Source organism: Hyperoodon ampullatus, assembly GCF_949752795.1.
Source record: "Hyperoodon ampullatus genome assembly, chromosome: 2".
Taxonomy (NCBI): domain Eukaryota; kingdom Metazoa; phylum Chordata; class Mammalia; order Artiodactyla; family Ziphiidae; genus Hyperoodon; species Hyperoodon ampullatus.
The window spans coordinates 161,665,195-161,775,264 of record NC_136915.1 but is presented as its reverse complement, the minus strand read 5'-3'; the positions used below and the strand labels follow the sequence as shown (position 1 = coordinate 161,775,264).

Below are 110,070 nucleotides of genomic sequence, written 5' to 3'. Positions count from 1 at the left end.
GTGGTAAGAGGCGGGCTCTCAGCTCCTCCGTTCTAATGTGTTTATCCCATTACTTCCTGAGAACAGGTTTTTAAGCAGTAAGACCCAACGATTTGACTTGGGTTGGCTCTGATTGAAGTGCAGTTTCCTTACCTGCCTCCAGCCAAAAAAAGTCTGGACCTAGGAATGCCTTCCCCCTGCACGGAAAGGGAAGAGTAGGATAGGGAGGGGGCGCGGGCGGTGCTTAATGATCCAAGGAAGACTCGATGGAAATGCCAAGGACAGGAGCAGCTTCTGCAATAATGCCTCAACTGATGGGAACACAGAGTTTTTGTTTACCCAATTTCCCCCCGAATGTGGCTTTTAGAAAAACAGAGGAAACAACAAAAAAGCGGGATAGAGTGATGCGAGAAACTTGCTCAAATCCTACCCCGCCTTTGGTCACAAGCTTAAGAAGTCTTCCCGGGGCAGGGGGAGAGCGACCGCCTGCCGCTGAAGCGCCTGGTTCCAGACAATTTCTGATTCCGTGAGAACGGCCTGATTAAACATTTTTATTCTTCATTGCTGTTGAATCTATGTTGAGATTTAAAACACATCGGTTCCCCGAGAGACTGTTTCTTAGCTGTCTCAGTCCTCCGCCGGCACCGCCGAGGGCAGCCGCCATTGAGGGTTGCTAAGGCCCGGGGTCCTGGGTTTCTATGACGACACGTAGGCGTTTGGGAAAAGGTGCGGCTACAAGACGTCTGGCGGGAAGCACAGTTTACCGGTACGGGCTGCAAGTGTCGGTTTCCCCTCACTTCTGTTGCAGAAACGGTAAGAACTCTGCCCGACCGCGAGTCGGTGGGGCTGTGTGCGCCAGGCGCTGCCTGTGGGGAGGCCGGGACCTCGAGCGAGGGGCGCCTTCAGGTGGTGCCGGTGGTCGGAGGGGTGGGCCGAGCGTGTACTTCTCGACCTGGGCCCAGACTCTGATCCACCCACAGGCTTCTTAGTCGCTTCAGAGGACTTCAGAGCCCGGAAGTCTCCGCAAAGAAAACCCATGCTAGATAAATTGTAAACTCCACAAGTTAACGGGTCTCTCTCTCTTTCTCTCTCTCTCTTTCCTGCAGGTCAATGTGGCAGCCCTGCCAAATCCCAGTAATGCCGCTGATTTGTTTCTAGGTTAGCTTTCTGGAGGGGTATTTCAAATTACCAGAGAGTGATAGGAGGCATTGCTTACTATGTCGCTCCCGAAAACGCCCTCAACGTCAACACCTGAGGGCAAAAATTTGAAAATCTCTGCATCCAAGGAAGAGACAGGTAAAGTTCTTCAAGGCATAAATAATCATGGCCATAGTCAGAAATCACAATACGTTCACTATTTTCCTTAATCTGAGATTTCAGGATACTTTAATTAGTTTCGTTTTTCCATTACACTTGTTTCAATAAAATCAAAAGCCATTCCTTTTATAGTATTTTTCACTACTCTGCGTAAGGACTGTGTTTGTAATTTTTCAAATGCTAATGAGTTTTATATTGTTCTAAATTCAACCTATTTTAAATACCAATGGTTGTATGAAACAGTACTTTTTTGGGGTATTTGTTAAGGAACCAGTTTGTATCAGGTTTTAGTAATTATTCTGAATGAAAGTAATTATTTGTATAAGATTTTCATTCATATATAGCTAAATGCAGATCTGTACTAGAATAAGAATCTGCTAGTGACTTCCCTGGAGGTCCAGTGGTTAAGACTCCGCGCTTCCATTTCAGGAGGCCCGGGTTCGATCCCTGGTCTGGGAACTAAGATTCTGCATGCCAAAAAAAAAAAAGAATCTGCTAGACTCATTCCTACCCCTCATTATGCTAAAGCTTCCTCCAACTCACCTACATCTTGTTTTTAGGGGAGATTCTGCTAAAATCCCACCTAACTTTTTTTTTCTTCCTTATTTCCTCTGATATTCTGACTCCATCCCAAACTTTCAAGAGATAGACTTTTGGTAATGTGAACTTCAGAGGTTTTGATGGTGATCAAAGCATGATACATCCTTACAGAAATTAACATAAACCATTCTATGTGAGGGGCATAGATCAGGTGAGAGTTCTTTAAGAAGACTGACAACCTAACCCTCCTTGCTGACTGCATAGGAGACCTTTTCCTATATTAGGCCTACTCCCCGACCTTTATAACTCCTCTGCCCTAGTCAAGCTGAGTAGAACACTCTTTATACTGAGTCTTACTCCACTAATTTGCTCAGATATTCCACTCTCTTCATTTCTAAGGATCCCAATTCTACATTTAAATCCAACTCAGATACCTTTCACTCTATAAATATTCCAATTTAATTTTCACCTTTGAACTTATATAGAAAAAATTACTAAATAATTTGACAGTTTTGAAGAGAGGAGATTTCTTTTGTCATTTTCACATCAAAGGGAAAACAGACATTCCCATCATCTTCATGCTGTCTCGGTTAGTTGATCAAGTGAAGTGAGTTTAATTTTCAACTTTGAATTTGGAATAATGGAGGTTCATCTTTGTACCTGAGTTTTTGAACTCATGTCTGATGTAAGTGTGAGTAGGGCAGACAATATGAGTTTCTTTTTCTTGACTAGTTGATTTTCAGTGTTTTAAATATTGCTGCTATTCTTGGCAACCGGAAGCAATGTTTCTCTCTGTTAGCAACATATATATATGGGATTGATGAGGTAGCCTGGGAATCTCTAATTAACTCTCAAAAAAACTACAGTAAGCTTTTCTTTCCCATTATTTTCTTAGGACTTCCTAAACTAAGGGAGAAAAAAAGTCTGGTGGATTCGTCAAAACCCCTTCCTACTTCCCTTCAGAATGAGTTCATCCCTCAGGAAGTTCTACTTTCTCTGACCTATACAGCCAATGCTGGTCCTTGTCCTGAAAACTTACTGCCTCCTAAGAAAATTAAAACCCCAAAGGTGTGTATATACATATATAAAGTACTTGGGAACATTTATCTTTTGGTATCCAGTTCACTAAGTATTTATTTAACATATGTTATATATTCCAGATTGTTTTAAGAATATTTTAAAATTAATTCCTAGATTGAAAACTAAACTCTTTTGCATATTTTCAAAGAAATACTTGAGTATTTCCATTACCTGTTTTTATGTGATTTACCTAAATGATCATTATACTCTTAGTCTTGATATTTTTCTTTCACTATTGAATTGTCCTGGTTTCCGTCTTTCTCCTTGGTATTAAATAAGAATTCTGCTCTCTCTTTTTCCATAGAATATTCAAATGCCTTTAATGTAAATACTCAAAAATGATTAACAATAGATTTCACTTGACTAGAGCACCCTCTGCTGTGTATTCATGTTTTTCTTTTTCCCAGGGTACTCTTCCACGCCCTGTTGACCACGTCTGGCATAACCCTATTCGAAGAAATAAGTTCAAATATCTGATTGACCATCCCGTTTCCCTAACGGGAGCTGGAAGGTAAAGAAGGAAGATAGTTTGGTAGATGCAGATGAATAGAATCATTATCTCATTTTGTATGATTTCCGTGGGAGGAGCAGAATTGGAAAAATTGTAAAATCATAGAATCATCGATTTTAAATCAGAGAATAAAATCTTAGAATCAAGATTTCAAAGCTTGAAGTATCTTTTTAAAAAAAATACATTTATTTATTTATTTTTGGCTGCACTGGGTCTCCGTTGCTGTGCGCGGGCTTTCTCTAGCTGTGGCGAGCGGGGGCTACTCTTCGTTGCGGTGCGCGGGCTTCACATTGCGGTGGCTTCTCTTGTTGTGGAGCACGGGCTCTAGGCGTGTGGACTTCAGTAGTCATAGCACGTGGTCTTCAGTAGTTGTGGCTCGCAGGCTCTAGAGTGCAGGCTCAGTAGTTGTGGCACACAGGCTTAGTTGCTCCGCGGCATGTGGGATCTTCCCAGACCAGGGCTTGAACTGGTGTCTTCTGCTTTGGCAAGCAGATTCTTAACCACTGTGCCACCAGGGAAACCCGCTTGAAGTATCTTTAATGAACCAGAATACAATCTGAAGAGGACATGGGTCTACCTTTTTGTGTATGATTATTATCAAGAGGATGGCAATAGGTGCTGGCTCTGTTGACTTTTCACTTGTTTTAAATTTGCTTTTGCATGCCTTCATGTACTTGACCCCTTACTCTCCTATTCTTTGTTGTACCCTAGTAGAAGGGAAAATATCAGGCAGAATGCCTTTAGGGCCTCTTTTATTTGCACATCTGAGAAGAGCTAGGTAACATAGCTTCATGACCTGCAAAACCTTAAAAAACAAGTGCTTAATCCCTGCTTTTCCTCAAAGCGAACCCTTAACCTTTACACTGTTTTAGATCAAATCAGCAAATTATATTTGTTGTTTTTATATCATTCCTAAAAATATCCAAAATGTCAGCATTTTCCCTGTGAAGATTGTAATCTGCTAATTTTCTGTGTATGGTTAATTTATCAATTTACTCCCTCCATGCCCCTTACTGAAATATCACTTAATAGTAAGTTTACAATTACTAATACTTGGATAGGTTATTTAGTCTTTCTGAGTTCCACTGTCTCACTTGTAAAAAGGGAATATAGACTTGCTCCATTTTGTGTACCTTCCAGGGATATAGAAAGCACAAATGAGATAATGAGTGCAAGAGCACTTGTAAAACTATACACTGCTATGTAAATATAATGTGTTATTACTCAGCTATGTCTCAGTGCTAGAAAAAGTGGCAGAAGTTTAGGCTATTCACTTCTGTGTCCTGGGGCTTTGGTGTCATAAGTATTGGTACTTTATTTTATGCCATCAGACCATGGCTATAATTATTACTATATAATCATTACTAGTTATGAGATGTTTGAAGTACTTTGAAAAAATGATTAGCTATATCTGAATGCAGCAATAAACTGACATTAAAGTTTTAATGTCAAATGACATCTGAGTTGGAATTTTTTAAAATGTGAAGATCTGTAGTGTGATAGACAGGATAATGACCTCCCTGAAATGTCCTCACTGCAGTCCTTGGAACCTGTGGATACATACCTTACATGGCAAAAGTTACCTTGATTTGGCATTGGCAAGAGACAAGAGAGGAGGGTGACTGTAAAATTAATACATGTTAGTGATAGATATTGAGGACAAAGGATGGGACGGGATCAATTATGGATGCTGAGATTTTTGATGAGTAGAGTGGTGGTGCTAACTGACAGAATTAGTGAATATAGAAGGGTGAAAAGTGAGAATGAAGGAGAATTATTCAGTCATATCTAGAGGTAACAAATATGATAAGGTGAGATTTGATAGCATTGCCAAGGGAGAAAGTATAGGGAGAGCACAGAGGGATGAGGACAGGACGTTGTGGAGCATTTCCATTTGGTAGGCAGGAGGTCACGGAGATGTTCAAGAAGGGGTAGGTAGGATGAAAGAAACAGGAGAGTCCAGTCATACAGAGGATAGAGGAGAGGAGAGTGTTTTTAAGAAGAGAGGTGATCAACCCTGGAAAATATTCCAGGAAAATAGTGGAAGATGAGAACTGATGACTTAGCTGTAGAAAGTCATCCTCAGCTTTCTGGAGAATGATTTCCTTACTGCAGGGAGATTTTAAGAAGTCTGATGTTTAGCAGAAAGTGAGAGATAGATAGATCAAGGTAACTTGACAACAACGTATGGTCAAGGGAAGATTTTTAGAAGGGGAGAAGACTTGAGTTATAGACCAGGGGGAATGTTCCAAGAGAGAAGGAAATACACAGAAATTAGGATTGATGGAATGAGGTCTCCAAGGATGTGGGCAAAGATGAAATGAAGGACTTAAGTGGAGGAAATAATCCTGGGGAAGAGAATACATGTTAACATGAGGCTGAAGGAAAGACGAATGAGAAATTTGAGATGGAGAAGAGGAAGAGTGCGGGGGAAAACCCTAATGCCTCAGCCTTCTTAGTAAAGTATGAGGTAAGGAGACCAGTTTTGTGTCCCTTTGTATCCACTAGAAGGATGTGTGTGGACTTTACCCACTCTTATCCAGTAGCCAGACAAAATTTATTTTGTAAATATATTTTTCTTATCTTTTAGGGATATTTCTTTTCTGTACGATGTTAAATATGTTAAAGGAGAGACTAGGGAGAGCTCAGTTTGTCCCCCACAAATGGACCGTTCATTACAGTCACGTGATGGTGTCCTTGTGCCTCCTAAGGTAAATAAAGTATTTGACAAATAATTTCCTTTCCCTCTCTCTACTTAAAAAAAAAATTTCCCCCAAATATAAAGCCATGTCATACTATAACAACCTGCATTGTTTATGTTTTCATAGCACTTTCTAATTATTTTTAGAAAAGGGCATTTAGTGGGAGATGATCAAACATATCTTATTTTAAGCCATTTTCCAAACTACAGTTATTTACTTTAATCTATATAATACAGTATAGGAGACTAGATTTTTTTAAAAAAGAAACCAACAGTTTAAAGTTGTAGAATTGAAAGTAACACAACATTGTAAATCAAATGTACTTCAATTTTAAAAAAGGCAGAAAAAAAAATTGCAGAATTCTTATTTTTGGCTTGTTGCTAAGGTAAATTTTACATTCCTATTGAATTTTAAAGTCGATAGATTTTTGTGTAATTAATACTAAAACCAAGATTGTTCTTTAATTCATGGCTAATTTTATTTATTTATTTATTTATTTCTAACATTTATTTATTTATTTTTGGCTGCATTGGGTCTTCGCTGCTGTGCGTGGGCTTTCTCTAGTTGCGGCGAGCGGGAGCCACTCTTTGTTGCCATGCATGGGCTTCTTATTGCGGTAGCTTCTCTTGTTGCAGAGCACGGACTCTAGGTGCGCGGGCTTCAGTAGTCATGGCACATGGGCTCAGTATTTGTGGCTTGTGGGCTCTAGAGCTCAGGCTCAGTAGTTGTGGCACACGGGCTTAGTTGCTTGGTGCCATGTGGGATCTTCCTGGACCAGGGGTCGAACCCATGTCCCCTGCATTGGCAGGCGGATTCTTAACCACTGAGCCACACGGGAAACCCCTTGGCTAATTTTTTAATTTGTGCTCTGCTAAAAGTTTATTACTCCTTGCCATGACCCATATTACTAATATTGTTATTTCTCTGATCAAAATCTCTTAATAAATAGTATCCCTTTGGTATAGGAATTAGGATTTGTGAAACTCAATTTTTTTCATCTGCTTGTTTTTATTCTTGTTGTTCTTTCTTTCTTTTTAAGCCAAAGAAACTAACAGATACTTTGATTCCTGAAGAATTTCATATTGTGTCAAATACAGGAGTTTCAGGCTTGGAGTGTTATGATGAGTGAGTACTGTGGTATATACTGAATATCTGACAAGTTGAACTGTTTCCTACTTCCCAGACATAGAGGAACCTGAGTAGTTCACTCATGTTCCCAAGCAGTATCTACACTGAAGTGAGTAAATATCTGGCTTACCATCCTAATACAATTTAAGAAAGGTATCAAAAACTAATGAAAAAAGTCTTACTTAAAAGAGTTTGAAGCAACAAGAATTTACTGTATAGCACAGGGAACTGTGCTATTACAAGATACTGAATATCTTGTAATAACCTATAATGGAAAAAAATCTGAAAAAAATATATAACTGAGTCATTTTGCTGTATACCTAAAACTAACATAATATTGTAGATCAATTATATTTCAATTTAAAAAAAAGTTTGAGATCTTAGTTTAGATTAAATCGTTCTCTGTCTTTTCCTACTGTTTAATTTTGAATTAAAAAAAAATAGATCTTTGTTCTGAATGCTTGCTATGCCTCTTCGGGAATGGTTTTGAGCAATGACAAAGGAAAGTAGCCCTCTAAGTTGGAATCTCATAATGCACATTCTAGGGCTTAGCTCCAGACTTCAGACTAGTCATTTCAAGTTTTCTTTGATTTCTGCTAATGGGATTGAAAATGGGATCTTGCTTTTATTTTCTGAAACAACACTTGAATGTTTCATAGTTTAAAAAACTAGAACTTTGGATTAGGGTTTATAGTAAAATATCCAGAAGCTGTCACTCTTTTTACCTTATCCAATACATATGTTAAATGGCATTTCCTTATGATGGTGGGTTTCAGAACAATATTTTGCCAAAGGGAGCTAAATGGAACTCATTTTTTGGGTAACTTTTAATTCTTATATAATTTCAAAATTTTTAAAAAGTTACAAAAATGGGACAGGGAACTCCTGTATACCCTCTATCCTGACTCACTGAGTGTTAACATTTTGCCTCATTTGCTTTAATACACACACACACACTTAAACTGTTCAAGAGTAAGTTGGAGGCCCTCATGACCCTTTGCCACCAAATACTTTAGTGTGTATTTCCTTGTAACCCACTACGTATAGATCTTTTTGATGACTTTTTTAGCTCCATCATTCTTGTATAAGTTGCCATTTTACAATATAGACTCATAGATTTCTGTTTTTTTCAGTGAGTTATAATTCTTTGCTATCGTTGATGTTCAAATTTTTCCTGATTTTGCTAATGCCAGATCCTTTGAGCTGGCTCTTGTGTTCTTTAGGCATGTCCCCATCATTCTCTGAATGTTCTCTTATTTTCTGGCTCAATAAGATTTTCAGGTTCATCTTGTATTTCCCAACTCCAGCTTTGGAGTGAGCTATGAGTCACTTCTCCACGGAGTACTGTTTTCCTTTTAGTGGAGAAGGGTTCTTAGAAACCAAGATCTGGGTGCTAGGTGTACTCATTGCTCCTGGGGTATCATTGCTTCTAGTCCCTCTCACACACTCATTTTTGAAACTTTTGAGTCTTTATATTCCCTGGATATTTTTCATTAATCTAAATTCTGAACGTGGACCTTATTAACCAACTGTGTTCCAGTAGGGGGCAGAACCAAAGGAAGTGTTTTTTAACTAGGGGAAGAAAAAAGATATATAAATAATAATGAATTTGAAGAATTACCATGAGATTCTCATTGTGATACCCATTTAGGTATAAGCAAGTACTTCCAGAGGACAGAAATATATGCTGGGCATCAGGAAGATTGGCTTCTAGTTTCAGCTCTGCTTATTAATTTTATAACCTGTTTAGTCACTTAACTTTGTTGACTTCAGTGTTCTTAAAACATTCTTCCACCTTTGAAATGTCATTTTTCTTAATGAATCAAAGAAATTTTTGTATTGTGATACATTGAGGAATATGATTAAAGCTCTTTTACTTAAAAATTTTTAAAATATTATAAGTATCATTATATCTGTGTCTGTAGATGTCTAAGGTTATTTAAGTATCCTCTTGTGTGTAAAACGATGGACCTTTCTGATTGTCTCCAAGCTTCTCAATTCTGTGAGGTCTTAAGTTTTTCATGTCTTGTTATGTGATAAATAGGCCAGACAGTTTTCTTACAATAATATTTACCTGTCTTATTTATTGCAGCAAATATACTACTCTCCTCACAGATAGTGAAAATAGACTATTGCTCTTCCCATCCATGTAAGTACAGTTTATTTTTGAGAGTGTTTCTAAGAAGGAATGACTATATACACATATTTTCCTTTTTATTGGTACTTTATTACACAAAAATATTAAAATTACTGCAGAAAGCCAAGACAATAATTGCCTACAATTCTATCATTTAATCAGTGTTTTCATTTGTCCAACTGCATATTGATTTTTTTTTTTTTTTTTGCGGTACACGGGCCTCTCACTGTTGTGGCCTCTCCCGTGGCGGAGCACAGTCTCTGGACGCGCAGGCCCAGCGGCCATGGCTCACGGGCCCAGATGCTCCACGGCATGTGGGATCCTCCTGGGCACAAACCTGCGTCCCCTGCATCGGCAGGCGGACTCTCAACCACTGCGCCACCAGGGAAGCCCTGCATATTGATTTTTTACATATTTATAATAATATCAAAGTGCTAAAAACACTTTTTTTTTTTACCATTTTAAATGGGTTTTTTTGGTTTGTTTTTAAATTTTATTTTATTATGGTAAGAATACTTAACATGAGATCTACCCTCTTAATAAAATTTTAAGTGTGCAATACAATATTGTAATTATAGGCACAGTGTTGTACAGCAGAACTGTAGAACCTTGCATAACTGAAATATTATGCTCATTGATGAGCAACTTTCCATTTCCTTCTCCCCTCAGCCCCTGCAAACCACCATTCCACTTTCTGATTCTATGAGTTTGACTATTTTACATACCCCATGAAGGTGGAATCACACAGTATTTGTTTTTCTGTGACTGGCTTATTTCACTTAACATAATGTTCTCTAGGGACATTCATGTTGTTGCATATTGCAGAATTTCCTTCTTTTTTTAAGGCTGAACAATATTCCAGTATGTGTGTATGTATGTATGTGTGTGTGTATACATGTATATATATGTATACACACACACACCACATTTTCTTTATCCATTCATCGATGGACATTTAGGTGGTTTCCACATCTTGGCTATTGTGAATAGTGCTTCAATGAACATGGGAGTGTTAATGTCTCTTTAAGATCCTTTTTTTTTTCTTTTTTCTTTTGGCCACACCATGCGGCATGCAGTATCATAGTCCCCTGCAGGGATCAAATCCGTGCCCTCTGCAGTGGAAGCATGGATTCTTAACCCCTGGACTGCCGGGGAAGTCCCTTTCTTCAAGATCCTGATTTCAAGTGGGATTGCTGGATCATATATAAGATACTTTTATATTCTAAATTTAACCATTAGGGTTTCTCCATTTTGCTATAGGCTTTTTTTCTTATCTATCCCTTGTCCCTTTTCTTTTATATTGTGAAGTAGCGGATCTTAGCAGCTTGGTGTTTATTACTCCACATTTTTCTGTGTTCTTACAATCTTACACAATAGGGGTATAGAGTTTTTTGGGGAGGTGAAACATTATTTTCTTTTATGAAAAAGAGGAGCATACTATTTGCATTTTTGTTGGTTTTTGTTTTGTTTTTGTATTTTGTTTTACTGTATTATTGATATCCCACTAGATTAGTATTGTACATATAGGTATAATGCTTTAAAATACCATTAATATTCCATAGTATGTACATTTTCTTTATACATATTATGTTCCTTTTGCCATCTGAGCATGACCTATTGTAACACTAATTATATATGTCTGCCATCTTAATCTTTTAGGAAACCTAATAAAAGAGTAGAAGTGGTCCAGCTGAATGATGTGATGGATACTATGCTAGAGAGGGCTGGTGTGGAAAATCAGGCATATACAGGGCCAACCAAGGTAATTACAAAGATCAATGTAAACCAGTGGTTAAGAGCATGCACTCTGGAGGTAGAATGCTTGCATTGGACTCCCGACCCTGCCGTTTATTAGCTGATGACCTTGGGCAGGTCATTTAATGTATTTGTGCCTTGATTTCCTCATCTGTAAATTACAGATAATAATATTATTTACCTATAGGGTTGTTGTAGAGATTAAATGACATAATGAATGTAGATTGCTTAGGACAGTGCTTGGCATGTGGTAAACATTGTATAACTAATTTTTAGTCATTATTATTGTATTTAATTGAATATAAGGCACCACTGATTATAAGACCCTTATTATTTTATGTACCACTAAAAACACTGCCAATTAAACCATGCTTTCTTATCACTTATAATTTTTATTTTGCACCTAATGAAAGAGCTCTTTCAGTCTTACATAGATACAGATGTTTTTCTTTATGGGGCTATTTCTCTTTTGTTTTGTAAATTTTTATTTTTATAGAATTTGAAACTTATAGACAAGTTCAATATAAGGCACTCCTATGTAACCTTTACCCAGGTTTGGTAATTGTTTACACTGTGCCCTATTGGCTTTGTCATTCTCTTTCCCTCTCTATGTATCTCTATGTGTATGGTTTTTTTCTGAACCATTTTAGAGTAAGCTGGCAACCTCATGCCTCTTTATCACCAAACATTTTAGGGTATATTTCCTATAAATAAGGACAATCTCTTATATATCCATAATATAGTTATCAAAATCAGGAAATTTAACATTGATATGATAGTATTATCTAATATAGTTCATATTCAAGTTTCAAATTTTATTAATTGTCCCTGTAATGGCTTTTATAGCTATTTTCCCCTCCATTTAGGGATCCTAGGATCACACAGTGCTTTTAGTTGTCATGTTCCTTTAGACAGCTATAACCTGAAACTGTTCTTTGTTTTTCTTGACCTCAATATCTATAGAATGTTCCTTAATTTTGGTTTGTCTGATGTGTACTTATTCAGTTCAGCTTTTGTATTTTTGGCAGGTATAACATAGTGGTGATATTGTGACTTTCTCAGTGCATCATATAAAGAGGTGCATGATTAGACATAGATTTTTAAAAAATATATCATTTTTTTATATATGTTTATAAAGGAAAATGTAAGTGAACAAATTAATCAAGGTGTTTCTAAAACTTATTCACATTGAGTGCTTACCTCCTAAGATGTTTTTTACTGGCAAGACTGTAATAAATACTGATTATCTTACTTATCTTTTGCCAGATGCACAAACTACTTCATATATTGAAGAAGGAACAGACCATTTATAATACAGTATTTCATGAACTTATTCGACAAGTCAGTGTGGACTGTGCAGATAGAGGAGAGCTACTATCCAAAATCAGGTTAGAGCTGTTATTGGAGTACCCCAGTTTCCTCCTGAATTTTATATTAGAATTATATTTATATCTGCTTTTAAGAAAATCACAAAAGTAACTTCTCTACTCTATTGATAATAAGGGACCTAAGTGCATTTCTATTATATTTTCTATAGTAAAAATATATTAGTTGAGAACTTCCTTAAGGTGATTTCTGTTGGGATGTTTGACACCATATTCTTTTATGATTGGGAGTGAAGTCCTACATGAAAAAGTAGAGAAAGTATAGATTCTGGAGACAGACCAGTCTGATTTTAAATCATCATCTAGGTGTGTGACCTTGGTAAAAGTCTACCCCTTAGTTTGCTTATTTGTAAATGAAGACAATAACTATGTGAAAATTTTTCTTTTTAAAAATTAATTAATTAATTAATTAATTAATTAATTTTTGGCTGCATTGGGTCTTCATTGCCACGTGCAGGCTTTTTCTCTAGTTGTGGTGAGTGGGGCCTACTCTTCATTGTGGTGCATGGGCTTCTCACTGCGGTGGCTTCTCTTGTTGTGGAGCATGGGCTCTAGGCACGTGGGCTTCAGTAGTTGTGGCACGTGGGCTCAGTAGTTGTGGCTCGTGGGCTCTAGAGCACAGGCTCAGTAGTTGTGGCGCACAGGCTTAGCTGCTTGGTGGCATGTGGGATCTTCCCGGACCAGGGGTCGAACCCACGTCCCCTGCATTAACAGGAAGATTCTTAACCACTGCACCACCAGGGAAGTCCCACTATGTGAAAATTTTTCATTCATAAATGACATTTACTGAGCTTCTACTCTGTGTCAGGCATTAAGATGCTTCATAGAATAATGCAAGCACAGAAGTAGGTGCTCAATACAATGATTACTGTAGATGATGATGATAACTATTATTATTATAATTCTTCCCCTTATGACTGTGGCACTTTCCAAAAGCAGAAAGGAATAGTAGAATTAGAATACTGGGTTCAAATTACACATCTGCAGCTTCCTTGCCATGAAACCATAGGCAAATTATTAGATTTCTCTGAATATCTGTTTCTCCTGAATGGGAATTAATAATATAAACTTGCCCTATTTGCCACTATCTGATTTGTGGAAACAGAGTCTGCCTATCTGACGGTGCTGAGAAACTAGGAGCAAAGCCATTAATAGGAGACTGGTCAAGAATAGATACTAAGGAGTAAGTTGTTGGAACACCATCAAGAGCTGCAGAATGCCCAATTAGAATGAGGATAGGGACAACTAAATGCTCAGTTGTCACACTAAGAACAAAGCCAGGAGAGATAGATGAGGAATCATTGCAGAGGAAGTAGATAACTAACTGTGTATCCAAACCTTCCTTTAATTAGGAATTGGTGTGAGTGGGACTCTTCCAGCTGATTTCAGGAGTTAGCTTCTAGGGGCCAAAATAGGGTGGGGCCCTATTCCAGGAAGTCTAGACAGAAAGAGATAGGCAGGCAAGTCAAAGCCAAATTTCTTTAAGAAAAATTGAGCCAGACACTAGGGAGACAAAAATACTAACTCCAAAGTGCCAGAGTTAGGATCAGAATAGGGTTTCAAAGCAAAGGTTTTAGAATGGGGTAGAGTTGGAGTTTAAGAATAGAGAGTACATGGGGAGAAGCAATGAGGTTTCAGGGTGGTTGCTGCAAACATTCATGATGTGTTTGTGAAATGGTGAAACATTCAGTAGGTCCAGAATGATCTAGTGTCCGGCATTTTATTGTGTTAGGAGCTCTTTGAATGTCTAGGGCCTACCTTCAATGAGGAAGACTTCTGTTGTCCTGAGCCTGGTATCTTATAAAGTCCTCCCTGTTTCACAGGATTGTTGTGAGGATCCAGTAGATGTCCCCAGTAAATGGTAACACCACGCATGCCCTGGAAATACTCTATATCAGCCCCATTTGCTTGTCACTATAGTTTTCTGCTCTGTCTTTTTTTTTCTTTTTTTTCTGGTTGCGTTGGGCCTTTGTTGCTGTGCCCGGGCTTTCTCTAGTTGCGGAGAGCAGGGGCTACTCTTGGTTGTGGTGCACAGGCTTCTCATTGCGGTGGCTTCTCTTGTTGCAGAGCACGGGCTCTAGGCACACAGGCTTTAGTAGTTGTGACTCTCACGCTCTAGAGCGCAGGCTCAGTAGTTGTGGCATATGGGCTTAGTTGCTCCATGGCATGTGGGACCTTCCTGGACCAGGGATTGAACACATGTCCCCTGCATTGGCAGGCAAATTCTTATCCACTGCACCACTGCTTTGTGTCTTTCTGAGCAGCTTGTGTGTGTCTCTGCTTTTCATGCAAATGTCTCTTAGGCCTGTTACTGTAGAAGGAGGGTTTCATATGAAATAGAGGTTCATAATAACCATTCTTTATAGAGGGAAGAATGACAGATTGGTTATAAGCTGAATAAGACTCAGATTACACAGAAATAGGGCTACTGCAGTAATTATTTTTGGTTGACACTATAAATGTCTTTGGATGTAGGCATCTGACATTTTTCAGTTATTGTTATTTTTATTTTTTCCAATATTTTATTAAGGGAATTTCCAAATACCCACATAAAAATTGAAAGAATTTTACTGTAAGCACACATATATCTAGATTCTGCCATTAACATTATACTGTTCTCGCTTTATTGCTTGTCTATCCATCTAGCCATGCTTCTATTTATCCACCAACTTCGTGTACTTCAAAGTAAAATGCAGACATCAGTGTATTTCCCTCAAATACTTCCAGTGTGTCTGTCATTAATCAGAGTTCATTATTTATTTGCCTTTTTTTCCTTTTAAGTAAAATTTACATATAATAAAATGAACAAATCTTGTCTGCATTTGTTGACTTTTGACAGATACATACACTTAAATAACCCAAACCCTTATCAAGATATAGGGTATTATGGTCACCTCACAAAGTTCCTTAATGCTCTTTCCCTGGAAATGCCCACCCCTCCTTCTCCAGAAGTTCTGACTTCTTTGAATCTTAGATTAGTTTTGCCTATTTAGGAGCTTCATACAAATGGGATCATACAGTATATACTCTTTTATGTAAGGCTTCTTTCACATAGCATGTTTTTGAAATTCATCCACATTGTGCATATATGGGTAGTTTGTTCTTTTTTATTGCTGAGTGGTATTCCATTGTATGAATGGAACAAAAAGCAGTTTATCTGTTTTCCTATTGATGGGCACTGTTTCCAGTTTCGGGCTATTATGAATAAAGCTACTGTGAACATTCTTGTAAGAATCTTTCTGTGAACATGTGCTTTCATTTTTTGGGTAAATATGTAGGAATGGGATTGCTAGTTCATAAGTTTGGTTTTTTAAATTATTTTCAAAAATTGTTTATTTTTACACAAAATTTAAAGATTACTTTCCATTTATACTTATTAAAAATATTGGCTATATTCCCCATGTTGTACAAAACATCATAAGGTAAGTTTAAGTTTATCTATTTATTTATTTATTGGCCATGCCTCACGGCATGCAGTATCTTAATTCCCCATCCAGGGATCGGACCTATGCCCCCTGCAGTGGAAGCACAGAGTCTTTACCACTGTACCGCCAGGGAAGTCCCGGTTTAAGTTTATTCTTATAAGAAATTATCAAGGGATGAAGTCAGGATGGTGGTGTGGGAAGATGTGGAGTTAGCATCTCCCCACAACTAGGGTGCCAGCTGGTGGGGGGACTCTGATGCCTAAGGAGATGGAAGAACCCCAAAGTGAACTGGTAGGACATAGGGGGACTGAGGGGGGAGGAGAAGTGGAGGCCAGACAGGATCGGTGACGCTGAGGCAGGGGAGATCAGGAGAGGCAGGCGGGAGGGGCCCTCCAGGAGGAGCGAGAGAGGAGTGGAGGGCATTTGCCCTGCCCACTCAGGCCTGGGGAACCTGCTGAGCTCCCAGGCGGGTCCCCTGCCCTCCAAGGTTCCCCCCTCCACCCCCACCAGCTGCATTGGTCCTGGAGGTGTAGGAAGGAGGCAGAGGAGATCAGGAGAGGCAGGCAGGAGGGGCCCTCCCAGGCTGGAGGAGCAAGAGAGGAGAGGAGGGCGTTTGCCCCATCCACTCAAGCCCAGGAAGCCTGCTGGGCTCCCAGGTGAGGTCCCCTGCCCTCTGAGACCAGGGGTGGGGGGCATGCCTGGGCCCCTTCTGTTCCTTGAGCCTAAGCCCCACCCCCCACACCCCCAGGGCCTTTTACAGCCCTGTGGGTCTGGAGCATTGGCCCCACCCACCACCCAAACCTCACCCTTGCTTAGGCCCCACCCTCCACAGCCAAGGCCTTCCCCACCCTTTTTTTTCCTTTTCCCTTCTCCCCTTTTTTCCTATTGTGGTACTGATGTACCTTCTGGTTGTTGATTCACCTATATTTTAATTGTTATATTCTTTCTAGCATATCTGTTAGTTTCCTAGTCCAATTTTATTTTTTACTTTGTTATTGGTTTTTTTTGCTGCCCCATGCGGCTTGTGGGATCTTGGTTCATGAGCCAGAAGTTGGGCTGAAGCTCCTGCGGTGGGAGCTCCAAGTCCAAACCACTGGACTAACAGAGAAACTTAGACCCCAGGGAATATTCATCAGAGTGAGGTCTCATGGAGTTCCTCATCTCAGCACCAAGACACAGCTCTACCCAATAGCCTACAAACTCCAGTGTTGGAAGCCTTGGGCCAAACAACCAGTAAGACAAGAACACAATCCCCCCCCCACACACACACACAAAATGAGATGGCAAAAAAATATGTCACAGATGAAGGAGCAAGGTAAAAACCTAGAAGACCAAATAAATGAAGAGGAAATAGGCAATCTACCTGAAAAAGAATTCAGAGTAATGATAGTAAGGATGATCCAGAATCTCGGAAATAGAATGGAGGCATGGATTGAGAAAATACAAGAGATGTTTAACAAAGAACTAGAAGAACTAAAGAACAAACAAAGAAAGATGAACAACACAATAACTGAAATGAAAAATACACTAGAAGGAATCAATAGCAGAATATCTGAGGCAGAAGAACGAGTAAGTGAGCTGGAAGACAAAATGGTGGAAATAACTACCGAGGAGCAGAATAAAGAAAAAAGAATGAAAAGAATTGAAGACAATCTGAGAGAACTCTTGGACAACACTAAACGCACCAACATTCAAATTATAGGGGTCCCAGAAGAAGAGAAAAAGAAAGTATCTGAGAAAATATTTGAAGAGATTATAGTCGAAAACTTCCATAACATGGGAGAGGAAATAGTCACCCAGGTCCAGGAAGCACAGAGAGTCCCATACAGGATAAACCCTAGGAAAAACACACCAAGACACATATTAATCAAACTAACAAAAATTAAATTCAAAGAAAAAATATTAAAAGCAGCAAGGGAAAAACAAAAAATAACATACAAAGGAATCCCCACAAGGTTATCAGCTGATTTTTCAGTGGAAACTCTGCAGGCCAGAAGGGAGTGGCAGGATATACTTAAAGTGATGAAAGAAAAACCTACAACCAAGATTACTGTAGGGCCTCCCTGGTGGCGCAGTGGTTGGGAGTCCGCCTGCCGATGCAGGGGACACGGGTTCGTGCCCCGGTCCGGGAAGATCCCACATGCCGCAGAGTGGCTGGGCCCGTGAGCCATGGCCGCTGAGCCTGCGCGTCCGGAGGCTGTGCTCCGCAACGGGAGAGGCCACAGCAGTGAGAGGCCCACGTACTGCAAAAAAAAAAAAAAAAAAAAAAGATTACTGTACCCAGCAAGGATCTCTCAGATTTGATGGAGAAGTCAAAAGCTTTTCAGACAAGCAAAAGCTAAGAGAATTCAGTACCACCAAACCAGCTTTAAAACAAATGCTAAAGAAACTTCTCTAGGCAGGAAACACAAGAGAAGAAAAAGACACACACAAAAAAAACCCCAAACAATTAAGAAAATGGTAATGGGAACATACATATCAATAATAACCTTGAATGTAAATGGATTAAATGCCCCAACCAAAAGACACAGACTGGCTGAATAGATACAAAAACAAGAGCCATATATATGCTGTCTACAAGAGACCCACTTCAGACCTAGGGACACATACAGACTGAAAGTGAAGAGATGGAAAAAGATATTGCATGCAAATGGAAATCAAAAGAAAGCAATACTCATATCAGGTAAAATAGACTTTAAAATAAAGACTGTTACAAGAGACAAGGAGGGACACTACATAATGATCAAAGGATAAATCCAAGAAGAAGATATAACAATTATCAATGTTTATGCACCCAACATAGGAGCACCTCAATACATAAGGCAAATGCTAACAACCATGAAAGGAGAAATCGACAGTAACACAATAATAGTAGGGGACTTTAACACCCGACTTACACCAATGGACAGATCATCCAAGCAGAAAGTAAATAAGGAAACACAAGCTTTAAATGACACAATAGACCAGATAGATTTAATTGATATTTATAGAACATTCCACCCAAAAGTGGCAGAGTACACTTTCTTCTCAAGTGCACATGGAACATTCTCCAGGATAGATCACATCTTGGGACACAAATCACACCTTAGAAAATTTAAGAAAATTGATGTTGTATCAAGCATCTTTTCTGACCACAACACTATGAGATTGGAAATCAGTTACAGGAAAGAAACTGTAAAAAACACAAATACATGGAGGCTAAACAGTGTGCTACTAAATAACCAAGAGATCACTGAAGAAATCAAAGAAGAAATTAAAAAATACATAGAAAAAAATGACAATGAAAACACAACAACCGAAAACCTATGGGATGCAGCGGAAGCAGTTCTAAGAGGGAAGAATCAATCTCACCTCAAGAAACAAGAAAAATCTGAAGTAAACAATCTAACCCTACCCTTAAAACAACTAGAGAAAGAAGAACAAAGAAAACCCAAAGTCAGTAGAAGGAAAGGAATCATAAAGATCAGAGCAGAAATAAATGAAATAGAAATGAAGAAAACAATAACAAAGAGCAATAAAACTAAAAGCTGGTTCTTTGAGAATATAAACCAAATTGATAATCCCTTAGCCAGACTCATCAAGAAAAAAGGGGGAGGATGCAAATCAATAATATTTGAAATGAAAAAGGAGAAATCACAACTGACACTGCAGAAATAAAGGATTATAAGAGACTACTCCAAACAACTGTGTGCCAATAAAATGGACAGCCATGAAGAAATGGACAAAGTCTTGGAAAGGTACAATTTTCCAAGACTGAACCAGGAAGAATTAGAAAATAAAAACAGACCTATCACAAGTAATGAAATTGAAACCATAATTTAAAATCTTCCAACAAACAGAAGCGCAGGACCAGTTGGCTTCACAGGTGAATTCTATCAAACATTTAGAGAAAAGCTAACACTGATCCTTCTCAAACTGTTCCAAAAAAATTGCAGAAGGAGAAACACTCCCAAATTCATTCTACGAAGCCACCATCACCCTGATACCAAAACCAGAGAAAGATACCACAAAAAAAGAAAATTATAGACCAATACCACTGATGAACATAGATGCAAAAATCCTGAACAAAATACTAGCAAACGGAATCCAACAGCACATTAAAAGGATCATACACCATGATCAAGTAGGATTTACCCCAGGGATGCAAGGATTCTTCAATATACGCAAATCAATCAATGTGATACACCACATTAGCAAATTAAGGAATAAAAAAACCATATGAGGGGCTTCCCTGGTGGCACAGTGGTTGAGAGTCCGCCTGCCAATGCAGGGGACACGGGTTCGTTCGTTCCCCGGTCTGGGAAGATCCCACATGCCGCGGAGCGACTGGGCCCGTGAGCCATGGCCGCTGACCCTGCGCGTCCGGAGCCTGTGCTCCGCGACGGAAGAGGCCACAACAGTGAGAGGCCCGCATACCGCAAAAAAAAACCCCAAAAACCATATGATCCTCTCACTAGATGCAGAAAATGCTTCTGACAAAATTCAACACCCATTTATCATAAAAATTCACCAGAAAATGGGCAGAGAGGGAACCTACCTCAACATAATAAAGGCCATATATGAGAAACCCACAGCAAGCATCATACGCAATGGTGAAAAACTGAAAGCATCTCCACTAAGATCAGGAACAAGACAAGGGTGACCACTCTCGCCACTCTTATTCAACATAGTTTTGGAAGTCCTAGCCACAGCAATCAGAGCGGAAAAAGAAGTAAAAGGAATACTAATGGGAAAAGAAGAAGTAAAACTCACTCTTTGCCGATGCCGTGATACTATACATAGACAATCCTAAAGATGCCACCAGAAAACGACTAGAACTTATCAATGAATTTGGTAAAGTTGCAGGATACAAAATTAATGCACGGAAATCTCTGGCTTTCCTCTACACCAACAACAAAAAATAAAGAGAAATTAAGGAAACACTCCCATTTACCACTGCAATGAAAAGAATAAAGTACCTAGGAATAAACCTGCCTAAGGTGGAGAAACACTTGTACTCAGAAAACTATAAAACTCCAATGAAAACAATCAAAGATGACATAAACGGATGGAGAAATATACCATGTTCTTGGATTGGAAGAATCAATATTGTGAAAATGACTGTAATACCCAAAGCAATCTACAGATTTAGTGCAGTCCCTATCAAACTACCAATGACATTCTTCACAGAATTAGAACAAAAATATCTTACAATTTGTATAGAAACACAAAAGACCCTGAATAGCCAAGGCAATCTTGGGAAAGAAAAACGGAGTTGGAGGAATCAAGCTCCCCTATTTCAAACTATACCACAAAGCTACAGTAATTAAGACAGTGTGGTACTGGCACAAAAACAGAAATATAGATCAATGGTACAGGATAGAGTGCCCAGAGATAAACCCACACATATGGGCACCTAGTTTATGACAAAGGAGGCAAGAACTTACAATGGAGAAAAGACAGCTCTTCAATAAGTGGTGCTGGGGAAACTGGACAGCTACATGTAAAATAATGAAATTAGAACACCACCTAATAGCATACACAAAAATAAAATCCAAATGGATTAAAGACTTAAATGTAAGACCAGACAGTGTAAAACTCTTAGAGGAAAACATAGGAAAAACACTCTTTGACATAAACCACAGCAAGATCTTTTTTGACCCACCTCCTACAGTAATGGAAATAAAAATAAATAAATGGCACTTAATTAAACTTAAAAGCTTTTGCACAGCAAAGGAAACCATAAACAAGACAAAAAGACGACCCTCAGAATGGGAGAAAATATTTGCAAATGAAACAACAGACAAAGGATTAATCTCCAAAATATACAAACAGCTCATGGAGCTCAATATCAAAAAAACAGACAATTCAGTTAAAAAATGGACAGAAGTTCTAAATGGAAATTTCACCAAGGAAGACATACAGATGGCCAAGAGGCACATGAAAAGATGCTCAGCATCACTAATTATTAGGAAATGCAAATCAAAACTACAATGAGGTATCACCTTGCGCTGGTCAGAATGACCATTATCAAAAAATCTAGAAACAGTAAATGCCGGAAAGGGTGTGGTGAAAAGGGAACCCTCCTGCACTGTTGGTGGGAATGTGATCCACTATGGAAAACAGTATGGAAGTTCCTTAAAAAACTAAAAATAGAACTACCATATGACCCAGCAATCCCACTAGTGGGCATATACCCTGAGAAAACCATAATTCAAAAAGAATGTACCACAATGTTCATTGCATCACTATTTACAATAGCCAGGACATGGAACCAACTGAAATGTCTATCGACAGATGAATGGATAAAGATGTGGCACATATATGCAATGCATATTACTCAGCCATAAAAAGAAATGAAATTGAATTATTTGTATTCAGGTGGATGGACCTAGAGTCTCTTGCACAGAGTGAAGTAAGTCAGAAAGTGAAAAACAAATACCGTACACTAACGCATATATATGGAATCTAAAAAAAAAAAAAAAGTACTGATGAACTTAGTTGCAGGGCAGGAATAAAGAGGTAGACATAGAGAATGGACTTGAGGACATGGGGTGGGAGGGTGAAGCTCAGACGAAGTGAGGGTAGCATTGATATATATACACTACCAAATGTAAAATAGTTGACTGGTGGGAAGCAGCAGCACAGCACAGGGAGATCAGCTCGGTGCTTCATGATGACCTAGAGGGGTGGGATAGGGAGGATGGGAGGGAGGCTCAAGAGGGAGGGGATATGGGGACATGTGTATGCATATGGCTGATTCACTTTGTTGTGCAACAGAAACTAACACAGTATTGTGAAGCAATTATACTCCTAATAAAGATCTATTAGAAATATATATATATATATGAAAAAAAGGGGGGATAATCATACTTTTCCCTAAAGTGTTTGTACCATTATATACTCTTGCTAACAGTGTGTGAGAGTTCTGGTTGCTCCATATTTTTGCCAACATTTAGTTATGTAGTTCTTTTTAACTTTGGACATTATGGTGGATGTATAATAGTATGTTATTATGCTTTTAACCTACATTTCCCTGCCAACTCCTTTTTTTTTCTTTTAAGATTTATTTATTTTTGTCTGTGTCAGGTCTTAGTTGCAGCACGTGGGATCTTTTCGTTGAGGCATGTGGATCTTTTGTTGCAGCACGTGGGCTCTTTGTTGTGATGCGCAGGCTTCTCTCTAGTTGTGACATACGGGTTTTTTTTTTTCTCTTCTTGTGGTGTGCAGGCTCCAGGGCGGGTGGGCTCTGTAGTTGTGGCACGGGTTCCAGAACGCATGGGCTCTGTAATTTGTGGCATGCCGGCTCTCTAGTTGAGGCACGCAAGCTCAATAGTTGTGGCACACAGGCTTAGTTGCCCCGTGGTATATGGCATCTTAGTTCCCTGACCAGGGATCGAACCCACGTCCCCTGCATTGCAAGGCAGATTCTTTACCACTGGACCATCAGGGAAGTCCCTCCCTGCCAGCTCTTGATGTTGAACACTTTTTCTTGAGCTTCTTGACCATATATTCTTTTTTTTTAATTAATTAATTTATTTATTTTTTATTAGTTTCTGCTTTATAACAAAGTGAATCAGTCATACATACACATCTGTTCCCACATCCCTTCCCTATTTCGTCTCCCTCCCTCCCACCCTCCCTATCCCACCCCTCCAGGCGGTCACAAAGCACCGAGCTGATCTCCCTGTGCTCTGCGGCTGCTTCCCACTATCTATCTACCTTACGTTTGGTAGTGTCCATGCCTCTCTTTCGCTTTGTCACAGCTTACCCTTCACCCTCCCCATATCCTCAAGTCCGTTCTCAAGTAGGTCTGTGTCTTTATTCCCGTTTTACCCCTAGGTTCTTCATGACATTTTTTTTTTTAAATTCCATATATATGTGTTAGCATACGGTATTTGTCTTTCTCTTTCTGACTTACTTCACTCTGTATGACAGACTCTAGGTCTATCCACCTCATTACAAATAGCTCAGTTTCGTTCCTTTTTATGGCTGAGTAATATTCCATTGTATATATGTGCCACATCTTCTTTATCCATTCATCCGATGATGGACACTTAGGTTGTTTCCAGCTCCGGGCTATTGTGAATAGAGCTGCAATGAACATTTTGGTACATGTCTCTTTTTGAATTATAGTTTTCTCAGGGTATATGCCTAGTAGTGGGATTGCTGGGTCATATGGTAGTTCTATTTTTAGTTTTTTAAGGAACCTCCATACTGTTCTCCATAGTGGCTGTACTAATTCACATTCCCACCAGCAGTGCAAGAGTGTTCCCTTTTCTCCACACCCTCTCCAGCATTTATTGTTTCTAGATTTCTTGATGATGGCCATTCTGACTGGTGTGAGATGATATCTCATTGTAGTTTTGATTTGCATTTCTCTAATGATTAATGATGTTGAGCATTCTTTCATGTGTTTGTTGGCAGTCTGTATATCTTCTTTGGAGAAATGCCTATTTAAGTCTTCTGCCCATTTTTGGATTGGGTTGTTTGTTTTTTTGCTATTGAGCTGCATGAGCTGTTTATAAATTTTGGAGATTAATCCTTTGTCAGTTGCTTCATTTGCAAATATTTTCTCCCATTCTGAGGGTTGTCTTTTGGTCTTGTTTATGGTTTCCTTTGCTGTGCAAAAGCTTTGAAGTTTCATTAGGTCCCATTTGTTTATCTTTGTTTTTAGTTCCATTTCTCTAGGAGGTGGGTCCAAAAGGATCTTGCTGTGATTTATGTCATAGAGTGTTCTACCTATGTTTTCCTCTAAGAGTTTGATAGTTTCTGGCCTTATATTTAGGTCTTTAATCCATTTTGAGCTTATTTTTGTGTATGGTGTTAGGGAATGATCTAATCTCATACTTTTACATGTCCCTGTCCACTTTTCCCAGCACCACTTATTGAAGAGGCTGTCCTTTCTCCACTGTACATTCCTGCCTCCTTTATCAAAGATAAGTTGGCCATATGTGCATGGGTTTATCTCTGGGCTTTCTATCCTGATCCACTGATCTATCTTTCTGTTTTTATGCCAGTACCACACTGTCTTAATTACTGTAGCTTTGTAGTATAGTCTGAAGTCAGGGAGCCTGATTCCTCCAGCTCCATTTTTCGTTTTTAAGATTGCTTTGGCTATTCGGGGTCTTTTGTTTTTCCAAACAAATTTTGAAATTTTTTGTTCTAGTTCTGTGAAAAATGCCAGTGGTAGTTTGATAGGGATTGCATTGAATCTGTAGATTGCTTTGGGTAGTAGAGTCATTTTCACAATATTGATTCTTCCAATCCAGGAGCATGGTATATCTCTCCATCTATTTGTATCCTCTTTAATTTCTTTCATCAGTGTCTTATAATTTTCTGCATACAGGTCTTTTGTCTCCTTAGGTAGGTTTATTCCTAGATATTTTATTCTTTTTGTTGCAATGGTAAATGGGAGTGTTTTCTTGATTTCATTTTCAGATTTTTCATCATTAGTGTACAGGAATGCCAGAGATTTCTGTGCATTAATTTTGTATCCTGCTACTTTACCAAATTCATTGATTAGCTCTAGTAGTTTTTCGGTAGCATCTTTAGGATTCTCTATGTATAGTATCATGTCATCTGCAAACAGTGACAGCTTTACTTCTTCTTTTCCAATTTGGATTCCTTTTATTTCCTTTTCTTCTCTGATTGCTGTGGCTAAAACTTCCAAAACTAGGTTGAATAAGAGTGGTGAGAGTGGGCAGCCTTGTCTTGTTCCTGATCTTAGTGGAAATGGTTTCAGTTTTTCACCATTGAGGACAATGTTGTCTGTGGGTTTGTCATATATGGCCTTTATTATGTTGAGGAAAGTTCCCTCTATGCCTGCTTTCTGCAGGGTTTTTATCATAAATGGGTGTTGAATTTTGTCAAAAGCTTTCTCTGCATCTATTGAGATGATCATATGGTTTTTCTCCTTCAACTTGTTAATATGGTGTATCACATTGATTGATTTGCGTATATTGAAGAATCCTTGCATTCCTGGAATAAACCCCACTTGATCATGGTGTATGATCCTTTTAATGTGCTGTTGGATTCTGTTTGCTAGTATTTTGTTGAGGATTTATGCATCTATGTTCATCAGTGATATTGGCCTGTAGTTTTCTTTCTTTGTGACATCCTTGCCTGGTTTTGGTATCAAGGTGATGGTGGCCTCGTAGAATGAGTTTGGGAGTGTTCCTTCCTCTGATATTGTTTGGAAGAGTTTGAGAAGGATGGGTGTTAGCTCTTCTCTAAATGTTTGATAGAATTCGCCTGTGAAGCCATCTGGTCCTGGGCTTTTGTTTGATGGAAGATTTTTAATCACAGTTTCAATTTCAGTGCTTGTGATTGGTCTATTCATATTTTCTATTTCTTCCTGAGTCAGTCTTGGTAGGTTGTGCATTTCTAAGAAGTTGTCCATGTCTTCCAGGTTGTCCATTTTATTGGCATAGAGTTGCTTGTAGTAATCTCTCATGATCTTTTGTATTTCTGCAGTGTCAGTTGTTACTTCTCCTTTTTCATTTCTAATTCTATTGATTTGAGTCTTCTCCCTTCTTTTCTTGATGAGTCTGGCTAATGGTTTGTCAATTTTGTTTATCTTCTCAAAGAACCAGCTTTTAGTTTGGTTGATCTTTGCTATTGTTTCCTTCATTTCTTTTTCATTTATTTCTGATCTGATCTTTATGATTTCTTTCCTTCTGCTAACTTTGGGGGTTTTTTGTTCTTCTTTCTCTAATTGCTTTAGGTGCAGGGTCAGGTTGTTTACTCGAAATGTTTCCTGTTTCTTAAGGTGGGATTGTATTGCTATAAACTTCCCCCTTAGAACTGCTTTTGCTGCATCCCATAGGTTTTGGGTCGTCGTGTCTCTATTGTCATTTGTTTCTAGGTATTTTTTAATTTCCTCTTTGATTTCTTCAGTGATCACTTCATTATTGAGTAGTGTATTGTTTAGCCTCCATGTGTTTGTATTTTTTACAGATCTTTTCCTGTAATTGATGTCTAGTCTCATAGCATTGTGGTCGGAAAAGATACTTGATACAATTTCAATTTTCTTAAATTTACCAAGGCTTGATTTGTGACCCAAGATATGATCTATCCTGGAGAATGTTCCATGAGCACTTGAGAAAAATGTGTATTCTGTTGTTTTTGGATGGAATGTCCTATAAATATCAACTAAGTCCATCTTGTTTAATGTATCATTTAAAGCTTGTGTTTCCTTATTTATTTTCATTTTGGATGATCTGTCCATTGGTGAAAGTGGGGTGTTAAAGTCCCCTACTATGATTGTGTTACTGCCGATTTCCCCTTTTATGGCTGTTAGTATTTGCCTTATGTATTGAGGTGCTCCTATGTTGGGTGCATAAATATTTACAATTGTTATATCTTCTTCTTGGATCGATCCCTTTATCGTTATGTAGTGTCCTTCTTTGTCTCTTCTAATAGTCTTTATTTTAAAGTCTATTTTGTCTGATATAAGAATTGCTACTCCAGCTTTCTTTTGATTTCCATTTGCATGGAATATCTTTTTCCATCCCCTTACTTTCAATCTGTATGTGTCTCTAGGTCTGAAGTGGGTCTCTTGTAGACAGCATATATATGGGTCTTGTTTTTGTATCCATTCAGCCACTCTGTGTCTTTTGGTGGGAGCATTTAGTCCATTTACATTTAAGGTAATTATTGATATGTATGTTTCTATTCCCATTTCCTTAATTGCTTTGGGTTCGTTATTGTAGGTATATTCCTTCTGTTGTGTTTCTTGCCTAGAGAAGTTCCTTTAGCATTTGTTGTAAAGCTGGTTTGGTGGTGCTGAACTCTCTCAGCTTTTGCTTGTCTGTAAACATTTTAATTTCTCCATCAAATCTGAATGAGATCCTTGCTGGGTAGAGTAATCTTGGTTGCAGGTTTCTCTCCTTCATCACTTTAATTATGTCCTGCCACTCCCTTCTGGCTTGTAGAGTTTCTGCTGAGAGATCAGCTGTTAACCTGATGGGGATTCCCTTGTGTGTTATTTGTTGTTTTTCCCTTGCTGCTTTTAATATGATTTCTTTGTGTTTAATTTTTGACAGTTTGATTAATATGTGTCTTGGCGTATTTCTCCTTGGATTTATTCTGTATGGGACTCTCTGTGCCTCCTGGACTTGATTAACTATTTCCTTTCCCATATTAGGGAAGTTTTCAACTATAATCTCTTCGAATATTTTCTCAGTCCCTTTCTTTTTCTTTTCTTCTTCTGGAACCCCTATAATTCGAATGTTGGTGCATTTAATCTTGTCCCAGAAGTCTCTGAGACTGTCCTCGGTTCTTTTCATTCTTTTTTCTTTTTTCTGTTCTCAGTAGTTATTTCCACTATTTTATCTTTCACGTCATTTATCCGTTGTTCTGCCTCAGTTATTCTGCTATTGATCCCATCTAGAGTATTTTTCATTTCATTTATTGTGTTTTTAATCGATGCTTGATTCATCTTTAGTTCTTCTAGGTCCTTGTTAACTGTTTCTTGCATTTTGTCTATCCTATTTCCAAGATTTTGGATCATCTTTACTATCATTATTCTGAATTCTTTTTCAGGTAGACTGCCTATTACCTCTTCATTTGTTAGGTCTGGTAGGTTTTTATCTTGCTCCTTCACCTGCTGTGTGTTTTTCTGCTTTCTCATTTTGCTTATGTTACTGTGTTTGGGGTCTCCTTTTTGCAGGCTGCAGATTCGTAGTTCCCGTTGTTTTTGGTATGTGTCCCCCGTGGCTAAGGTTGTTTCAGTAGGTTGTGTAGGCTTCCTGGTGGGGGGGACTAATGCCTGTGTTCTGGTGGTTGAGGCTCGATCTTGTCTTTCTGGTGGACAGGTCCACGTCTGGTGGTGTGTTTTGGGGTGCCTGTGGCCTTATTATGTTTTTAGGTAGCCTCTCTGCTAATGGGTGGGGTTGTGTTCCTGCCTTGCTAGTTGCTTGGCATAGGGTGACCAGCACTGTAGCTTGCTGGTCGTTGACTGAAGCTGGGTGCTGGTGTTGAGATGGAGATCCCTGGGAGATTTTCGCTGCTTGATATTATGTGGAGCTGGGAGGTCTCTTGTGGACCCGTGTCCTGAGGTTGGCTCTCCCACTTCAGAGGCACAGCACTGACTCCTGGCTGCAGCACCAAGAGCCTTTCATCCACCCGGCCAGGTATGTGGGGAGTTTCTTGCCTTTTGGGGGGTCTGAGGTCTTCTGTCAGCGTTCAGTAGGTGTTCTGTTGGAGTTGTTCCACGTGTAGATGAATTTCTGATGTATCTGTGGGGAGGAAGGTGATCTCCGCGTCTTACTCTTCCGCCATCTTCCTCCGGCTCCCCCTAATCTAAGACTTGTTGTCCAAGCCACTAGAGTAGAAATGAGGTGGTAAGTAAAAAAGAGAAAAGGCTTCCGCTAGCCCCACGGAGACTGCGACTGCTGTAGCGGGGCTCTGCCGCCACAGCTCTCAGTCCGCGGAGCAGTTGGAGTCGCGAAGGCTTCCTTTGAGGCTATTTGGGCCGCCCAGGTTGCCTGGGCTGCCTGTGTGGCCGCTGCCAGTGCCACTCTGCACACTCTGTTCAACTGCCTTTTTGCTTTGCCGCGCGGGCCACTGCGTGCAGTTCGAGCTCACGGCTCCTCCCGCCCTGACAGTTCGCCGACTGCCCATATATTCTTTTAGTGAAATGTCTGTTCAAATCTTTTGCCTAGTTTTAAATCAGGTTGTTTGTCTTTTTATTATTGAGCTTTAGGGGTTCTTTATACATCTCAGAAACTAGTCTTTTGTTATATATATAATTTTATTTTATATTTACATATATTTTAATGTATTTTAAAACATACATACGGTTGACCCTTGAACAACGTGAGTTTAAACTGCATGGGCCTACTTAAGCATGGATTTTTTTTTTCTAATAAATACAGTACTACATGATCCATGGTTGGTTAAATCTGTGGACTTGGAACCTTAGATACAGAGGGCTGACTATGGGACTTGAGCATCGTTGGATTTTGGTGTCAACAGTGGGTCCTGGCACCAGTTCCCCACAGATACCAAGGGATGACTGTCCACAGATTTTCAACTGCAGTGGAGTGGGCGCCCCAACCCCTGCAGTGTTCAAGGATTGACTATACTTAATATTTTCTCCCAGCTTGTTACTTACCTATTCATTTTTTTAAAAATGTGCTCACCTTACTTTCTTTTAAAAAATAAAAAGTTTTAAAAAAAAGTTTTAGGACTTCCCTGGTGGTGCAGTGGTTAAGAATCCGCCTGCCAATGCAGGGGACACGGGATTGAGCCCTGGTCCGGGAAGATCCCACATGCCATGGAGCAACTAAGCCCATGGGCCACAACTACTGAAGCCTGTGCACCTAGAGCCTGTGCTCCTCAACAAGAGACGCCAACATGATGAGGAGCCCACGCACCACAACCAAGAGTAGCCCCCGCTCGCCGCAACTAGAGAAAGCCTGCGTGCGGCAGCGAAGACCCAACACAGCCAAAAATAAATAAATAAAATAAATAAATTTATAAAAAACGTAGTTTTAGATCTACAGAAGAATTGAACAGATAATACAGAGGGTGTCCATATACCCCTCCATCCTCTGTATACAGTTTCTCTCATTATTAACGTCTTGTGTTAATGTAGTATATTCGTTATAATTAATGAACCAATATTATTGACTAAAGTTGATAGTTTACATTAAGGTTTATTCTTTTGTTATACAGTTCTATGGGTTTTGACAAATGCATATTTTTCAACCATAGAAAGGAGTGAAGTACTGATACATGATTTACCATGGATGAACCTTGAAAACATTATGCTAAGTGAAAGAAGCTAGTTGCAAAAGATCACATATTGTATGATTCTATGTATATGAAATGTCCAGAAGAGGCAAATCTAGACAGAAAGTAGATTAGTAGTTGCCAGGAAATGAGAGAAAGAAGAATGGAGAGTGACTGCTAACGGGTACCGTTAAGAGGTGTTTGAGGATGATGAAAATACTCCAGAATTCGATAGGTTGAGGGTTTCACAACTTTGTGAATATACTAAACACGTTATCATACACTTTTAAAGGGTGAATTTTATGGCATGTAAATTATATCTCAATAAAAATTACGAAGTGTTCCTCAGTAGTCATCTCATCATTGTGATTCCTCATTTATATTGCCCATATTACTTTGTGTATCAAATTTCACATAAGGGGCTTCCCTGGTGGCGCAGTGGTTGAGAGTCCGCCTGCCGATGCAGGGGACACGGGTTCGTGCCCCGGTCCGGGAAGATCCCACATGCCGCGGAGCAGCTGGGCCCGTGAGCCATGGCCGCTGAGCCTGTGCGTCCGGAACCTGTGGTCCGCAATGGGAGAGGCCACAACAGTGAGAGGCCCGCGTACCGCAAAAAAAAAAAAAAAAAAATTTCACATAAGAAAAAATTTAAACACCTCCTTTATATAAGTGTAATCTACCTTCCTATAACTTCTACCTGCTAATCCTAATTTTGTACTCTGAAAATCCTCAAAAGAAGTCCATTCTTTCTTTCATCTTCTAGCTCTTTAAATATTTGAAAACAGTCATTTTGTCTTTCCTCTTATGTATTCTGTTACTTAGGCTAAACATCCCCAGTTCTTTCAAGTTTTCTTAGTGAAATATACTATACATGGAAAGCACACTAATTTGTCCATGTTGATTTCAAAATATGGTATCAGTCGGTATCACATCACAGTATCATACAGAATAGTTTCATGGTCCTAAAAACCCTTGTGCATCACCTATTTATCCCTCCTCCCTTCCCATCCCCCCTCACCCTGAACCCTCAGTAACCACTGATCTTTTTACTGTCTGTATCCTTTTTCTCTTTTCTAGAACATCATACAGTTGAGGTAGTATGTTCTGTGGTCTTTCCAGACTGGTTTCTTTACTCTCACTTGAATTTTAATCTGATGAAAAATTTCCTGACCATTATTTTGTGGAATTCATTAAATTCTGGGCACCATATCATTGCTTTGGAACAATTAGACTATGATGTGTTTTGGTGTAGTTTTCTTCATGTTTCTTATGCTTGGTATTCATGGAGCTTTTTGGATCTGTGAATTTATATTTTTCATCAAATATGGAAATTTTTTGGCTCATGTTTCTTCAAGTATTTTTTTCTGCCCTCCCTCTCTTCAGGGGAGTCTATCTACACATATATTAGACCACTAATAATGAAATTATCCCCCAGGTCACTGATGTTTTGAAATCTTTAAATTAGTTTTTTCTCTTTTACTGTTCATTTTGGATAGCTTCTATTGCTATATCTTCAAATTCACTAATGTTTTCTTCTGCAGTATCTAATCTGCTTTTAATCCCACCCAGTGATATTTTCATCTGAGACACTGTAGTTTTCATTTCTAGAAGCTCAATTAGGGTCTTTTAAAAAATACTATCCATGTCTCCTTAACTTTTTGAACATATGGAATATAGTTATGATAACTTTTAATGTCCTTATCTGTTAATTCTAACACTTATGCCATTTCTGGGTCAGTTTTGATTGATTGATTTTTCACCTCATGGTTGTGTTTTCCTGCTTCTTTGCATGCTTGGTAATTTTGATTGAATGGCAGATGTGAATTTTACCTATTGGATGCTATGCATTTTTGTACTCTTAAAAATATTCTTGAGCTTTATTCTGGGACACAACTGTTACTTGAAAACAGTTTGACCTTTTGGGACCTTTAGGCAGGACCAGAACCATGCTCAATTTAGGGCTAATTATTCCTGAATAGTGAGACTAGACTTTTCTTTGTATTCTATCCACTGCCCCATGAATCATGAATTTTTCCAGTTTGGCTAGGTGGAACAGGCATGATTTTGAGCCATGTATTAGTGCCAGGCACTCTTACCTTTGATCCTTTCAGATGGTTCTTTCCCTGGTCTCAGATAGTTTCTTCACATTTATGCCCTGATCATTACTTAGCTGAATACTTGAGGGGGACCCTCTGTAGACCTCCAGGGGTCTCTCTGTGCAGCTCTTTTCTCCCTGGTAGCTTGTCCTCTGAACTCTAGCCACTTTCATCTCTCTAGACTCTTAGCTCTGTCTCCTTAAATTAGGGAGTCCAGTGGGGTCCTCATGGGTTCCATCTCCTTATTGGATGGCCTGAAAACTCTCTCAGGCCAGCAAGTTGGAGCAATCATAGTGCTTACCTTATTTATTTCTGGTGTCTCAGGAATCACTTTCTTTCATTGCTTGATACCCAGTGTCTCAAAAATTGTTTCACATACTGTGTCTTTTGTTGTTGTTGTCATTGTTATTTTAGGAAGGAGAGTGTATTTGGTTCCTCTGAATTTCTTTTTTTATTTCTTGCACCTATATCTGTACCACAATCCTATGTATAAATTAATGTCCTTCATAAGTTTTGGAGAAGTATCAGTGATGATCTCTTTGATGAATGTCTGTTCTCTATTCTTTCTGTTTTCTCTTTCTGGAACTCTGATTAGACTTATATTAGATCTTCTCATTCTGTGCTCTTTGTCTCTTTATCTCTATTTCATAATTTCCACCTCCTTGTCTCTGTGCTGCATTCTGGGTATTTTTTCCAGGACATTAATACCCTCTTTAGCTACATCTATTCTGCTGTAACTCATCTATTGAGTTTTACAGTTTGATAATTACATTTTTCCCCTGAGAGTTCTGTTGGTTTGTGTCCATATCTGTCTCATCATATTTGATAAGTTTTTCGTTGCTTATTCATGTTTAAATTCCATCTTTTATTTCTCAGACATTTCATGCATAGTTTTGTATTCTAAATCTGATAATTCTAATATATGAAGACCATTGGTATCTAAATCTACTGTGTGTTGTTTCTTCTGCGTCTCATTCATGATGGTTTATTTACATGAGTATTTTCCAGTCTTTGCTTGTGTGACTAATATTTGGCTAATCTTAATCATGAAATCCTCAGGGTATAAATCATGGTTGCTTCCTAAAGAGATGACTTGTATTTTTTCTTTTCTGGAATCCTGGCTTCATCCAGTAGTCCTACTCCCAGGTTGCTCGCTTTGAAGAAAGCCCAAGACTTGGTCTCTGGGACCCAATGTTGGTATTTTTACTGGGCCACCTCTGACCTTGGGTTTTCCTAGTGAATACTGGTTACCACCTCCCACTCCATTGTTAGCTTACCGTATTTAGTTTGTTGTTGTTTTTTCATCCCTAGAGACTTCTATTTCTTTCTGTGAGCCCAGTAATGCTTCAAGAAGTATGCTTTATCATGGATATAGTTGTGTTGTAATGGGAAGGCCCTTCAGAATATTTTGTCCCTATATTGCCATGAGGGAGAGTCCTAAAGAAGGTGTTTTAAAAATTGATACGTCCCAGTGTATGAGCTGCACATTGAGCTGATAAACTCCCTGTCACTAAGTGTTTAAGCAAGGGCTGGATAATTCTTTTTGTCAGTGGGTGAGAGATCAAGCTAAATGATTATTTCAACTCAAAGATATTAAAATTCTAGGGTCTCAGGCTTAGAATACAATACGTAGATCACTTTTAAAATAAATGAAGACTGCTCAGTTATGGTGTTTATAATTTATCATCTGTGATCATTTCCAAATATTTTGTTTGGTTTTATTCAGAAGCAAGAGAAATTACTTCTTAGTACTTAAAGACTTCTTTGTCTTTGTTTATTTTTAAACAGTTGGTGTCTTTTTACATTTTGGTCAGTTTGAGAAAGTGGTTTTATTCATGAATTCAACTATTTACAAAAAAAACTATTTAGAAAAATTCCACTATATTCAAGGCACTCTGTTAGATGTTGTAAATGTGTAAATATATAAGACATAGTTTTTATCCTGATAGAGTTTATAATTTAGAAGAAATAAAAAAGTCCTTATTTTGTTTTACATCTCAGACATTATATTCCAAATAATTATGGCTCTGATTAAAATTCTCCACAGTTCATTCACTTGGAATGCGCATTCATTCATGAGCATGGCAGGAATTCACAGCCTAGATCCTTTTCTTTTTCTGTCTTTTTCTCCCCACATATCTTTTGTGAGTATCTGTTCACTATTTTTTTCCGTAACATTACTTTCTCTCTCACATATTTTCTGGCTCGTTTTTCCTTTTCTTCTGCATGATGTCTTGTTTTCCTTCTTTCTCATACAGAGAGCGGTATGTACAAATGCTTGACCAAATTGCCTGGCATATGACTGACTTCTACAAAGACATGGTAACTCAGCGAGTGATGGACCAGCGCATTTTAGAAGAACTGTACAATTTTAAGAATGTTATTGAGGAACTGACCAGGTAAAAACTGTGCTTATCAAAGCCCTATCTCTGAAGAGAGTAAAAAATACTCAGGGAAAGTAGAATGATTAAAGGTGAGGACTCTCTGATTCTCTTTTTGTGTTTTGCAAGAGAACGGAAAGACCTGGATATAACTGTAGAGACATGGGTTACACAGGTTAACACAAAACTAAGGGTCTGTTGTATGTTTGATAGGGAAAAGACTCTTGTTCTTCCTTCCAAAATAGAGATGCTTATCTTAGTTTGGTTTACAGAGCAGCGCCGTGATTATGGATGTTAAGGTTCAAATCCCAAAGAGAATAAGCATTATATATAATAGCAATCACATTTAGTGATCAACCAACCTTGTGGCAAGATGATTAGTGGCGGGGGCTTCCCTGGTGGCGCAGTGGTTGAAAATCTGCCTGTCAATGCAGGGGACATGAGTTCGAGCCCTGGTCTGGGAAGATCCCACATGCCGCGGAGCAACTAGCCCCGTGAGCCACAATTATTGAGCCTGCGCGTCTGGAGCCTGTGCTCCGCAACAAGAGAGGCCGCGATAGTGAGGCCCGTGCACTGCGATGAGGAGTGGCCCCCACTTGCCGCAACTAGAGAAAGCCCTCGCACAGAAACGAAGAGCCAACACAGCCATAAATAAATAAAACAAAACAAAACAAAAAAAACTTAAAAATCGTATAAAGTTGACATGTTTTAAAAAAAAAAAGATCAGTGGCAAGAATGAAGAGGATAGGATAGGCATGTCAGAGGGTAGGATAGAGCAGCCTTAAGGCCTTGCCTGCCAGCATCTGCCTTCACTCCATTCTAGAGAATCCTCCCCATCTTCTTTCTGCCTTTTCTAGCCAGTCTGATTCCATTGCCAAACCTGGTAAGAGTCCACCTGAATGAACACTAGATTTCTTGATTTGGTTTATAAGGTAGAAAAACGAGGAAGAGATGTACACATGATAACTGAGAAGATTCCTGAGTATAAATCTGATTTCCTAGGTAGAAACGTTTTTAAAATCTTCAACTATGAATACAAAATTTGCTTGCTTTATTTCAGGGAGCTGTGTTTGGTTCAGGCACATGATATGAAATTAACAAAGGAAGCAGAGAAGGCCCACAGAGCTTTGGCACAAGCTCTTTTAGACGCTGAAAAGAATGCCAGGTGAGTTACCGAATGTTAGCCTTTATGTCATACTTGCTTCACACCTTATTTCAAGGAATAAAATTTTTTAGAAGCATTTGAAGCTTTTTGAATTACAACAGTGCTTGAAGGAGTTAATATATGTTAAAGTTAATTGTATATATTAACTCTTCCACACACTGTTGTAATACACATCTTGTGTCTCCTTGTGTGAGAATTTTCCAGGGGGATAAACCTAGAAGTGGAATTACTGGGTCATAGGATATGCATAGCCTTGTCTTGCTGCATGTTACCAGATACTCCACAAAGTGGTTGTACCAGTATATCCTCTAATCAGTGTATGAGATTTCCCTTTTGCTCATATCTTTGATAGGTATGAAATGTATCTGGTTTTTGTTTGCATTTTCTTAGTTAGTAGTGTGAGTCTAGTTCTTTTTTGGATTTTAGTGACTCTACTGTGGTCCTAATGTTTTTATTCTATTTCAGGGGTTAGCAGACTTTTTCTGTAAAGGGCCAGATGGTGAGATATGGTTTCTGATGCAACTACTCAATCAACTCTTCCTTTGTAATGTGTGCCACTGTAGTGCAAAAGCAGCCAAGGACAATACCAGAACATGATTTTGTTCCAATAAAACTTTATTTATTGTCACTGAAATCTGAATTTATAATATTTCCATGTGTTACAGAATATTATTCTCCTATTGTTTTTTAACCATTAAAAAATATAAAAAGTAAATCAAATATATAAAAAATAAAAAAAGTAAAATTCTTAGCTCATGTGCTATATAAAAACAAGTGGTGGGCCAGGTTTGACCGACAAGCTGTAGTTTGCTAACCTCTATTCTATTTCATTTTCATATTCTATTTCATTTTCTGTTAGAGTTCTGATTACTAGGAAGCTCTTGGTTATGTATCAAAAGATATATTTGATTGCATTTTAATTTTTTATTTAGTTGATTTAAAATATTATTATATTATCATAGAAGCAGTACATGTGCCTTATAAGAAAATTAGAAAACACAGACAAGCAAAAATAAGTTTTAAAAAATCACAATTTCGGGACTTCCCTGGTGGTCCAGTGGTTAAGACTCCGCTCTCCCAATGCCGGGGACCTGAGTTCAATCCCTGGTGAGAGAACTAGATCCTGCATGCCGCAACTAAAGATCCCGCATGCCTCAATGAAGCTCCCACACGTGACACCCGTGTGCCACAACTGAGACCCGATGCAGCCAAAAATAAAATAAAATAAAAAAATAAAAAATAAATAAATTTAAAAAATAAATAAATTAGAATTTATTTTGTGCTAATGTCGATTATCAGAACAAAACATCTTCTAAAATCAAAGAGATGGGGAAGAAGAGAGAAAAAAATCTCATTTTCTTTAAACATTGATGATTCTGAAGTAGGGTGGTTCATTTTTTTGTGTGTGATTAGATATTGTAGGTAATATTTTTTTCTTATAGTGACTAATTATTTTGTTGAAAATTTGGAAAATACAGAAACACAAATAAGAAAATTAAAAACATTCACAGTTCTCTTACAGTTAACTACTATTAATATTTCAATATATTTTTCTTTTTTCTATATATTTTTTATAAAAATGATATAAACTAAATATGTACTATTATCATTTGGGTTTTCTTGTTTTATGTTGTACACAAAAATTTTTCCTATGTACCAGAGTATTAAGAACATGACCTTTATTGTTTTTAAAAATTAATTAATTAATTAATTGATTAATTTTGGCTGCGTTGGGTCTTCATTGCTGCACACGGGCTTTCTCTAGTTGCGGTGAGCCGGGGCTACTCTTCGTTGAGATGCGCAGGCTTCTCACTGCGGTGGCTTTTCTTGTTGCGGAGCATGGGCTCTAGGAGTGCGGGCTTCAGTAGCTGTGGCATGTGGGCTCTAGAGCGTAGGCTCAGTAGTTGTGGCTCATGGGCTTAGTTGCTCTGCGGCATGTGGGATCTTCCCGGACCAGGGCTCGAACCCATGTCCCCTGCACTGGCAGGCAGATTCTTAACCACTGCGCCACCAGGGAAGTTCTAAGAACATGATCTTTAATTAGCTACAGAGTATTTTCATCATAGAGCTGCATTATATATTTTATTTGGCCAGTCCCTTGTTGTTGGACATTAAAGTTGTTTCTGAATTTTTTCTTTGGCTGTTATAAATAAGAGTCATTCACATATACACTACCAAATGTAAAATGGGTGGCTAGTGGGAAGCTGCTGCATAGCACAGGGAGATCAGCTTGACGCTTTGTGACAACCTAGAGGGGTGGGATAGGGAGGGTGGGAGGGAGGCTCAAGAGGGAGGGGATATGAGGATATATGTATACATATAGCTGATTTACTCTGTTGTACAGCAGAAACTAACACAACATTGTAAAGCAATTATACTCCAATAAAGATATTTAAAAAAATTAGAGTCATTAATTCCCTTTTTAAAATTGAGGTCTTTTAGATAGTAAAGTGCATAACTCTTAAGGTTATTGCTTGTTGAATTTTTATATGTATATTCATCTGTGTGCCACCTACAGTGATTAATTTTTTCTCAGTTTGAACAAATGGACGCCTCCAAATAGAAGGAGGCTTTAGGAACTGATGTTGGTGGTTAATGGCTTTCAACAAAATTAGAAGAACTTTGTGTCACTGACCTTTTATTCTTACAGAAAAGTTAATATTCCTTAGGAGGAAGTGTTTTAAAAGGTTTGTGAAAGGCTACCAATCACTTTACAACTTCTGTGTTTGTATTTAACCTCAGGGGGATTTTAATTCTAAAAGAAGCTTCAGTGTAAGTTAGAAGGAAAAGGTATGTTCTGGTAAACAAGAAGAAAAAAGATTTAAGAAAAATTTACTTAATTATACTTAAGCTTTTGGTTGATTGGTAGAGAATTTCTTTAAATCTTATACTAATTATATATAATTTTAAAATGTAGCTCACAATTATTGGGCTTTGTGCCTTTGTATCTTCTTAATAAAGAATCCTAAATTCTGTGAGAAAAAAAATGAAAAACAGCTATATTACTACTACTTGTATTCAGAATTTTTCATTAGATATAGTGTTGTTATACCACTGGAGTACCATCGTGTGAAAATTCTAGTGAATAAAGAAGAATATGATGAAAAGTGTTTAGAGCAGGGAACAATATATTGAACGTTTTACTTTAAGACCTTTGTAAGATTTATTCATGAAATGTGAGTATTTTTTCTTCTATTTCACCGTATATTAGTGTTACTAGTATATCCAGAAGTTATACCATAATTACCTTGTGATGCGTTTTAAAGGAACAAATTGCCTACTTTAGAACAAAGTTATTTTTTTAAATATGTATTTATATAGCTGTTTTTAAATTTTTCTTTTAGAATTGTAGAAGAATATCATGACTTATATACGTTACAAAGAGGAAGGATGGAGCGTGATATTAAACAGTTAATGGCAGAAAGAGATATCTGGAGCTCAGCCACATATGAATTGTCCATAAAGGTTGGTTCATCTGAAATCGTAACTTATTTTTTGGATGAATAAAGTTTCATTTTACAGTTTTCAATAATCTAGACAAAATTTTTATTTATTTATTTTTATTTTAATTTTAAAATTTTTTTTAACTTTGTTTTTTTGGCTGCATTGGGTCTTCGTTGCTGCATGTGGGCTTTCTCTAGTTGCGGTGAGCGGGGGCTGCTCTTTGTTGCAGTGTGCGGGCTTCTCATTGTGGTGGCTTCTCTTGTTGCAGATCATGGGCTCTAGGTGTGCGGGCTTCAGTAGTGGCAGCAAGTGGGCTCAGTAGTTGGGGCATGCGGGCCCTAGAGTGCATGGGCTTCAGTAGTTGCAGTGCATGGGCTCTAGGGTGCACAGGCTTCAGTAGTTGTGGCCTGCGGGCTTTAGAGCGTAGGCTCAGTAGTTGTGGTGCATGGGCTTAATTGCTTCACGGTATGTGGCATCTTCCTGGACCAGGGCTTGAACCCATGTCTCCTCCATTGGCAGGCGGATTCTTGACCACTGCGCCACCAGGGAAGTCCCCAAAATTTTATTTTATTTTTAAATTTTTATTGAAGTACAGTTGATTTACAATGTTGTGTTTAATTTCTGCTGTACAGCAAAGTGACTCAGTTATACATTTATATACATTGTTTTTCATATTTTCCATTGTGGTTTATTAGAGGATATTGAATATAGTTCCCTGTGCTATACAGTAGGACCTTGTTGTTTATTTGTCCTATATATAATAGCTTGCATCTGCTAATCCCAAACTCCCAATCATTCCCTCCCCAACGCCCCTTACCCTTTGGCAACCACGAGTCTGTTCTCTATATCTGTGAGTCTGTTTTTGTTTTGTAGATATGTTCATTTGTGTCATATTTTAGATTCCACATGTAAGTGATATCATGTGGTATTTGTCTTTGTTTCTGACTTACTTCACTTACTATGATAATCTCTAGGTCCATCCATGTTGCTGCAAATGGCATTATTTCATTCTTTTTAATGGCTGAGTAATATTTCATTGTGTGTGTATATATATATATCTAAAAATTTTTTTAATTTTTAATTTTTTAAATTAATTTTTTATTGGCGTATAGTTGATTTACAATGTTGTATCAGTTTCTGCTGTACAGCAAGGTGAATCAGTTATACATATATATATATCCACTCTTTTTTAGATTCTGTTCCCATATAGGTCATTACAGAGTACTGAGTAGAGTTCCCTGTGCTATACAGTAGCTTCTTATTCATTATCTGTTTTATATATAGTAGTGTGTATATGTCAATCCCAATCCCCCAATGTATCCTTCCCACCCCTTCTTTCCCCCTTGGTAACCATGTTTGTTTTCTACATCTTTGACTCTATTTCTGTTTTGTAAATAGGTTCATTTGTACTTTTTTTTTAGATTCCACTTGTAAGTGATGTCATATGATATTTGTCATTCTCTGTCTGACTTACTTCACATGGTCTCTAGGTCCATCAATGTTGCTGCAAATGACATTATTTTGTTCTTTTTAATGGCTGAGTAATATTCCATTGTGTGTGTGTGTGTGTGTGTGTGTGTGTGTGTGTGTGTGTGTGTACGTACACTACATCTTCTTTATCCATTCATCTGCTGATGGACATTTAGGTTGTTTCCATGTAGACAAAATTTTTAAAAATGAAGATTTTTTTTTTTGTGTGGTACACGGGCCTCTCACTGTTGTGGCCTCTCCCATTGTGGAGCACAGGCTCTGGACGTGCAGGCTCAGCGGCCATGGCTCATGGGCCCAGCCGCTCCGTGGCATGTGGGATCTTCCCAGACCAGGGCATGAACCCGTGTCCCCTGCATCGGCAGGCGGACTCTCAACCACTGCGCCACCAGGGAAGCCCGAAGATGTATATTTAATTGATGAATAATGCAGCTATTCTATTATGGGCCTTGAAAAGGAAAAGTTACATTGTTTTCTTTTGTTTATTCTCTATTGGATAGCTGGCTATTGTCCAATTAAGCGCTCTTTTTTCCACCAGAACCTATGAGTATGAGCCAGAATTCTATTTCTGTTGTTTATGAACATGTTAAAACTTTCAACTTTAATTATACACTAATAAACTAGGGAAAGTGGTTCTTATTTTTTTTACGTAATGTAACTATTACGATCACTTGATAACTCGCTTTGGTTCTATTACCTTGGTACCCAAGATGACAACTGACTTGAAATATGGCAGCCTGTGGACAATTATAGTGATGCTTTAGGAAAGTAGTTATGTCCCACAATACAGTGTTCTATTTTTCTAAAATGTTTGCTGTTTGGTTGCCTAATTTCACATCTGGAAATTATAATATTAACAATAAATTATGACCCTCAACAGATTCAAATTTTTATACCATTTTCCTCTTTAATAGTCAGACCTCATCTACGACATGGGTGTTCCATTCTGATGCAGAACTTTAAAAGGGACATTGACATGTCCAGAGAAAACAATTGTGAAAGTAAATATATAACATAAGAAACAAACCTATAAAAGAAACAGACTCACAGATACAGAAAACAAACTAGTAGTTACCAGTGGGGAGAGGGAAAGGGGGAGGGGCAAGATAGGGTAGAGGACTGAGGTATGAACTACTATGTATAAAATAAATAAGCTACAAGGATACATTGTACAGCACAGAGAATATAGCCAATATTTTATAATAACTATAAATGGAATATAACCTTTAAAAATTGTCTGTCACTGGGGCTTCCCTGGTGGCACAGTGGTTGAGAGTCCGCCTGTCGATGCAGGGGACATGGGTTCGTGCCCCGGTCCGGGAAGATCCCACATGCCGTGGAGCGGCTGGGCCCGTGAGCCATGGCCGCTAAGCCTGCGCGTCCGGAGCCTGTGCTCCACAACGGGAGAGGCCACAACAGTGAGAGGCCCGCGTACTGCAGGAAAAAAAAAAAAAAAAATTGTCTGTCACTATGTTGTACACCTGAAACTTATATAATATTGTACATCAACTATACCTCAGTTTAAAAGAAAAAAGAAACAAATCTGGGAGCTAGCATGTTCAGTAGGAGAAAAAAAGATGACAAGTGAGTTCCCTCACTCTAGAAGTATTCAAACAGTAGAGAACTAACTGACCAGTGGTAAGAGATTTCTGTAGAAGAATACCTTGAATTAATGGGGCTTTGTGTTGGATCATCACTAATAGGAAATAACAGCTATAATGTCAACTCCCTGAAAACAAGGACTTTGTTCACCGAGATATGCACAATGTCTTGAACAGTCAGTCATTCACTGAATGATTATATAATTGATTCAGTATATCAGTGGTTCTCAAAGTATGGTCCATGGACCCCCTTGAAGGTCCATAAAACCCTTCATGAGGTGAAAACTAGTGTCATTGTAACACTGAGTTATCATCTGCCTTTTTCATTCTCGTTCTGATATGATTTTTCTTGAAGCTACATGGTATGGGATATTACAACAGATTGAATTCAAAAGCAAATGAAAATCCAGCTCTATTCTATTAAAGCAAACATTAAAGGGATTTGTAAAAATGTGAAACTGCGTTTTCTTCTCACTAAATTTTTTTTTTTTAGAAAATGTAGTTATTTTTCAGAAAAACTATGTTAAGTATATAATGAGCTTATTAATGTTTAAGTGAATTAACAAATACATATTTTAAATAATTTCAGTTTTCCAGTGCAATAAATAACAATAGATATAATCCATATAAACAAAAGCTCTTCGGAGTTCTCAATTTTTAAGAGTATAAAGGGGTTTTGAGATAAAATTGAGAACCTCTGCTATATACTATGTTCAATTTGGTTCTGGTTCAGTAGTTTTAGAAAACATGAATTTATGATTCAAGTTAGTTCATGATTTAAATAAGAAACTGATTGAATTAATGATTCAGTGAAAAATTGGTGTGTGAAATTGGTTTGGGTTTAATAAATTACAATGGTTTGTTAATGTTTTAGGTTCCTAATTTTAGTGCTTTCTAAAAATAGGTAATTGAAAGAAATAAAGTCATGTTGGCTAAAAGACTTTACCTCAATGAAAAAGGCTGGAATAAGTATACTAAACATTTCATCATACTACTGTCAACTAAGGTAAAGCTCAATTCACTTAAATCATGGGAAAAGAGACTCCAACTGTTGAGGGTTGAAGCTACAAGAAGCCTTTGTTAATTTATAGATTTTTTTTAAATTTAATCAATTATTTATTTATTTTTGGCTGCGTTGGGTCTTCATTGCTGTGCACAGGCTTTCTCTAGCTGCGGCCAGCAGGGGCTACTCTTCTTTGCCGTGCGTGGGCTTCTCACTGCAGTGGCTTCTCTTGTTGTGGACCATGGGCTCTGGAGCACAGGCTCAGTAGTTGTGGTGCACGGACTTAGTTGCCCTGCGGCATGTGGGATCTTCCCCCCCGAACCCATGTCCCCTGCATTGACAGGTGGATTCTTAACCACTGCGCCACCAGGAAGTCCCTAATTTATAGATTAAATTTTAAATATAGTTTTATATTTGTGCTTTATTGGAGGCAAAATGAAAAATCTAAGGAAAAGTGAATAAAGGCCCTTCTTTACATTTGTCTTCTATAATAATTAGAGAAATTTAAGCAATTTGTCTAAGTTAATAACATGCAGATGTTACTTATAGAGTTATAGTGCTTAAACAAAAATGTAACTGTGTTCATTGAAATAATTGCATTATTGATGCATTCTGTGCAATATTATGGGACAATTCAGTGAGCACACTAGGTTGAAAAGGAAGGAAGTGGCATTTAGTATGTTTCTAGAGCCAAACCATTTACACTAATTTCATTTAATTCTTATAACAGTCCTGTGAGATATATATTAGGGTCTTTATTTTATAGATAAGAAAAATTAATCTCAAGTTAAGAGCCAAGATTATACAGCCAGTCAATGGCTAGGATTTATATTTTGTTCTGTCTGGCTTTGAAATTCCTGTTCTTTCCAATGTACTGCACTGCCTGCCAAATCCTATGAGGAAACTGGGCTCATGTTGCAAAGGAAAAAATCTTGTTCCTAATGCTTTTTTTATTGTGGAAAAATTCTCCACCAAAGGGACTGTGTAATAGTGTCACTGATATTTTGAAAGAGGAATATCTTTTCAACTTTTGGATCCATTTTCTACCTATGACTCTAGTATTGCAATATTAATAATGGCCTGGTGTATGCTAATAAGTATTTGTTACATGAATAAATGAATAAGTGGTTTAAGTCCATGCATTTTATCTAGGACACTGCAGACCTTGCACTGTTGCAGAAGTTGACGGAGAAATGGAGAAACTTAGTGAATAAATTTAGACAGGAAGTGGAACAAAATGAAGAGTCTACAAGAGAAAAATTGCAAAGTGTTAAGGATGGCCTTGTCAAATGGCAGCAGTTCTTCAGAAATAATACGTGGGTCTCCAAGAATCTTGTTTTTCTGATTATTTGATGTCATGTTTGATAACTCAGTCCAATTCTTCCTCTCTTTTTATCTTGTTTCTCTTTTACCTTGTAATTACTCTAACATTGATTTTGGTAAGTTCCTGCTAGGAACTTGAATGGTCTTGCAGTTTCTAGTGCTAATCATCTCTGATCATCTTGGTCCCTGTACCCAACTGCTGCTGCTTCCACTTAAGTCCAACTCTTTTTCTTTTCTTCTCTTTACTCTCTTTTTAAAATCAAGTCAACTTATGTCATTACTCTTGGCAAACTTGAATATCTGGATCCATCTGCAAATTCTGTAGCATAGTGCATGTGCCGAGAAGTGGAATCAATGACTGGCAGTTATGAGGAGGTTGATTCTGATTGGATATCATATCTTGTAACAATTAGAGAAATTTGATAATGGAAGAAGCTGCCTTCCTTTGTTAATTAACAAAGTAGTTAATTGGAGGCTGGATGACTACATCACAGCCAAGGTTAGTGCGAATCCATACTTTGAATGCAGGCTGAACTCAGTGATTTCTAAAGTTTTTTTTTTTTTTTTAAACTTTAAGATGCTTCGTCTGTTGAGGAAACATATGTAGGTACCATTTCCATTTCAAATTGAGAAGAGCGGTTTCAGTTTTTCACATCCTCTAAGACAGCTGTCCGCAACCTTTTTGGCACCAGGAACCGGTTTCATGGAAGACAGTTTTTCCACGGACTGGTAGGGAGGGATGATTTCAGGATGATTCAAGAGCATTACATTTATTGTGCACTTTGTTTCTATTATCATTACATCCGCTCCAGCTAAGATCATCAGGCATTAGATCCTGGAGGCTGGGATCTAAACCTAACCTGCCTGGATCTAAACCTGCTCTAAGAGGTTCCCCAGTGAGTAGATTTGGAAGTTGTGGAAGCTGAAGCTGGTACATATCCAAGCTGGTTGCTGCTGCCATTGCCCGCTTCTACTGTGTATTGACACTTAGCTGGGAGAGGAGCACAGGTGGCAGTGGTTCCCTTCTCCCTTTCTCCTCAGGAGCTTCTTTATCAAGAGCTTTCTCCTTGTGAGGCTTCAAAAGATATTAAAGGAAACTTAACAGAAGTTGGGGCTCCTGACCTAAATGTTGAGTTTTAATTGTTCTTTAAGCTTCCTTTCTATTTATATATTGTTTTGGTTGCTGTGTTCAGCAGGAATCATTCTTATGATGGCCTAATTTTGGGTGCTGAGGACCCAGAGACCACTCTTTTAATACTGTCATGGCCTCTGACCCTGTAACTTGCTTACTCAGGTCTGATTAGGGTCTGAATTTATATTTATATTTGTAAATTTAAAAATAAATGCCTATGAGGGAGAGGCTGAACCTGAAAGGCATTAGGGAAAATCATCAGAGAGAAAGATATTATTAATTGTTATAAATGTGTGGATTCATGATTTTCTTTGTTTATATCTTGTTATGAGACCATGCTCTTGTTCCTTTTCCTTCTTTCAGTGGAAAAGACATTTCATCCCCTAGTAAAGAAAATAGATTTGAATCTGTTGTTCCAGACTTCAAGCAGTGGCAAAAGGTAAGACTTTCTAGTAAACAGCTTGGTAATCAAAATGCTGTTTGTAAACTTGTCACTCTTCACCTACAACTAAGTCACAACTCATCCTTTAAAAATGCCATACTAGGTTTTATGAAAGATAAGGAAAGCATCAAGGCTACAGGGGCTTTTAAAAATACTCTTAAAGATTCTATTTTCAGTTCTATTTTAGATTTTCGAGTCAAAGTTAGGCTGCCAGAAATAAATTGGGAAACGATACTTGGGTGGCAGTTAGGGTAGTTCTGATTCTCTCATCTAATTGTCGGACATAAGTAACATCTGTGCCTCTCATGTACCTGGCTTTTTTCTTTCTTTTATTAAAATAAATTTATTTATTTATTTAATTTTTGGCTGCTTTGGGTCTTCGTTGCTGCATTCAGGCTTTCTCTAGTTGTGGCGAGCAAGGGTTACTCTTCGTTGCCATGCATGGGCTTCTCATTGCGGTGGCTTCTCTTGTTGTGAAGCACAGGCTCTAGGCACAAGGGCTTCAGTGGTTGTGGCTCACGGGCTCTAGAGCACAGGCTCAGGAGTTGTGGCACATAGGCTTAGTTACTCCGTGGCATGTGGGATCTTCCCGGACCAGGGATCGAACCTGTGACCCATGCATTGGCAGGCAGATTCCCTGCCACCAGGGAAGTCCCTACCTGGCTTTTTTCTTAAGGACAAATTGGACTTTTAAAATTAATAACATCTTTTTTAAAAACTGTGGTAAAGGGGCTTCCCTGGTGGCGCAGTGGTTGGGAGTCCGCCTGCCGATGCAGGGGATGCGGGTTCGTGCCCCGGTCTGGGAGGATCCCACATGCCGCGGAGCGGCTGGGCCCGTGAGCCATGGCCGCTGAGCCTGCGCGTCCGGAGCCTGTGCTCTGCAATGGGAGAGGCCACAACAGTGAGAGGCCCGCATACCGCAAAAATAAATAAATAAATAAATAAATAAAATAAAAAAAATAAAAACTGTGGTAAAATATACATAACATAAAATTTATCATTGTAATCATTTTTAAGAGTACAGTTCAGTGGCATTAAGTATATTCACATTGTTGTGCAACCATCACCACCATTCATGTCCAGAACTTTTTTATCTTCCTGAACTGAAACTCTACCCATTAAACAAACAATAACTCCCCATTTCCTCCTCCTCCCAGCCCCTGGCAACCACGATTCTACTTTCCGTCTTTATTTTTCCTTTTTTTTTTTTTTTTTTGCGGTACGCGGGCCTCTCACTGTCGTGGCCTCTCCCGTTGCGGAGCACAGGCTCCGGACGTGCAGGCTCAGCGGCCATGGCTCAGGGGCCCAGCCGCTCCGCGGCATGTGGGATCTTCCCGGACCAGGGCACAAACCCATATCCCCTGCATCGGCAGGCGGACTCTCAACCACTGCGCCACCAGGGAAGCCCTACTTTCTGTCTTTATAAATTTGACTACTCTAGGCACCTCATATGGATGAAATCATATAGAATTAGTCCTTTTGCGACTGACTTATTCCCTTCAGCATAATATCCATAAGATTCATCCATGTTGCAGCATATATCGGAATTTCCTTCCTCCTTAAGGTCGAATCATATTCCATTGTATGTATATATCACACTTTGTTTATTAATAACATCTTTTTAAAAGGGTTCAAACTTTGAAAATAGGTTTCATTAATCAAATTACTCTCATGTTATAGTAGTCTGACAAGGGGAAATATATGATATTGAAATCCTCCAATGTGAACATCACACTCATGACCTAATGAAATCTCATCCAGATCCCAGGGAACCATTTGCTTTTCTTTTGGAATGATTTGAGCTGAATATTCTAAGAATTGAAGATGTTTGTTGTCATATATACAACATAGCTAGTTTAGTGACTTTTTTTTTTTTTTACTGTTTATCTGTTTGACATTGCATAGATAAAATTGAAAAAATCATGCTTCTTTTTTTAGTAGGAATAATAATAATTCTCATTCATTAACTTGTCAGGATGAAGGTGCTTTCCACATGTTGCTTTACTTATTCTTCATAGCATCCACATGATTCAGGTTTTATAATCCCCATCTCACAGATGTGGAAATTGAAGGTTAGAAATGTTAACTTGCCTTAGTTATCTGTAAATGGTAAATGGCTGAGTCAGAATTTGAGTCCATGTCTCTCCAATTCCAAAATTCTTACCCTTAATTGCTCTGCTACAGTGCTTCCCTATACTGATTACTGATAAGTGTGGGTGATTTGTTTCCATTATCTGAGTCACAAATAATGGCAAGCTTTATATATAGGTTGCACTTTATTTTTTCCACAAATATTTATTGATATGTCAGATATAGCACTTGGACTTGGGATTAAACAGATAAATGAAAACCTATACATTCTACAAACTTTCCCAGTTTAGTGGGGACCATGTAAACAGAAATATTACATCCTTACCAAAGCAAATAGTAATTACAAATGCTCAGCTAGGTGGGAATGTGAATTGGTACAGCCACTATGGAGAACAGTATGGAGGTTCCTTAAAAAACTACAAATAGAACTACCATATGACCCAGCAATCCCACTACTGGGCATATACCCTGAGAAAACCATAATTCAAAAAGAGTCATGTACCAAAGTGTTCATTGCAGCTCTATTTACAGTAGCCCAGAGATGGAAACAACCTAAGTGTCCATCATCCGATGAATGGATAAAGAAGATGTGGCACATATATACAATGGAATATTACTCAGCCATAAAATGAAAGGAAATTGAGCTATTTGTAATGAGGTGGATGGACCTCGAGTCTGTCATACAGGGTGAAGTAAGTCAGAAAGAGAAAGACAAATACCGTATGCTAACACATATATATGGAATTTAAGAAAAAAAATGTCATGAAGAACCTAGGGGTAAGACAGGAATAAAGACACAGACCTACTTGAGAATGGACTTGAGGATATGGGGAGGGGGAAGGGTAAGCTGTGACAAAGCGAGAGAGAGGCATGGACATATATACACTACCAAACATAAGGTAGATAGCTAGTGGGAAGCAGCCACATAGCACAGGGAGATCAGCTCGGTGCTTTGTGACTGCCTAGAGGGGTGGGATAGGGAGGGTGGGAGGGAGGGAGACGCAATAGGGAAGAGATGTGGGAACATATGTATATGTATAACTGATTCACTTTGTTATAAAGCAGAAACTAACACACCATTGTAAAGCAATTATACTCCAATAAAGATGTAAAAAAAAAATGCTCAGCTCTGTGAGACTTAATTGCCTATCACTAATTTTTTTACCTATATAGGATTTCATATAATTATTTTCATCCCTGGTAAACTATGGGTTATCTTACAGAGTATCAAAATTGATTAAAATTCACTTTAACTTTGAAATTAAAATATATGTCATATGAAGAAATGGTACGACAAATAATAATAAGATATGTAATTCCAAAATATTTAGGAGTCACCTGAGTAGACTTTGATGAAATCAGTGAATAATGTGCTAATTTCCTCATCCTCCTTTCACTCTCTAGATGTTGACTGAAGACAAAGACAAATTTTCTGGGGATCTTCTAGTGTCAAAATATGATTCTCTCAAGATTATTAAACATTTACAGGAAAGCTGGGCAGATATTGGGCTTGGGATATTTAATCGCCATAAAAGTATGGAGGGAAAGATACCACCAGAGCAGAAGCACATGGAGGAAATTGTGAAAAGTACAGGAAGACTCTACAAAGAATTTGAAATAAGAATAAATGGGGATAATGGTAAGGAAAAAAAAAACAATGATAATGATAATTGGATTGCTTGACAATAGAAAGCATTTTAATAGTAATTATTATTTTCAATACAATTAATATTTTAAAACAATACATATAGTTTTAAAAATCAAGGAAAATAAAGCATGGAGCATCACTTTATTGAGATATAAGTCATATACAGTACAATTCATCTATTTAAAGTATACAGTTTGATGGTTTTTAGTATATTCACAGACATATGCAACCAGGTGGTAAATGATTTTAAATAAAAGAGGAAGTCAAAATGATGAATGAGAGTGAAATTAACAAATCATTTTGAATCCTACTAAAAGACTGAAGTTTACTGATGAAGGCAGTGAGAATATTTTCATCAATGACAAGAAAAAGTTTGTTTTTAAATTATTTCTCTTTATATATCTCTGAGATGGGAGCATTTTCATTTCTTATTTTGCAAATGAGTTTAGACAAAAGTATAGAGAGGGTATTTTGCCATGATCTCACAGTGAATCAGTCAAAAATTAGAATCCAAAGTTGATACTTATTCAGACCAAAACTATAAACTTCATGTAAACCTGAACAATGACCTAAAAAATGACTCAAGAACTATATCTCTTCTAGTTTCTGTTAACTATCTTATAATCATGAAGAAGCTGTTTTTCATCATTGTCTTCTTAACAGGATAACTCAGTGAATTAATACCTTTAACAGAAACTGCAGTTCATGGTTTCTGGATTTAATGCATTTCATTCTCAGCTGAGAAGAGAAGACAGAGTAAAAACTGTTATCAACGAAATAGTCCATCAGTCAGAAAAGCGCTGTTTACATAGTTTTTATTCACTAAATATTTATTTAGGAACTACTCTTCGCAAGATTCTCTGCTAGGCAAGCTGTAGGATAATAAGAAAATGGAAAAAGATATGCCCCTGCCCATTAGTATTTCATAATTTATTATTGATAGTAAACTTACACATACTTCTAAAAGTTAATGCTTTTCTCACTTTTCCAGGTATCTCTAAAATTCTTCCAAGTTTGGTTAGTTCTCTTGAATTCTGTTCTTTCAAATTGGAAAGCCTGCTGGAGTTTCCTGAACTGCTTCTTGAAGAATGGGAGGGACTTAATGAAAAAATTAATGAAATGAAATCTCACTTGGATGCATCGTTAAACATTATTGGTACTGTTCCGCAGTACACAGATGTGGATTCTGTCTCGTAAGTTCCCATAGCTCTCTGCTGGGTAGAAGGGAATCCCCACTTCTCAACTGCATTTTCTCAGTACTTCGCGTCAGCAATGGGTATTTGGGGTCAGATACAAAACCTTGACATTCTCTTCCTCCAAGTAAGAAAACCATCTGACTGGGAGCTGGAGGGTGAGGGAGTCCTGGGTTCTTAACCACAGCAGTCTAGGGTGGAGTTTCTGCCTCACTGAGCTGAGAAGGGGAAGAGCGGGAGTAGTTTCGGTTCAAATACCATAGACTCTTGCCTTTCCTACTGAATCTTCATAAATTGTCTTGAATATAAGTTTCTTCAGTTGCTGTTTGTCCTTAGAACCATTTCCAGAAGCTTTCAATGGTTTTTGTTTTGTTTTAGTAATTTTCACTAATTTCACTGGAGAGTGGGTCACCTTTTCTCCTCCCTCTGTCATGTTGGAAGTTGATCTCTTGAGAGGATTTTAAAACTCATTCTTCTCATTTTGTGGCCTCAGTGGTCTAGAAGTAAATGTAAAGAGAGTGAGTGTAAGTCTTTACAGTAGAGGTCTAACACTGAAAGTAAGGTCTACATTGTCCAGAGTGCATTACACCTAACCTCCGTGAGGTTAGGAAGGCTGTCAGTGAGTAGCCATTCTACCAGATAATTCAAGGATTTGATTCACCTTTCTCTGAGCTCTCAAACAATTGTACACACTGAAGTTTACTAGGCCCAGCCAAATAAAACCCTTTCTTTTATCCGATAGTTACTTTCATACTCTTAAGTAAGTCACTTATCTTTATTTTGCTTGCTTTTTCCTTCAGGGTACTCCAAGCACATATATTTAACATGATTCAACAATGGCTTTTGAAGATAGGCAATGAGGTTAACAATGGTAACATGGAACTTCAGCGCCAAGTATGTACTTGTAGGAATTTCTTAGATTATTTTTTGCCTTGGCTGGGAGTTTTCTTCAAGGAAAAATCAAGTCATGCCTATCCAATTGAAGCAGGAGGTTGGGAGGGCAAAATGAGAACTTACATAATATAATTACTGAAATGATTTTCAGTGGATTTTTAAATGCGATACGTTCCTGCCTTTGGAATGAAGTTTCACAGATGATCAAAAGTTTTTGAGATCTAATTATTATCTTTACTCTTTACTCAGTATACCAAAAAAATTTTCCCTCAATAGCATTAATCATTTTAAGAATTTATGTTGGTGCCCTTGACTGGCTGAAGGGATGACGGAAACATGTTTCTAAGAAGAAAGACAAGATGCTACAATACTATTCGTCTACAGTTATTTGAACAAATAGGGAATTGTCCTGCAGTTCTGAAGAACTAAACCTGTGGAATTCTTTTTTTTTTAAATTAATTAATTTATTCATTTTGGCTACGTTGGGTCTTCGTTGCTGCGTGGGCTTTCTGTAGTTGCGGCAAGCGGGGGCTACTCTTTGTTGCGGTGCGTGGGCTTCTCATTGCGGTGGCTTCTCTTGTTGCAGAGCATGGGCTCTAGGCTCATGGGCTCTAGAGTGCAGGCTCAGTAGTTGTGGTGCATTGGCTTAGTTGCTCCATGGCATGTGGGATCTTCCCGGACCAGGGCTCGAACCCATGTCCCCTGCATTGGCAGGCGGATTCTTAACCAGTGCACCACCAGGGAAGTTCCCTGTGGAATTCTTAACTAGCACAACATGAAATAATAATTTCCAAAGGATGTCTTAGTTTTTTACGTTTACTCCCACTTCCTAGTCTTAATTATAATCTAGATTTATACAGGAATCTCTTATTATAAGTAAACTTAATATGCAAATATTTGACCTTACAAAATTGATAAAATGAATTTAATTTTAATAGTGCTTATATTGGGAATTTGAAAGGCAGAGATCAGTATGTTGTATGGGAATACTACTTATGAAGCATTATGTCACAGTCTATGAGCACATTGTGAACATAGAGACATCAAGAGTTGAGGAGCAAATATGTTAAGACTGGAAGTATGGATCCAGGGGATCCCCAGGCTTGGGAGAAATTTCTATGACTTAGAACACAACCAAAATTAAGAAGAGAAAGGGTAGGAGAGTGCCTGTCACATAGTGGAACTCAATAAATATTTCTCGAATGAAGTAACAACATTCCAGCATTGTTGATGTTTTATGGTGTTGCTACATTAACCCCTTCTTTGGTAAGTTTACCACTGGATACTCAGTTTACCATTGGGGATTATCTCCGGGGAATCATATTCTCAATTTTTAATATTGTGGGATTCAATTTTTATAATATAGGATTATTTAGAAAGTACCTTTATATAATTCTCATTTTTATATTTTATATACTTCTCTATTTTAACACTACAGCACTATAATATAGTTAAGCTGCCTAGAAAACTTGCAAGATTATACATTCCTCGAGGAACTGTGTGTATCCATATTAACTGGTATAAGTATTTAAAAATGGAAAAGTTTATCTTTTTTTAACCCACCATTCATTTTCCTTTCTGATCCATTTTCTTCCAGATTTTTTGGTTTTGTTTTGTTTTTTTCTTTATACTTTTACTCCATCTAATCTGTGCTGCTTGGCAGTCTAAAACAGTGATCTTCAAATATTTTTTTATCATTTATCTCTATCAGCAAAAAATCTTTGAACAAGTTATTTCTAACTTACTATTTCTAACTTACTTATGAGAATTTCTCTGTTAACCTTTTAGGTACATTATAAAATATAAACAAATAATCAAAAGAGATGAAGTGAATAATATTTAAAAATAATTTTTAGTAATGGTTTTAAAAAAACTGTTGTGATTGAACAGGCTTCATAATTTTTTTAGAATCACAGGTTAATACTTAGTGATAAAGCCATTTGAAGGTCTGCTCCTAAGTTCAGTTTACTTCATTACTTGTTTTAAAGGACTGTCATTGCTGAAATAATAGCTCACAAAAGAACAATGCAAATTGAAGAAATGTATTATTGGCTGTATTTATTAAATAATGCTCATTTTTCAATTCCATCAATCAGTTATGTAAAGATTTTTTAAAAATTGATTAGTAAAATTTTCCATCTACCGTAATGTCAATCAGTTGTTCTTATAAACATTAGGCAATGTAGCATTTCTTTTTTCTAACAAAAGATCCCCAACCAGTTGATACACTTTATTTGTAAGATTTTAAAAGAATTAGAAACGTATTTCCAGATTTTCAAGTATATAAATTTGAGAGTTTTTAAAAGTGAGCTATATATCATTTTCAGCAACAAAATCATACCAAGATGGAAATCCTTCCAAATCTCCATTTTCAAAATGGCTGCTCCATAATGTAAATTTCTTTTACTCATTGTTAAACATCAATTGTATTTTGAAGGGACAAACTAAGAGTGATTTTTTTTTTTTTATATCAGCTATGTTGCCACTTGCCATCCCTGAAAAGATTAGTAAATTTGAAACAAGCCGTTTTATTAAAAAACACTTCATCTTAAAGTTTCTCTTAAGAATTTTATATCAGAATCACAGTAAATCTCTGGTTTATTATAAAAATTATCATTTTCACTCTCCATCTAATTAAAGAGAATGATTCCATATCTTAGTGAAAGTGTGTTTATTTTGATTCTAATTTTAAATTCACCGGTGACCTATATTGCATGACCTTGATTCTACCATTTAATCTCTCTAATATAACTATGAAATGAAGATAACACATATTTGTGTTTATTTCACAGGGGTGGTTTAAGGATTTATTAATATTTTTTGTAAGCAAAAATGAGTTATTTCAATGACAGTATCATCCAGGCCATTGGTATATGAAAGAACAGTTTAGAGAATTAATTAATTCTCTAAGAAGAATTAATGTAATTGAATAGCAGCAGGGGCTTAGTGGGGAAAATATCTTTGGCTTGTGGAAAGAAGGTAGTAGTTTTTTAAACTCTTTCTCAGGAAGAGTTGCCCTTTTCCTGACATGTTAATTCAGGTGTAAAAGTACACCAATCAAGATTACTTTAGAGACTTCCCTGGTGGCACAGTGGTTAAGAATACACCTGCCAATGCAGGGGACAAGAGTTTGATCCCTGGGCCGGGAAGATCCCACATGCCACAGAGCAACTAAGCCCATGAGCCACAACTACTGAGCCTGCGCTCTAGAGCCCATGAGCCACAACTACTGAGCCTGCATGCCACAACTACTGAAACTTGCACGCCTAGAGCCCGTGCTCCGCAACGAGAGAAGCCACCTCAGTGAGAAGCCCGTGCAACGTAGTGAAGAGTAGCCCCCGCTTGCTGCAACTGGAGAAAGCCCGTGCACAGCAATGAAGACCCAACACAGCCAAAAATAAATAAATAAAATAAAATAAATTTGTTTAAAAAAAAAATTGCTTTAGGTCGTTTATGGCCTTTTCTTTTGAGGCAGGAAGTTTGTGTTTTAGTACAAGGATAGACTACCAAGCTTCATTTTTATTCATTAATTTAACAAACATTTATTAAGCACTTACTCCCTGCTAAGTACTGTGTGTGGTATTGAGGGATAAAATGATGGTCCATGCCTTAAAAAGACTCACAGACTAAATGAGGAGACAGATATGCAAACAATTATAATAGAGATATGTACAAAGTACTATAGCAACATAGGATAAGGAGCAAATTAAGTCAAGTGAAAGTTAAAAATTCTTCTCAAAGTAGATTATATTTAAGCCAAGAAGAACACTTAGGAACTCACCAGAGAAAGGGACTACATAGGGCATTGAAGAGAATGGTTGACGTCTGCATTTCATAAAGTTTTTTGCATCTTATTTCTGGGACCCAGCCTCAGCAAACGCCATTTGCGAAGGTTCCCAAACTTTCTCTCTTCTCAGTGCCTAAGGGTGCCCCAGTATTTTCACACTCCTAAGCCAAAAAAAATTACCACACAGTCCAATTTATTATTACATAGGGAGGTTCAAACAGCTTACTAAATATTTATGTCCTAAATATTAGTATAACTTTTGGAAAAATATAATACGTGTTAAAATAGTTAAACGAGGAGACCATTGGACTGTAGCTTTAGTGCTTTTATTTTATTTTTATTTTTTTTTTTGCTGTACACGGGCCTCTCACTGTTGTGGCCTCTCCCGTTGCGGAGCACAGGCTCCAGACGCGCAGGCTCAGCGGCCATGGCTCACGGGCCCAGCCGCTCCGCGGCATGTGGGATCTTCCCGGACCGGGGCATAAACCCGTGTCCCCTGCATCGGCAGGCGGACTCTCAACCACTGCGCCACCAGGGAAGCCCGGTGCTTTTAGTAGCCTGTGTAAACAAACCAAAGCCAGAGTCGATGCACTCAAATCCAACAAAACGAAACTCAAGAACAACTAATTCTAAAACAGTCAACTAGATCTTCTCGATTATGAGAAAATGAAACTCAAGAACAACTCTCATAACAGCCAGATAACTAAATTTTCCTAAATAAGGCAAACATTGAAGTTACAGCCAATTAAATAATTGCTTTGCTTTGCTTAGTGTCTTCTCTGTAGAAATGTCTGTCCTAGCTCCCACCTACAGAGTGCCTCTAACCATTTTTTGGGTCTGGCACTGCCTGATTGGAATTGTTGTTTGCCCAAAGATACTTTGTAAAATTTAATGTGTCTCAGTTTAACTTCATTGAAAGAAAAAGCCCTTTTATTAATTAATTAATCTTTAATTGAGGTATATTGACTTAAAATATTAGTTTCAGGTGTACAACATAGTGATTCGATATTTTTATGCATTACAAAATGATCACCTTGATAAATTCAGTTACCATTTGTCACCATACAAAGTATCACAATATTATTGACTATATTCTCTATGCTACACATTACATCCCTGTGACTTATTTATTTCATGACTGGAAGTTTTTACTTCTTAATCTTCCTCACCTATTTCACTCATCTCCCCACCTCCACTTAAAAAATCCTTTTATTTTATTCTCATTTAATCAAAATTACTTACTAATGGAATGTATACACTTTTGCACTGTAAAACCTCTCTAACCTTGAAATCAGATTGGACATTGCCATCCTCACTTCCTGTCCCACCTTGATTTTCCCACAGTAATTGTTTTTAATCACACAACCACCAACAAAACCAGCTTTCAAAGATATGGTGTCATCAAAAGTGATATAGTGTATCTAAGGTTGAAACTGTGAATCATGTCAAATTCATGCTATGTCTGACAGGTGTCACATATCATTATTATCTCCCTCAAGAATTTAAAATCCCATGGCATCCTTGAGAGCTCACTGTGAAGCCCTGGGATGCCTTGGTGCACACTGGTGGGAACTGTGGCCTTAACTGGTTAATATGCTTGACCAAGCTAAAGAAGAGGGTAGTTTAATGTAGTATAGTGAGCAAAAGAAAGTAAGGTTACAGTGGTTGAGTAGTGATGATTTGATTTCATTAAGAATAATAGTGTTGTTGAAAATTGGACACAGGTATGATCAGTTCTGTTTTTGTATGGTTTTTACTTTTTGATTTATTTTAAATGGGTCATGTGTATTATAATCATTTTTTTTAAACAGATGGATGAATTGCATATACCCATGATTCAATGGATGGTAAATTTGCTGATTTTAATGGTACCTGACTTTCCTGATCCAGATACTCTCATAAAGTTGGAGGAGGAAAGTGCTGAAAAACGTGACCTAGGAATTGCCAAGTTGGAGCTAGATGCGATTGCCCTGGCAAAAATGTTGTCCCGATATTCCATCTATTTGAGCAGGTGAAACTATCTGGTTATTTTATTACTTCCCTTTTGAAGATTAAATGTGACATAAAACAGAGGAGAAACTAATGCAACATTGTAAATCAACTATACTCTAATAAAAATTAAGGAAAAAGCGGGCTTCCCTGGTGGCGCAGTGGTTGAGAGTCCGCCTGCCGATGCAGGGGACACAGGTTCGTGCCCCGGTCTGGGAAGATCCCACATGCCGCGGAGCGGCTGGGCCCGTGAGCCATGGCCGCTGGGCCTGTGCGTCCGGAGCCTGTGCTCCGCAGCGGGAGAGGCCACAACAGTGAGAGGCCCACATAACGCAAAAAAAAAAAAAAAAAAAAAAAAAAAAAAAATTAAGGAAAAAGAAGCAGAGGAAAGAAGGTCAGTTAAGTAGCAGCAATAAAAGATAGTTTAAAACCTTGAAAGAAATGCTAGTTCAGCTTTTAAACTAGCTTCAACACTGCCATGTTGGAATATGAGATTTCGGTGTTTTCTTAATGGCTTTAGAATTCCTTTGAAAACAATGTTAGCGTAGGCAGGATGGGAAGTGTATATGTATGTGGGAGTGAGAATTAGTAAAAAAAAAACAAAACAACAAATCACGTACTTGCATAAATAAGTTGCATCTTGCATTTTTGTACCTACTGTGGGGGAGTAGGTATAACCCGCATGTGTAATTCCATGCAAAGCGGAAGGTATACTTTTATATATCTCACTAAACACCAACCAAAACATCTCTTAAAAAAACAAAAAGTGGGGGCTTCCCTGGTGGCGCGGTGGTTGAGAGTCCGCCTGCCGATGCAGGGGACACGGGTTCGTGTCCCGGTCTGGGAGGATCCCACATGCCGCGGAGCGGCTTGGCCCATGAGCCATGGCCATTGAGCCTGCGTGTCCGGAGCCTGTGCTCCGCAACGGGAGAGGCCACAACAGTGAGAGGCCCACATACCGCAAAAAAAAAAAAAGTGAAAAAAAGCCTTATATCTGAAAAGCTAGCAGATTCCTGTCAAATAAAGAAGATGTCTATAAAAATTGTAATTCATTAACTAGGAAGCATACTGTCACTATGATTACTTCAAATTCGGGAAGTAGCTTTTACAATCTAGCCAGTTTCCCCTTCAGTTCCATTCAGTGTTACCAGTGGTCAAGAGTGACGGGAGGGGAGGGGAGGAAGAGGACAAGAGTGAGAAACTGAGCAAGAAACAAATTATTTTCTGGTCAGTCAGTAGCTTAATTATTATGGTAAACTTCCACTGTATCTGGACTTAGAAGAGGAACCAACAATAAAAAGGTCATGCTCTGTATGTGTGCTCTTTTTTTTTTTTTTTCCAGTTGTTGCAAAGAGGTGGTAACAGCTATGGCTCTGAGTAAAGCAGGTCACTTAGAAAAAAATCCTACTAAGGAACTTAATGAATTGGATGAGATGAAGGTAATAACTTTGTATTCCCCTTACTTTTGTTTTGTTTGCTTTAAGTAGACTTTTTAGGTTTAATTGATTTACAACAAACTGCACATATTTAAATGTGCAATTTGATAATTTCTAAAATGTACATACACCTGTAAAATAATCACTATGATTAAAAAAGGTACATATCCAACAAACTCAAAGTTTCCTTGTACCCCTTTTTAATCTCTCCTTGAAGCCTCGTCCTGTCCCGAGGCAATGTCTGATCCGCTTTCTAACACCAAAGATTAGTTTTCATTTTATAAATGGAATCATATGGAATGTACACTTTATTTGTCTGACTTCTTTGACTAAGCATAATTACTTTGAGATTCACACATATTGTTGCTTTTATCAAAAGTTCATGCTTTTTAGTGCTGAGCAGTATTCATTCTATGGATATACACAGTTTATTTATCAACCATTCTCTGTTGATGAACGTTTGAATTGTTTCCATTTTTTTATTATTACAAGCAAAGCTTCAATGCTTATCCTTGTACATATGCATTGCTTTCATTTGTCTTAAATAAGTATCTAGAAATGGAATGGCTAAGTCATATGGCATGTATTTTTAGCTTCTTAAGAAACTCAAACTGTCTTCCAAAGTGGTTAAACCATTTTACATTCCTGCTAGCAGTGTATGAGAGTTCCAGTTGCTTCACATCCTCACCAACACTTGATATGGTCAGTGATTTCAATTTTAGACATTCCAATAAGTGGGTAGTGGTATGCCATTGTGGTTTTTAATTTGCAGTTCCTTCATGATCAATGATGTTAAACATCTTTTCATGGGCTTATTTATCATTACATCTCCTGTGGTGAAAGTTATATTTGAAAGTTGCTAAGAGGGTAGATCTTAAAAGTTCTCATCACAAGAAAAAAAATTGTAACTTTGTGAGGTAATGGATGTAATTATGTGAGGTAATGGATGTTACGACAACAACTGAATTTGTTGTGGTAATCATTTTGCAATACGTACATATATCGAATCATTATGTTGTACATCTTAAACTTATGCAATGTTATACATCAATAATATCGCAATAAAACTGGAAAAAATGCTAAAAAGAAGAAATGCAATTGTTTTATAATTTGGGTAGTGGATAATTGAAATATTTAAACCATTACCAGTGAAATAAAATTAACAAACTATTTATGGGAAAAAAGGTGAAATGTCTGCTCAAATCTTTGGCCATTTATTATTGGTTTGCTTGTTTTCTTATTATTGAATTTGAGAGTTCTTTATATATTCTTGATACAAGTCCTTTATCAGATATGTGATTTAGAAATATTTTCCCTCAGTCTGTGACTTGCTTTTCTTATCTTAACGTCTTTCAAAGAGGGGAACTTCTTGACTCTGATGAAGTTCAATCTATCATTTTTTTTCTTTTATGGGTCTTGCTTTTGATGTATCTAAGAAAAATTTATACTTGTATAGTAACATCATGAAGATTTTCTCCTAGAAGTATTACAGTTTTAGGTTTTGTATATTCAGATCTGTGACCCATTTTGAGTGACCCATTTTTTTTCTTATCTGGTGACAGGTATGGGTTGAAGTTCAGTTTTTGGCATTTGGATATCCAATTGTTTTAGCACCGTTTGTTGAAAAGACTATCTTTTCTCTATTAAGATGTCTTTTCATCTTTGTTGAAAATCTGTTGACCGTATACATGTGCATGTTATTCTGGACATTCTATTATGTTCTGTTGATCTTTGTGTCAACATTGTCACCATTATCAAACTGTCTTGATTACTGTGGTTTTAAAATAAGTTTTCAGATTAGGTAATGTAAATCCTCCAAATTTGTTCTTTTTCAAGCTTGACCAGGCTATTCTAGGTCCTTTGCTTTCCATATTTAAAGTTTTTAGAATTAGCTTATCAATTTTTCCACAAAAGCCTATTGGGATTTTTATTATGATTACATTTTATCTATTGATCAATTTGCAGAGAATTGACATCTTAACAGTATTGAGTCTTTGGGTCTGCGAACATGGTTTATTTCTTCATTTACGTAAGTCCTTCTTTATTTCCTTCAACAAAATTTTGTACTTTCAGTGTACAGGTCTTACATATCTTTTGTAAGATTTGTCCCTATGTATTTCATATTTTGGTACTGTTACAAATTATATTCTTCAATAATTTCAATTTCTGATTATTCTTTGCTAACACAGAATTATCATTGACTTTTAAAACATTTTAATTTTATTGGAGTATAGTTGATTTACAATGTTGTGTTAGTTTCAGGTGTACAGCAAAGAGATTCAGTATACATATACATGTATTCGTCCTTTTTTAGATTCTTTTTTCTTATAGGTTATCACAGCATATTGAGGAGAGTTCTCAGTGCTATATAGCATGTCCTTGTTGGTTATCTATCTGGTATAAAGTATTTGTGTATGTTCATCCCAAGCTCTTGATTTATCCTTCCTCCCAAATTTCCCCTTTGGTAACCATAAGTTTGTTTTCAATATCTGTAAGACTGTTTCTGTTTTGTAATTAAGTTCATTTGTATCATTTTTTAGAAATCAGATTCCACATATGAGTGATATCATATGATGTTTGTCTTTCTCTGTCTGACTTACTTCACTTAGTATGATACTAGGTCCATCCATGTTCCTGCAAATGGTATTATTTTATTCTTTTTTATGGCCAAGTAATATTCCATTGTGCGTATGTACCACATCTTCTTTATCCATTCCTGTGTCGATGAACATTTAGGTTGCTTCCATGTCTTGGCTATTGTAAATAGTGCTGCAATGAACGTTGTATCACTGACTTTTAAAATATATTTTTTCATATCTTGTGACCTTACTGAACTCACTTATTCCTGCTAAGAAGTTTCTTTTCAGATTCCTTAGAATTTTCTGTGTACATAAGTATCTGCAGATAGGAACAGTTTTATTTCTTCCTTTTTAATCTACATGCCTTTAATTTCTTTTTCTTACTTTATTGTATTAACTAGACTCTCCAGTACCAGATTGAGTAAAAGTGATGAGAACAGACATCCTTGCCTTGTTATGTCTTAGGGGGAAAGTATTTATTCTGTCATCTTTAAGTATAATAGGCGGTATAGGAAGTTTTATTTTTATTCCATGTTTGCTGAAAAACTTTTTAAAGTCAGGAATGTATGTTGGATTTTGTCAAATCCTTTTCCTGCATCTACTGAGATGTTCAATAAGTTGTCTTTTCTAGTCTTTTAATATGACCACTTACATTGATTGATTTTTGAATTAAATGTTAAACCAACTTTGCATTCTGGGGATAAACCCCACTTGATCATGATGTACTATCTTTTTATATATTACTAAATTCAGTTGGTTGAAGTTCTTTGTAGAATTTTTACATTGATTTTCATGAAGGATATTGACTATGTAGTTTTGTTTTGTTTTTGAATATCAGTGTTTGTTTGTTTTTTGCGGTACTTGGGCCTCTCTCTGTTATGGCCTCTCCCATTGCGGAGCACAGGCTCCGGACGCACAGGCTCAGCGTCCATGGCTCACGGGCCCAGCCGCTCCATGGCGTGTGGGATCTTCCCGGACCGGGGCACGAACCCGTGTCCCCTGCATCGGCAGGCGGACTCTCAACCACTGCGCCACCAGGGAAGCCCCAGGACCATCCCTTCTTAAATGCTCCTTCACCCCAGACATGAATTTTAGTCTTTTTACTTCACACAGGAAGCATTTATTAACACAGCCCTGAATCAGACATTACCAGAATTAGAGTATTGATGGAAGGAGATCCACGTGTATTGATTGGCAACCAAGCTATCCTCATCTATAGCTGATCAAAGGTGATGTTGAAGGTTTTGAAGGAAAACTTGCTTACCTCTATGGAAAACTTGCTTGACTCTGTAGATTAACATGAAACTTTTATCAAAAGACTCCCACTGGGCTTCCCTGGTGGCGCAGTGGTTGAGAGTCCGCCTGCCGATGCAGGGGACACGGGTTCGTGCCCCGCTCTGGGAGGATCCCACGTGCCGCGGAGCGGCTGGGCCCGTGAGCTATGGCCGTTGAGCCTGCGCGTCCGGAGCCTGTGCTCCGCAACGGGAGAGGCCACAACAGTGAGAGGCCCACATACCGCAAAAAAAAAAAAAAAAAAAAAAAGACTCCCACTGATATTTTCCCCATCAGAAGTCCTATGGTAGTATTTTCAATGTCTCAGAAGTTTATAAGAAAATGACTAGGATCTGCTTCATAGAATGCAAATATAGCTGAGAATAGTTTAATTATTTCTCATGGATGGTGAGTTAACTCTGAAGAACTAAGATTTTTAAAATGTAATTACTATTTGCAAAATTAACAAATACTTTCTAGATACGATAAAGTTAAAATATGCATCAAATTTTGTAGTTGGAAGGATCTTTAGGAGCAGTGGTACGATGCAGGCTCATGCTGGCTCACAAGAGCTGACCGTGCAGACCTCTTCCCAACTCCACATTCAGCGATAACATACTGAATTAATGAATACCATTGAAATTGCCATAGTGGGAGTATATACTATGGAAATCAACAAATGCTACAAATTAGGGAATCCCCCCCCACTGCCAGTGAATGTTTTTACCAGCTCCCCAGTGCATAGGGGTCATCTAGAATAAACCAACAACCTCATTTGTTTTTTTTTGTTTTTTGTTTTTTGTTTTTTTTGCGTTAGGCGGGCCTCTCACTGCTGTGGCCTCTCCCCTTGCGGAGCACAGGCTCCGGAGCACAGGCTCAGTGGCCATGGCTCACGGGCCTAGCCGCTCCGCGGCATGTGGGATCTTCCCAGACCGGGGCACGAACCCGTGTCCCCTGCATCGGCAGGCGGACTCTCAACCACTGCGCCACCAGGGAAGCCCCAACCTCATTTGTTTTTAATAGGTGAAGGCTATTAAGAGTTTACTCAAGAAGTCACAACCAATTAGGTGAACTTAGGACTAGAACCTAATACTTTCACCTCCCTTGTTTGACCCTCTTTCCTGATATGCAGTAAGACATCAACCTAACCCTTTGAATGCAGAATTTAAACTTATCAGTGACATTAACAGAGCTGTGGTAAACTTATTTTACCTATAGAGGCTTCTATTCCTTATCCATAACACAAGGGTTTGGATTTGATTTTTTAAATTTTTTGGCTCTGACATTTCACAATAATTCCACAATTAAAAATAAGTCTAGGGTTTCCCTGGTGGCGCAGTGGTTGGGAGTCCGCCTGCCAATGCAGGGGACACGGGTTCAGGCCCTGGCCTGGGAGGATCCACATGCCGTGGAGCAACTAGGCCCGTGAGCTATGGCTGCTGAGCCTGCGCTCTGGAGCCCACGAGCCACAAATTCTGAGCCCGCGTGCCACAACTACTGAAGCCCGTGTGCCTAGAGCCCATGCTCCGCAACAAGGGAGGCCACTGCAATGAGAGGCCCATGCACCGCAATGAGGAGTAGCCTCCGCTCTCCGCAACTAGAGAAAGCCGACGTGCAGCAACAAAGACCCAAACACAGCCAAAAATAAATCAATAAAATAAATAAATTTAAAAAATAAGTCTAATCATGGGAAAAATGAGAGACGTATTACTGCTTTTTATGGGTTATTTCAAGGTCCTAAAGTGGGTGATTATTTCACCACATGGTACAGTTTTTTTGATGGTGTGAGTGAACAGATCATCTTCCCCAGAGGAAATAATGTTTCCTAGTTCCCTCTGCTTTTTCTCACTAGTAAGGAATAATGCATCTTTTAAACATTGAAACCAGATCTTAGCTGTTAGAAGATCTTGGTAAAGTAAATGTAGTTTTTCTATTCTCTTTGCAGGGATGAGACCTGCTATTGTGGAATCCTGTATCTCAATAGATAAGGGGTGAGCACCTTTTCCAAAAAAGTGCTTCAACTCTTTACTCATTCACTTTATTGGGGGCAGAGGAAATAATATTTTTGTTGTGGTTAAGAGCCCTGGCCACCTGGATTAGAATTGAAGCACAGTGCATAAATGTAATATAAGTGACCTTGAGCGAGATATTTAACTGCTCTATTCCTCAGTTTCCTCATCTTAAAAAATGAGGATAGTAATAGTCTCATAATGAGGATCAAATGAGTTGATAATGCACAATACTTAGAACAGAGTCTGGCATATAATTAAGTGCCATGTAAGTGTTTGCTGTTGTTATTGTTATACAATTATAGTTGACCCTGGTCAGTTGCATAACATTTATTGAGGCAAACCATTAGGCCTTAGTAAATCCAACAGTCTTTCTGCATCTAGTTTTATAGCACTTCACTACTTGTCCCATTTCAACCCAGATCCCAAACCCTGTCAATAAGAGATGATATGATTTAGGTCTATATTAATAGAAAATCACTTCTGCACAAATCTTTGAACTGAACTGATACAAAGTTAATTGAATGGAGTTATATTTAGAGGAATTGTTCTTAGCAGTTCCTCAGTAGGAGTGAGTGAATAAATGAGTTGGTGTAATCTGATTTTTTCTGCTTAGTGATTATCTTTTATCTCTTTTCAGAGAGAATGTTATGAGTGGATCACCACATGCTCTCACCTCCTTTCTGGTCTCAAAGGCAGGAAAATAAAGTTACTGACACGTGAAGAAAAATGGCACCTACTTGGAGAAGAGGTATTTGCCATGTGTTAGCACTGGTCATTATTCATGCTCTTTCTGTATTTCAATAGATAAGGGTACTGCGACTTTTCCCAGTCAGTGTTTTGAATCCTCATTCATTTGCTCTATCAGAAGAGAATTTTGGTTGTGACCAAGAGCATTGGCAACTCTTTTCCCTTCTAAAGGAGAGAATCATCACCCAAACGTCTCTCCTCACTTTCTTGGAGGGTGATTTTGCCTCCTACTTTATGGAGGAAAGGATGGCTTTCAGAGGGGAGTTACCTGCCACTTCCTGAGTCATAGCCTCAGACTTCTCTGCTTCTGCACGCACCCTCCCTCCTCCCTTCACACTGAAGTCTCAGTCTTCCCATCCAAGGTTATTTCTTCCTTTGAGTACTTAATCCCATGCACATTGTCTTCTTTCTTTTGTATCTTTAATGCCTTCCTCTATAAACATGGTCTCTCTCCCATCTGAAAAAATATTCCCCTTGATTTTGTCTCCTTCTTTACTACTTCTTTCCCTCCTTCCTATCACAATCACTTTTCTTAAAACTCTAAAACTACTATAAGGTCCCTAATGACCTTATTGCCACATCTAAATATCTCCAATCCCATATTTAATGTGACTTCTCTGTAGCATTTGATCCTGTTAACCATTCACTTTTTTGGTAATCTCTCCTTGCAAGACCAAAGTTCCGTCTTTCTCCTACTTCTTTATTTCTTTTCACACTCCTTCTTTTAGTCTTCGACCTCTGCCTGCCTCTTAAATGTTGATATTCTGTCCTTGGCTTGTTTTCCCTTCTCATTCTACACTCTCCATATTACTATGTTAATCCTGTATTTTTAACCACCTGTTTACTGAGGATCCCAAGTCAATGAATATCATGTACTTAATGGCAGTCACAAATCTTTATTTTTACTTCAGTCTCTTTGAGGAAGTTCACCTCCAGCAAAGTCTGAAGAAGCTCCCGTTGCTATTAGAGACATAAACTATACAGGTATGATCTGATGGCATATATGTCAATGCTCTTGGGTCTAAGAAGGAAGGTTCTATCTACACACTTGCAGCACTTTTATTTTACATTTATTCATTTATTTATTAAAAAAAAGTTTTTTTTAAATTTTGGCCACACTGCATGGCTTGTGAGAGTCCCCCGACCAGGGACTGAACCTGGGCCACAGCAGTGAAAGCTCCCTATCCTAACCACTAGACCACCAGGGAACTCCCTTATTTTACATTTAAACACTGAAGAAATACCACCTTTCTAAATTATACGCCTTTAACAAATTCTCATTTTTCTTTGCTGCCCACGTCTTGGCCAGAATTATTTTGAATTAACCACTGAATGATCTCAACATTATACATCTTAATTACAGTACAGTTTTAGAAACTTAGTGAAGTACCATAGACATGATCTTGGCTGCACATCAGATCTAGGAAAAAATTCAAGACCTATACAGAATCACAGAGACTTAAGAACAAAAAGGATTTTAAATGTGGTTGAATTCAACCAACCATCTAATGCGTCAGTCTTAGTATAACACCTATGCTTGATCATTATGCCTATGTTTGAGTATCTGAAGTGATGAAGATCTACTTTCAGAGTTAGTCCCTTTGTTTTTGGTGAACAGTGACTATTAGAACATTATTCTTTTATTGAACTAAATGATACCTGTTTCCCTGTAGCTTTTTTTCTGCCTACTGGTCCTAGTTCAGTCTTTTGGGTTGATATGAAAGGGCTGATTTGTCTCCCACATTATAGTATTTCCATCTATTCTGTTACAGTATTTCTCATATTTGAAAATAGCTATATTCAACCTAAGTCTATTCCTGGGTTTTCTATTATTCTATATTAATCTGTCTATTCACAAGTCATCACCACAATCTTTTAATTATTGAGGCTTTGTGATACATTTTTAGATCTGGTAGGGCCAGCCCTTCCTCACTGATCTTTTTCAGGTGTTTTATGGCTATTCTCTCTTACTTATTCTTCTATCTAATCTACCTCTAGAAAATATATGATTCTTAAAAACTGGGATGATATTAAATTTATATATTAACTTAGAACAGACATGTTTATGCTGTTGAGTTGTTCTATGAAGAATATGAGATATAGGATGTCTACTTTTATGCCTTTCAGTACTGTTTTATAGTTTGCTCATTTTGCACATTGCTTATAAGGTAGGCCTGAGTATTTTATTTTATTTTTTGGTATTTTAAATGAGATCTTCTTTTCCATTATATCTTCTAATTGCTAACTGTGTATATATTACTGATTCCTGTATTTTAATTTTATGTATGGTGACTCTACTAAATTATTTTATTGTTTCAGTAGTTTTTCAATAGATTCTTTCGGGTTCTCCAGATATTCAATCAAATCACCTATAAATAGAGATAGTTTTACCTCTTTCTTTCAATTATTATGCCTTTAATTGCTTTTTCCTGTCTGATTGCATTGAATAATTCTTCTCCTCTTTCATTCTGCCTTAACCTTTAGAGTTTTCATGAGTGAGCATCTGTTGGAGGCAAACTCAATTTTTGTTTGTCTGAAAATATCTTTATTTCACCCTCATTCTTAAATTTTTTTTTCTGGGTATACAATTCTAGGATGATTTTTCTCTCAGCACATATTATGATACTATTTCCACTGTTTTCTGGATTTTATTGTTACCAAATTGACAACTGAAAATCCAGCTGTCAGTTCTTTTGAAGTTAATCCATCTCTTCTCTCTGGCTACTTTTAAGATATTCTTTTTGTCTTTGGGATTTTGTAGTTTCACTCTGATACATGTGGGTGAAGATTTTCTTTTCTTTTCAAAGTTTGCTTGGGATTCTCTTGGTTTTCTGACTCTTTGGTGGGTATCTTTCATTAGATTTGGAAAATTTTCAGTCATCATCTCTTCAATTATTGTCTCTACTATATTTGCTCTCTCCTTTCTTTCTGGAACTTTGAATGGATATATATTAGAATCTGTCCCCCATGTCTTTTAACCTTCTTTCATATTTTCTATCTCCTTGTCTCTCTGCATTGCATCCTGGATGATTTCTTCTGACTTACTTTCCAATTTACTAATTTGCTCTTCAGCTGAGTTTAATCTGCTATGAAAGCTTTCTGTTGAGTTTTAAATTTAATTGTTGACATTCTGTTTGGTTCTTTTTCAAGTCTGATTATTTTTGTAATCTTTCACAGTTTCGATCTCTTATTTCTTTAAAAGTGTAAATATAACTATGTAGTCTATCTGATAATTCTAACATATATCTGTATAAGAATATTAATTACAACATTATTTATAATTGCAAAATACCAGAAACAATATAAATATTGATCAATAGGGAATTGGTTTCATAAATTATGGTACATTCAAATAATAAGATTCTTACAGATAAAATAGATGATTATGTAGTGAAATAAGAATCACCCATGATATGTTATTGAGAAAAGCAGATTAGGGAACATAACATATATTATTATTTCATTTGTATGAACACGTTTATATGTATATAAAGCAGACTAGAAGAATATTCAGCAAAGTGATAGAGGTTGTTACCTCTGAGGGTTCAGATTATTAATTTCTCTGTAGCTTTCAAATATTTTACATCAGTAGTGTGTTATCATGAAAAAAAGGTATTTTCACTTTGGAAAAATATCCTAATATATTGTGAATATTTTTCTATACCATGTATATAATTTCTACAGCATAATTTTAAATTGCTATAAAATAACTTGTATGGTTTATACCATAATTTTTAAGTGCATTTTCCTATCGTGGGCATTGAGCTTATATCTAGCTTTGTTTTATAAACATTGCTGCAATAAACTTCTGTAGGACAGTCTTCAGTCAATATTTGCGCAGACTCCATTGAGATATTCAACACTGTTTACTCCTTCTCTCTTCTCTTTTGGCTTTTCTGGTGGCCCTCTCACATTTCTGAGGCAACTTTTACCCTCCTTTGCAGGCTCTTCTTTCTTCCCTGACCTTTTATGTGACTAGGTTCCTGTCCTAAGGCCTCATCCTCTAGTCATTTCACAAGTTCTCCTTTGGCGATATAATTTATTTTCTTGGCTTTAACTAAATGTAGATAACTGTTAAATCTTTACCTTTAGCCAAAATCCCTCCAATCTAAACTTCAGATCCACAAATTCAGCTACTTACTTATTTCCACTTGGCTATCCTAGTGGTGCCTCAAACTCACACAGCCTAATCTGAATTCATCTATGTTCCCAAACCTGCATATCCAACTTTGTTCACTATCTCTGTGAATGGCATTATCATCTATGCAGTGGCCTATGTAGTGGTATATAGTGTATATACCAGGTGACATTCAAGATGCTTCCTTTCCCTAACCATCCCATATCCATTCAATCAATTAATCACCCCACCTTCCCTTCCTTCCTCCTCTTTAAATCTACTCGCCTGTTGCTAGAGTGATTGTTTTAAAATGCAAAACAGGTCAATTGATTTATAGGTACCTCACTGCCTTCAGGATAAAATCCAATCTCCCTGGCATAATATTCTAGCCCTTCCTCTGTGATTGTGCCCCTGCCCATCTGCCTCTAAGTTTCTGTCCTCTTGAACTGCTTTTGTTCTTAGAGCCAATCACGTACAAATAACATTCTCTGCCTGGAACTCCCTTGTGCCATCTTTTTTCTCCTCACTAATTCTTCAAGAAGAAACTCAGACATTATGTCCTCCATGAAACCTCCCTGATTAACCCTCTCTTTCACCCCTGCCCAATACCAGATCTGGATTAAGTGCTCCTACTCTGTGACTATATGTAGCCATAGCATTTTCTTGTCCACTGAATTGTAAGCTGCTTAAGGGCAGGGATTATTATTAGCCTTTGTATCCTTATCACTAGCACAGTGCCCAGTTGCAAAATTAATGCTCATTAAATACTTTTGAATGGAAATATTGCTAGTATTCTGCTAAAATATTTATATCCACTAAGCTATAATATAATATTGTTTTGTCTCAAGGATACTGTAAAAGAAGTAACTACACCTGGAGCAGACAAGCTTCTTAAAGAGGATGAAGAAGAAAATATGGAGGATAAGAAACTTGAGGAGGAAAAGGAAGAAGAGAAAGCAGAAGAGGTAAGATTAGTATTTTTTTCCTTTTCCTTTATATTTTTAAAGAGTGAATAAATATATATATATATATATATATATATATAAATATACCATTGAAAATAGAAATAGAGCATCTGGAGTGAACTCTTCAACTTCTTTCCTTTCCTCATATAGGTTTAATCATACCTGCAGACACACTTATCTCTTTATTTTCCAAGGATAGGGTGTTCCTCTTCCTTTCTAAATTCAGCCATTTCTCACTAGCCTCATTCACCTATACTACTGTTAGCTACACAATCTACCTCTCACCCTGATGCTGTTTCTGTATCCCTTCATTGCCATATTTTTCAAATAGTTGTTTAAACTCCTTGTCTCCACTTCTTCAGCTCCCATTCTGAGCTGCCTTTTCTCACTCCCCCCAGGCCATCCACACCTCTCTCCTCCTTATCCTGTCTCCACCCCTGTTGTGGCATTAGTAGTAAAAACAACCCTTCTTGGGGCATCTGTAATAATAATAGTAATGAAAATACAATGGTAACTACCCATAATGGTGTGCCTACCATGACCTATATGCTTTGCACATGTTAACTCTTATCTATACAACACAACCTCAAGGTAGATATTATTGCCCCCATTTTAAAGATAAGAAAACTGAAGCTCAGAAAGGTTGACTGACTTACTGAAAATCATATAGCTATAAATGGCAGAACCAGCCTTCAAACCTAGTTTAGTCTGGCATAAGAGCCCTCGCTAATTCCTGGGTGGACTGCTATTGTCTTTAGCTTTCAGAACTCATGATCACTCTCCATTTTGTCTTAACTTACTTCCCTGGGGTGTTTCTTCTGTGAATAGTTTAAATGTTGGCATGACCCCAGGCTGTGACATAGATCCTCTACTCACTCTACATGCAGTACGACAGAACAAAAATATTATATAACACCGAAGCCTCTTTTCACCAGCAGTTTCTGTTGTACTTCGGGTACAGTGCTTGGCATATAAAAGGCAAAATAAATGGAAAACATTATTTTTTGGCCACTAAATCTGTCACACCTTTTATTTATTTTTTATTTATTTATTTATTTATTTTTTTGTTGTGGCCTCTCCCGTTGCGGAGCACAGGCTCCAGACGCGCAGGCTCAGCAGCCATGGCTCACGGGCCCAGCCGCTCCGCGGCATGTGGGATCTTCCCAGACCGGGGCACGAACCCGTGTCCCCTGCATCGGCAGGTGGACTCTCAACCACTGCGCCACCAGGGAAGCCCTGTCACACCTTTTAAATCCCCTCCTTCCCTTCTTCTGTGGCCTTAGTTCAGGCCCTTTTCTCTCTATTTTACAAACTCCTATTCAGCTTTCAAATATCATTTTCTCTGTAAAAAAATCCCTGAGTGTCTAGACAGAATGCAGGGCCCTTTTCTGGGTGTACATAGCTCTCGGAACACACCTCTATGCTAAAAGTAATCATGTAGACCATAATTATTTTATTGCTTATCTCCCCCACTGTTCTGTGAGTTCCTGAGGTCTGGAAGAAATCCTCTTTGTTTTTCTCACAGTTATCTCCCCTTGTCCCCACTTCCCCATCCCCACTAACTTCTTCCACAGTGTTTCCTATAATCTTCAAAAATGCTTGTTGAATGATTAAAGCAAATGGAAAACTAAAGCTTCAGACATGGTGCCAGGCAACTTGCCAGGCCACTGTGTCACACACCAGCTCACTAACATGTCCGTGGTATTTCTGTGCCCTAGAAACCTTCAACATCTACAGAGAAGGAAAAACTCATTCGAGTCATTGGAGTAGACGAAAATGTCCATTCCCAACCTCTGTTTGAAACAGATGTATTGTCTTCTTGGGTACGTAGCTGAAACTCAACTAGGAAATTCAAAACTAGAGAAAAAAAAACTAGGAAATTTAACATTTGTAAAAATGATATGGATCTAACATAACTTTTAGCTTTTCCAAGGGAACTCCTAAGTAATATATTTTCCAGATTTTTTTTCTCCCATCATCATCCTTGGAAAAACTCGTTTGTTCACCTTAGCTTTATAAAAACTTTTCATTCTCTTCTTTAAACCTCATTTTATTTTATTTAATTTTTAAAATTAATTAATTATTTATTTTATTTTTGGCTGTGTTGGGTCTTTGTTGCTGCTCACAGACTTTCTCTAGTTGTGGTGAGCAGGGCCTACTCTTCCTTGTGGTGCGTGGGCTTCTCATTGCGATGGCTTCTCTTATTGCAAAGCATGGATTCTAGGTGCGCGGGCTTCAGTAGTTGTGGCTCGTGGGCCCTGGAGCACAGGCTCAGTAGCTGTGACGCTCGGGCTTAGTTGCTCCACAGCATGTGGGATCTTCTCGGACCAGGGCTCGAACCCGTGTACCCTGCATTGGCAGGTGGATTCTTAACCGCTGTGCCACCAGGGAAGTCCTAAACCTCATTTTAAAATCAGCATTTCATCCCTTTCCTTAACTTAACAATGTCTGGTCAACATTTGACCAAGTTTTAAATATATTCATTCAGCAGACTCTATTGATAGCTGTGATGAGAAGATACCACAAGAATTATTGGGAAATTGGAAACCTTTAGACAGTAGCTATGGAAACTCAGTAGGAAAGCAGATTTAAAATTCCTTCACAAATGTTCTAAGACCATTCACACTTAAGTCAGCTCTAGATTGCTATCTCTCTGTACAGGATGCCATGACTTTAGGAGTCTCTGGGTGGGCTTCATCCCACTAATCCCCTGAAATGGAATGCACCATTTTGTATGTGTTTTCATACTGTGCATTTTCTTGGGGAAGGGGGGGTATGTGCTGGAAATCCATAGACATCATCAAATTTCTCAACCCCAAAGTTAAGAACCATTTCATTGCTAGGAGTCTGACACATCTGAATAGGCACTGGTGCATGTAGGGGTGAGGAGCTGTGGTGAGGGTCCTGGTGGATGGCAGCTAGATCACTAAAGTGGCAGCATGGTCCAAAGTAGAGGCAGATTGCAGAGATGTATGTCCAGGGAGGTTGTAGGAAATAGGCTCCAACTCTGGGAGGAAGAACTGGGAGATACCATGTGGAGAGTCAGGCAGGAGCTGGCAAAATTGGAGTTAGAGTGGTACATGGGGGTGGGGGGAGGCTGCGATCACATTCTCCCAAAGTAATGCCTTTTCAACAAGTTTCTAAAATTTTATGTTAATATGTCAGTCATTAAGACTGTGAGGCAAAGAGGTAAGGGTAAGCAATGCAAATGCAATGTCATGAGACATATTTTAAAAAAGGCAGGTAGGGGCTTCCCTGGTGGCACAGTGGTTGAGAGTCTGCCTGCCGGTGCAGGGGACATGGGTTCGTGCCCCGGTCGGGGAAGATCCCACATGCCACGGAGTGGCTGGGCCCGTGAGCCATGGCCGCTGAGCCTGCGTATCTGGAGCCTGTGCTCTGCAACAGGAGAGGCCACAGCAGTGAGAGGCCTGCGTACCGCAAAAAAAAAAAAAAAGCAGGTAAAGGGTAGCACTTTACTATTTGAGAACCCCCAGGAGTCCCACCCAAAGCCCTCCTGCCCCAGATTTGCTCCCCTGAGGTGAAAACCCTGCTATGCTATCCTGGCAAGGCATCAGGGTCAGGTCCAGAGTGAGTCAGGAAGCCGACAGGAAAATAGGAATCTGTAGCCTGGGGCAAAACGGAGGGTGTGGTGCTTGTCTCTGGTGGTGTGGGGCTTCTGCTCCAGGATGCCAGAATTCCATCTGGGACAGTGTGGTGCTCTGTGGCTAGCTCACCTGAGGACGATGGGGCCCAGAAAGTCTATCTCTAGGCTTTGAAAAGTTGCTAATGTTCTACTATAGATCACTGAAGACCAAACTGTCCAGGTTCTCATTGACCATTAGGCCTGGGGAATAGACTAAGATGCCATCCAGATGTACTTTCAAGTTCCTGGAGGTAAAGAAGAATCACATTCATCCTATGGGATGGTGGCCGGACCACTGGACAGGTAGAAAGGGATCACGAGGTACTCAAACAGAGGGGCCCTAATTGTGCTAGGCAAGTGAAGACAAGGTTGATCTTTGGAGATGTTGGTACCCAGAGAATGAAGAGTGCTTGACCTGGCTTGTGAGGTCATAGATTTGGGGCAGGAAGTGGAGCTGGGGGAAGTGCTATCTTGATTTGGACTGCACTGCAGGCTCCATGGGGCAGGAAGGGCCTTGGCTCTGTGCTCCTTCCATTCACAAAGACATTGGGGCTCCCTGAGGGCAGTTTAAAGTTTCAAAAGTTTCACTGTAAAATTTTCTTTTGCTTTTGTTTGCTTGTTTGTTTTTCCTTTATTTAAAAACAAAAATTTTAATTTATTTTTTGACAGACACTTAGCCTCTGGCCCTAAGAACATAAGCAACCATTTAACAAGGATACAGATCCAAGGCACCAGTCCTCCTGGGCAATGGCACTCTCTCTTTCTGGTCTGAAAACAACTCCCAAGAGGCAGTATGTTTGATTGACACTGGGGAAGGAAAGAGAAAAGGAAGGAAGGGATAGGGAAGCGGAAACCTTGTGGTTTGCAGGCATAACTTGTCTTGTCTCCGGGAGCTGAGTTATAGAGCAGGAGAGCGCCAAGCGATAGCTGGGTCCTGGGTTTCCAGTGAGAAGTAGCTCCAGACCACTGGGAGGCTAGGGACCTGAGCACGGAGAATTCCAGTTGCTCCTCGTATCTCCTCCTTCAAATGACTCCAGCACAGGATTTTCTGGGGGTTGAGATATGAGTGATAACAGGAGTAGTGGCGGTAAGTCACCACCAGCTTGGACAGGCTAATTGCTTGGCCTGCTAAACCAGGGCTTCATTCATATCGTTACCTGATGCCCTAGTGTCCACCATAACTAGGAGGAGAAGGGGTGAACTATCAATTATTCCAAACTCTCTTCAATTAGCTGGAAATTAGGACTTTGTGGGAATTCCTGAAGACCATACTCAAAGCAGGAGCCATGTACAAGGCTTGGCTTGCTGTGCCTGTTTCAGTCAATACCCAATTTGGCACTTGCCTGATTCACTGGTAAATCAAGTGACCCCAGTAAGCAGCATTGACTGCCTCTGCTCATCCTGAGGAAAGGCTGCTCTGCCTTCAGGTGCAGCCCAGTTTAATCAGGTCTGAGATCCTGTTGCAGGGCACCCCTTGTGGCCCTCTCTGAACTGGACTCATTCCAAAGTTGTCCCTGGAGGAGAAGCAGCCTGAGCTCTAACATTGCAACCGAATGGTGGAGGTATGGGGTGACTAAATTCAGCAGGCTCTCCCTGAGGCTCCCAAAGTGCTCCTAGCTACAGTGGACCCTAAGCACTGCCGTCTGGCTGCATGAGTTGGCTTGCCTACAGCTCAGCTACTTTAACAAGCAAGATGTTAGAAACTGTCTCTTTTAGGCCTATCTTCAAACCATAGGTCCTGGCTGTCTGTAAAGAGTTGTAAGTATGAGGAAAATGGGAGATTTTGCTGGACCACCTGTGAACTCCTTTGGAAGGGAGAGTAGGGGCCAGACTTGGGGGATCAGCAGTATTTTTTCACCAAGCTGAAGGAGGCCCTTAGGAGCCTGTGTTTTCCTCCCACAATACCATGTACCCCAGGCATAGGTATTAAGAGCAGTAACTAACTTACCCATCTTATAACAGCAACAGGGAAGAGTCCTTGGAATTGGTGGTTCCAGAAAATATGTCCAAAGGTGACAGGGGCACTGTAGCTGGCTAGGAGTTCAGTACTGAGTGTTGGATTCCAAGGAACTGGGTCTAGAGCCAGATCCTCCCTGCGATAGGCTCAAGCCAGAGGTATTAGTCCAATCTAAAGTCCATTAGTAGAGTCAAACCTCAGGAAGACCAAGCCAAAAAGGCCAAAGGCATAATTGGAGTCAGAGAGAGAGACTAGCTCAAAGCTACAGCAGGTTGGCACGAATAAGAAAGGTCTAATGCGATTGCTTCCAAGAGCCGTGCGGCCCACGTGTGTCTCTATTATACAGCAGGTAAAAGAGCATAAAAGCCAGAGGAAGCTTCAAAATATGAGAAGAGGGCCCAAGACAGTATCTGTGATAAGCCTTGAGGCATCTGTGTCAGTACATGGGTGACGCAGGGAAGGTTGTCACCTGGCGTACATAGAGGAGGCCATAATTCTAGAAGCCCAACGTCCAGCATTTTGGACCATGGGAATTTCCTGCTGAAGGGTTTGAAGTGGACCACAAAACATTAATCTGTACTTGCTGGTGTCAAAACAGAGGGATGTTTTCCTCGCACATTGTAACTAAATATCTATCTATTGAATTAATAGAGAGTCGGAAGGCTCAAATGGATACAGTTAGCAGAGTACACTCCTGGTTTACTTTGGTTTCCACCTACAGTTAAACCTGTTTCATGCAGCTATATAAATCAAGTGTGGAACTGCATTTCCAGATGCCTCTGCTCTGAAAGCCTTTCTTTTGGATTCAAAGAACAAATAAATTAGTAGTGTGTGCTGTATAGGCACAGCCACATCCCAGGTTGCTGGTCCAGGCTGAACAATGACAGCATTTACTTCCCAAACAAACTGCCCAAAGGAGAAGCAAAACAGAATGAGGAAAATATGTGACTGGGAAAATAAGAAGAGAGTAAAAGAGCTAGAGTAAAAGTGAAAATGTTTGATACAGTTTCTTTTCGCTGGTTTGCTTTTAGAAAAAGCGAGCATAGTGCCATGGAATATGTGATTGAGGATGGAGAGGCCTAGATGAGGGTTTTGCTTTAACCCGCTAGATCATTCTGTGATTATGGCAGGCTACCTATCCTCTTAGATCTCCCTTTCCATCTGTAAGGTGGGGTTTAACTTTTACTTGCCTCTGTTTGGGAAACATGAATAAATGAGATTTTTAAAAGTACACAGTTCTAGGAAAATGTCTCATAATATTCATTTCAAAATATGCTTATAGTTTTTGTCTTCTAAATTTTCTCTTTTATCTTCTTCTTATTTTGTTTTCTGGAATATAGAGTCAAAATAAGTAAAAGAGGTTTTGTTTTGTTTTTTTCATATTTTCTCTGCCTTGATATTTATGAAGTTCCCTAAGGAACTGAAAGATCTTATTGAATTTTGCAATTTGCAATTTTTTATGTGCTTAATGAAGTAAATTATTAATAAGATAAATATAGTTAATTTTCTTGATCTTTAACTTAATTAAAGAAACATGTTTACCCTTCTCTTTATTTTTTAAACCTTTTCTTCTTTCCCTGCTTCTTTTTGTTGATATTGTTCTCCCTGCTTCTTCTTTACAACTCTAATCAAATTTATGTCCACCAGAGTGTGAATAATTTGCAAGCTGGTATGGTATTTGGCCACAGGAAATCCCTATTCTTCTTTGGTATTAAGAGTGTGCTTAATCATCTGCTATATAAACATGAATAGTAGAAAAATAAGGCTTGGTCCAGAACATACTGAAGAAAGAGGCTATTTATCTTTGGGACTCTCAGTTCATTCATAGTACATACTTTCTTTGTCAGAGAGAATCAGCTAATGAAGGTACATTGGCCCCAAAGTATCTTGAAGCAATGGCTATAATTGAACGCATGCAGGAGAAGTTAATGTAAGTATGAGACACCAAAATGGTAAGAAGACAAAGATTGCTGACCAGGAGGTCTAGCTGAGAAATGCACGCCTCTTGGCTTACCTTTGGTTCTCCTGCTTCCTTTTTCCTTACAAGTGGGATGGGTGTCTTCAAATCTTCTGCTAGAGGCAGTGAACTACACTGCTCCAGGAGGGACATCTGTCCTCAGCCACAGTGAAGATGGAGGAAGTCAAGTGTGTATGTGTAAATCTGGGGTGGGAGTAGAGTGTTAGGAGGGATCCAACTCAGTATGTTTCTAAGAGATGAACTAGAGAAATAAATGGAACTGGGAGAAGCTATTGTGTGCAGGAAAGAAGGTTACATAACCCAAACAGTAGGAATGACCACAGAGTTAAATAGCTAAGACTGCTATGAGAAGAGAATATAGACATATAACATGTGCCCTAGTAATTAAGAAACACACTTCAGACTGGTTTTCTTGATTGTAAGATCTGGTTTTAAAGGTGCTGGAAAAGAAGGGACACTATTTTATTTGTTTGTTGGATCACATCAATAAAGAGAAGCCAAGATTAACCACTGAAAAGGGGTTCCTTGGCTATTGATGAAGAATTCCAAATACCCAAAAGTCAGATTTCACTAAGAAATGATAAATATATCGTATTCTTCAATCACACCATGACTGCACTCCGACATTACCATCCAGAGTAGCTCCTAGGCCCCCAATTCTTGGCTAAACATTGATGCTGCTGCTTCCCTTATTTGTACTGTTCAGATATATTCTTCTAATCCCACTGCCTTTTTTGGATAATGAGTTTCTAGATATGAAAGACACTTTTCCAAACCTTTCCATTTTATTGTGTTTCTCTGGATTTTGTCCACATCAGAGAGGTTGAAAGCAGAGCCAGACAAGCAGAGGAGAAGTTTGATGATGCGAATGAAAAACTTCATTATACCCTTATAAGAAATAAAGAACTGGAGAAAGAACTAGAGGAAATACTGATGAAGTATAAAGAGAAGGAATCTGAAGGAGAAGAAGAAAATGAAGGAGAAAGAGAAGAAGAAAAAGATGAAGAAGAAGAAATCAGGCCAGTAGAAAGAGCCTCAAAATCTCCAAAGAAAGGTGACGATTGCTTTCTCATTTTGCTTTATTTAGGTTGTATTTATGAGCAAAAATTTGATTGGGTCATAAATATTTTAGAAGAGTATCAATATCTTTAGTGGTGATCTACTAGTTCGTACTTCTCCTAGGAATGCGCACACATATAATTATATAATTATCTTGTTCAGACAAGTCTCAAAAGGAAAACCAAATGACTAACAATGGTAACTAATAAACTAACATGAGATACAATTTTTACTTATAAAACTGGCAAAGCTTTTTAAAAGCAAAGAATACAATGCTGGCCAGAGGGGGCAAAGTAATTAGTTTTACAAATAATACTTGTGGGTGGACAAACAGATATAGCTCTTTCAGAAAATAATTTGAGTGTATGTATGGATATGCCTTAAAAATACACATATACTTTGACTTAATAATTTCACTATTGAGAATCTAGTCTAAGGAAATAATCCTAAATACAGAAACAAAAATTAATGCACAAAGGTGTTCAGTGTATCATTGTATCTAAGAAGAAAAAATGAAAACAACCTACCTTTCCAATCATGGAAGAAAGATTAAATAAATTATGCAACGTTAAAATACCTGAATATTATACAACCATTAAAATAGTAGTTGCAAGGAATTTGTAATGACATGAGAAATTCTTATGTTAAAATATCAAATGCAGGAAACAGGATATGACACAATATTTTAAAGCTAGAAGAAAGACCAGAACAAAATATGGGCAAACATTGGTATATATTGTCTCTGGTTGATGGAGGTTTATGGGGAATTTTGTCTTTAGTTTGTAGTACTTAGTGGATTGTCTATGATGAAAATAATCTTCTTTATTCTATAGGAAAAGGAATTTAACTCTTCATTTTCTTATCTGTAATTAATCTATAATCTGCCCTCAAACAGTTCTTAATATCCCCAGTATTGAAGGCTATTTTTTGATTTTTGCTTTCATCTTCAACCTGCATCAGTTCCTAGGACAAGTCCTGGTGCCAGGGGTAGTACTGGGCAGATATCTACTTTCTGTTTTCTCTGTCACCCCTGTCTCTACCTATGCCCCCCCAGCAAACGCAGTAAATTAGTCAATCCCTCACAGTCTCTGGCCCAGCTATGGTATATCCTGTCAATGTTGGAGGAGGAGTGTGAGCCCATTTTCTCCCCTTCTGTTAACTCTGAACTGGTAAAATGTTGATCATTACAGGTGTGAAAATCCTTTAGCTTTAGGTCTGAATATATGTGAGGGGGTTTTCATGAATTAAAAAAAAAATTGTATCTCCTCCTATTGTGGTGTAATTTTATCCTGATAATCTGGAATCTAGACTTTTTCCAGTTTACAGAAAACTAAATGCTGTATGCAAACCACACAAAAGGTCTATGTGTTAAACTGGGGCGGTTACCTCAACATAGAATGAGTCACTTTAGTTTTGTTCATTTCCATAAAAGTCTTGGGGATTAGTTTAAATCCAGAATTAAAAGGTTTTAATAATTTTAGGTGGAGGATAACGATATACAGTTAGGCCCCAACCTGCAAACAATAACCTACACAAGGTGAGGTTACTGCCACTCTTCCCCTCCTCCACGCCCTCATCAAAGTCATTGCCAGGGGCTCAAAAGTAGAGGATGAGAAGCCTTGCAAAGCTTAGGGGAACTGGCTGCTAAGCAAGACAGTCCCCATGCCATGTGGTGACCTGAACATTTCTCCGAAAAACGCACAAGTTAGACATTTCTTAGAATTAGCAGGCAGCTCCTTTAAAAAATACAGACACCCCTGGAGCAATCTGACATGCATATGGCATATACTGGGTCATATTTATATGAGTTAGTGCAGGGAGATCACTTCTCTCCTGATAGTTGTGCAGTGAAGGAATGGAAAATCATATGGCAAAGGTAGGAGCCTTGTGAATGCTGAGTAAAGAGATTTGGATAGCGTAGGAAGACATTTATTTTTGTTTTATGTCATTTTTAACAATTAGCAAATCACTGTGTTCTGAGTTATTAATGAAGAAAGGAATCGAGAGGGGAGTTTACAAAGATGAATATGGCTTAGTCTCTGATCAAAGTGAGGCTTATGATTAGGAATGGGGACAAGACAGGGTGTGAACAAGGTGACCGTCAAATGTGGGATGAAGGTGGCAGCAGCCAGTTGGAAGGATTCCAGGTGAGAACCTTGGTGTCATGGAGCAGCCAGGGAGAGCAGGCTTGACAGCAGAAGTCCTCCTGCACCCATCCCAAGGGTGGGGCTTGTGTAGGGTCTGTGCACGGGACACTGGAGGGAGGGACCAGGAGATACAAAAGGGGTACAGTGATGGATTTGGGAGGATTCTGGATACTAGCTCTATTTGAATTTTTTTCCCACCAAGCTTGGGGTACGTACTGGAAGGAAGAAATAGTCTTCTTCTTTCTCTTCTCTCCTTGACCACATACTACTCTTTTCCAGGACCCACTAATTGACTACACTGAAACTTTGAGAAAATGCATTCTCAATCCCAATAACCCATGTAGAGTCAAGTTTTGGGCAAATAGTTTGTAGCTTGGGGCTTACTCATGCAGAACAGAATTTTAAAAATGTTTTGTAAAGTTAAAAGTCCTTAGTAAATATATTGTTACTACAATAATTGTTTTTGTCTTTTCAGAGGTACAGCGCAAGGAGGGTTCTAAATCCAGAACTCAGACTAAAACCACTTACAGGATGAAATCCAAATAGCAACCATAGGACACTAGGCTTCACCATGGCTTCTGTCACTGTACCCACCCCAGATATCTCTGCACTTTTGAGCTGACATTGTGGCTTGATTGAAGGGACTCCCTTTGCAACAGCTACCAGAAAAGCCATGACAGACAACTCAGGGACATCTTCTCTTTAAAAGTCACAGTGATAGCTGTAAGGAATCGGTGTATTAGCTTATTTCCAAGATTAAAAATAGGCTGTGCAAAGGTTTTCTAGCCTCTTCAATTGATTTCCCAGCAGAAGTCTCTGAAAAGTGTCAGTTTCTGTCAAGAAAATAATGCTTTTTGAGGACTTTGAACTCTGCAGAGAAGAGTGGCAAATAAAAAGCATTATTTTTTCAATTTAAAGAGAGGATCCTGGGCTTCCCTGTTGGTGCAGTGGTTAGGAGTCTGCCTGCCCAATGCCGGAGACACGGGTTCGAGGTCTGGTCCGGGAAGATCCCACATGCCACGGAGCAACTGGGCCCGTGCGCCACAACTACTGAGCCTATGCTCTAGAGCTGGTGAGGCACAACTACTGAGCCCGCGTTCTACAATTACTGAAGCCCGCGTGCCTAGAGCCTGTGCTCCGCAATGAAGAGAATAGCCCCCACTTGCCGCAACTAGAGAAAGCCCATGTGCAGCAACGAAGACCTAATGCAGCCAAAAATAAATAGATAAAATAAATAAACTAAAAAAAAAGAGAGAGAGAGAGGATCCTGATAATGCCCTTAGGTTTCTGCAGCATTTTCAGATTTCTTATTTCAGGCATTCTTAAGATTTATCTGATCTTCACAATAACCCTGCAAAGTAGGTGGAGGAGACACTGTTATCCCCATTTCTCAGAATGAAATAGAGGCCCCAAATAGGTATAAGGCTCCCCAGGGCCACAGAGCTGATTGGTGCCAGAGCCCCTAGCTTGCTGGACCTGTGTCTGGACTGTTTGACAATGGCGATGGGCCACCAGGCCATTGCTCAGATGGCTTCCTTCACAGGGGCTAGTGTTGCTGAAGATTCACCCAGAATCTCCGTTTTAAAATTTTATTGCCTCATTTATCTGCTCTGTTCATGACCCTGGATGCATCTAGGCTTAGAGATGGACTAAGCTGCAAAAATATGTTGCAAGTGACAAATGGATGTCTGGGCAGTCGCTCAGCAGGGGCCCCTCCTACTTCACTGCTCCTGGCTCACCTGCATTTGCCTTCTCTCTCCCTGGCTCCAAACACCTCCAAGATTTCTGCACCTGCTTTGGCTCCGCATATTTGGTGTTCCTTTGGATTTATCTCCTGGAATTGTAGGCCTTTGCCTGCTCCTTAAACCTCAGAAACCCTCTGACTCCAGAGTCCTCAGCCCTATTTAAGCCCAACCACTTGTCAGGCCTGCCACTGGGATGGGTATGGGCCAACCCTGAAAATACATCAGCCCCATATTTATAGTGATGCTTCCTTGGATTTTAAGCCACATGTACCAGATAAATGTTTTTGTCCTCTTATTTCTCTATTTAAAAAAAGAGTCTCTCTAAAAATAATTCCTTTTAAGTTCTTTAATTAGGTGTAAATTTTATATCCAGCCCAAGTACATCTCTTTTTCTTTCATTCACTCAGAAACACGGAAGTGTCACTACTTCCGTGGTGCAACTATCAGAGTTAGATGCAAATAACCTGGGGTGGAGCACACAAGCTTGAGTGTGGTAGAGGAGGGGAATGATTAAGACATGCCTCTGGGGAGTTCACGGTATAGTTGGAGAGAAGCCTGCATCTCAAGATTACAACAGAGTGTGATAAGCATAATGATAGGGATATGTAGAAAGGGCTGTGGGAGCAACAAAGACCTTGCCAAAGGGGCCAGAGGGCATACAGCGAAAAGGACATTTAAACTACATCTTCAGAAGTCAACATTTAGCCACATATAGACTCAAAATTCTTTCCAAAGTAGAATGCTGGCTAAAGGTCTTTCCCATAATTACTCTGATGAGAGGATCCACCTGAGCATGTTATATGGCTTCTCTGTCATGACATGATTTCACTGTCTTCTCGTGTGTTGCTGCACTGTGACTTCATACGTTCCAAGGGCAGGGAGTGAGGACAGCGGGCCCTGCTCGGGGCTGTGGCTGTTACATGGCAAAGCCCTCTTTGCAGTCACATTATCCTTGTTTCCTCCTATAACATGGGAGAGTCTTTCTTTTTAGGGTTCAGTGGCTCAACAGGTTTGGAAGGATTTGGTAAAGGGATGCTTCCTTGAGTTCTACTGCTTGGAGAAGACAGGAAATTTAGCAAGTCAAATGGCAAAGGTAAAACCACTGTGGACGGTTTCTCTGTGGACAAGGATTGCAGGGTGTGGAGGTACCGAAGCTGAACAGCAGCTGGAGTGCCTGACAGAATCTCGGCTGCCATCCTCAGGGACTCGGACGCAGCCTTCTCCCCTTCCGCAGCGATCATCTAGACAAGGGATGTGAAGAAAAGCAAAGTGATTTTTCTTCTTCGCCCCATGAAGGTTTTAATCCTACTTAGTGTGACTCAACAAACAAGCACTAGTATCTACTGTGTGACAGGTGTTGCTAAGCACAGGGGAGTGGCCTATCTTTTGTTCTTAAGGATCTTGATCTAGACAGAGAGATTACACTGTTAATTGTAATTTAGGGTAGAAGTTTTTAAGGGCCATGACCAGTATAGAGGAAGTGTTAGGGGAGTTATAATGTCTGGTGGGCCTTGGAAGAGTAGTAGGATTTTGCCATTTAGAGGAAAGGTTGGCCAGCATTCCAGGCAAAGACATGGAATCCTGAAAGAATGACTCCCAACTCAGGTTAGCATTTCAGAAGAGAAAGCATGAAGCTCACCACCCAAATGTCACCTTAAAGTGGGCACAGGGCACTGGACTCAGATCTAGAAGCAACTCTGCCCAGAGGACTGCCTTCCTCCTCCACCAAAGCTCCAAAGTTATCCACCCTCTTACATAGTTAGGGGTTTTTCTTTACCTACGTTCTGTTCTTTAAGGGAAATCCACCTCCCCTCCAGTCCTCATTTTCTCTTCCCAACACCCTTCCCGTCCACACCTCAATCCTCAGGAGCTGCCAGCAGCCACATCTTCTCCCTGGCACGCCTGAGTAGAGGCTATGAGTAGCACAGCCTTCTCTCAGCTCTGGCGTTGAGGGAATTGGGCCCTGATCATGGTTGTCCCTCCAGAGCTTGTGCAGAGCTAGGAATACAGGTCGGGGTGTCATTAACCTAGCGGTGACAGGTGACTGATATAACCCAGGGAAAGATGCCAGTGCTAGAGAGGAGGGATGGAGTGTGGGGAGATGCCTTTAGGGAGACAGGGAGAAGGCAAGATTCAAGGAGGAGAAGGTCACTGTTACCAGTAACTTCAGAGACAGGGAGTAGCAGGAAAAGAGACCTTACATTGGTCAGGAGGCTGTGAACACACTTGAGGAGAGCAATTTTAATAGAGTGGTGTGGGCACAAGCCAGATTCCCCCCAGCGCCTGGATGCATAGGTGAGAAGCGAAGGGGAAATGTTCTCCATGAGGAGGCCTTCTTTTGGATTCTCTAGTGATCCTCAAAGAGCAGCTGTGCAGGAGGACGGCCTGCTCAGGGCTGGCTCACCCGCACTTTGGCCTGTCTCTGTGCTTCGGCTTCCACCGCCAGCGAGTGCTGCAGCCCGGCTGGCAGCCTCACATCCTTACTGAAAGAGAAAGGGCATGGGTAGGTAGGTGTGCAGCACTGCTTTTAGCAGCCGGAGCTTTCATACAGACCTGCCACCTTCTCTGCTGTCATTTCATGACGCACGGCGAATTCTGATTTAGCAGCGTGTGTGGCCCCTGACCTCTGTGCAGACAGTGGGCAGGGAAGTGCCTCAAATGCTGATTTTTCTTATCACCGATGCTATAGTAGAGTTATGGTTTTCTCTTTACAAGTGAAACAAATTTTGTGTTGATATACTACAAACATTTTCCCACTTAAAGTTTAATCTAAATCCTGGCTGTTAAATTTCAATAATGAAGAACAGCCTTGAAGAGCCGTACTATTAATAATGAGGGAAGTCATCTAAGTTTATAAAAGAGAACTGATTTTGAAAAGGGTAGAACTGACCAAATGAGAACAATACTTAATGTATTGCATGAAAGATACAAATTGTATTTTCCCCCGATTGTAACTATAAAAAAATACATAGAAAAATTGGCAGTTCCTCAGAAAGTTAAATATGGAGTTACCATATGATCCAGTAATTCCACCCCTAGGTATACACCCAAGGGAAGGGAAAACATGTTCACACAAAAACTTGCACATGAATGTTCATTGCAGCATGATTCATAATGGTCCCAAAGTGGAAACAACCCAAATGTCCATCAACTGATGAGTAGATGAACAAAATGTGGTATAGCCAGCTGCACAATAGAATAGTATTCGACCATAGAAAGGAATGAAGTACTGATCCATGCTACACCATGGTTGGATGCTGAAAACATTAAGGTAAGTGAAGGAAGCCAGACTCAAAAGGCCACGGATTGTGTGATTATAATATTTATATTAAATTCCTGGAATAGCCAAATCAAGAGAGACAGAGAGTAGATTAGTGGTTGTCAGGGACTAGGGGTTGAGGAGGCATTGAAGAATTCCTGCTTAGTGGATGCAGACTTTCTTTTGGAGATGATAAAAATATTCTGAAATTAGCAGGTAGTGATGGTTGCATCACTCTGTGAATATACTAAAAACCACTGAGTTGTAATTTAAAATGGTTAAAAATGGTGAGTTTTATGTTATGTGAATTTTATCTTTAAAAAATGTTTAAATCCATAGAAATCTGAAAGTAATTTGCCCAGATGTTACAGTGGTTATGTTATGGCTATGAGATGATAGGTAAATTTTTTTCTTTCTTTCAAATTTATGCTAATATGGCTACAGTACTCATTCAATGAAAATAATTTTTCAAATAGAAGTTGTTAAATAAAACCAAAATATCTCCCTTTATCATATTGTTCTTCCTGGTTAATTTCCTACCCACATTTCTGTTCTCTCCACTTTGATTCCCCAAATACAGGTCACTGCGTCCAAGGCAACCTGTGGAGGGAAGAGTTTAGATGTCAGTAAGAACCTCCAGGTGGGAGGAGAACACCCCTGTGCACCGATGGCCATTGCACTGAGAAAGCACATTTCTTCTGAAAGGATATTATGTACTTCCCTGTTTTGTTTTAACATTATAGGGCCTTGCAAAAATTGTTGAATTTGCACAGTGCCACTCAACAAATATTTGTGGAATTAAAGATGGTGTGGTAGGCTGACTAATGGCTCCTAAAGACATCCATGCCCTAATCCCTGGAACCTGTGAGTGTTACCCGAAAAGAGACTTTGCAGATGCAATTAAGTTCCAGGCTCTTAAAATGGGGAGTTTATCCTGGATGTTGCTGGTGGGCCCTAAAAGCAACTGCAAGTGTCCTTATAAGGGGGAAGTGGAGGGACATCTGGCTACAGAAGAGGAGAAGGTGGTGTGATGATGGAAGCAGGGGTTGGAGTGCTGTGCTTTTAAGATGGAGGAAGGGGCCATGATCTAAAGAATGCAGGTGGCCACCTGAAGCTGAAAAAGGCAAGGAAATGAATTCTCCTCTCAAAACCTCCAGAAGGAACCAGTCCTGCTGACTGACACCTTGACTCTGGCCCAGTAAAACTTCTTTTGGACTTCTGGCCTTCAAAACTGTAAGGCTGGTACTTCCCTGGTGGTCCAGTGGTAAAGAATCCACCTTCCGATGCAGGGGACGTGGGTTTGATCCCTGGTCAGGGTACTAGGATCCCATGTGCCGCAGGGCAACTAAGCCCATGTGCCACAACCAAGAGCCTGCGCACCACTACTAAGACCCGACGCAGCCAATAAATAAATAAATAGATATTAAAAAAAAACTGTAAGGTTAAATTGGTGGTGGTTTAAGCCATCAAGTTTGTGGTAATTTGCTGCAGAAGCAATAGGAAATAATAGAGATGGTATATTTGTTAAATTTGTTCTAAAATGCATTTATTAGAGAACCAAAATCTTTAGTCTTTCTCTCATATGATATTCTCTTCCATATAATATTCATTTACAGGTGCTTTCACTTCCTGTTGGTGGCACTCATCTTCCCCACCTCCCCATACCAGGAGTGGGAAGAAAATGAATTGTGTGTTCTGGAAAGGGGGACAGGGCATGGAGCAATATGCGGGCCATACTCTTTTTCCTTTTTAACTTATTTCTGATGATTTCTTGGTGGCTAGATAAATAGTTAGCTTAGTGCATTGGGAACCCTGAGAAGACTAATTTAGGGGGTTGATGGGAGGAAGGAATGTTGAAAAAGACTTCATAGAGGAGGTGACATCTTAAAGAACAATACGATTTTGCCTGTGGGGAAAAGGGAAATATTTGGTACAGAGAAACAGCCTAAGAGCAGGCATGGAAGCATAGACACACTGAACACTGGAGAAACACTAAGTCGGCTGGAGGATTAGATACACTGGGGGAAGGACAGCAAGAGGTGAGGCTACAACAGTTGGGTCATTTATCCACTCATCCAAAAACCCAGTATCTGGCTGCTGTGTAATAGCCCCATGCCAGGTACTGAGGACAAAAGATGAATAAAATATGACCCCTGACATTATGGAGTTCATGGTATGGGAAGACAAATGGGTAAATACATAAATTATAATTCAGCATAACAAGGGCAAGCTTGAGTGTCAAGTGTCTGGACCTTATCCTTTATCCTTTGGAGGGGAGAGATGAACAGGAAGACAGGCCGAAGGGAGGGCAGAGGGGAGCAACGTGAGTGGTTTTTAAATTCCAGAGCAGCAACTCCCCTGAGTCTTCTTGTTCTAACTTCTCCTTTCAGCTTCTCTTATTTCCTGAATTCTTCCTTCTTCCACTAGGATGCTAATCCCAGTTTTATCAGTGATGAATTGGACATGTCACGACATTTGGATACTTCATTTTCTCAGTTGTGTCTGCTCAGGCCCCATCAGGCACAATCATTATCAATGCCTTCGATCCTTAGTTCCTTCTATTGAGGTCTTCCCTCAGCTAGACTCGATTCATAGCCTCCGAACTCAGTTCTGGGCTTGGGTGCCTCACGGCCTCAATGACGGGCTCCATCACTGGTGGTAATTGCCGCCCGACTGGCCAGCTGCCTATAATGCTGCTTTGTTCCCATCTCTCTTCTGAATACCTTTGCCGACTTGTCTTGGTAAGAAGTGAAGATGCCTACCCTGGTTGTGGGCAAGGTCGCTGAGCTTGCTGCCTGCGGCCTAGACGCTGCTGCTTATGAGGCAGCTCTTGCTTTTCTCTCCCTCCTATCATTCCAACTCAAATCTAGATGATGGATTGGGTAATTAATCACATAAGGGTCTGTGACATCTTACCTCTTTTCATCTGAAAGTCTTATTTGAACTTATCATTATCTAACTTTGCTTGTTTCCCCAACTAGACTGTAAGATCCCAAGATGCATTCCTTATCATCTCTGTGTCCCACCAACCCACCCTGTCCAGCCACACCACACCTGCCAGCTCCCACCCCCACCACCTTGTGCTATGTGGGCACTTTACAATGAGTCTAAAGCCACTCTTTGTTTTGAGAACAAAAACTGTGGCAATGACAGACTAATCAGCACAGATCGGTGACTATGATTGGCTCAGGGTCAATTTGGCAACCTCTTAACTGTCAGCTCCTCACAGGATGGTACCTTTGAATGCATGGCGCATGGAAGATTCAGTAAATGGCCAATGAAGAAAGGAATAAAAGATAAAGGGATACTTCAGCATACTTGGTGTTAAATTCATCTAAGTACCTTTACATCTTGTGCAATGCTCTTCCTCTCTAGAAGAATTTCAGTGAGGGATCGATGTGCTAGGAGACGCTTCATGGTGGTTTGCACAAGGAATTGGACCGCTTTGGACACATGAGCAAGACTGCTTAGGAGAAGAGAGGCATTTTCCATTCGGTAGTAGCAGATGGCATCTATCTCCATTACAAACATATCTTTGGTTACAACCTAGGCAGAAAAAAAATTTGGATGACAACCCTGATTCTTGGGTTCCTTTCCCACATGAGGATAGAGGAACTAAATATGTTCAAAGGGTATTTCCTCAGAGTAAGATGATGGTAAGAAAAAGAGTAGTTGGCTTGCCCTTTAATCAAAATAGACTTTTTTTAAAATTATGGAGTTTGTATTAAATACACTAAAGAACTCAGAATTTAAAGGAATCTTGTTGTAAATCCTTTTGTAAAAACAAAAATCAGGAATAATTTTCTTACATGAAAACATTCAGTTGATTATATATCAGGTCTTTTAAAACCGATGCCAAAATAATCTCCTAAAAGAGCAACATGTTCTGGGAAACAAGCACTCAAATGTATTGAGTGTGCATTTAGAGGGCAGTTTGGTGATACATATCAAAAGCCCTAAAAGATGTATGTGCACAACATTTCCATTTTTAGACATTAATCACAAGGATATATTTCAAGGGTTTAGCTGCAAGGATATGATTCATAGTATTGCTTATTGTAATAAAAAAAAGTAGAAATAATATCAACAATGGGAATTAGTTGAGTAAATTCCAATTACTCAATTAGTTGAGTAAATTAGTTGAGTAAAATCCATACAATGAAATGCTGTGTGTCTGTTTAAAGCAAAGAGGTAGAAGCATAGGTAATATATGAAAAGGTGATAACAGTAGACTGTTGAGTGAAAAAAGACATGTTGCAAAATAGTATGTATGGTGTGATATATATATATATATATATATATATATATACACATATATATAAACAAACGCACACACATATATATGTCTGAAACTACAACCACATATATAGAAAAGTCTGAAAGGATACATTCTAAAATATCAACTCTATGGGTGATAGGATTAGGTATAAGTTTTACTCCTTTTTATACTTTATTATATAAAATAAGCCTTTTAAAAGTATATTATTTTTATTCACATTTCCATTTACCAAAAGAAAGAATGAGAAAGAACCTCAGACTGAAAGTGGGAGAGAGTTTAGGAAAGGCTTATAAATCTGAATCAGTAACAGGAAAGTCTAGATGTTATCTCTACATTTAACTTTTAATTGTGGTAAAATACACAAAACATCAAATTCACCATCTTAACCATTTTTAAGTGCACAATTCAGTAGTGTTAAGTACATTCACATTGTTGGGCAACCAGTGTCCAGAACTCTTTACATCTTGCAAAACTGAAAACTGGTGAACAATTCCCCATTCTCCCCTCCTGGCAGTCCCCGCAACCATCATTCACTTTCTGTTGCTCTGAATTTCACGACTCTATGTTCCTCATATAAATGGAATCATACAGTATTTTTCTTTTTGTGACTGGCTTATTTCACTTGGCATACTTTTCTCAAGGTTCAGCCATGTTGTAGTATATGCCGGAATTTCTCTCCTTTTTAAGGCTGATTATTATTCCATTGTCAGCATATACATTTTGTTTATCTATTCAGCCATTAATGGGCAGGTGGATTGCTTCCACCTTTTGGCCATTGTGAAAAAAATTGATGCTATGAACATAGGTATACAAACGTCTCTTCAGTACCCTGCTTTCAATTCTTTGGCATCTATACCCAAAAGTAGAATTGGTGGATTATATGGTAATTCTATTTTTAATTTTTTGAGGAACAGTCATACTGTTTTCTACAGTAGCTGCACCATTCTACATTCCCACCTACAGTATACAAGGGTTCCAATTTCTCTACATCTTTGCCAATACTTACTATTTTCTGTTTTTTTCTTAATAAAGCCATCCTGATAGATGTGAGGTGGTATCTCATTGTGTTTTTGATTTGCATTTCTCTGATGATTAGTGATGTGGAGCATCTTTTCATGTGTTTTTTGGCCATTTGTATATCTGCTTTGGAGAAATGTCTATTCAAGTCTGTATTGAAATGTCTATTCAAGTCAAGTATATATACTATCTACCATATATGGAGGGCAATCTGCTTTACTCAGAGTCATCTGATTTAAATATTAGTCTTATCTAAAAAAATACCTTAACAGCAACATCTAGATGTATTTGACCAAATATTTGGGTACCATGGCTTAGCCAGGTTGACACATAACATTAACCATCAGAAAGGCCTGTGTCCATTTTTAATTGGATTGTTTGCTTTCTTCTTGTTGAGTTATAAAATTTTATATATTCTGGATATTAACCTCTTATCAGATATAGTATTTGCAGTTTTTTCCCCATTCTGTAAGTTGCCTTTTCATTCTGTTGATTGTGTCCTTTGTTGTAAAGGAGTTTTAAATTTTGATGTAGCCCATATCTCTTTTTCTTTTCTACTTTTGAGCAAAAATAGTCATTTTCCTCTGGCCCAGAAGTGGTAGCTCGGCCAGGGAAAATGTAGAAAGAAAGCAAAATCCACCACTTGGCTTACCTCGTGAAAGGGTATCTCCAAGGTTTGGAGGCGAAGATCAACCTTGTGGTAGGTATCCAGGCAGGGCAAAAAGAAGAAAAGGCCTAGAAGAGGGGGCAGGGGAAGTGACAGGTGAATGGCTAGCATGGAGGCCATTTGGGGTTCACTCTTGGTGTCAAGCTGCATGTTGCATTGCTTTTCTTAGCCTCCAACTGCCCATAGACCTCCCCACATCCCACCTCCACCGATGGTGTGTTTGTTGTTACTAAGGCTACCAAATAATCTGTTGTTCAAGCTGGGACACTTTTGAGGGTGAAAGGAGAGCACTATTATGACTTACACCAGGACAACATGTATAAACAGGGATTCTCCCCAGCAAAATGGGCTGTATGATCACCTTGGTCATGGTGCTGACCTGTCCAGATATTGGGTTACACATCTGTCTCCTTCACTAGATTTAAACTCTATAACAAGAGCATCTTATGCATTCCTGTTAGCCTTAGTACCTAACTTAGTGCCTTTTAGGTGCTCTGTAAAACTATTTCTTGAGTCCATGTGTGTAAGAACTTTAGAGCCAGCAACCTCCATGTGGTATTTCTTAAAATGTGAGCCCCAAAGGAATCAGAATAGCAACATCATGATACCAGCCTTCTGGTTGGTTAGTTAGTCCTCACCCACCCAATATAATGTATAGGGTCAATGTGCAATCAATATTTTAGATTGATTTATTGAGATTTTCTGAGAAACCATTGGACACTGTAGGCTTGTACAAGAGCCAAAGCTTTGTTGGAATCAGCAGTACCTCACAGCACCCATGATCTCTCTTAGGAGCCACCCAGCTACTAGCCCTCTTAGACCCAGTCGAGAAGGATGCCAAGAACTAGAACCAGAACAAGGCAGTCCCTGTTCTGGAACTACAGGGTCTGGTTCTATTTTTGTGTGAACCAATCTGTTGGTTCTGAATCTTCAAACTGATTTGTGTCTCCTAGCCTGGTCTCTATTCTCTATCTGTTTCTGTAGAGCTGGCTTGGAACTTGGACCCTTTCCAATCTACTCACAGTGGGACTTTGCTTCTTCTCACGTCTTCCTGGCTTAGCTCTTCAAACCCCAACTATTAGACTTTTCAGACTAACGATACTTCTATCTGTGCCCCATAATCAGCTTGGACTTCTGGATACAAACTCTGTAAGACTTTAAGTTCCTAGAGACTAGAGACCATGTCTAATTCATCCATCTTCATATCCTTTGTAGTTAAACAATGAAACACGGGAAGTGCTTAATCTATGTTTCTTAAATTTCATGAACTGAAGGCCAATTTGTTACTTGGATGCTGAACTTTGCCTATCTAGCCTGGCTTGTTCTGATTCCCTGGATCCTGAACTAGCTCAGTTTTGCTCTGAGAATTCACAGGACTCAGACCACTTACATGTTCTACTCAAACCAGTGCCTGGTCATAGGTCCTAGCCTACTTGCTACTCCAGCCAGCCTGGCCCTGGCATTCAGCTTTTTTGCATCCACTCTCTCTTTTGGTCACTGTGACCTGGTAGTAATGCTCTCTGAAGAATTTCTTAATAACCTGTGTTACAAGTAACAGATTGAAAAATGAAGATATCATGAATCAAGTTACTTCATGTAATCTGAGGGCTGTATCACAAATATGCATGGATTGAAGAAATTGGCAAGTCTCTGGGGGGTAAAAAAGGTCATTCTTACCAGGGCCTTTGGCTCTTCCAGGAAGCAGATGTCCCAGTCGGAATATAATTACTCTCTCATACTCCTGTATAACCTAAAGGAAAATTTAATACTTTTGAATCACTCCAAGAGATTAAAATGAAGTCTTCAAAAGACCTTGGTGTGAGAGTGATCCTAGGTATCAGAAATCTTTTGCTTTGAGAACCAAGAAAAAATTTCTGTTAATACTTAATTTCTAAAATATATACTTAGTAAATGAAGAATTTCAGAAACCAATGAAAAAGTATAATAATTTTTGAGACTGTGGACAGAATTTTGATTAGAGATTCATGGTTATCTAAAAGATAATTGGTTCCACCAAATCAAAGTAGTCACAGCATATTTAATTTTGTATATTGCTGTGATTGATGCATTGTGAGCTTTTACATGTATCACTCATTAGCTATTTGCAGACCTTACAGAAGCCATGCAGGTGCTCAGATCACCCTTCAGGAAGAGCCTGTAGCCAACTATATGTTGTCTGTAGGAGATACACTTTTTATTTAAATATACAAATAGGTTGAAAGTAAAAAGATAGAAAAAAATATACCACACAAAGAGTAACCAAAAGAGAGTAGGAGTGACTATACTAATATCAGACAAAATGAAGTTTAAAACAAACACGCAAAAATGTTACTAGTGATAAAGAGGGACATTGTGTAACGATAAAATGGCCAATGTGTTAGGAAAGTATAACAATGGTAAACATATATGTACCTAAAAATAGAGTTCCAACATATATAAAACAAAAACCAAAAGAACTGAAGGTAGATATAGACAATTCAATAATAAAAGTTGGAGACTTTACTATCCCACTTTCAATCATGGATAAAACAACTAGGCAGAAGGTCAACAAGGAAAGAAAAGACTTGAATAACACTATAAACAAACTAAACCTAACAGATAGCTATGCATAACTCCACCCAACAATAGTAGAATACATATTCTTCTCAAGCACACATGAAACATCTCCAGGATAGACCATATGCTGGGCCATAAAAAAACTCAATAAATTTAAAAGGATTGAAAGCACACTAAGTATATTCTCTGATTACAATGGAATGAAATTAGAAATCGATAACAGAAGGAAATTTGGGAAATTCACATATATATGGAAATTAAACCACACACTCTAAAATAACTGATAGGTCAAAGAAGATATCACAAAAGAAATTTAAAAACACTTTGAGGGACTTCGCTGGTGGCGCAGTGGTCAAGAATCCGCCTGCCAATGCAGGGGACATGGGTTCGAGCCTGGTCCAGGAAGATCCCACATGCCGTGGAGCAACTAAGCCTGTGTGCCACAACTACTGAGCCTGCGCCCTAGAACCTGCGAGCCACAACTATTGAAGCCTGCGTGCCTAGAGCCTATGCTCCACAACAAGAGAAGCCACCAAAATGAGAAGCCTGTGCACTGCAACAAAGAGTAGCCCCCGCTCGCCGCAACTACAGAAAGCCTGCACGCAGCAACAAAGACCCAATGCAGCCAAAAATAAATAAAATAAAAAATAAATAAAATTTAAAAATGCTGTAAATTCAAAACACAATGATTTAAAAAGTTTATTAAAAAAAACAAAACACTTTGAGATGAATGAAAACAAAACCTCAAGATGCCAAAACATATGGGATGCAACTAAAGTAGTGCTTAAAGGAAAATTTATAGCTGTAAATGCCTATAACAAAAGAGAAGAAATATCTCAAAATAATACCCTAATTTTCTACCTTAATATACTGTAAATAGAAGCACAAACTAAACCCAAAGTAAGCAGGAAGAAGAAAATAAAGATTAGAGTGGAAATAAATGCAATAGAAAATAGAAAAGCATCAGAGAAAATCAACTGAACCAAAAGTTGGTTCTTTGACAAGATCAACAAAATTGACAAATACTTAGCAAGACTGACCAAGAGAAAAGAGAGGAGATTCAAATTGCTGAAATCAGGAGTCAAAGAGGAATGACAGAGACATCACTACTGTCCTTACAGAAATAAAAAAGATTATAAAAGAAAATATATTATGAACAACTATATACCAACAAATTAGATAACAGGTGAAATGGACAAATTCCTACAGTCATAAACTATCAAAACTGACTCGAGAAGAAAAATAAAAATGAAAAAGACCCAGAATTAAAAGACTGAATTAGTAGTTTAAAAATTTCCCACAAAGAGAAGTCCAGGACCAGATGGCTTCACTGGTAAATTCTGCCAAATATTTAAAGAGGAATTAATACCAGTTCTTCACAAATTCTCCCAAATAATAGAAGAGGAGGGAAATCTTTCCAACTCATTCTCTGAGGCCAGTATTACCCTGATACCAAAACAAGACAGTGATATCACAAGACAAGAAAACTACAGACCAGTATCTCTCATAAATATAAATGCAGAAATCCTCAACAAACAACCAGCAACTTGACTCCAGTAACATATAAAAAGGATTATACATCATAACCAAGTGGGACTTATTCTAGGAATACACAGTTGATTTAACATCCAAAATTCAATGAATGTAATACACCATATTAACAGAATAAAGGGCAAATACCATGTAATCATCTCAATGGGGGAAGAATGACAGTCTGGAGGAGTCAAGGAAGGCTTCACAGTTATCTCTGAGCAGGTATAAAGAGTAAGAGCCCTCCTGGAAGGTGAGTGGGAGTGAGGGCATTCCATGCAGAGCAGACAGCACACACCAAAACACAGAAATGAGAGTGGACATGGTGTGGTCAATGAGAGAAACCAGGAAATTATGTATTGAGTCCTCATGGAATCTCACCTTTATGCAGAACCAGATAGAAAAAGGGAAGGTCACAATGATGAAGAGCAGGGATGTGAGGACAAGAAGCCACTCACAAGCGCCTAAACTGGAAGACTTGGTACCTTAAAAAAAAAAAAAGCAAAAGAATAATTATATTGGAACTTCACCATATTCACTGACTAGCACCTCTAGTCCAGTCCTTGGTATTAGCGTCAGAGCAGTTTGCCGACTTTGCTGGAAATAGTGGAACGAGCTGGATATCAGCGTGGTCAGTTCCCAGAGCCGGAGGCGCGGTCTGTGTGAAGGGCTTTGTGGGCAGATGGAAGGTGGAGCAGGCTCCTGGAAAGGCAGTGGAGGGTACACTGGAACAAGTACAGAATCTGGGCAGAAGGTCTGGGTTCTGGTTCTGGCTCCACCATTTTCTGTCCAAATGACCTTAAGCAAGGTACACAACCTCTCAGTTTTCTCATCTATTCAAGGAAATGCTATTGCATAACTATTTCATAATAACTATCTCGTGGAATAGCTCATATCTCTGGCATAAGAATGAAATGACATAAACATAAAAGCACCGAACTGTGTTTTTTTTACATGTCTGGTGTTGTCATTTAAAACTCATGTTTACCTAGTGGTAACTGCTACAAAAGTACTTTTTCTATCTGAGCCCCTCTTAAATAGGTACCTTAAAAATACATGATCAATGAAATTGCTACAAAATAGATTTATGTTCCAAAGGCTGTTAGCATTACAAAGGTTCCATTTAAGTCTTTGTTTTTCAGTGTGAAAAGCAGATTGCTGTCAACTTTGTTAGACATGATTGGCTTTACTTTTGAGCTATCCATTTCCAACTAGAGGACAGAAGCTGTGCTCCTTTTATATGCATGTGCCAAAAAGGCATACACACGCACCACACACACACATACACACACACACACAGCCATACTTAGATGATATTTCCTTAGTATCCTCTAGAAGTATAATTTTGAGAAAAAACAGGACCCCTTGTCCCTCTCTGCATAGTTTCTTCTATTTGAAGTGGTTCAAACCACATGTGTCCAGAGGTTCATCTTCCCTGAAATTACAGCTCCATCTACCACTTGCCCCAATATCTGAAATTCCTCCATGAGAGCCCCTTCTTTGGCTTCAGGTGTGGATCTTTAGACAGTCTTTGAAAATCACCTATATGGGGTAATATTAGCCCATTTGTGCCTATACAAAAGTGATAAGGAACTGGAGTACAGGCCATCCAGGTTGCTTGGGTGATAAATGAAATGGTATCAGGGAAAATTCAGTCTCAAGGACATAAGCTTCTTGGGGCCTTGTCTTGTTTAAACCGTGTCCCAGGACTGGAATAGTGCCTGACACATACAGGTGCTCAATAAATACTTGTTGAATGTAGGAAGGAAGGAGAAGTGGATAATGAAAATGATTTAAATGTAATGGTTATAGAAATCTCAAGAATTTTAATCCACAGGTACTAGAAAACTGGCCAAAGGGATATTATTTGACAGTTTAAAAATCTTATAGAGGAATAGAAGGTGACTAAAGATTAGAAATGGTGAAAAGTCTATTTTTAAGGGATGGGAAGGAAATGGATAATTAATTAGTAGGCCTGAAAATTTGATTTCCGTGCTTGCAAAATAACTGGAAAGTTCATCACCAAATTGATGTGCAGATTACTTGAAGAGGGCAGATATACAAGCTGCACCAGCACAAAACCAAACTCGGTGCTAAATGCCAATGTATGGCAGTTCCCAAATGGTGTCCCATGGAACACTAATCCTCCAGGGTGCTCCACAAAGCAAGTGTTCCTGGAGCAAACAAGTTTAGGAAATATTGTGTACTGTATCCCACTCCTGGAGCTTCCCAACAGTTACTGGCATATTGAAGCTAGGAGAATCCCTGCAGTAAAGAAGCATTCTTAGCTTTGTTTTTTTGTTTTTGTTTTTTTTGCGGTACTTGGGCCTCTCACTGTTGTGGCCTCTCCCGTTGCGGAGCACAGGCTCCGGACGCGCAGGCTCAGCGGCCATGGCTCATGGGCCCAGCCGCTCTGCGGCATGTGGGATCTTCCCGGACCGGGGCACGAACCCGTGTCCCCTGCATGGGCAGGCAGACTCTCAACCACTGCGCCACCAGGGAAGCCCCTTAGCTTTGTTTAACCTAGTATTTCCCAAACATTTGACCAGGCGATGTCTTCTCCAAGCAAATTCATGTTCTATGGAATTTATTTCTCATGCAACCTACTCTGGGAGATGCAGTTTTGGGAGTGGTGTTTCTATCAACATCGTATTAGTTTTTGCAATATTCTTCCCTAAGAGCAATAACAGTGTTATTGCCATGTTTACTAGTTTATAAATATATTTCATTTGCCAGTGGTAACCATGGTAAGTAAAAATAAATAAATGCACATACCGACAAAATTCATATTTTATAAGTGAAGAAAGTCCTCAAAATTCCTTCATACCATAGTTAGGGATGTGAACAGAAAACTAATATGTATACCCAAATCTAACTTGAAGCTTTACTCACAAAATATTATTCTCTTAGAATGAGTTCCTTGAATATTCAATTTGTTTAGTGTAAGTGAATAGTGAAACACTACATGTTAAAGCAGGAAGCGCCTTGAGATACGACAGTCTGAGAATCCTCAACATTTCAGTAAAGTGAAGCTTCTCTTAGTTTCTCCCAAACCTTAGGTAGCCTGGCTGTGGGAGTGTGGTACTAGTGAGGAGGAGAGGGGATGTTGATGTGTCTGCTCCCCTTTCCTCTGGGAGCCACAGAAACCTCCCAGACAAGGGCTCAGCAAGGGTGTCTCATCCTTAATGGGCTTAGCCATTGCTTGGGGGGGCCTGAAGCTCTAGTCACTTTATAGCTGAACAGACTGAGTGAGGCCCACAAGGTGAAGCTACTAGCCCAAGGCCACAGCTAGTTGTTGGCAGTGCTGGAACCATGACCAGAAATCAGGGACAGCACCCTGCAAGGATGGGATTTTCAATAAGACTGTTTTATTCTGGAATGCTGGCTTCTCCACTTCCCACCTGTAGGTCTTAGGCAAGTTACTTAATTCCTCAGCATTTTTTCTCATCTGTGCCATGGGAATGATAATACTCAGTAAAACACCTAGCATGTGCCTGGCACATAGTAGGAGCTCCAAAAATGGGGCTCCCTTCCTTCCCTACCCCACTGATGTGGTCTGAAGCACAATACTTACAGACCTCTAACCTCAGCACTACTGTAGCAGTGAATCCAATAACCCTTTAATGACCAGAAGTTTCTGACCCATGAAAGGGCATCAGTTAGGCAAAACAGCATTAACATGGTCAACATAAACTATATCCCAATTGCTGGAATCTTTCTCAAGTCATAGCTTTCAGTGCTGCAGCATATAGGGCAGTGCGGGTAGCCAGGAAATGTTAAAATTTCATAGTCAGCAGAAAGTAGTATAACACACTATTCCTTATTTACCTTCCTTTAAACCTCCCTCACCCTGAAATTAAGGTGTAATGAGTTTTTTCTTCCATTCATTATAGAAAGGTTTGGAAGCAGATAAATTTGTTCCTAAGAGTTGCTTCACCTGCAGAAGCCAAAGAGACACCTTTCCCTGTGATTCCCTCCCTTTGGTCTAACTTGCCTCTTGTAGCTTGCAAGGATGTTTTTTTCTTTCCCTCCAGGCTTTGTGCAAGATAAGTGCTTTGAGTGTCTTATCTCATTTTATCCTCACAATTACCCTCTGAGGTGGGTACTATTGCTGTCCCCATTTGATACATGGTTAAGTCCCTGACTATGATCAAATAGTTAGCTGAGATTCAAACTGAGATCTAGCTTTTCTCTACTTGGCTCTGCTGCCTCTACTTTTTTAGAAAGTATGATCACTGCAAAGTGTAAAATACTTTTAGGAAAGTCTGAGGAGGAGAGGAGAATAAGCTACATAGTTGGCCTGAACCATGTTGATTGGTCCCCAACCTGGATCACACTCCGTCCCACCTCCCATCCATGGCTGACCCCTGAGAACAGCGGTATTTAGCTGATGTTACTTGTATTTCTTCTGATGTATTTTGGTCTCCACCACTGAGGGGTCGGTGGGTCCTATCTCGCGTCTTTCATTTCCTGGGAAGCTGAGCAGGTCCAGCAGGCTGCTCTGGCCTCCGAAGCTCTCAGTGCGGTGCCTCATTGCACCTTAATTGCCATCCCTTGGGTACCACTTGGAAAGGCCGCACCCCCTCCCGGGGCCTCAGCCTGACCGCTGTACCTTCCTCAGGCCGCTCGCTCTCCAGCAGCGCCACCACCTCGGTGCCCTCCTCGCCAGAGCCCCGGACCTCATCCACGTCCACCACGGTGGCTGCAGGCGCTCGGGGCTCACTCGGGCTCCCTGCCCGCCCGAGGGCCGGCTGCTCCGGCCCGGCGTCCCGGCGCCCGCGGCTTCTGCCGCCCCTCTCGGCCTTCGCCCTCTTGTTCTCTTTGTGGGAGGACCCGCTGCCTCTCCCGTGGGCCTCTCTGGAGGAGCTCCGAGCCCTTTTCTCCATCCTCAGAACGACCGAATCCAGGAGCGCGGTTCCTGCAAAGTCGCTGGCAGGGATGCGGGGCGCGTCCCGGGGGGACTATAATGACCTTGGGCGGGGGCGGGACCTGGGCGGTGGGCGGGCGGGGCTCTGCTCGGGGTGAAATCCGGCAGCTGTTTTTCAGGGGAGCTGTGGACAGGGCGCGCCACCCCTGAGACTTGGTGCCACCTTCAACACTGGGTTTTTGTGAAAACCCATGTGCCAGTTTATGGCGTTTTAAAATGTGTTTCTAGGGCTTCCCTGGTGGCGCAGTGGTTGAGAGTCCGCCTGCCGGTGCAGGGGAAACGGGTTCGTGCCCCGGTCTGGGAGGATCCCACATGCCGCGGAGCGGCTGGGCCCGTGAGCCATGGCCGCTGGGCCTGTGCGTCCGGAGCCTGTGCTCCGCAACGGGAGAGGCCACAACAGTGAGAGGCCCACATACCGCAAAAAAAAAAAAAAAAAAAAAAAAAAAAATGTGTTTCTAGAGACGAAAATTTGAGGTGAAGTACTACGGAGGCCCGCAAACCGCTGAAGGTGTGATAGCATTTTGCTTTATGATTTGTAAATATCGTATAGAATGGGGCATGTGGTCCTCGCTTAAGACTAAAGAGCTTACGGGAAAGAAAAAAGTCCAGATAGGGTAACTTTAAGGTAAAATTAGAAACTTCTCCCCAAGCACCCCCGTCTTCCCCCTTAAGATCTTCCCAAGGTTACCTTTCCTCTTTCTCCTAATTTATTTTATATCCTGGCCCTACGGTTTCTGCTGAGATTTTCACTGGTAAATGTGTTGAATGACTACTCCTGGGAACATTTACATTTTAAAAGGGGGAAGGAGAGGAAAATTCTCCCAGAACTCACTCTCTCTCTCTCTCTCTTTCTCCAGACCTCTTCTCTCTCTCTTATGTATATTTATTTATTTTTACTAATTATTATTTTTACTAATGCTTAAGCCTGTTGATGATGTTACTTCTTGAGGAATCAGAAGGGAAGGGATCTGATTTAATTTCTGTTTTAGGAAAGGAACACTTTTGTCCTTGGCTAGGCCCTGTTCCCATGCTCCTTTGATGAAGGCAGGAGTTTTGCTTTTTTAGGGTTCACTGGCCATGCTCCATCCAGCAGCAAACTGGGGTAGCTGCCCCACCTGCATCTGAGGAAATTGAAACATTGAATAGATCTATTTCTTTTTTAATCTCTATTAGTAATTTCTCACTGAATGCTAGGTTGGTCTAGACAACCATTCAAACTAGAGATTTATGACTCTACTCAGATAGGTCAGATCACATTATTGTATTGTTCACTTACTTTAAATTTTTCAGTATTTATTGAGTTTACATAGTGATAGCTTTTTCTCCTCTCAAAAAGTTTTATTAAAGAATGAGGACCTGAAGTAACTCAAATTGGCTCTGGAAAAACCATTCCATTACTTTCTTCCATATATGCCATGCTGGGCCACTGGGAATAAAGTAATTAAAAGATTAGTAATAAAGTAACTTAAATAGATTTGTTTTTTACTCTCTAAACCTGATTATTATTATGGGGGAAGAAATGTTTCCTCTCAAGTGCCTGACTCAATTAATAGTTCCTGTCCAGAACACTACACTGAAAAAAATTCTGAAGCTGCATTTGGCCCATAGGGGGAAAAGTATCATGATTATTTAGTATTCACTCAAAATTAATAGTTGATATTTAACATAATTAGTTTTTTTTTATCATCCTGAAAAGATTTCTCTATTTGGAAAATCATGAAACTGTAGCATTTATTGATTTTTTTCTCAGCCTTTGATTCTGTTATGAATTAATTTGATCTAGAGTCCTAGCTATAAACTGTTAAACTAAAATTGTACCTCAATTTTTGATCCAAGAATTGGCAGAATAGTTGGCCAAATGACATTCTCAAAGCTGTACCGTGTCTCCCAATAAGCTAGAGGGATTTCTTGTAGGAAAAAAATTGATGAGAAAAAGTCATACTTGGTGTTGGAGCCCATGTTGAGTACTTGTTCTCAGTCTCCTTTGCTGTTATATCATCACTACTTCATTTTCTATATCCATTTATAACAGTAACACAATTCTGTTGGGATTATGAATGACAATGACAATATCTGAGAAAATGTGTAACATTCCATGTTAAAAAAAAGTCAACACAGCATCTCGAAGGTGGAGGAGTTGGGGAGGCTGAGGCAGCAGCATGAGTCTCTAGCTGGCTGGCCTCATCTACTCTTAAAATGATGTTGCTGTTTTCTTTTAGATTCCTTTTTAATTGAAAGTGTTGGTCATCCCTTTGCTGAAGACATTAATGTACACATCTTTAAACTCAACGCTTTAGTCCTTGTTTGGGTTTGTTACGAGGCTGACATCTGTGGGAACGGAGTTACTAGGAGAGGGGGAGGACCAATTAAAGTCGCTGGCTATGAGTTTGTTTCTAAAACAAAGGTCATGAAAGATTTCAAGGCTTTCTAAATTAATATACTTATTCTCATTTAGTGGTTTGAAATTTTATATCCATAATGAAGAGTGAATATTGATTTATATGACTTATGTAATGGAAAAACTGGAATTCATTATCACTAGATGAAATTGCAAATCTTATCATTTTAAAGCTGGAAGAAACTACAGGGAGTTATATTTGACTTTCTCAATTTGTAGATGGCAGAGAAATCAACCAGGAGGGCACAGCAGTGGTCTAGGAAAGTGATGCTGATGAGAGCTGACTTTGGGAATGGGAATGGGTTAGATTCAGGAAATATTTCTCAGGTAGAATATCAGCAGAATTTGGTGACCACATGGGGTTATGAAGGGGCAGGGGAGGATGGTGAGGGGATAGAAGACTTAAGAGATTTTGACCTTTAGAGGTTGAGCAGTTGGTCATAACTGCAGGCATCTCTGTCAGACCCACTTCCCCTAATTATACTGCTCTCAGGCGTTTTATGTTCTGGCCTTCTTTGACTGGAGATGCAGTTGTCCACTTGTTAGGTGCAGATAAGACTGACTTGACTCCTCTCGCATTAATTCATTCCACAGATACATAGTGAGCACCTACTATACGTTTAGCACTGCTCACCTCTGAAGATGTAAAGGTAAGACATGCCGTTGAGGAACTTAGAGTCTAACAGGAAGAAACAGATATGTAAACACATAGATGTGATAAAGTGTATGTTATGACAGAAGGACCTACAGCAGGGTCTCTCCACTTCAGCACTGTTGACATTTGGGACCAGATAATTCTTTGTTGTAGGGGGCTTTCCTATGTATTGTAAGATCTTCAGCAGCATCCCTGGCCTCTACCAACTACTAGATGCCAGTAGCACCTCCCCAACAGCTGCAGTGACCAAAAGTGTCTCCAGACATTGCCAGGTGTCCCATGGGGGCAAAACTGCTCAGGGCTGAGAACCACAGATCTGCATGTTACCACGAGGACACAGAGGAGGGGGTAAGTAATCCTACCTGGGTGGAGTCAGAGGAGAGCCAGTTTGAGCCATATTAAGAGGTAGCCAGGTGATCCTCAGATGGGCTTCAAGAACTAGGCCTTCCATCAGATCAAACGCCTACATGAAATTCCTAATCAAGGCTTTTTGATAAGCTTTCAATATTTTTGTTACCGTGGATGAGAAACGTGTTCACAGTTTTGTTTTAAATTTATTTAGTCATTGATTTTCCAGCTTTATCGCAGTAAGAATTGTACATATTTAAGGTGTATGTATATATACTGTGAAATGATTAAAAACTTTTACAAACCATTTTTACAACACTTAATTTACACCAGTGGAACAAAGAATTGAATATCTTTTCTTTCATCAACAAATGTAATTTTGATATTTCCTTTGATGGTACAAGTGGATTTCAAATCCAGTCAAACTTTTTCCTAACGAGTATTTCAAAATAACGATTAAACTTCAGGTACAGAAGCGGCTGTAGGCGCCGGAAGCGCGCCGCGCAGGAACCCCGCTCCCTCCCTCGCCCTCCCTCGGCCTCCCTCGCCCTCCCTCGGCCTCCCTCGCCCTCCCTCGGCCTCCCTCGGCCTCCCTCGGCCTCCCTCGGCCTCCCTCGGCCTCCCTCGGCCTCCCTCGCCCTCCCTCGGCCTCCCTCGGCCTCCCTCGGCCTCCCTCGGCCTCCCTCGGCCTCCCTCGGCCTCGCCTTCGGCTGCGCAGCCTCCCTGCGCACCCAGACGGGAACTTCCCGCGAGGATTCTCAGGGGCGGTCCCGGAGGCAGAAGTAGATACCTGGCGGCGCCCAGCTTCCCGCAGCAAATTCAGTGAGTATCAAATGGCTCGCTGGAGGCCCGTGGGCATGCCAGCTGACCCCACTTGGTTGCCTTCTGAAAAGTGTGGGTGGAGGTTACTTTTGACTGGAGGGTCCCCAGCACCTCCTTTTCCCCGAACCCTCAAGCTACCCTTATGGGCTGAGAAAAATCAGTCTATTAGACCGCACCTGTAACCTATTCATGGTAGATGAAGCAGGAGGAGCTCTGATTCTCACGTTAGAGGGCATCAAAATCACCTGCAGGGCTTATTAAAACATATTGCTGGGCTCCTTCTACCCGCTTCCTCCCAGGTTCTGGTTGAGCAAGTCTGGCATGGGGTCTGATCATTGGTATTTCTAACTAGTTCCTAGGTTATTCTGCTGCTCTGGAACCACAAGTCGAGAAGCACTCTCACAGAGGTTAAACAAAGTGTTTTCTAAATACTCCGGCCCCTTCTCACTCCCTCTTAGCCTGGTTTATTTTCCTTGAGAGCAGTTATCATTACTTGACATTATATATATTTATCTGCTTTTTGTTTGTCCTTAGTAAGGTCCAGGAGAACAGAAACTTTGTTTTGCTCTTATAGTTCCATATTCCAGAACAGTGCCTGGCACATAGTGGGAACTACAAGATATTTGTTGCTTGAAAGAACACGTGTTTTGGAAGGCATCAGACAAAGCTGAAGCCATGAGAGTGAAAAAGCTCGCTCAGGAAGAGGGGAAAGAGTAAAAAGGAGAAGGGCCAAGGACAGACCTTGGTGTGCACGGACATTTAATGGAATAACAGAAATAGGAAATAAGAGCCGAAAGCTAGGTGCCAAGCTCAGTGCAGCAGCATCTGAGACACCCACAGAGGAGAGATTTTCAGAAAGGGAGGGGACACCAAGAGTAAACAGAAATCATCTAAGATGAAAAGACTGAAAAGTCTTTACGATTTGTCATTGATGATTTTGGTAAAACTAACTTAAGAGGTTCAGGGTAGCAGCCTGATTGCTTTGGATTGAGTAGGGAATGGTGGCTGAAAAAGTGGGGAAAAATGAGTGTGGACAGTTTATTCAAGGATTTGGCCAGGAAGGAATGGCTGAAAGAAAGTATTTCTCTGTCTCTCTCCCTTTCTCTTTCTGTGTGTCTCTGGGAATCGGAACAAAGTCACTTTCTAGTGGTGAGGCAGGAGTGTGTAAAAAGTTTAATAGGGGGCTTCCCTGGTGGCGCAGTGGTTAAGAATCCGCCTGCCAATGCAGGAGACACGGGTACGAGCCCTGGTCCAGGAAGATCCCACAGGCCGCGGAGCAACTAAGCCCGTGCGCCACAACTACTGAAGCCCATGTGCCTAGAGCCCGTGCTCCGCAACAAGAGAAGCCACCGCAATGAGAAGCCCGTGCACTGCAATGAAGAGTAGCCCCCACTGGCCACAACTAGAGAAAAGCCGGCGTGCAGCAACGAAGACCCAACGCAGCCAAAAATAAATAAATTTTTAAAAAAGTTTAATAGGGATGGCAAAGGCTTAGAGTAATTGCTGTGGGAAATACAATTGAACGGTGACATCAAATGGCCCCAAATTGGGCATAATGTTAAAAAACTGTGGGAGGTAGGAATGCTGTATAAGTTCTGTCATGAGCTTCTAACTCACCTACTCCTTTGCTGTGTTTTCAAAAGATTCTCTCGTACTGGTCATGAGGCATATATTAAAGCTTCAGAGGCTTAAAACACCCACACAACACAGAAACTCATTACTGGCTGTTTTCTAAGGGAGGAATGCTGGTAGGAGCAGCTGCAATGGAAATATACTCCCAGATACAAGCAGGAATGGGAGGAGACCAGATGGAGACAGTTAATTACCAGAAGAAAAGTGGGCTCTGGTCGTCATAATAGGCTGCAGGATGGCAAACACGTTGGCCTGACTCACAGAGCTCTCTGGTTGTGGTAATTAACTGTAGGATCCCAGGGAATGAACTCAACAAAGGACTCACTAAGTCTTTTTGATTTGTGTAACTACAAAAGCAAACAAACCAACAAAACACAATTCTCTGTCTTTTTGAACAGAGGCCTCTCATGAGTGAGCGACATGACTTGTCAATCCTATTCCAAGAACTAAATCAGATCCCAGACCCAGAGCATCTTGAGTGTAGCCTAAACATTCTTAAAGAAGGATGCTGCTGAAACATTGTACCTAAGGACTGCAAACTTTTTCTCCAGCCTTTCCCCAAAGGTCTTGCAGCCCCTTATGGATAATTGTTCTGGCGAAAAGGAGGAACTAAACTTTTCAGTAACTATCACTAACTTCAAACAAACACAAACGTCACTGTTTGCTGTCAGCATTCTGAGCTTATAGGGGTTAGGTGATAAATGAATTAAATTCTGGTCCAAGTTCACCTTTGGGCAGGGCTAGTGGGACTGTGAATTCATCCTGTGGTTAGTACCCTACTTGCCAAGTGAATAGCTGGAATAGGTAATATTAGCAACTGATAGAATTCCTACATGGGCACATTCACTCACTGAGTAAGGGCTATTCTGGAAGAAAATGCCAAGTGGAGTGCCAAAATAGTAGATCAAAAGCATTACCACATACCTGGAGAATTCCAGAGGTGAGTGTCACCATCAAAGGCATGAAAGATGCTAGGGTGATGGTTCCCACCTCATTCCCATTCACTTGCCAGTTTAGCCATCACAGAAGTCTGACAGGTCTCAGAGAATGACAGTGCATTATTGTAAACCCAAGCAAGTGATGATTCCAATTGTAGCTACTCTTCCAAATGGGGTCTCCTTATTGAAGAAACTCAGCCCCTGACACTCAGCAGTTATTGATCTGGGATTTAGCTCCAGAATATCTTTGTAAAAAATCCTTTTTTTTTTTTTACATTACTCACCAATAACTTTCTATATTCAATCAAAAGTTTTGTTTTTATTGCCTATCACTCATATCCTTGTTCAATTCTATCAGTTTCTTCACTTTAAAGTGGGGATCATAACTATAACTTTCTCAGAGTAATCGGGAAGAAAATTTGATAATTATGCAAAGAGCATGTAGTAAGTGCTCCATAGGTGTTACCTATTATCTTAGATAATTGGGGATGAGAACCTGGGATGTCGTTTTTCAATTCATTGTTCATTTTGCTGGAGTCATTCTCAAGTTGTTTAGCGAGATGATAAACTTTCAGAATTTTTGCGTGTCTGAAATGTCTTTTCCTCCACTTAAATGCTGATTTGGCTGGTAAAGAATTCCAGTTTCATCTCTGAAGATATTGTTCCATTGAGAAATCCAATGGCAGTCTAATTTCCATTGCTTTATAGGTAACCTATTTCTATATAAAAGCTCTTCTTTTTCTCCTAGGTTTTGTCTAGGATGGGATCTTAGTTTCATTAGTTACCCTAAGGACTCAGAGGTCCCATTTAATCTGAAAATTTGTGTTTTTCTTCAAATCTGAGACATTTTCTTCTTTTTAAACGTCCAACCCTCACCACCATTCTGTTGTTTCTGTAACATCTGTCATTCAGATGTTGGAACGTCTGGCTGGATCCATTCTTCATGTCTCATAATTTTCCTTTTTGTTAATTTGTGCTATTTAGCCCTGTCCGTTCTGCTATAAACAAGCCCATAAATCTTTTCTGTCTTT

General features: G+C 39.2%; 2 protein-coding genes across 3 annotated transcripts; one reads left to right on the top strand and one right to left on the bottom strand.

The window, feature by feature from the left end:
• Positions 1-1,196: 1,196 nt before the first annotated feature.
• AXDND1 (axonemal dynein light chain domain containing 1) lies at positions 1,197-82,981 on the top strand (the record flags this gene model as incomplete). The annotated part of the gene is made up of 25 exons (XM_079696811.1): positions 1,197-1,275; positions 2,732-2,904; positions 3,324-3,427; positions 6,018-6,138; positions 7,169-7,254; positions 9,350-9,406; positions 11,054-11,156; positions 12,416-12,537; positions 35,032-35,172; positions 36,215-36,319; positions 39,664-39,784; positions 43,757-43,858; positions 45,008-45,171; positions 46,674-46,749; positions 50,248-50,482; positions 51,483-51,684; positions 52,485-52,578; positions 58,177-58,376; positions 59,697-59,793; positions 66,291-66,401; positions 71,366-71,482; positions 73,201-73,305; positions 78,930-79,012; positions 79,879-80,114; positions 82,742-82,981. 25 exons carry the CDS (start codon positions 1,197-1,199, stop codon positions 82,810-82,812), a joined length of 3,105 nt encoding a protein of 1,034 aa, XP_079552937.1. The 3' UTR covers positions 82,813-82,981.
• A 1,992-nt stretch (positions 82,982-84,973) lies between these two features.
• NPHS2 (NPHS2 stomatin family member, podocin) lies at positions 84,974-102,205 on the bottom strand (the record flags this gene model as incomplete). 2 transcript variants are annotated; one of them, XM_079696923.1, is made up of 8 exons in its annotated part: positions 84,974-85,252; positions 86,416-86,494; positions 87,815-87,870; positions 90,613-90,816; positions 93,219-93,301; positions 94,911-94,983; positions 97,701-97,804; positions 101,932-102,205. In XM_079696923.1, 8 exons carry the CDS (start codon positions 102,203-102,205, stop codon positions 84,974-84,976), a joined length of 1,152 nt encoding a protein of 383 aa, XP_079553049.1. The 2 variants fall into 2 exon arrangements, with proteins under 2 accessions (XP_079553049.1, XP_079553050.1); XM_079696924.1 differs by lacking the exon at positions 90,613-90,816.
• Positions 102,206-110,070: the final 7,865 nt, after the last annotated feature.